This window comes from Magnolia sinica, chromosome 3 (assembly GCF_029962835.1).
Source record: "Magnolia sinica isolate HGM2019 chromosome 3, MsV1, whole genome shotgun sequence".
Taxonomy (NCBI): domain Eukaryota; kingdom Viridiplantae; phylum Streptophyta; class Magnoliopsida; order Magnoliales; family Magnoliaceae; genus Magnolia; species Magnolia sinica.
In genome coordinates this window covers 61,761,749-61,905,927 of record NC_080575.1, presented here as the reverse complement: position 1 = coordinate 61,905,927, position 144,179 = coordinate 61,761,749, and the positions used below count along the sequence as shown (strand labels likewise).

Genomic DNA, 144,179 nt, shown 5'->3' with positions numbered 1-144,179 from the left:
TGAACTTATACCATTAGATCCAAGTTCTATGTATTAACTAGGTTTAAGGTCATAGCCTAGGGCTTGAATTATTTATCTTTAGGGTTTTGATGTAAAATTAGAATTTTCATCCTAGGTTTAGACACTAAGATTTGAATCCTAAATTATTATATACAATGGATCAAATAATATTCATAATAGGAGTATTAATCCATTAATATTAATAATGATGGTTCACAAGTAGGTACTTAAATATACCAGCAATGCCTAATGTTCTTATAATAACTAATAATCTATTAATTAGTAGATGTACTAGAGATAGAATATTTGCTAACAATAATGTTATGATGATTAAAAATAATATTTATATTAACAATAATTATACTAACCTCATATTGAAAGTGATAATATTTTCTATTGGTAATAATAATAACTATCACTACTAAGTCTTTTTATGATAATACTTAAGGATAGTAAATAAAATATAAGTATCTAATAATCATAGTTTTGTTTATAATATTCAACGCTAGTATGAGGAATCAGCCAATGGTTAATCTTGCTTAGTACCCTGTTTATGGTTAAAGTCCTAACCCAGGGTTTGGATTACCTAGGTCTAGGGTTTCATCCTTGAGTTTAATTATAGACTTCGGTTTTAGGATTTGAACGTTGATTGATGTACGATTAACCATAGTGTTAATAATATTAATAATCGTAAAATCACCATTAATATCAGTGATGTAATCATTATTAGCTAACATGATCCTAATAATCGTTATTACGATAATAAATATTATGATATACTATTAATGATAATATTTAAGAGCGGTAAGTAAAATACAACTATTTACTAATTGTAATTTCATTTATAATAACTAGTTTTTACATAAATTATCCGTTAATGGCTAATCATATATAATGTTAGCAATAATGATAATAAGAGTGTAACAATGATATTAATACAATAAGACATGTCTAGTCTAGAAAGAAAATATTGACTCATTGAGTCGACTCAGTCAATTTGGATTCGGTTGGAAAGGTTACCTGACGACGATGCATAACACTAGGATCGAGACTGGGAGCCCCAACATTGTCGACCTGCTGACTGAGTACGGTCCCCGAATAGCATGGGATTCGGGTCAGCCCCAACTTAGTGAGTTGACTCGGTTTGAACCCGAGTTGGCTTGATCTCTTTTCTCTCTCGTTTCTATCTTTCCCTCTCTTCCTTTCTGTCTTTCCATTTCTTCTTCCCTGCTTCCTTTCAAAGTGTAGTATCCAAACACGACCAATAATCTGCTGGACTTGCAGCAATGGCTGCCACAAGCAAGAAATGAAGGAGACAGCGACCCATTCTCCTTTCTAACTGCGTTCTTCTCTCCCCTCCAGAACTTTAGAGTAATTCAGGATCATCCATGACCAACATTGTGGTCTGGACAGACTCAGACTCGGCCCGAGTCCCAGGTCGGGTCATTGGTTCAGCAACAACCCAACAGTGCACGCTCGCTCTTACATTCTCTTCTCTTCTTCACTCCCTACCCAACCTAGTGAGCTTGGGCTCAACTCATATGCGACCCATCAGTGGACTCAGCCCAACCCGATGCGGCAATGGCCCGTGCTGGTCCAGCCCATGGCTCGGACGAGTTGGGTAAGGTTGGCACGGTGCAACAGCCGCACCTCCATCTTCCTCTTTCTTCTTCTTCCTTTTTGTTTCTTTCTTCTCTTTTCTCCTTGTCTTCTTCATTCCCTTCACCCTAGATGCATCAGAAAGTGGCCCGCAGTAAATCAGGAACCGTGGTTTGCGGAGGTAGATGACCGACTCCAATGGCAAAAATCATCCTGATGCTTTTTCCTTCAATCTGAAGGTATCAAATGATTTGGATGGTCGTGGAGGAGCTTGTGGAATGGGGAGCTTGAAGTTCCACGGGGGTTTGAGTGGTGGGTTTTGAGAAGGAAGGTGGCGGCTAGTTTTCATGCAAACCCGCAAGAACCAGTGAGGATCTCTGCTGCACTCCATCCATAGCTCTTTTATCGCACCCCAGACCCTCTTAGCACCTTCGGATTTGGATCTAATAGCCTGGATGCTGGGGTTTTTCACAACCTTCGAATACTGCTGGTAAGAGAGAAAACCGACCGCTGTTTTCTCTATACCACGAATGGAGTTCCCAATCCACGTGGAGGGTTAGGATTTCTCTCGTATGAATGGTCAAGATGCAAGGATAGGAGATCACGCAGATTGCCAAGCTGGCAGCAGCAGAATGGAATTTCCATTTTCGGAAAACATGTGTTTGCAGGCCCTGCTTTCACTGGAGATCGTGATCACACGCATACATTCCAATTTGCGAGATGAGCTAGGTTTTGGTAAGGCCCAAGCCCTGAACATGATGGATGATTTGGATCGTCTATAGGGTCGATGTAGGTGGGCCATAACCCTGTTTGTTGTCAAATTTGTGGTGCCAAAATCACTGTTATGTTATATATAACCTGCCTAAGTGAAGCTCTCTCAAGGATCAACATACATGAACAAACTAAGCTCACATCAAGTAAAGCTCTCAAGTACAAGACTCAGGATCTTGAATGAAAGAATTGATCACAAGACAAGACTCTTGAATGTAAGAACTGCTCACAAGACTCAAGCTGAAAAGAAAAAGAAAGTACAAGGCAAGACTCAAGTTGAACTCAAGACTCAAGTGAAACTCAAGCCACTTTCATGATTGAGCTACTTCAAGGTTTAGTCTACATCAAGACTTCAAGGCTCATTCTTCATGGTCTCTTGTTTCAATGTCCATACTTCATGATTGAGGTTTGTTTGACCATAGGATGACCTTAGAAGTAGGTCATTTCGGATACATAAGTCGAATGTTATTTTACATGTGATTGGTCTTTTCCCAGCCTTAGGTCTGCTTCGACTAGTCCTAGACTTGCTTCGACCGGTCTAAGAATTCCTGGATCGATCGTAAGTTTGTTACAAATTTCGGATAAAATCATTAGCCTTCGACTAGTCCCGAAATCTGCTCGACGATCGTAGGAACAGTGTTTCGCATCTTCGACGATCGTAGAATCTACGACTCAAGTCCAAAAGATATTCAGACCTACGACTGCCGAAGGAAACCTACGACGATCGTAGGAGGGCTACGACTCGACCTTCTGCGCTTATCCCGCCTAATCTTTCAAATATTCGTTATGGCTTCGACTAGTCGAAGAGCACTCTGGACAGCCGAAGACCCGATCTTCTCACCTATAAATAGTGCACGAATCTCAAGAAATCATCGATTTAATTAAAGTATTCACGCCAATCTTCGTCGAACTTCGAGAGATAATTTTGTGCTCCATCTAAGCTAAGTGTGCTTATTTAATATCTTCTTTCCTTAGCTTTATTTTAATTGATTTTGTTTCTTATATTCCAATCGATTTGATAAAGAGAAATTATTATTCCCTTTCTTTGGAATCAAAATCAATTAAGGCAAGCCCTTTTGGTTTAATTTAAAATCAATTAGATCTAGAACCATTGTAATCGAGTCTTGGACATTGAACTTGGACATTCAATCATCTACTTTGATTTGGTTCTACCGGCGCTACAACGAAGAAGATATTCGTATTTTACATATTGTAAATTCCTTTCTAATATTTTGGTTTCTTTCAAGATTTGCCGAAAAATCTTGTTATATTGGTTATCCGAGGAAAGCCAGGAAAACTCAAGTGGGGTTTTTAATTGTGTAAGCCCACATACAAAGACACAATTGTAAGGGTTTTGGGTGAACCTGGGAAAACCTATCTTTAGTGAACGCTAATATCCCCTGTGTGAGGATATTAGGAGTGGAGTAGCTTTTTGTGTGGCGTTGGATAACAGTTGGTGAACACACAGGCGAACCACTATAAATCCTTTGAGTTGTGGTTGATTGATTTATTCTTTTAATTATTTTTATTCTTTTTGTGGGATGTATGTATGGTGGTGAATGTTGTAATTATTTCAAGCTTTGTGAGAATGTTGTAATAGCTTAGAATTTACTTTCTGCTATTCCTTTATAAGCTTGTTTTTCAATTTCATTTTGAAAGTTGTTCCAGCAAGGTTGCCCTGCCATTTTTATGGTGTATGGCTGTCCCTAGAACAATACATCTTTAATTACAAGTTATTTCCATTCCGTGCCGATTTGTTTTTGTATTCCTCTTCGATTTGAGACTTGATACAAAGACCGTTCTAGAAATAAGGTTGTCGTACCATAAACTCGGTTTTTGGTGTAAGGTTGTCCTTAGAATAACGTTTGTATCAACCTCTCAAGATCTGAATTTTGAGGTTGTTTTTCTTTCTTGCATTATTATTTAATTTGGCTATCATTTTCTTTATTATTCCGCTGTTATAAGTTTTTATTTGGCATTGTCCTATTCACCCCCTCTAGGACATATAGCTTGGCCTTTTCAAGTGGTATCGAGCCTAATAGCTCCTTTTTAATTCTTGGATTTAATTCTGAGCTAACGATTTAAGCTATTCGGATGTCAAATTTTGATAGCCTTTCATCACTAGGCCTCCACCCTTTGATGGCTCCAACTATGCTTATTGAAAGCCTTAATGAGGATCTTCCTCAAATCAATGGATGAAAATGTGTGGCAAGCCACGGTGATCGAATGGAATCCTCCTATCATGGAAGTTACCGGGGTTGATGGTTCAAAATCTATGAAAACCACACCATATTACCAATGGACCACCCTTCATAAAAGTGAGAGTAGTGCAAATGCTAAAGCACTAAATGCAATTACTTGCGCACTATCACCGGATGAGTTCAAAAGAATCATCTCTTGTGATACTGCAAAGCAAGCTTGGGATATATTAGAAATGACACACGAGGGTACTACAATTGTCAAAAATCTAAAGTCCAACTCCTCACACCCAGATTTGAAGAAATTCATATGGAGGAAAATGAGATGTTTATGGACTTTTACACTAGATTGAATGACATTGTAAACTCAATGTGGGGTCTTGGCGATAAAATCCCGGAAAGTAAAGTATGTGCAAAAATATTACGCTCACTTCCCGAACGGTTCAATTCTAAAGTAACCGCGATCCAAGAACTTCGTGATACGGATAATATGAGGGTTGAAGAACTAGTTGGTTCTCTACAAACCTACGAGTTAAACTTTAAAGCTCCTAAAGGTAAATCTATCGCTCTAAAATCTTCTAAATGTAGTTCAGAAGAAAATTCTGATTCAGAAGATGACATGGCTCTTTTAGCTAAAAATTTTACAAAATTTTCAAAAGCAAGAAAAGAGTTGATTTTCAAAAATCAAATGACAAAAAGAAGTTTAGACCCAAATCTCAAAAATCTTTGAAAGATAGTCAATGTTACAACTGTCTAGAATATGGGCACTTAGCAAATAGATGTCCTAAAAGGGACAAACCCAAGAAGAAGGGTATGTTGGCTACATGGGATGAATCATCTGATTCTGAAGGTTCTTCTGAATCAGAAGATTCTGAAACCGAGTCGGGCAATGAGGTCAAAGCTCTTATGACTCTAGCCAAATTCACATTTTCAGATAATGACTCTACAAGTGAAGAAAATCTGAATAGTGAATATGAAAATGAAGATGATCTTCAAGACGCTTACAATGCCCTATATAAGGAAAGTTGTAAAATTGCTACAAACTTAAACTTCAAAAAGAAAAGTTTTCTAAACTCAAAAATTGTTTTGAATCGCTTGTCTTAGAAAAATCACAAATTTCAGATAATTTTGAAAAATCAAAATGCGATTTGGAATTTAAAAACTCTCAAATTGTTGATTTAAAATCTGAAATTGAGAAACTTAAAACTGAAGTTTCCTCTCTTCTGAGTTTAAAGGACACATGGAAATATGCCCAAGGTGATCCAAAGTTAGAAAAATTGTTATCCGGATCAAGAAAATGTGGCGATCGATCAGGGTTGGGCTATGATAAAAATCAACCTCCTAAACAAAAGTATACTCCTCCTATGTTTGTTAAAGGAGAGTCCTCAAACTCAAAAGGGAAAAGTACTTATCAAGATTTTTCTAAAAATTCAAAAACTTTTCAAAAACCTAGAAACAGCCATGTCAACTTTAATCAGAATCGAAATCCACTAGCTGAAAAGATAGTTGATTTACTCAAGGAGCTATTAAAATCTAACTCTATAGGTCATTCCTACAAGTATACACAAAAGAAGACCAACTATGTTCCTAAACCCAAAACAATTATGAAATGGATTCCTAAAGTCACCTGCTTGGTTGCTCACACCGCTTTCAAAGCAACAAGTCATTCAAAGTGGTACCTAGCCAAGTGGATGCTCCGGGCATATGACAGTGACAAAGCTTTATTCACCGATCCGAAAGATATGACTGATGGGTCAATCACATTTGGTGATGGTAGCAATCGCAAGATAATAGGCCAAGGTACGGTTCAACTTTTTAATCTTCCCGTGTTTAAAAATGTTTTATATGTTGAAGGCCTAAAGCACAACTTGCTTAGTATATCACAAATATGTGATAATAACCATAATGTTCGGTTTTCTAATCAAAGTTGTGAGATATTAAATAATAAGGGTTCTGTAATATTAACTGGACGTAGAACGTCTGAAAATTGCTATATTATTAGCGAATCCAGCTCATCTAATTAAACATGTTACATGGTCCATACAGACGAGACGATTTATGGCACAAACGTCTTGGACATGTACATTATCGAAATTTATATCGATTGAGCAAACGAGAACTTGTAAGAGGTTTACCCAAACTTAAAAAATTAGATAAAAATGTGGTGAGTGCCGGATAGGCAAACAAACAAAGAACTCACACAAAAAGGTGAATTCAAATACCACATCAAGACCACTCGAACTTCTCCACATGGATCCGATAGGACCTACCAGAACAGAAAGTCATGGTGGGAAAAAGTATATCCTAGTAATAGTTGATGACTTTACCAGATTCACTTGGGTAGTCTTCTTAAGGGATAAATCTCAAAACCCTTGAAGAAGTAAGAAAAGTTCTCAAAAGGATTCAAACTGAAAAATCTTCTCAAATCAATAAAATTCGTAGTGATCATGGATCTGAATTTGAGAATAGCAATTTTGAGAAGTTCTGTACCGACCAAGGAATATTACGTGAATTCTCTGCTCCCAAAACTCCACAACAAAATGGAATTGTAGAAAGGAAGAATAGGGTGCTTCAAGAAATGGCTAATGTCATGTTGAATAGCATGAAGCTCTCTAAAAATCTTTGGGCTGAAGCAATCAACACAGCTTGCTATATTATTAACCGAGTCTACACAAAAAAAGATAATAATAAGACGGCTTACGAAATGTGGTTCAATAAAAAGCCTCTGTTAAATACTTTCGAGTTTTTGGCAGCAAGTGCTATATTTTACGTGATCGTGAAAATTTGGAAAAGTTCGATACGAAGAGTGATGAAGGTATTTTTCAGGATACTCTTTAAACAGTCGAGCTTATAGAGTTCTGAACAAAAGGATGGTGTGATTCAAGAATCCATTAATGTTGTCATTGATGATCATTTAAACACACCAATTTCTAATTCAGATAATGATGAAGTACTAATCATTGATAAACCCGATACTTCATCAAATCAGACTGATTCTGAGTTGAGGACTGTTAAAGATCATCCAACCACACAAATTCTTGGAAACCCTCTCACCGGTGTTCGCACCCGTAGACAACTTGAGGATATATGTAATTATGTATGTTTTACATCCCAAATTGAACCATCTAACGTAAAAGAAGCGCTCACTGATGAGAAACCGGATTGTTGCGATGCAAGATGAACTCAACCAATTCATAAGAAATGATGTTTGGTATCTCGTACCAAGACCTAAAGATAAACACATCATTGGAACAAAATGGATTTTCAAAAATAAGTCTGACGAATGTGGAAATATAATTAGAAACAAGGCTAGACTGGTGGTACAAGGTTATACTCAAATTGAAGGGATTGATTTCGATGAAACCTTTGCACCAATAACACGTCTTGAATCTATCAGACTATTTATATCCATTGCATGTTTTAGAAATATAAAGATCTATCAGATGGATGTGAAAAGTGCTTTTCTAAATGGCGATTTACATGAAGAAGTCTATGTTGAACAGCCAATGGGTTTTGAAGATTCCAAAAATACTGATCATGTATATCGGCTTAAAAGGCACTTTATGGATTAAAACAAGCACCTAGGGCATGGTATGAGAAACTAACAAAATTTCTTTTAACTCATAATTTTCAAATGGGATCTGTTGATAAAACTCTGTTTGTTAAGAAACATAATGATCATATCTTAATGGTACAGATTTATGTTGATGATATCATTTATGGAACAACTTGTACTGACTTGACTACTGAGTTTGTAGATTTGAATGGATTAAAACAAGCACCTAGGGCATGGTATGGGAAACTAACAAAATTTCTTTTAACTCATAATTTTCAAATGGGATCTGTTGATAAAACTCTGTTTGTTAAGAAACAAATAATGATCATATCTTAATGGTACAGATTTATGTTGATGATATCATTTATGGATCAACTAGTACTGACTTGACTACTGAGTTTGCAGAATTGATAAAATTCGAAATGAGCATGGATGGGGAATTGACTTATTTCCTTGATTGCAAGTAAAGCAATAATCAAGGAATATTCATTTCTCAATGTAAAGAATGCCTTGAATCTAATCAAGAGATTTTGGATTTGAGTATGGCAAGAATTTCGATAGTCCTATGAGCTACCCTTAAACTATCAAAAGACTCTAATGGTAAAAATGTTGACTCAATACTTTATTTAGAGTATGATTGGTAGTTTGCTTTATTTAGGATATCAATCCGATCCAAAAGAATCTCACTTGATTGTCGCGAATTATTAGATATGTCGCAAGTCCTGGTTAATCTCGGTCTCGGTATCCTCATGAAACCAATGTTCAATTAGTTGGGTACTTGTGGGCGGGTAATCTAGATGATAGAAAATCAACCGGTGGTGGTTGTTTTTTTATTGGAAATTGTCTAGTTTCCTGGTTTAGTAAGAAACAAAATTCTATTTCACTTTGAACCTGAGTATATTGCAGCTGGTAATGCATGTACACAACTTGTCTGGATGCAACGAATGCTAAGTGATTATGGAATTAAACAGGATTCTATGTTATTACATTGTGATAATTCCAGTGCGATAAATATTTCAAAAAATCCTATTCAGCATTCTCGTACTAAGCACATTGACATTAGATTTCATTATATAAGGGAATTAGTAGAAGAAAAAGTTATATCTCTAGAATATATTCCTACCGAAGATCAACGAGCTGACATTTTCACAAAACCTCTTGATAAAAGCAGGTTCAAAAAGATGAAATTTGATCTTGGCATGTGCATTTTAAATCGATAATTTATGCCTTCTTGTATATTATTGTATATATTTGCTAGATTAAATTTCAATTTTTGTGTAAATTGCAAGATATTGAATTTTTGGGGTTTGTACGACCAATCGTGAGTATACACGACCAGTCGTACTACCGGTCGTAGATACCCACGACCAGTCGTGGAGCACGGATTTCACTTCATATTGGGGATTTTTCACTTTCTTCCTCATTTCTTCTTTCTTCTCCTTGGAACCGAACTTCGACTCGTCGAACCCATCCTTCAATCCGGTCATAGTGACATTCCATTTGCATACTTTATGACCGTATTGGCTACTCATATGTTAGTCGATATGCTGTGATGAAGCACCAATCCATCATCGATCTTCAACAATACAAATATTAATAAGATGAAGTTGGATCTGCTTCCTGAACAAGGTGGTGGTGTTGATGGTGGTTCTGAAAAAGCTGGTGTTGATATTAATATGGATAATATTTTTGAGGAACTGGATTCTGACTGTGCAATGATCCAGATTTTGTACCATCTGATGTTGATGCACGTCTGAGTGCATTAGAAGATAAAGTTGAGAATATTAATGTTAAGTTGGAGAACATGTCTGTTGCTCATGATTTGCAATTCAAATACATGCGCAAATACCTAAGGCGCTTGAACAAAGGCATGCACCAACTTGATCCTTCTCTTCTTACTCCATCTTCAAGTTCTAATTCTGACTAGTTTCTATGAGACTTTTGGTATGTAATAACTTTATTACTTTGCTCTTGTTTGATTGAGTTTGAGTTGGATTCTATGCTGGATATTTGTTTTTCATGTAAAATTTATGCTGGATATCTGTGATGCTATCTTGAGTATCTCTATGACTCTTTTGCTATACTCTATTTCCTCCTCATGTTTACTCTCATTCCTTTATTTAGTTCTCCTTTGTCATATTGTGACAAAAGGGGGAGAATGGTTTGTTGTTAATGTGATTGTGAGAGGAGTAGCATTGGTTATGTTACTCAGGGGGAGTGGGGTGTCAAGAAGAATATATGTTTGATCTTGTTTGATCTTGTTTCTTGTTGAATGTTGAAACTGGTTGAATGTTAAATGTTGATTATTGATTTGCATGTATTAACCAGTTGTTTTACTTTTGTTTGGTTATGTGTTTTTGTCACTAATTTGACAAAGGGGGAGATTGTAAGTGCTATAGTTTATATCCCTGTTTGTTGTCAAATTTGTGGTGCCAAAATCACTGTTATGTTATATATAACCTGCGCCAAAATCACTGTTATGTTATATATAACCTGCTTAAGTGAAGCTCTCTCAAGGATCAACATACATGAACAAGCTAAGCTCACATCAAGCAAAGCTCTCAAGTACAAGACTCAGGATCTTGAATGAAAGAACTGATCACAAGACAAGACTCTTGAATGCAAGAACTGCTCACAAGACTCAAGCTGAAAAGAAAAAGAAAGTACAAGGCAAGACTCAAGCTGAACTCAAGACTCAAGTCAAGCCACTTTCATGATTGAGCTACTTCAAGGTTTAGTCTACATCAAGACTTCAAGGCTCATTCTTCATGGTCTCTTGTTTCAATGTCCATACTTCATGATTGAGGTTTGTTTGACCATAGGATGACCTTAGAAGTAGGTCATTTCGGATACATAAGTCGAATGTTATTTTACATGTGATTGGTCTGTTCTTCGACCGCTTAGGTCTGCTTCGACTAGTCCTAGACTTGCTTCAACCAATCTAAGAAAATCCTCGATCAATCGTAAGTTTGTTACAAATTCCGGATAAAATCGTAGCCTTCGACTAGTCACGGAACTGCATCGACCGATCGTAGAACAGTGTTTCGCATCTTCGACCGATCGTAGAATCTACGACTCGAAGTCCATCGAAGATTTTAGGTTCTTCGACCGATCGAAGGAAACCTACGACCCCGTAGGTGACCTACGACCAGTCGTAGAACTGTCTGCGCTTATCCCGCCTAATCTTTCAAATATCTGTATGGCTTCGACTAGTCGAAGAGCACTCTAGACGATCGAAGACCCGATCTTCTCACCTATAAATAGTGCACGAATCTCAAGAAATCATCGATTTAATTAAAGTATTCACGCCAATCTTCGTCGAACTTCCGAGAGATAATTTTGTGCTCCATCTAAGCTAAGTGTGCTTATTTAATATCTTCTTTCCTTAGCTTTATTTTAATTGATTTTGTTTCTTATATTCCAATCGATTTGATAAAGAGGAATTATTATTCCCTTTCTTTGGAATCAAAATCAATTAAGGCAAGCCCTGTTGGTTTAATTTAAAATCAATTAGATCTAGAACCATTGTAATCAGTCTTGGACATTGAACTTGGACATTCAATCATTTACTTTGATTTGGTTCTACCGGTCTACAACGAAGAAGATATTCGTATTTTACATATTGTAAATTCCTTTCTAATATTTTGGTTTCTTTCAAGATTTGCCGTAAAAATCTTGTTATATTGGTTATCCGAGGAAAGCCAGGAAAACTCGAAGTGGGGTTTTTAATTGTGTAAGCCCACATACAAAGACACAATTGTAAGGGTTTTGGGTGAACCTGGGAAAACCTATCTTTAGTGAACGCTAATATCCCTTGTGTGAGGATATTAGGAGTGGAGTAGCTTTTTGTGTGGCTGTTGGATAACAGTTGGTGAACACAGGCGAACCACTATAAATCCTTTGAGTTGTGGTTGATTGAATTATTCTTTTAATTATTTTTATTCTTTTTGTGGGATGTATGTATGGTGGTGAATGTTGTAATTATTTCAAGCTTTGTGAGAATGTTGTAATAGCTTAGAATTTACTTTCTGCTATTCCTTTATAAGCTTGTTTTTCAATTTCATTTTGAAAGTTGTTCCAACAAGGTTGCCCTGCCATTTTTATGGTGTATGGCTGTCCCTAGAACAATACATTTTTAATTACAAGTCATTTCAGTTCAGTTAATATTTATTTTTGTGTTCCTCTTCGATTTGAGACTTGATACAAAGACCTTCTAGAAATAAGGTTGTCCTACCATAAACTCTGTTTTGGTGTAAGGTTGTCCTTAGAATAACGTTTGTATCAACCTCTCAAGATCTGAATTTTGAGGTTGTTTTTCTTTCTTGCATTATTATTTAATTTGGCTATCATTTTCTTTATTATTCCGCTGTTATAAGTTTTTATTTGGCATTGTCCTATTCACCCCCTCTAGGACATATAGCTTGGCCTTTTCAAGAAGCCTTGAACATGATGGATGATTTGGATCGTCTATAGGGTCGATGTAGGTGGGCCATAACTCACGCACAAACCGTCCATTTAAACGGATCTGACGAGAGAAAAAATAGAGAAAGAACGAAGGAGCTTTCCTTCTTTCGAAAATCGTTGGTCAGACCTGACTTTGACTTGATGTACAGTCCAGTGCATCGCTGGTGCACGTGGACTGCGCTCATGCACTGCCTCTAAATGGGGTCCGCCAAGGTGTGTGATCAAATCCACGCTGTTCATTAGATTCCATGGGTCCAAGTAGGAACCTTGACCATAAATTAGGCAGGGTGAGAGCCCAAGTGGGCTGTACATTTAGATTTATATCCTTGATGTGTAGTCTTGCCTCTATCTTACGGCCATATCACGTTCAATCTAATCATTAGCAGCTACAGGGACCCTAGGGTCTGCCTATATGAAATCAAGAGGTTGGATTAATGGACTGATCACCTAAATGTGGTACTTAAGTGATAAACCATTAAATTTGATTTGTGGATTCAACGAATGGTGGATTTGCTGAGTTGGGTCCCGAAATTAACAATGTATGGTTCAATTGTTCTAATAGAGTAGTAAGTGAAATTTCATCGCAATCAAATTCCCATAACTAGGCCTTTTGAAGTTTGGCATCAATTTTACTAAGGTATGATGGTCCATCTTTAAAACTAATGGGCGAATCATTTGATTTAAGGATGAAGATCTCTTCTAACGGTCCTAAGGGTCATAAGGTTTGTCTAGATGAAAATCCATGGTTGAATTGACTAATCTTTAGTTATTAATAGCCCTAGGAACCCTAAGAAATATTTGGGTGTGATCTGGTCGTCAAATATGGGGATAGATGATCCGGTTTGTGTTTTCCAAAGGATGGATAATCCAATGAGATGTTGTAACTTGATGAATGGTGGATCTTGTGACTTTGATCCCTAATTTACTTTATGTGATTTAATTATATTAAATAGGTGTATTCTGAAATATCATCATGATCCAGATTTTAATGGTAGGATTATTTATTTCATTATTTATTTAAGCACAAGGTCTATTTAATCATGTTGTGGTGGTTAAACGGACACACCAATCACAAATCTCACGATTATGTTGTGAGTAGTCATAATCCAAAATCAGATGGTTGAAACGTCATTAGGGATCCAGGGCTGATTGAACTAAACTCTTAAAGGTCTTGTCGTCATAGTCAACATCAAATGGTTAAGATGGATAGATTGAGGGTGACTGTTCAAGTAAGCTAGGTTAGTATTCATACTGAGTTGGGTGACACGAGAACTGTTGATAATTCCTAGGGTTTTTAGCCCAGTTTAGGATAACATTCAATTTAGTTAGATTACATGGTAACACGTGAGTATTGAAAAGTATGAGGCGTTACAATAAGGCATGTTAAATTAATCATAAGCACTCATACTTTAGACATAGAGAGAGAGTGGGACGTATGCAATACATGCCACACAAGTTAAAGAATCATTAATCTCCATCATACATTAAGTAACATCCATATTGTATTTCCAAGGCCCACATGTTTTGGTTTTTGAATGGGCCATTTGGATGTTCCAATCGGTCAAATCTAAATCATTGATTTTGAGGTCCAACCTATGCATGTGTCCCAATATTGGGACGTTCAAATCTACTCATTTATTGGACATTTTATTAAGTCTAAATTTGATCGATTCTAGAACATACAATGACCACCAAATCTGATGGAATTAAAGACCTTAGATGGCCTTGGAACCTGACTAAACTTAGACCATTTGAACTGTGAGGCCCGTATCCTACCCCGTACCATTCCTGAGGCTTCCGGGGTCTTCTCGGTTGAATTTTGGTGACCCGTGATGCGTAAACAGCAGTTGCGCACGATCTTGAGTTGTATCCCGTATTCTAGAGTCAGCTCGACCCGAAACTTATACCCTAGCGATCGCGTCGTCACCGCGTATTACGCGCCAAGGCGATACCCAAGCCAGGAGATGTGGGCTTGCGTTCAGTTTGAGAAAAATGCCGCGCGTTGCAAATACCGAGGGAATCTCTACAACACATCACATCAATCCATCAATCAATGTCAAGTACCACATCTCATCCTCAAGTACAAGCAACCCTTACCTCTCTCTTACACAAGTACCCGAAAGTCAACCCTTCCCATCACCCATCACTCACTCACCCATCTCTTTCTCTCTTTACATCACATCTCTTTCTCATCTCTCTCTCATTCTCCCAAGCAACCATGGGAGGTGGACGTCCAAGCTCTCCATGAGAAAGAGCTGGGTGTGGCCCACCTTCTACCACCCAATCCAACCCTTTAAAACTGATCTCGACCGTTGAATCACATCCCTTGGAGCCCTAGATTGCATTGGCGGAAGAAGGAAGAAGAGATCAAAGGCGGGTGTTCCTCATCTTGGTTTTGATTTAGGGCCCACTTGTAATGGGACCCACTTGATGTATGCATTGTATTTAGAAGGACCCATAGTGGCGGGGTCCCTCCCATCTCCACGATTCTCTCTCTCTCTCTCTTTCTCTGTCTCTCTACCCTTCTCTTTTCTATGATGATTCATGGCCTACCTGATAGGTGTGGACAATCCAGACCGTCCTGCAAATGGGACCGTCCAACTGGCCCCAACCTTGCCACCTGTTTTGGGGCCGTATGGCCGGTCAGCCAAACGGGCCTAAACAGAGGAGGGGGAAATACAAAGTTCAGCTTGGTCCAAGGCCGTGTGGCCCACTTATATGGACCCTACCATGATGAATGTACTACCCCCACTCCGTTTAGTGCACAGGGCCCACCCTGCTGCCCGTTCTGGACCCTGCATGACCGGTCAATCATGCATGTCGGTTGAAGGGGAAAATACAAATATCAAGTTGATCTAATTCCGGTGGGCCACGTCCACGTGGGACCCACCGTGATGTGTGTCATCCACACCGTCCGTCTGTCCAGTGTCCTTAGATGTTGGACGGGGATAGCCATGAAGTGTGTATTAGCAATGGGGTGTACTAACCACCATATATATATAATAATAACAATATTATTATTATTTCATAAAATAAGGAGGGTGGCCCACACGTGGGACCCACCTCATGTATCTACTCTACCCCCCACCGTCCAGATCATGGACGGTGGGTCCCACCCAATGTATGTATTACATCCACATGGATGGTGGGTCCCACCCAATGTATGTATTAAATCCACATGGACGGTGGGACCCCACCTGCTTGCTGATTAACGCCACTAAGATCTGTAGGTCCGCATGATGTATGTGTTACATCCCAATCGTCCATTTGATGGGTAACACCAACTATACAGCTCCTGCAGTGACGTCCACAAGTTCCGTGGGCCATCTGATGTATGCGTTCCACCCAGCCGTCCATCTGGACATTTTGCTAGGTGGGGCCCTCCTTGATATATGTGTCGTATAGGCACACCGTCCATCTGGACGGTGCTGCATGGGCCACTCCATGATGTGTGCGTTTCATCCATGACGATTGTCCATCCTTTTTTGTTGGATTGGGACTATGGGACCCACTTTCAATGTATGTGTTTGAGCACCGGGGCCCACATTGATATGTGTTATATCCATGCTATCCAAACTCAAGGACCCTACCTTAATATATGTATTATGTATTGCACTGTCCATTTCTGGACAGTACCATGTAGGCCGACCTTTGATGTATATGCTGGAAATCTAGCCGTCCACCTGTTTTACCAATGGGACCCACCCCTGATGTATTTATTCTATATCCATGTTGTCTATCAGGTGGACCACACTGCAACCAGTGAGGGATTGAACATCTACCATTGAAACCCTTTTTAGGTGCACAGAAGTTTAGATCAGATGAAATTTGTTTTCCTCTTAATCCGGGTCTTTGTGACCTTGTGAACAGATTGGATGGAAAATAAACGTTATAGTGGGGTCCACCTTAATGTATGTGTTGTACATCCATGTTGTTCATCTGGTGGGCCCATTTGGAAGGTGCAAGCCCACTTGCTTGTTGTGCAGGGCCCACCTGCTGTGTGGCTCAGCGTGATGTATGTGAGGCCTAGATGGAGAGACCCATTGTGATGTATTTGAGGCCCAGGGATAGGGCCCATTATGATGGAATTACGACCCAGATGGAGAGGCCCATTGTGATGTATATTGGGCCCATGAGTGAGGCCCGATGTGATGTATACAAGGCCCATATGATGGGACCCCACCTGCTTGAATCTGAGGCCCATGGGCAAGGCCCATTGTGATGTATTCGTGGTCTATGGGCAAGGCCCATTGTGATATGTATTAGGCCCATTAGTGTGGCCCATTGATGAAGCCTAATTGATGTATATGAGGCCCACTGGTGTGGCCCATGGGATATGGCCCACATGATATGTATGAGGCTCATTGATGCGGCCCGTGGATGTGGTCCACTTGATATGTATAAGGCCCATTGGTGCGGTTCGTGGACGCGGTCCACTTGATGTATATGAGGCCCACTGGTGCGGCCCATGTGATATGGCTGACTCAACATATATGAGGCCCATTGGTGCATCCGGTGGATGCGATCCACTTGATGTATTTGATGGCCCATGGGTTGAGGCCCAATGTGATGTATATATATAAGGGCCACGAGTGAGGCCCAATGAGACATATATGGGGCCTTTGTATGGGGCCAAATATAATATATATGAGGTCTATTGCGATGTGCGATTACTCCATGATGTATGTAATATGATTATAGCAGGCCATGCCTTGGGAGCAATAATAGTTTAATGTCCACATTGATGGGCAATGGTGGTTAAATATCCACATTATAACCTTCCCTTAGGCCCATTGTTAGGCCAATTCCGATTGTCGAGGCTGATTATTGAGGCCGATTCTGATTGTCGAGGCTGATTCCGATTGTCGAGGCCGATTCCGATTGTCGAGGTCGATTTCAATTGTCGAGGTTGATTCTAGTTATCGAGGCCGATTCCGATTGTAGAGGCCAAGTTATATTGTCGAGGCCGATTCTGACTTCAATTATCGAGGCCGATTCCGATCATCGAGGTTAATTCCGATTGTCGAGGCCGATTATCGATTCTGATTATCGAGGCCGATTGCCAAGGCCGATTCTGATTTGTCAAGGCTAATTCTGATTTGTCGAGGCCGATTCTGATTGTCGAGGCCGATTTCGATTATTGAGGCTGATTCTGATTATTGAGGCCGGTTATCGATTCTGATTTAGCGAGGCCGATTCTGATTGTCGAGGCTGATTATCAATTTCAATTGTCGAGGCCGATTCCAATTATTGTAGCCGATTCCGATTGTCGAGGCCGATTATCGATTCCAATTGTCGAGGTTGCTTCCGATTGTTGTGGCCAATTCTGATTAACATGGCTGATTCCGATTATCGAGGACGATTTCGATTGTTGTGGTCAATTCTAATTGTCATGGCCGATTCTGATTGTTGTGATCGATTCTGATTGTCGAGGCCGATTCCGATTATTGTGGCATTTTTGATTGTTGAGGCCGATTCCGATTGTCGAGGCCGATTATCAAGGCCGATTGTCAAGGCCCATTGTTGAAGCCCATGTGATACGGCCCGCTTGATGTATATGAGGCCTATGAGATGAGACCTGTTGTGGTGCATTCAGGGCTAGGCGATGGAGCCCATGGTGTTGTATATTAGGCCCATGTGAGAGGCCCATCGTGATGTGTATTAAGCTCTTGAGTAAGGCCCATGGTGTTGTGTATCAGGCCCTTGTGCGAGGTTATAGGTCCATTATATGTTATGCTCTATGTGGGTCATTCCTTAGAGGCAATGTTGGTTAAATGTCCACATTGTTGAGGCCAATTGTTGATGCAGGTTATTGATATTGATTATGAGTATGTGACATCATAGCTTCATGATACATGCCCATACGCATCATCTGCATGTTTCTTATGAGATGTGATTGACCATTGCATATGTCATTGGGCAGGTTGTTATGAGACTCCCTGATAGGCGGAGGTTATCTCACATGAGCGCACGGTATGCACAAGATTGATGCATGTCTGGATTGTATGACTCATGCATCTTACATTGTGTGTTGTGATTACTGTACGCCCTAGCGACATCAGGGTCGTAGCCTCTACAAGCATATCGTGGATGGCCAGATAGGACACCAAAAATATGTTATTAGCATCGGGTTGCCATAGATGACCCTAAGTGAAAATTCATAAACCCTCTTTGTACCAGAGGATGCCCCAACGTTGAGACCGAGTGGATATATATGAGCATATGAGGGCCGTATACTAGTAAGTCGTGTCTCCCACTGTGTCATAGTCGGTTGGGAGGGGGTGTGGCCTTACCCGCCTGAGGGAGCAGGCAATGCTACGCTAAGTCTGACCAGCTTGTAAATGGGTCCGCTATCGACGAGCCGGGCCGATATTGGTAGGCGGATAGTGAGGTCTCTTCCACTTACCCAGTTGTGCGCTTGATGGGGCGGCAAGCTGGTGTGGAGTGTACTAGACCCCGGTGATGATCCTAGAGATGTACAGTAGTGATTTGTGGAGCAGGAGTTGCATACTCATTCATTCATTATCCACTCAGTCTAGTGGTGCACGACTATTAGTTATGTGTACCTTCGCAATGGCCAGGATTTCGGTTGGGCACGCGACTAACCTGAGATCAGGAGCTTACCACATTGGGTTTATTTATCCAAATTTAGATATGAGACTAGTTTGGATAGAAGCCCTTTGTGATAGGCCCCTTAGCGTGCGATACCACGTACTGTCATCCCAATTTCACACTGTAGCTTTGTCATTTCAGTCGCACCACATATTGCATATTGCATTACATCCTCAGCATATGGAATTTTGGGTTGCTATGTTTTTGCATTTATATGACCTAAATGAGGCTGGTGGTATTCGTAACTCTTCCGAATTGCATATTGTATTACATCCTCGATATCTGATATCCGGTTCATTATATTTCCGCATTACATAGCCGATTTACATTACTTTCTCAATATATGACATTGGCTTACTATGTCTTTTCATCGTATATCTTGGATGAGGTTAATGATATTTTTATGGACTTGTCAGTATTTCTACTTATTCCGATATTGTATGATTTATGGCACTGTATTGCATACTTGACACTTACCTTGTGCACACACTTACACCACCCCTTAAGCTTTCTATAAGCTTATACACGATAGATGCATGCAGGTGACGCTAAGACATAGTCGTAGCTGAGTAAGAGCAGGAGCGTGCAGCCGAGCCTTGTGAAGATTTTTATTATATGCATGTATCTTTTCCTTTCAACATTGCAATCAAATGATTATATTAGTAGATGTGTGGTGATGATGTTGTTCTTGTGATTTGGGTATACTTGTGGTTATGCTTCTTACGAGACAAATTCATATTGAAAATCCTCCTTATAGGATCCCAGGATCGGAAACTGGCGTATAGGCACTAGGAGCCGAGAATGGGGTGCTAAGGAGGCTGTCAGCATCAGATTCTGCGATCGAAAATTTTGTGATCCCGGTTTACGAGTCTAGTGCATGACAGAAGTTAGTAGCAGAGCATAACTTGGGAATACCTGAGGATAATATCACATATCTGCTGATAGATACCCTGTACTTTATGATTGTTGAGAACTTAAAATGATTAGGTCCCTAAGCTGGAATAACTTAGAGATTTTCTAATATAGCTCCTTACTGCTGAGATTGTGAGGCTCCATAACATTTCAATTTTGATTATGTCTGACCCGGGGTCCGAGGTTCAATAGGGGTCACCATACGATTGATGATGCGTCTTGGGGGTGCGAGGTTAAGATTAGAGAACGCTATCTTCATCCTTTTGTAGATTGATTATGCCTTGACATATATACTTGATGATGTTTCCTCCTCCCTTGTCTGTTCTGTAAATTTTGAAGATGAAATTTTTATTAGGAGGGGAAAGCTGTGAGGCCCGTATCCTACCCCGTACTGTTCTGTAGGCTTCCGCGGTCCTCCCGGTTGAATTCCGGTGACCTACAACGTGTAAACAGCAGTTGCGCGTGATCTTGAGTTGTATCTCGTATTCTAAAGTCGGCTCGATTCGAAACTTGTACCCTAGCGACCGCGCTGTCGCCATGGTTCCAACGCCGCATATTACGTGCCGAGGCGATACCCAAGCCAGGAGATGTGGGCCCACGTTTAGTTCGAGAAAAATGCCACGCGTTGCGAATACCAAGGGAATCTCTACAACACATCACATCAATACATCAATCAATGTCAAGTACCACTTTCCATCCTCAAGTACGAGCAACCCTTACCTCTCTCTTACATAAGTACCCTAAAGTCAACCCTCCCCATCACCCATCACTCACTCACCCATCTCTCTCTCTCTCTACATCACATCTCTTTCTCATCTCTCTCTCATTCTCCCAAGCAACCATGGGAGGTGGACGCCCAAGCTCTCCATGAGAAAGAGCTAGGTGTGGCCCACCTTCTACCACCCAATCCAACCCTTCAAAATCGATCTCGACCGTTGAATTGCATCCCTTGGAGCCCTAGATCGCATTGGCGGAAGAAGGAAGAGGAGATCAAAAGTGGGTGTTCATCATCTTGGTTTTGATTTAGGGCCCACTTGTAATGGGACCCACTTGATGCGTGCATTGTATTTAGAGGGACCCATAGTGGAGGGTCCCTCCCATCTCCACGACTCTCTCTCTCTCTCTCTCTCTCTCTCTCTCTCTCTCTCTCTCTCTCTCCCCTTCTCTTTTTTATGATGATTCATGGCCCACCTGATAGCTGTGGACAATCCAGACCATCAGCAAATGGGACCGTCCAATTGACCCCAACCTTGCCACCTGTTTTGGGGCCTGTATGGCCGGTCAGCCAAACGGGCCCAAACAGAGGAGGGGGAAATATAAAGTTCAGCTTGGTCCAAGGCCGTGTGGCCCACCTATATGGACCCTACCATGATGAATGTACTACCCCCACTCCATCTAGTGCACAGGGCCCACCCTGCTGCCCATTCTGGACCCTGCATGACTGGTCAGTCATAAATGCCCGGTTGAAGGGAAAAATACAAATATCAGATTGATCTAATTCCGGTGGGCCATGTTCATGTGGGACCCACCGTGATGTGTGTCATCCACACCGTCTGTCTGTCCAGTGTCCTTGGATGCTGGACGGGGATAGATGTGAAGTGTGTACTAGCAGTGGGGTGTACTAACCACCATACACACACACACACACATATATATATATGGTTGGATTGGATGGATCTAAACATCCGATTGTCTTTAAAGTAGATCTTAATCTTAAGTCAAACTTAACAAAGATTAACACCTTTGATCTATGGTTAGAAACATGATAAATGGACTATCTACAGATCAGATCTAAGAAATTAGGAATTTGATTGACTGATTTAATGGATTAATGTAACAATCTTAGCATCTTACTCAATTTTGTAACTGTTTTAAGAAAATGGACACTAATTAAGGAAGAAATTAACTTAATACTTGTATTCTAGCTATGACTTAAAAAAAAAAAAAAAACTTTCTATGGATCATAGACCCGAGTGCAGTCATCAGATTCATGAGGAAATGATTAAAAGGTTAAAATGGTTGAATAAGGAATGAACGTTATGAGTAAGTAGTCACTATTAAGAATGGATTTTTTCCGCATGCATTGCATAACATTACATGCTTACTTTTGCTTAACTCTTATAATTTATTAATAACTATTTAAGTATGCAACTGCCTTATATTTGATATGTCATTCTGAGAACACCAGACAAGTCGGGGATCAAGTTATCCTTTAAATTCTCAGGCAGAGTTCCCAATGGAACCCGAGTTAGTACCAATAGGGTCTCCTCCTTAGGCTACAATCAAGTCTGGGGAAGGAGTTTGGCCATCTCTAAAGTTGGCCACTCATTGTCAGACTATACAAGTTACACATGGTGCATGAGATACCTCAAGCCAGCATTTGCATAGGATGTGAGCAAACTCCTACATGTGTCGGTGTAACACCCCTGATTCCTGAAACCCGAGTACACTGGTTGTTTTTCAAAAACCTGAGTGTTAACCTTTAAAGATAACCCAAATTTCACAAACATTTTTTTCTTTTCTTTATTAGAGTTAACAATATAGTGGAATAGAAACAAATCAAGTATAAGAGGGAAGTCCAAATACACATAACAAAATATCGAGTGGCTGCCTGAAAACTTATACAAACCAATGTCCTAAATCTTTACAATTACATGAAAATATAAATTTAATATAAATGAAGGCTATGATATAGAGCCGCAAAATTATCTAACTCCTCATACTCCACATGAGTACCAGCATGCGCATCATCTACGTCTCCTACACACTGAATATGATTTGATAGCGTCATTGGCTATCCCAGTTAGGTATAACCCCAAGATTTTTCGAAACATCAAGATAATTGGGTATAGTTTATCAGGAACAATTTATAATAAATATTTCGCAATAACCATCATAATAATGAGACAAACTTCATCAAATGTGCAAACATTAAATAAATCTCACAATGGTATTCTTGTTTAAATGCATGGATGCATGCACATGCTCACAGACCTAGGGACGCTCATCCAGCTGGCAAAAGGTCATCCAAGGAGAATTAGCCACCTGAAAATGTACTCAAAGTACATCCAAGAGACCCTAGTTACCCGGAAAAGAGCATGCAACGAGGACACCCAATGTGACCTAGTAAACTGGGAGAGTATTCTATGATACGTCCAAGGAAAGCTAGACACCCAAAAAAGTTCATGCGAAAAGGACAACCAGTGGTAGTTGAATGCACGTGACGATAACTTAGGATCACTCGGTAAAGTAGTTTACGGTATGACCCATAGTGCCTTAGGAGAACCCCGTGTCTTATATCGACCACCCAGTAAAGTCCACATACCATAAAATGTATGATTAGCACAATCATTATTATTCCAATTACAATGAGCAAATTTATAAAAGCCTAAAGGTCACTATGAGGATTCGTTACCCAACATAGGCCAACAACTTGGCATAATATCCCATGTCAACATCTTCAACTCATGGGAATCTAACAAATAAGGTGTTTTGAAGGTGATCTCTTCAACTAGTGGCCAATCTTTGTTCAATAAGTGGAACTTGCCATTGTAAGGTCATACAAAAATGGTTCATCAAGCCACCTAAGCAAATATTCCATCAAAACCGTAAGGGCAAATAGTTCATCCCAAGGATGCGATGAAAAGAGGGTTATCCCTAAAAAGCCACGTAGGTACCAAGGACCCATAAGTTGATAAGTCTAGAATATAGTTTCTGTTAATCTATTATACAAATGACCACTAGTTCGAGAACCTCCAAAATACCATCAAGTTACCTCAAGTGGTTAATTAAGTCACAAACAACATCAATAACACTTACACCTTTAAGGTACTTATCTTAAACTATAATAGAGATGTTTGAAATCAATAGCATGTTTAGATACATGAGTTTAAATCCGACCATCAATTATTTACGAAGGATCACACAAATAAAAGTTAACATTTATCCTTAATTTTCACTGAATATTCAATTAGGTAATTAATAAAATAAATAAATTAAAATAACTATCATGATATAGAAAAAAGCTTGAAGGGTGATCCTCACCTTCAAATGTTGAACCTCTTAACTAATGATTACTCTGATCGGGATGTAGCTCAATTGAGGTAAGAACTTATTCAAATGTGTTAACTCGATTCGGCTTGACTCAAAGTGATGCTAAGCCAAGGCCCACTTAGTCCAGCTTTCAAGTCCATTTTCTAAAATAGCTGCCTACGATTAGACCCGGACCTGATTTTTGCCGACGTTAGACTCGGCTGGACCAACCGAGTTAACTCGGTGGAAATGGAACAACCACCACATGTCACTCTCCCTCTCTGCCTCCTCTTTCTTCTTGCTCTATTGCCCTTTTCTGATGTAACGTTAGCTCGACTGAGTCAGACCTAAACCAGTTCAGGCCAGGCCCTGAACTTCACTGAGTCGACATTGCAGTGGCTCGGCATCACCCTTGCTGTGATTCGGTTTATGGGAACTCAGTTTCTTACCATGTTTATTGATTGTATGCTGAATCAGCAGCAACCACTAGACCGGCGTGATCCCAACTCATTTATTGGTTTAAAATTTTCCCCACCACTGATCTGGGAGCTACTCTACTGAGTTGACTCAGCGGTCAGGCTGAAGGATGACAGTGCACACTCCTTCTCTTCTTTCTTCCTCTCTTCTTCTTCCATCTGCTCCTCTCTCTCTCTCTCTCTCTCTCTCTCTCTCTCTCTCTCTCTCTCTCTACTCAACCAGAAGGATTTTGGACTCAGCCCTCGACGTATGGCATGAACCTAGTTGACCTGACTCAAGTTCAGTGAGTCGAGCCCAGTCAACTTAACAGAGGCCCACAAGACTCTAGCCTTCGATTCTACCCGGCTCTCCATTCTCCCTCTCTTCTTCTTGTTCTCTCTCTCTCTCTCTCTCTCTCTCTCTCTCTCTCTCTCTCTCTCTCTCTCTCTCTCTCTCTCTCTCTCTGTTGGATGTCCAACCACGGACGGAAGAGCTGACCTGATTCGACTCACCTAATCGAGTCCATTTGACTCGGCGACGATCCGAGGAATGGACCAGCGTTACTCTCCTTCTCTTCTTCTCACTTCTCCTTTCTTCTTCTTTCTCTTTCTTTTCTTGCTTTCTTCTTTCTTTCTGCAGTTGATGTCCAACAGTTGGACTCGACAGAACGTTCCCTGTCTTGCACAGACTCGGACTGACTCGCAACTTGGTTCGAGTCAGCTAATGCGGAAGGAAGAAACGAAGCACCTTTCTTTCTCTCAAACTTTTAGGGCTTCATTGGGATGTTTCCCGAATTGGAAAGGGAGCTTTTATAGCTACCCTAAGTAGCTTCCATAATTTTCGAGCATAACTAATCACAAGATTAGTTACAAGCGCTCGCTTTAATCAAGAGTTCTACAAACAACAACTTAAGATCTGGCCTGCATGGCTAAGATCTGATGATGTGGATGATCTTCTGATAGTATGGCCCATCAAAATGAAGTATTTGATCAACAAATAAGGCCCACCCTGTGATGATGGGTTTCTTGCTCGGACAGAGGAGATGAGGTGGCCACACACGGTGATTTCTTCATTACGGCATTACCCTTTAATCCAATGCTTTTGGACAGTCTGGATGGGACCATTGATCATTATGGGACCCAATTTTTTATCAATGGTTAGAGATATCTCGGTTGTGTGTGAGAAATTCGGCCGTGGCCGAGTATCTCGTGCGAGGGAGGATTTCTCGCAGAGCTTTTCATTTCAATGCGGTTTGTTATTTCTTGCCCTAGATCTAATGTACGCGATTCATCAGAAGAGCTTTTAGGAGCTCTCAAACGGTTGGGATTGAGCCACGTTACAATAGAAAGATCCATTCTGCTTTCGAAAGTTGTGGTTGGAAGTCCCTAAACGAGAGATGGTTAGACGGCTGGGATGCATCGGAATGGAGGGCTAGGATCGAAAGGAAATCCCGCACGCGGATTGCCAGCTGTTACAAGAAAATAGGGATTCTATTTTTAGTAAAAATATCTGCACACAGCGCAACTTCACGCTCCTGTTTGTGCGTATGAGCGTATGCATGAGCTTGTATGGATGTCGTGGGCTTGGATGGTTTTGGCAGACAAACACGATCGACGACTTGGATATCTCACGGGATCACAGCAGATGGGCCAACATCTAAATCAACGGACTTCGTCCATTTGCTGGCGGAAAAAGAGGAAAAGGACAGGAAAATCCTCCTTTTCCGGGATTTCATCGGGTCAACACAGTTTGTCCATGTTAACGAGTTTGGTGTGCTACGGGAGCACCACCCTTGGTGCACACAACACTTGTGTGGGGTCCACTATGACGTATTTGACCAATCCACTCCGTCTATCTATTTCAACAATTCATTTTAAGGTATTGGGCTCAAAGCGAGGCAGATTTGAAGCTTCGGTGAGCCATAGTATAAGATTTTGAATTTATTTTATGATCCCTATTGAACCAATGGTCAGATTAACTCCAATTTTAAACCTTAAAGGTATAATGATTTTAAGGACTGCTTACATGGAAATCAATAGTAATCTCAGTGATTGAATGGTCTGATAGTGATGATTAAGTGATGGATTGATAGATTGAGGCTTGTGGGTTTAATGAGTTGTGAATTTGGTGATTTTCTCTCGATTATTAAGATATCATGAGATCAAGGCCTTACAAAGGTCTACATCGGACAGTTTTGATGGTTTCAAGGGTTGTGTAGTTGCAATTCAATGGTTAATTTTATTGGTCGATAGTTGAATTAGGCAAATCATGTGTCAGATCATTCCATATCGACCCACATGGGTTCTCAGGTCTCTGAGAATTGCTGGATTGGAATCTAACCACAGATTTAATGATCAAGTGGTTTCATGGTGATGATTAGGCGGTAGATTGGCAACTCAATAGTTTTGCTGTCACGCCCCAAACTCGAAAACTGGGCTCACAAAATTTTCGATCACCGAATTCGGTGCCGACAGCCTGTGTAGTACCCATTCTCGGCTCCCAACGCCTATACGCCAGATTCCGAATCTTAGATCCTATAAGGAGGATTTTTTAACATACATTTGTTTCATTAGAAGCATAACCACAAGTTTACTCAAATCACAAAGGCAACATCATCATCACATATTCACTAATATAAACATTTGAATACAATGCTGAAAGGGAAATACGTATATCGAAAATCAAAGCTCCAAGAGTCCACTGCACGCTCCAAGCTCAAAGTTGTTGTAACCTAACGCCACCTGTACGCATCTATCATGCATAAACTTATAGAAAGCTTAGAAGGTGGTGAAAGTGTGTACACAAGGTAAGTGCCAAGTATTCAATACAATGTCATATTTATAAAATATCGGAAATACTAACAAGTCCATGAGTCAAACAATATCAGAGTACGTAATACAAATCAGTTATGCAAATGATGAGTCATAAAGGGCCAAGTATCAGATGCCGAGGATGCAATGCAATATGCGGTGCGAATGACCATGCAGAGTGTGAAGTCGGGATGATAGAACGTAGTATCGTAGGCTATGGGGTCCATCACAAGGGACTTCTATCCAAACCAGTCTCATACCTAATTTTGATAGTCAGACTCAATGTGATAAACTCATGATCTTAGGTTGGTCGCGCGCCCCAATCAAAATCCTGACCATTGCGAAGGTACACATGGAAAATAATTGCGCACCACCTGCCCTAGTGGATAGTGAATGAATAAATATGCAACTCCTGCTCAATAAGTCCACATGTCAGTACCGTACATATCTGGGATCATCACCGGGGTCTATTAAACTCCACGCTAGCTGTCGCCCTTATTCGAGCGTACAACTAGGTAAGTGGAAGAGACCTCACTATCCACCTACTAATATCGGGCCCAGCTCGTCGATAGTAGACCCATTTCTCAAGCTGATCAGACTCAGCCTAACATTGCTTACTCCCTCAAGCGGGTAAGGCCACACTCCCTCCCAATCGACCACGACACAGTGAGAGATGCGGCTTACTGGTATATAGCCCTCATGTACTCATATATATACACTCGGTTTAGGCATTGGGGTGTCCTCTGGTGCCAAGAGGGTTTAAGAATTTTCACCTAAGGCCATCTATGGCGGCCCGATGCTAGAACCAAACATTTTCGGTGTCCCATTTGGCCATCTACAACATGCCTGTGGAGGCCACAACCTTGATGTCGTTAGGGCATACAGCAATCACAACACACAATGTAAGATGCATGAGTCATAAAATCCAGTCATGCATCAATCCTGCGAATATCGTGCGCTTATGTGAGACAATCTTCGCTTATCAAGGAGTCTCATAACAACCTGCTCAATGACATATGCAATGGTCAACCACGTCTCATAACAAACATGTAAATGATGGTATGGACAAGTATCATGATTCTATGCTGTCATATACTCATAATCGGTATCGAAAATCGGCACCGATAATCGGCATCGACAATCGACCTCGATAATCAGCATCGACAATTGGCCTCGATAATCAGCATCGACCTCGATAATCAGCATTGACCATGATAATCGGAATCGGCCTATATAATCGGAATCGGCCTCGATAATTGGAATCGGCCTATACAATCGAAATTAGCCTCGACAATCGAAATCGGCCTATACAATCGGAATCAGCCTAGATAATCGGAATCGGCTTATACAATCGAAATCGGCATCGACAATCGAAATCGGCCTCGACAATCGGAATCGGCCTCGATAATCAGAATCGGCCTCGACAATTAGAATTGACCTCGACAATCACCCTCAATATTCAGAATCGGCCTTAATAATAGGAATAGGCCTCGACAATCAGAATCGGCCTTAACAACCGGCCTCAATTATCGGAATTGACCTCGACAATCAGAATCAGCCTCAATAATCGAAATCAGCCTCGATAATTGGAATTGACTTCGATAATTGGAATCGACCTTAACAATTGGAATCGGCCTCGACAATTGGAATCGGCCTCGATAATTGGAATTAGCCTCAACAATTGGCCTCAATAATCGAAATCGACCTTGACAATTAAAATTGGCCTCGACAATTGGAATCAACCTCGACAATTGGAATCGGCCTCGGCAATTGAAATAAGCCTCGACAATCGGAATCGGCCTCAACAATTGGAATCGGCCTCAACAATCGGCCTCAATGATCGGAATCGGCCTCGATAATCGGAATCGGCCTCGACAATCGAAATCGGCATTGACAATCGAAATCAGCCTCGACAATCGAAATCGGTTTCGACAATTGAAATCAGTAAGAATGATGTTCCACTGTCAAGGCCTAAGGGAAGGTCACAATGTGGACATTCAACCATCATTATCCATTAATGTAGATATTTAACCAACATTGCTCCCAAGGAGTGGCCCACATATAACCAAAAGTATAGTGGGTCCATGGCCTCACGTAAGGGCCTAATATCCATCACCCTGGGCCTCACCAAATAGGTCACATATACATCATACTAAGCCTCACTAAATGGGTCACAAATATATCACATTAGGCCACACATATGGGCCTTTCATATATCGCATCGCGCCTCATCCCATGGCCTCAAATACATCACAATGGGCCTCATATCTGGGCCGCATATACATCACTATGGGCCCCATACACGGGTCGCATATACATTACAATGGGCCTTAGACATGGGTCTCAAACATGGGCCGGAAATACATCACAATGGGTTGCATCTCAGGGCCTCTTAAACATCAAGTGGGCTGCATTGCATGGGCCACATATACAACACATCGGGCCTCTCAAGGCAGTGGGCCTCACAGCCCTTGGCTAGGTTTCAAATAGACATCATAGTGGGCCCAAAAATGCAATGATGGATGCCAGCCCTAATGCTTCCTGCGGCCTTGATCAACTGAGATTTGGATCTATCTCATCCTCAGGCCCATGGCCTAAAATAATAAGGAAAATGGGATGGACGATCTATATAAAATACACATGCAAGGTGGGCCTCACACACCACTAATGGGCCCACAACGGATGACCAGCGGAGATAATACACAGCAAGGTGGGGTCCATAACTGGACGTCCAGCTCACCAGCATGTGGGCCTGCTTGGCGTCCAACGACTGGACAATTGGAATGAAGCACTTACTTGAGGTGGGCCCCACTTGTAGACGGTCCACCAGGAGGATGGGCCATGAAGTGGGTGGCTGGTGTGGATATAACACCACATCACAGTGGACTCACGGTCAGTAGCTCCTTGCTACTGGATCTATCCCGGTCTTGGGCCCATCCCCTAAAAGATCTCAAAGGGATGGTGTAGATATAAGGCACGTGCGTTCATGGTGGGCCCCACCCCAGAAAACAGATGTACGGCGTGCATAAAGACACATACATCATGGTAGTGGGTCCACGTCCCTAAACGGACGGACGGTTTGGGTACAACCTCAGATCGGGCCCACTGTCCTGGGAAGATGGATAGTGTGGATAGAATAAATACATCAAGGTGGGTCCCACCTGCCCACACATATCACATGTGTGGGGTGGGCCCACACCTCAAACAGATGGAAGGCTTGAGAAACACATACATCACGGTGCCCCGCAAAGCTTACTGACGTCTCTGCAGTGGGCCCACCATTCTGAAAATGGACGGATGGCTGGTATGAATTACATACCATTAAGGTGGGTCCCAGGCTGCATGGATGCAGCACACGTGCAGGGTGGGCAGCATAAATAAAACATTTACATTATGGTGGAATCCCACCGTCCAGAAAACCTTTGGACAGTGAAGATAATACATATAAATCTCAGTGGATCCCACCGTCCCTGATGGACGGTGGATACACATACCTCAAGGTGGACCCCACACGTCCAGCAGATGTACGGTGTGGTTGCACAACACAAAATCATGGGAATTCCCATCGTCCAGAGACTCTGGACGGTGTGAATAAATACACAAATCTGGTGGGTCTTATCGTCCTATCCGTCTGGACGGTGTGGACCTCAAACACATCACATGCAAGCTCCACCGTCCATGTGGACGATGGGTGAGGTACATACAACAAAGGAACCCACGTCCCTCAGAACTTACTGACGTCAATCTAGGAGGTGGAGTTGGTGGGACCCACAACACTTTTGACGTCCAACCATAGCTATAAAGCTGAGGCCCACCGTCCAGGGCATCTGGACGGTGTAGATCAACATATAGGTCCATGCACACGTGGCCCACTGATTGGATCAAGTAGATATTTGTATTTTCTCTCCATCCATGCTTGTCCAAACGGACAGGCAGGTGGATTCTGCCCGCTGGACAGTCATCGTGGATGAAATGCCTGCATCATGTGGGCCATGTCCTGGGCAACGTGGATCTTCAACATACATCATGGTGGGTCCCACGTTCCAAGCAATGGACGACATGGGTATACGACACATGCATCAAGTGCGTCTCACACACTCCAAACTGCTGGATGGTGTGGATGCAATATATCATCAAGGTGGGCCATCAAAACAGGGAGAAGAAAGAGGGGAAAGAGAGAGAGAAAAAGAGAACGGATGGAGGAGGGACCTTGCTACTATGGGCCCCTCTTTAATACAAAACATACATCAAGATAGGTCCCACCACAAGTGGGCCCTTAAATCACAAAATCAAAACATAAAATCACCCACTTATGCTTCTTCTTTCATCAACACATTCTAGAGCTCCCAAGGATCATGATTCAAGGGTTGAGATGAAGCTTGGATGGTGGAGATGGGAGGTAAGAAGGTGAGTGTACTAGCTCTTTCTTTTTCTCCTTGGAAGCCATGAACGTTTCCTCCTTTTGGTGCTTGAAAATGGTTAAAGAATGAGAGAGAGAGAGAGAGAGAGAGAGAGAGAGAGAGAGAGAGAGAGATGTAGGGAAAGAGGGATGGGTGATGGGTGAGTGATGGGTGTGTAAGAGATGAGATGGAAATGTATGGGTATTGTTGACTTTAGGAAAGAGAGAGGTATGGGTTGATGACAGGTGTACATGACTTGGTTGATTGATTGATTGATTTGATAAATTCTCTCGGGATTGCAAATGCATGGCGTTTTTCTCGAACTGAATGTGGGCCCACATCTCCTGGCCCGGGTATCGCCTCGGCGTGTAATACGCGGCGTTGGAACCGTGGCGACAGCGTAATCGTTAGGGTACAAGTTTCGAATTGAGCTGACTCAGAATCACTGGATGTGACATAGGATTGCGTGCAAATACCGATTTTAGGTTAACGGTTGCCGGAATTCGACCGGAGGACCGCGGAAGCCAACAGAACGATACGGGCTAGGATACGGGTCTTACATTTGCACTTGAAGGAAGGTGGATTTGATGCTTTAGGTCCCAATAAATGGTGGACCTGATGATCTGATGGTCCGACTTGAAAATTTAAGAATGGATGGCTTCACCCATAGATGAAGATTACTTCTAACCATCACATTTAGGCTAAAATGAAGATGAGTGATTCCATAAGTTAGGTTATTGGGTAACACCCGAGTACTGAAAAGTATAGGGTGTCATAGTTGGGCTTGTATGGATCTTAATTGGATGGATGTTGGTAGGTCGGATGCTGTCATAACTATGGCCTTGGTTGTTCACTAAAGAAATTGTTTATTTGGTAACGTGGCATATTAATATTCTTATAAATGCACTTATATCATGCATATGTTGTGAATCATGCGTACAACTACTTGTTGGGCTATTAGCTCATTCTATTGATTGGAAAATTATCCAAGACAGGGAAACAAACTAGAGTCTTTGCGTGTGGAGTGATGACTTTAAGAGGCGTGCACTTAGAGATTTGTTGTGAGAATAAAGAATTTTCCATTTTGTATTTATTGGTTTTAAATAATAATGTATGAACTTATGCTGGATATTGACTAGTAAATAATTGATACTTTTGACATGATGCATGATAATTAATTAAGTTTACTATTTGTGATTATTATTAAGGTTATATGTATAACATTATCCTCTCCCCATCGAGTCACACCCTCGACTCGGTGACTGAGTCAAGCAAACTTGGGTTTCTCTAGAGCTGGGGTGTGACAGGCTATGCCTTTATCTCCAATCTATACCATGAACCATACGTGCGTGCGTTGGGCCAAGTTGATCCAGGCCATGAACATGGCATGGCATGGTATGGTGCATGTGCGCAATTGGGTATACTAATTAAAATTCAAAATTAAATTGTTGCTTTTTGAGATAGTGTTTTTACGGTTGTTGGTCGAATTTTTATGGTGACCATGAAAGGGGACAGGTGACAACCAATTTATGTCTAAACCACTTGTGCATCGAACCTAGCCATGGTTGTGGAAGTGGTGTAGTGTGGTGTGGTGTGTACATGCACACAGGGGTATACTTGCCAAAGATCGATATGATTTTGTTGCTTTTTCAAACAATGTTTTTACAATAGTTGACAAAAACGGTTCAATTTTTTAATGGACATCTCTCTTACGAAAACTCAATAGCCATAACTATTAGTAGGAGTGCTTTTATACCATTTTCATGGCGACTAGTGAAGTCAATAAAAGGACTTCTTTGGTTCATTTTTTAGTATGCATTCAAAATCACTTTGGCTTTTGTTTTCTGAAATTGCAAGTATTATTTTCAGTTTGATTTTGTCTTCAGCCTGTTTTCATATTAAACATACAATGGTGATTCGAGTCTTTATATACTGAGTGCATCGGTGTGCCGAGATGATAATTAACATTCAAAGGAGGGCAAATCAACTTTAAGCCGAGCAATTTTATCACATCTCGATTCAATAAAATTTTCTTATTCCTCTTACTCTATCTTTCATCCTTGCGTTTAATTAATTTTCCTTTTATTTTATGATGTAGAGTGGGTCACGGACACTTTCATGGCAAAGTGATCAGGACCTTCAAAACCTTAAAACAATTGTATCTCATAAACTAGAATGAGTTTTTCAACATATCATGTATGATTAGGGGTAGGAGAAGCTACTTTTGCCAACTAACCTGGGTTGGCCACGCCAGATTTGCGAGATTCCATCAAATTGATGGTCAAAAGCTCCTTTTATTTTTATTTTTAGTATAAATAGTAAGTTTTAGTTCGATCATAACTTTTGATCCTTTTAAGTTTTAGGAGTCATGCCCAACATGAAAATGGCTTTAAAAAATTAGGAGAATAACGTGGTTATGCCAAATTGGACACTTATTATTTTTGGCCAAAAACCATGAAGTCTAGTAGGGAATCATGATCATCTATAAAATTTAAGTTTACTATTTATAGTAAGTTACATTTTTAAGAAGTTTGAGCCTAAAACTTCCTGGAGATCAAATTTGAGGAAGTTATGTAAGGAGTCTAAAGAGCTTCATGGATTCGAAGTATTTAGTCAGGAGGAGGAAGACGGTGACCGTCGAACTCATGGCATCCTCCCTTGAGTCATTTTAGTTTCTATTTTCAATGCCTATGCTATCTTATTTTTAGCTGGGAATCCAAAAATCATGACCACCGATAAATCAAATTCTCCCCGCCTAAGAAAAAGCTGGGGTTGGATGCAAGTCATCCGTGTCTTTTAGGGCCCAGCTTGGTATTTTTATTCGATCTAATCCATTCATCTGATGTGGCCTATGAGGATAAAATGAACGACCCCAAAATCACCATATTAAAAAACTCGGGTGGGAGTGTACCACGTGAATTTAGATATTTTTAGGTATAATTCTATGGAATTGGCCATCTGAGTGTGGAATCAACCCAAATTTTCCGTGCGTGATAAATAATGAGTAGTGCAACCGATGGACGGTTTGGATTTCAGGCATGTTAAGTCATTTCCGCTGATAGGTACCTACGTGAGGTACCAGGCGTTTTCCCCCGCGCGGTGCCTCGATGAATCCAGATGATGAAGAAGAAAAAGGGGAAACCAGGACCCCTCGTAGAGGGTGATTGATGATAACGCAGTCACTTAAAAATGCACGGTGGAAGAAAATTAGTAAAATCAAACCTTCCAAACGCGGGAGTGGATCAGGTGTTACCCGGTGACAGCTCAGTGGGTGTTACATTTGCTGCGGGGCTCACCTTGATCATATGTTGCATATCCACTCCGTCCATCTATTTTTACAGCCCATTTTAGCTGAAGTCCTAAAAATCAAGCATATCTAAATCATAGATGGACCACACCATAAGAAATAGTGATGATTGAACGCTCACCATTAAAAATTCCCAAGGCACACTCTAATCAGATACTTAATGTTTATTCGCCATCCAACCCTTTTAATAACAATGTAGGGACTTGTGCGGCATTAGGAAAAGCTTCTAGTAGTCATTCACCACTTTTCCAGTGGTGTGTTCCACACGAGATTTGGATTTGATTAATTTTTGGAATAACTTCCTTTAATGAGCTGAAAAAATGGATGTGCGGCGTGGATATGAAACAAATTCATCAAGGTAGGCCCTACACGGTAAGGGTAACACCCCACACGGTAAGGGTAACATCCACTAACCTTTTACCCTGGTAACAGCGAATCCGCTCCCTCCAAATGCCCCAGTTATATATATAACTTTACAATATCTAACTCTCTGATTGGTGGAAATTTATCAGACGGCTAAAAAAAAAAGAAAAGTATCCAATGGTCCTATTTTCGGAACCAACGGTCCTATTTTCATAAACAAGTGTCCACGAATCAGATGTTAGGATTATTCAACCGATATGAATTTGAAATTTTCACTCTTAGATGCAATCAGAAGCACAACCTTACACGGTTACTTGTAAAATTTCCGAGTGCCTGTGTATGAAGTGTCATTATACGCGGCCTGAGTATCGTATAACTCATTAAAAATAAAAATCCAGATCCATAAAACCCGTGCACGCGAGTCGTGTCGTAGACAGTAAGAAAATTCAAAAATATAATAGGAAGAATAACACCGAAATCGGAGTTTAGATGGTTGGAGAAATAGTCCTTTCTCTCCTTGTCTTTGGAGCTATCTTCTCTCCTTGATCTGTCGAAACGAAAAGGAGACGAAATTCCAAGGGATTGAAGAAAAAACAAACAAACAGTAGGATGGATGAGATTGCAGTAGCTGCTTCTTCGTCATCGTCGATCGATGAAAACATCTCAAGTCCTTCTTCTTCATTTTCTTCCATTTTCCGAAATTACCCTCTCCTTTCAGCTATAGCCGCCTTCATCCTCGCTCAATCCCTCAAGCTCCTCACCTCCTGGTACGCCCCTCAATCTCTATAATTCTTTCACTGCGAACACTGAACACACATATCCCCTGTTCAATTAATTGGGAAGGAATATCAACGGACCGGGATCGTCTGCAACATCTGTTTTACGCATAGGGTAGAAATACCCAAGCTCTGTGTGGCCCACCATGTTGTATATCTAAATCTGCTCCGTCCATCAGGTGAGATCTCTTATTTGAACCGTACGTTTAAGATATCTGTCTCATTCAAAACTCCAATGGGCCACACCAATGGGAACAATGTGATATTGGTACTAGAACCTCTAAATTCCCATGGTGTGGGCTCCCCGAGTTTTGGGTCAGTATTATTTTTGTATCTTCACTTCATCCTGGTAATTTATGTCTGATTAACAGGTTTGATGAAAGATATATACCATGGTGGCCCAACACACAAACCTATGGTTGATATCATGTCCCCATTGTTGCTTGTGGTGTGGCCCACCTGAGTTGTGGATCTGGATGATTTGTTCCCCCCAGTACCTAGAATTGACCATATAACCTGATGAGAATGGAGTGGATTTTACATATAAAACATGGTGGGCTCTGCGGAGCTTGGGTGTCTTACACACTACATGCACTGTGTAAAACAGGTGCCAGAGAGTGTTCTGGTCCAATATCAACAAGCCTTTGAAAATACACTTTTGACAGGGGAGTTATTTGATGCTCTGGTTGTGTGTGATGCTTGATACCCAGGCACTACGGTATAGTACACATGGCTTATAATAAACTCAAATTAAACTGATTGCAATGTGGAACCCAGTGTCTCTGAATTACAGTTCAAAACTCGGATCAGTTGAACAATCCTAACCTCTGATTCGTCAATATTGATTTATTGAGATTAGACCATGGGATATTTTTCCCAATTTCATATGCCAGGAGCACAGCTTCTTTTTTGGGTGTGGATTAGATCAAGGCCTTATGACTGCTGTGGACCTGTTCCTTAGATGGAGAACTAATCATAACAATCCGGGGAAGGGGGGGGGCAGGCATTGAGGAGCTGCTGTTGGCTCAAGAAACCAATGACGTTCCACACGCAGGAGCAGTGTGCGGAACTTTGAAGAACCATTCACACAAAGCTCATTAGAGCAAATTCATAGCGAGTGTGAAACCAAACGGCTGCGATGGCTGTCCGTTGATTGCCCCACTGTTGAAACCTGCTATTGTCAACCAATCTGGTAATCATATAATCAATTAAGTGTAATTTTTTGTTCATGGTATGTCTAATCTAAACAGTTACACATACACATAATTTTAAAGGGGCTAATTTGAATTACTTGGGTTAACAGTAGTGGCTATAGGCCTATGGTCCACTTAGTCTTGGGATGTGTGTTGGGAACATAGTTTTTGTATAAGGGGTATATTTGCTTTTATTAACTCAAGGGCACTTGTGTAATTTCATCCATTTATAAAATAATATAAGAGAAAAGTAGGAACGTGAGTCCTAGCTCTTAATTCCCCTTCTCAAGTTTCTTCTCTCATTTTTTTTTCTCTTCTTTTCATCATTTCTTCTACTTCTCTCTTTTCTATACCAACTTGCATGGTATTAGAGCCATCCTAAAACTGGTTTGGACTCTGCAATTCCTCTTGATCTAACCCAAGTTGCTGGATCTTTTTTCTTAAGGGCCTTCCAACACATTGGGGGCTGATCGGACCACAAGGGGGAACGCGTCTCATTGTTCAATTGTGCAACAAACATGTTGTTTTTTGCATTGTTCCTTGAGTAGAAGGAAACACTCATGAAAAGGAGCATACGTGCCTTTTCGAATTATGAAGGTGAGTTATGTGGAAGCAAATTTTTTGATAGAATATTCTCTCCCGTTAAGTCATATGCGATGTGGGTTTGGTATTGATGTCGATTAGGGTGATAATGGGCCTACAATATCCACATTATTTTGTTGTGTTGTTATAGTTGTATGTGGATCTCCTCTTAGGTTAGTGTTTCTCTTTTGGCTTTAAGGCAAGTTGATTTTGGAATATTTATGGAGCCTGAAAGTACAATCATTCATTTCTCATCTCTTAGGGAAATGTATGGACCCTCCTTTAATCCATCAATAACTTCTGTGAAGTTGAATGGAAAGAATTACCTTCGATGGGCCAAATCTATCTAGGTCTTTCTCTTAGCCCGCAAAAAAGATCATTTCTCACAGATCCTAAGCTGGCGGAATATGATCCAAAACACAGGTAATGGATGCGTGAGGATGCTCAGATTTGCTCTTGATTATGGAATAGTATAGAGTCTGTGGTGAGTTCTAATTTGGTTTTCTGAAGTACAACAAATGGTGTTCGCGATATTGTGACACAAGGAAAAGCATAAAACAATAATGAGAAAGATCACCATCTTCCTCAAGTAGACAAAACGTTGAATCCACAAGGTTATTCTTGAATCCACAAGATAAAAATGGAATTTAAAAAAATTATTATTCAATGATCCCCAGACTTCCCGATTACATTACTTATAAAGAAAAAAGCAAAAGCCTAATTGATGAGAACATTACATCACGTACACCCTTACGTACGTATCAGAGGAGGAGGCAGGCCGTGCCGATTTCCCTGTGGCTAGTTAAGTACCCGTGATCATGCTGAAGACCCCATGTACATGTGCGAGCATCTAAAAGACCCCACATTGGGAAGATGCACATGGGCTGCTTTATGGAGTGATCTAAACCGTTGGATCGGAGGGATGCGGCGATTGGGCCATTGGATTGCATAGATCACATGATCAGGCCATTGATCATTGATCGTCCACATTAGTTTTAGACTTTATCATATTTTAGGATTTAGTTTTTGATTATTTTATATTTGGACACATTATGAGTGTTTTACTTGATTTTATTTAGACAAGTGCTATTTTTGTTAAAATTCACAAGACAAAGGGATTTTTGTAAGTTTTGAAACTTCTTGGATCTATAAAAAGAGGGGGGCGTGTGACCTCTCCCCCATTGAATTTTGTGATTAAAAAAAAGAAAGAAAAGCCCTTGCTTTCTTCTCCCATCTTCATGTGATTTAAAGATACTTCCATGCAATTTGGAAGGAAGATTGGTGCGAGGCTAATCTTCATCAACGGAGGTGCGGGATCTCCATCTATTCCCATATCATCTTCTCTTTTCTTCCCCATCCAGGTATTTTCTTCAGATTCTTAATTCTCCTGTCACAAATTTTCATCTTCTCCCAAACCCAACTTTCCTATACCCATCCACAATCCAAACCTTAACCAACCTAAAGCTATCCTCCTATGCCACACGTGTGACCGTACGGCCACACGTGTGAATCCCACTTGCCCCTTTTGGTTTCCCACCATCATTATATTAAAACCTCCTTCTTCCATCCCCGAAACCCTAACCCTAAATCTAAAATTCCTAATTTTCCCACTTTTCCAAAATTACCCAAATCCTAATTTTCATCATAGGTTATATTAGGTTTCTTATTTTGAAATAGACTATACCCTATGCTAATTAAATGTCCCTACATTCATTAGATCCTAGTTTTTTTTTTTTTTTTTTAATTTTTATTTTTATTTATAAATTTAATGATCTTATGTTACGATGTTGGTAGCTTAGGTCAAGATTATGCATGATTTTCTTTGGATTTTAATGATATTTGTAATGAATATAGCGACGTTTGTGTTTTTTGATAAATATCTTAATTCGGTTATTTGATCTCACATGTTACTTAGTTCATGCATGGTCTTGCATCACTAATTAGGAGTCCTAATTTGACTAAACTAGAATTTACCCGAAATAGTAAACTTTACCAAAAATAGAAATTCCTAAATTAATCATGTTGGATGATTCCTAGCATGATTACAAGAAATTCCTAAGAAAACTGCATATACTAAAACTCTAAAATAAAGGAGATACATTAAAATTAAAAATTACTAAAAATAATAAGTTTTTTCCTTAAAATCTCAATTTTGAACTGAATGGAAGCATTTTTCTTGCGAAATGGACTGACATGACCTATTATGGGGGTCAATTGACCTCGGATGACCCGTTACAGTAAAGATTCATAGCTCGTACATCCCGTAATGATACTCGAATCAAAAGTTATGGTTGATTTACAATTCACACTTTGAACGACAATTTCTGAATTTCTTCGAACTGGACACACCTAGGGCCCAGTTACATCATGCCCTACTTAGGACTGGGCTTGGATTTGCTGAACTATGTATGCTTTCGTTCGGGCTTCTCTTAGTCCAGCTATGCCAATTATAGGTCCGTGGCCTACTCTACATCTGTCCCCTCCACTTGAAAAGAACTCGTCCTTGAGTTATCCATCGGACCTGGCTCATGATACTCGTACAGATCTGCCACATTGAATGTCTGCGAAACCTTCAAGTCCTTGAGAAGATCAATGACATAGGCATTATCATTGATTTTCCTAAGTATCGAAACTGGGTCTTCTTATTTCTTAACTTGGTATATGTCCCAATTGGAAACCAGTTTTTGCGTAGGTGAACCAACATGTTATCACACACTTCAAACACCTTCTGGCGCCGATGTTTGTCAACCTCTTCCTTGTACTTGGCATTAGACTCTTGTAATTATTATTATTATTTTTTTTTCTGAACATCATCATGCATAGTCGTGATCCGGTCCGCCATATTTTCCGCAACAACACTCATTCCCGGTAACTTAGGCAATGGGTTGAGTGTATGCTTAGGAATCGACTATAACAACTTCGAATGGGGACTTGCTGGTGGACTAATTTTGCATGTTGTTGAATGTGAACTCTGTCAGCGCCAAAGCAAGATCCCACTGCTTAGGCTTATCAATAGCGATATGACGTACGAGGTTCCTGAGAGTACGATTCACCACTTCTGTTTGCCCATCCATCTGGGGGTGGTAAGCATTGCTAAACAACAACGTATGAGGTTCTTGAGCATACGATTTGCCACTTCTATTTATCCGTCCGTCTGGTGTCAAATCGTCGCCACAAAGTCCACCAGAAGTGAATGAGGAACTTGGTATCGTGATCTAAAGTAATAGTCTTGGGGACGCCATGTAGTTGCACGATCTCTCTGATGAATAGATTGGTAACATAGGTCGCATCGAGAGTCTTCTTGCATGGGATGAAATGAGCTATCTTAGAGAACCTGTCAACAACCACAAATACCGAATCCATGCCTTGCTGGGTCTGCGGAAGACCTAGCATGAAGACCATGGACAAGTCCTCCCAAGGGCCGTCAGGTATAGGTAAAATGGGTGTAAAAGCCCCCTTAGATGTTTGACATATATGGCATCTCTGCACCGCTTTCCCATCATCCCTCTTTAACTGTGGCTGGAAGTATTATTCCTCCAAAAGGGCTATTGTCTTGTCTTGCCCTAAGTGACCACCGAGGCCACTGCCATGTAACTCCTGAATGACGTGCTCTAGCAGTGAACTCCGTGGAATGCATAACTAGTTTCCCTTGAAGAGAAAACCGTCTTAGATATGCAAGTCACTTGCTTGACTCGCTTGACATCTGGCCCACGCGTCCTTGAAGTCGTCATTATCTACATATAATTCTTTGAGGCACTTGAACCCCACGACCTCGTTACTCATGGTAACCGGTAAGCACGCTCGTCTACTGAGCGCATCAACAACCTTATTCTACAGCCCATCTTGGATCATCGACTCTGGGGTGTCCAACCATATCTCTGATAATTGTAGTTTCTTTTCTTCCTTTAATTGTTCTTCATCAAATATGTCGGTTACTTTAGCTGATGGTACATCGTCTAATGTCATTTGTGTTGGTATTGGTTGGCCTAATACATCAGTACTCCCATTGTCTATTCTGCATGCACCCAATTTTCCTTTTAGTTTTTTATCTATAAGTTAACAAAGTCTTTGAACTGTTCCATGTCCTTCTTTCCTTCTTATTATATGTTTCAGGACCTTAAGACGGGCAAGACGATTAGTGGAGGTTGTGAGAGGAATAGTATGCACAATTTGGAGAAAGAAACAGTAGGTGCGGCAATACTTCCTGCAAATTTGGCAATTTAATGGCATCGTTGCTTGAGACATTTTTCTCTTCATAATCTACAGACTCTCATTCCATCTCTTCTTAAGGTGTTCAAGTTGGAGTACGAAGAATGCGAGCCAAGTAAACATTGTAGATTCCACTTCCCTTCAAGAATTGAGTCAAAATGTGATGTTCCTTTTAAATTAGTCATAGTGATGTGTGGGGACCAGCTTGAGTCCCTAGTTTGTTAGGTTTTAGGTGTTTTGTTATCTTTTTTTTATGATTATTCTAGAATGACATGGTTATATAAAATAAAGCATAGGTTTGAAGTCTTTCATGTATTTTTGAAATTTCATAGTGAAATAAAGAATTAGTTTGGTGCAAAATTGTGCATTTTAAGGTCAGATAATTCCTTGGAATTCGTTTCTCGAGATTTTCAAACATACATACAAAGTTAGGGCATTATTCATCAGACTTCTTGTGCTTACACAGCTCAACAAAATGGGGTGACTGAGTGTAAGAATAGACATTTGGTGAAAGTTACTCGAGCCTTATTGTTAGAAATGAATGCTTCGCAGTTTTATTGGGGTGATGTAGTTCCTACTGCGTGCCATTTGATTAATAGAATGCCTTCATCAGTTTTAGATGGCAAAAATCTGTTCTTCTTGTTATTTCCTAATCAACCAATTTTTTCTATTCCTCCCAAAGTGTTTGATTGTACTTGCTTTGTTCATATGTTTGGGTAAGGTTAAGATAAACTTTTGCCTCGTTGCACAAAGTGTATTTTTTCTGAGATATTCTCCTGCTCGAAAGGGTTATCGATGTTATTCCCCCATACTTAAAGAAACATTTTGTGATTGCTAATGTCACCTTCTTTGAAAACGTTCCATTTTACGTTAAAGATGGGTGTACTGTTGAAGTCACATCCATGGAAACTCCCATGACAAACATCTTTCCTTCAGAATTCGATGTTGAGATGCCACTGCCAACTCAGAAGGATTTTGTGTAGACTTACTATAGGAAAAGAAGAAACGTCTAGGCATTACAGACTATTTCTCTTCAGTTCATACAATTGATTACTACGCCTATTGAGGTTCTTGGTTTGTTTGAGTCTCACGAGGTCACCAATGATCTTTCCACCGCTGTCTGAAAAGGTAAACGTTCTTGTGTTACTCATTCAATCTCTAATTTTGTTACATTTTCTCATTTGTCTACAAATTATAGTAAGTTTACCCTTACCTTGTTTATTGTACCCATTCCTATGTTGGTCCATCAAGCATTGTTGGATGGAAATTAGAAAAGAGCTATGGATGAAGAGATGGAAGCCATATATTCCAATGATACTTGGACGTTGACTGATCTTCCATTATATAGGACTCTAGTAAAGTGTAAATGGGTGTACATAGTCAAGTTCTTGCCTGATGGATCAATTGATCGTTATAAAGTCAGATTGGTAGCTAAGAGGCATACACAAATTTATGGAGTAGATCAATGTTTGAAATATTGGTATTGCGTTGTGTATCACACTCTTGGGATATGAATATGTATATGTTATCGCATGGGATATATCGGTTGTATTGTGTAATATATCGTTTTTGTTGGAAACATGGGGAAACATTGGGAAATTGGTCGAATTGTTTAATGAAACTTCAATGATTGTGAAAAAAGACATCAATACACACTTATAAATCAAAACATTACAAAAAACAAGTGCACATAATAGGTTTTCTTTGTATGGGGTCCTAATCTATGCGTTGTCTAGTTGAATTGATGCAAGTATATTCAAAGTCTATTCATATAATTTATAAATGTAAGAAGAAGTGTAGAAACACAAGCAATAAATTCAAAAGCAAAAGAAGAATCACTAGATTAGGTTATATTAGTAGAGGTGAGAAGATTTGAGGGAAAAGAAGAGATAGAGAATGAGAGAGAGATTTGGAGAAAGAGGTGGTTTGTGAGTTAGAGCACCCACACCACACACAACACTTTATTATACAACTAAAGTTACAATAGGGTACTCCATAGGAGCACCAAACACTGAACAAGCACAAACAAGAATTAGACACATAAGGAACATTCTCAACACTTCCCCTCAAGTTGGAGCATAAATATTGATCGTGCCCAACTTGCTAGAGATATAGAGAAAGCATCCCTGCTAAGAGATTTGGTAAGAATATCGACCAACTGGTCCCTCTAACGAACGAAAGGAGTAGAAATTTCCTTTGTAGCAACTTTCTCCCAAATGAAATGATAGTCAATCCTCATGTGTTTCGTGCGCTCATGGAAAACTGGATTGCTAGCAATATGAATGGCAGCCTGGTTGTAACAATGCAAAGAAATAGGAGTCGAAGGAGGATAACTACATTCTTATAAGAGGGTCCGAAGCCAGATAAGTCCACATGTCGCATGGGCCATTGTCCGATACTCAACTTCGGCAGAAGATCTGGCCACGATGGACCGTTTCTGGCTCTTCCAAGTGGCAAGGTTGCCACCAATGAACGTATAGTACCCAGACGTAGAACGTCGATCATGTGAACTTCCAGCACAGTCGACATCAGAATAACTAAACAGATGAGGATGACCATGCGATTGAAAAAGTATACCTTCTCCTGGGGAGGACTAAAGATACCAAAGAATACGATACATTGTAGTTAGATGCGTTGATGTAGGACAATTAACGACATGCTCTAAAAGCTCGAACTGATAGAGCATGGCGAATCAATCCCTTTATCTCATATCCCAGCCCCCACATCCCATAGGTTAGGACCTCGGCTGAACCCCCCTCGTGGGCCCCACTTCACATGGGTTCCGCTTCACACGAGCCACCCGCCTCACACAAGCCACCCGCCTCACTTGGGTCGCCCACCTCGAGTGTGCCCCTGCATCCCACGGGCCACTCCACTCGAGCTTAGTGTGAAAATGCCCCTGCATTATGTGTGGTCCGAGTATAATGCATGAATTGGCTTACAACTCCCACAACATACGAGAGATAATGGCCGAGTAATAATGTGATAGATGAGTCTGCCAACCAACCACCTATACATCCCGGGATAATAGAGGAGCTCACCATCATCAAGACTAATTTTGTAAGTAGGATCCATAGGCGTGGTAGGAGGCTTACATCCTAGCATCCCGGTTTCGGAGAGAAGACCAAGAGCATATTTCCTTTGTGAGAGCATAATCCCAAATTTAGATGGAGCAACTTCTATGCCGAGAAAATACCGAAGAGTGCCTAGGTCTTTTATCTCAAATCGAGTCTTGAGAAAAGATTTAAGTTGCATAATCCCCTCAGTGTCATCATCGGACAACACGATGTCATATACATAAACAATCAACACCATGATCCTAGTAGGCTGACGACAAATGAAGAGGGAGTGATTGGCTTGATAGCGAATAAATCCAAAATCTAGGAGAGTACGACTGAATTTATCGAACTAGGCATTGGGGACTGCTTGAGGCTGTAAATGGACTTTTTCATGTGACACACAAGGCCTTTGTTAGAAGCCATAGAGAAGCCTAGGGTTGATCCATATAAACCTCCTAGGCGAGATCGCCATGCAAGAAGGTATTCTTCACATCGAGTTGAAATAAGGGCCAACATAAATTGACCGCCGAGGAGATAACCACACAAACCGAGTTAAGCTTGGCCACAAGAGAGATGTCTTAAAGTAGTCTATGCCATATTTCTGAGTGTACCCCTTTACAACTATCCGGGTCTTATATCGATTAATAGAACAATCGGGAAGGTACCTGGTAGTATAGACCCACTGACAACCAACTGTCTGTTTGTCGTCAGGTAAGGGAACTAACTCCCAAGTCTTGTTCTTTTCCAATGCTTGCATTTCGTCCATCATAGCCTTAGTCCAATCAGGACTACTCATTGCTTCCTTCAAGTTATGGGGAGTAATAGTGAAGGATATGGAAATTGCAAAGGACTGGAATTAAGGTGAGGGGCGGCTGAGCAGTGGAGGATTTAGTCCATCGATGATACACAAGAATGGGCTTTGAGATGGAGTGGGAGCATCATCAAGACAAGAGACTGGAAGGGGCATGGAGATGGATTGCGCATGCCCCCCTAACTCAGAAAAGGATTATGTAATGATCTCCCTTCATCATAAAAGTATGGAATGTCTTCAAAGGACGTCACATCGGCAGATACATATATCTTACCGGTCCGAGGGTCATAACATTTGTACCCTTTTTGTGATCTAGAGTCACCTAAGAAGAAGCACTTTGAGGCCCTTAGACTCAATTTATCATTAGTTCCATCGAGAATTTGAACAAAGTATGTACATCCAAAAACTTTAGGGGTAAAGGAAAGGATTTATCGTGTAGATGCAAAATTTCAAATGAAGACTAGTAAGACAATATTTGAGATGGGATTTGATTAGTTAGAAATAGAGCAGTAAGTAAAGCATCATTCCAAAAACGTTTAGGCATACTCATACCAAGTAAGAGGACACGGGTAACTTTAAGAAGATGACGATTATTTCACTCAGTTACACGATTTTGTTGAGGAGTCCTAGGACACGAAGTGCGAGACGAAATACCATGGTCTTACAAGAAAGACAGAAATGCATGTGACAAGTACTCGCCCCCATTGTCAAAGTGAAGAACTTTGATAGGACATTGAAATTGGGTAACCATCTCACTGTAAAATATTTTAAACATATCAAACACTTCATGTTTAAACTTAAACGATACACCCATGTCATTCGAGTACAATCATCAATGAATGTGACAAAATACTTATAACCAAAAAGAGAGACAATAGGCACAGGGCCCTAGACATCGGAGTGGACAAGCTCAAAAAGTTCTAAGTTTCCTATCAGATGAACTAGGAGGAAAGATAGTCCGATGATGTTTGGAGAACTCACAAGTCTCACAACATAAGGGCTTAGATACAGAGATTGAAGGAAATATGAGCTTTAGTCTAGACAAGATGGGTGACCTAAGCGGCAATGCCATGTAGACAGATTCCCTATTTAAGGATAAAGCACTAGTTCCTATGATAGGTGCATCATCCAGGAAGTAAATGACGTTACGTTCATGGCCCCCACCAATCATCCACTTCGTCTGAAGGTCCTGAAACACACAATGAGAAGGAAATAATGTTACTGAACAATTCAATGATTTCATAAGAGAACTAGCATATAATAGATTAAGAGGAAAACTAGGAACATGTAGAATCGATGACAAATGCAAGGAAGAAGAAAGCTTAATGGTACCGATCCCAGATATAGGGGTTTGGTTTCCATCCACAACCGTGACAAAATGTGACTGAGTAGAAGGAAGCTACAAATTAAACAAGGGAAGCTTTTTAGTCATGTGAGAGGAAGCTTCGGAGACTCAGAACGAAGGAGAAGATGACACATGGAGAGCAGTACCTGACTAGGCTACAACGGCTCCGGAAACCTCTGGATATTCATGAATATGAAATCACATGAAGGCATCATAAATATCTCGAGAGACAAGAACAGTATCACTTGAAGGAGACTTCCCTTGAGGTTCTCCAAATGGAGGCCGCAAGGTTGGATTAGTATCAGAAGGTGCACTAGTTGCCAACAATACACTCGCCTAGGATGGGCGATCCATAAGTTTCCAACACTGATCAATAGAATGGTTTGTCCCCCCACAATGTGTGCAACTACGAGATGTATCATGGCCACATCCACGTCCACTTCGACCACAATGGCCACCACGATCGATAACACGACCTCGGTCTTGGTTATTGTAACCAACATCACGACCATGCCCAGGTACTTTAGATGCATGATTGAAAGAAGGCCGATCACCGACTGCGTACGCTGAGTTATTAGATGATACCAAGGTTGATGTGGTTGAGGTAGCAACGCGCTGAACCATAGCATAAATCGCAGTCAAAGGAGGAAGAGAGGATCCATCACAATAATCTGCTCACGAACACCTTTAACTTTAGAATTAAGGCCGGAAAGGAATTGCATGCTTCGAGTCTCTTCCTGTTGTTTATGAACAAGATCATAATCTTTATTGCTCTTAGACGGAAGAGGATGATAGAGATCTAACTCATCTCACATACCTAGAGGGATGGAAAAGTACTCCTTTACAGATCGAGAATCCTGTTGGAACCTGCCAATGTCCAAAATCAACTAAAAGACCCTTGGTAAATTCCTTGCTTCTGAATACATGTCATGTAGAGTATCCTATATCTTTTTGGTAGACGATAAAAACATAACAAAATTACTGACGGATAGATCCATACTATTTAAGTAACCAAGCCATGACTTGGTAGTTCTCCTTGGTCCCCATTTTGTACTGTCCATCTGTGGGGTCTGGAGCATCATCCAATATGTAGGTGAGTTTATCTCTTCCTCCCAAAAATAATTTCACGGACTGAGCCCATTGCAAATAATTAGTGCCATCTAACTTGATAGTGGTAATCAACAAGGGGTGCGAATCTAAGAGCCTTGCACTCGATCGGGAAGATATTCATTTTTGTCATCCATATGGTTCATAGAGACTAATCTATAGCAAGAGGACAATAATGATGGAGGATGGTAGAAAATAAGAACAATCACATGCCAACGCAAGGTAGATTGCCACACAACTGATGGTCCAAATAACAGGCCACAAGTCTAGAAAGGAAGGAAAAACTCAAAAAAAAAAAGAAGCAGGAAGCATCACCAAAAGACTTGCACAGACACAATCCATAGCCATAAAGTGAAGGAAGAACATAGCAGGTATATACACACAGACCTGTGGTGTATGTTTAGGGGCCTCAGGCGACCAAAAATGGTGGAGCCACACCTATAAAAGAGTTGGAAAACACAAAAAAATCCTTCCCAATATAAAAAACACTTCCATGGATGTCTGAAGCGGGCAAAACTGACCAACCCTAGAGAGAATCCCAAAAAAAAAACTCTTATCGATTTGGGAGAGATCGTGAAAAATCGATGAATTGGGAGGTTTTCTGCCGAACTTGAAAAATGGCCCAAAAACATATCAAATTAGCCCAAAAAATTCTATAAAAATCACTATAATTCTTCTAAAATCAAGCTTTATCAGATCATGTTCTTCCCGATGCAAAACAGTTTGTATCGTACATACACTTGTTGACATAAGTCGTATGATTGTTGACGTCAGCAAACCCTTGTAGCTTCAATCAACAAGAGGTCCTGGTGCTTTGATACCAAGTAAATGTGAGAAGATTTGAGGGAAAAGAAGAGAGAGAAGGAGAGAGAGATTTAGAGAAAGAGATGGTTTGTGAGTTGTAACACCCACACCACACACAACACTTTATTATACAACTAAAGTTACAATAGGGTACTCCGCATGAGTACTAAACATTGAACAAGCACAAACAATAAATAAACATATAAGGAACGTTCTCTCATTCTTCACATTCTAACTTAGACACATAGGACAGATGGGACAAGACTCTTCAAATTAGTTAAAGATGGGTGCCCAAGCCTGGAATGTCATTGATGAGGAGAGATGTTAGTTTCCAATGTGGCTCCAGCTTTGGTCGTTCCACTATTAAGATAGTAGAGTCCATTAGATTCATGTCTAAAGTCCATTAGAGTCCATATATTGAGATACCGCTAGGCAAGTTTCCTATGTAAATCCTAGCATGAATCAAAATTATGATTATTGAGGCCACAATGAGTGCAGTGATGATTAACACGACTACTACTGCCACCACGACCACGACCACCTCCAAATTTACCGCCTTGACCGCGGCCACCTCGAATTCCCCCCACCACCTTTGCCCAATGTAGGGATAAAAGTCGCACGATCTGATGAGGAGGAATTCTGAGTAAACATGCCAATTGTCCTCTGAACTTTGGCGAACGCTTCTGTCATTGAGGGAATTTCACTACCTCCGAGAATTTGGGACTTTACAAGCTCAAACTTAGGTCGAAGGCCAGAGAGGAATTTGGCAACACGAAATTCCTCCCTTTGCCTAAGCATAATCTCAAAATATGTTAACAACAGTTGGTATACATTCAACTTTTCCCACATGCTGCGGAGGGCAAAATAATATTCTCCCACACATCTATATTCTTGTTGGAATGTGAATATATTATGTAGGAGTTCATAAATACAAATTAAAATTTTCTCACCAGAATACATCTCATTCAAGGTGTCCCAGATATCTTTGGCAGTCTTGAGGAAAATTACATTGGCATTGATAGTTGTTCCATGCTATTCCACAACAATGCCCTAATTTGGGTATCTCTTGCCACCCAATCATCATAGTCTAGCGCAATGATATTAGGTTTAGGCAATGCCAAATATTTAACTTTTCTCATTCCAGATGGAAAAACTAATACAGATGTGGCCCATTGTATAGATAATTCGTGCCATTCAATTTTGTTGATGTTATTTGGAGTGGCACCAAATCTGATAAGGATAAAATACTGCTCTTGGAATCATTTTTAGAATCCATCTGAATAATAACAAATAAATTTTCTTGAACACAAATTCTTCAACAAACTGGCCTACTAAATCAATACCTGCTTCCAAGCTTCAACTTGTCTCAATCAACACAATAAAGGGGCTTCATGAAACTTCTGAATTTTCAGCCTTTAAATCTGATTCCATACTTTAAAACTTAATGTGGATTGCATATGGGATGAAAGATGGCCCACTTTGTCCCATCACGTGGGTAGAATGCAAAAGCAGGCCTTACACAACTTTGTTAAACACAATTTCACCACACATCACGTGGGGGTACAACAACCAGAAGAGATTAGGTTGGGTTAGACCCAAACACTTTAGGGTTTCCCACCAAAAGGAATGAAAAAAAAGGAGTAAGATGAAGAATTGAGAGATCAAGAAGAAAAATGGATCAACATAGCTTTGATACCATGCTGATTTTGGAGAAAAAGAAAGAAAGAAAAAAGAGGAGAAAAGAAGAAGGAGAAAAACATGAGAGAGAGAATGGGATGCTCTAGCAGCCCTACACGTCCCACCACTTGTTTTACTATATTAGGGCTTTCACTTAAAATGTGAAATTACAAGAATACCCTCAATAGTTAAAAACTATTACCAAAGAGCCAAAGACTCATCTACACATGCCCCCAATACATAAAGATCGAACCCAATCAAGATGCTCACACATGTGATCACATCACATGTGTGATCACGTCACATATGTGATCATTCTAACAATAATAAACAGAACACATTACACAATAATAGGTTGAGTTTGTATTGTCAATGCTATTGATGTGTAATTTTAGCTTTCAACAGGCACTACAGAAATGCTCTAACTGTTGTCCCCTAAGTTATCTTTTTAGATCCATTGATTTTGTAAGTGATTTCTCTAATAGTCATAATACTTTAGATTTGCAGGTATAAGGAAAGACGTTGGGATGCTAAGCTACTCATTGCATCAGGCGGGATGCCGTCCTCTCATTCTGCCACAGTCACAGCTCTTGCAATAGCTATTGGATTCCAAGATGGCTTTTCAGGATCATTGTTTGCTACTGCGGTGACCTTGGCATGTGTGGTACATCACTTCACATTTTCTTGTAGAGAAGATATAACTTCCAAGCCACATATCATTTACTCCATGGGTGTCTTGAAAATATATGATTGCCATTGTTTGGTTTAGTTCTTTCCTTGTATTGATACTTATATCGAATAATTGTGGGCCTTTCTTTGCGAATGTAATTGAATTGAAGAAGTTAAATATTTGATGAGTTGCTTTGAGTTACTTTCAACCACGACGCCTTCAAATTTCAATGTTTCTCAACTTTCTTGGATTTAGCTGTGGAAGTTGCTTTTTCTGTTGGTTACATTGCCCTTATGCATACATCTTTGCATATCATGCCCTTCATTCAAATTAGAGTCGAGGATACAATAACTTTTAACCATTTTAGGAGACTGTCAATCTTCCACTGTGTCGTATTCATATCCTCTCCATTTTGGGCATAATCTTCATTTTCAACAGCTAGTTAAGGTGAAAAGCCCAAAAGAGCAAGGTTCAGGATGATGTCAAAGCATCTATTATCCTAACAATTTCAACCCAAGTAACAACACTAATATTGCTGAGTCTGACTATCACTTCATGGCTAGCATTTTCACCCATTGCTCAATATCTCACCATGACTTGGTTATTTCTGGGAAGCCTTGGCAAGTTGACTTGGCCAAGTTGGAATAGAAATTAACTGAATTGGAGAAAGTCAATGAAAATTGTTGACCTAAAAACAGGAAAAAAAAAGTCTGAGATATAGAAGGAGAGGATAACGAGAAAAGATATCTGTGAAGATTAGGAGAAATGGATAGAGATGTTGAGGGGATAAAAAAAATTTCTAGCTAGTTTTCCATTTTGTTAATGATACATGAGTGGATCCAGTGCAATCAATATAATCTAAGATAGTCAGCTTTCAATATCCGTACACATTGTACATGCGTATGAGATTGAGACCCTTCATCTAAAGGGGCCCTACCTATCATGGATGGGCATATTCAGACCCTTCGTCTAAAGGGCCCTACCATGGATGGGCATATGCAAAACACCACACTGATCGGGTGATCCTAGCCAGTTACCTGGCGATTGAAGATCACAAATTAGCAGTTTGGAAGCACTCCAATAATCAGTCAATATTTGATGCACAAAACCTCCAACCCAAGAGTAGCACTGTTTGAACTTAAAAAAAATAAAAATAAAAATAAATAAAAAATGAACGCTATACATATAAAATAGATGAACAATCCACATCTCATATGGAAACTGAGTGCTTGATTACTAATTCCGTTATTAATGTTTAGCATTTGATGCTTTCTCTAGCTAGTTTAAAAGAACAAGTTAAGAGAAAATTGATGATATATCACTCAAAAACCAAGATGATAAGTTATCTGATTAGTCTCATCCAAATGGATGGCTAAAAGATAATGAGCAAAAACAAGGCAATGGCCTAAAGTTAGTTAACACAAGTCTCATCATTGTAAGATCATGATTTTTTACTATGTTGTTGGTCTAAATCATGCAACACATCGTCAAAATTTTACTACATCAATTGGATTTTTCTTTTTAAAGATTTGTCTTTGCAAATTTTTCCAAATATAAATGGATTCATGGTTTAATTATATTTTTGACCTGATCAACTTTCAGGTAAAGTGCAACGTAGCAGAATTTGTAGGAACTTAGGAAGAATTATATTAGTTTCACACCTAAGTCGACTTGGCCAATTTTCTATTTGCCACATCGAGTTTCATGACAATGCTCTATCACCACATTTTCATCCCAAATGTTAAGATGGGATCTTAAAGGCTCTCTCAAGAGAGAGATAAAGAGAGACATCATATTATTAAGCAGCTAATAATTTTTTGTTAAAAAAAAAACTTTAAAAAATTGTGAAAACTATATTATTAATAAAGCTTAAAGAATGAATTTATGGTACGATTTACCTTTTTCTGATTTTCTCTAATTTCTCAAATTGACTTGGAAATGTTTTCATCTAAACATCCTATAAAAAAAAAAAATCCTATAAAATTTTCGAATCACATGATAATAGTAGATAAATTCTAATTGAATATTGTCAGAAATTTCAAAAAAGAAAATTGGTGATAAACAAATATACTAAAGATTTTTTTATTGTTAGTTTATACAATTATTAATGCGTGGAACACTATTTCTCTATAATGGGCATATTATTATGTATTGAGAAATAGTGGGCATATTATTATGTATTGAGTCTCTCACAGCACCATTTCTGCTTTTGAATTTATGAATAAAGATCGAGTAACCATATGGCATACTTAATTAGGACACTTGCCTTTAACCTCTCTTCCCATTCTTAGAAGGTTTAGTAATTTTGAGACATGTCAATTATCGAAGCATTGTACAACTTCACTTTTACCACAAATAAGAAGAGTTTATGGTGAGGACATCACCTCACATACACCTTTACGTACGTATCAGAGGAGGTGGGCCGCACCGATTTCTTTATGGATAGGCAAGTACCCATGATCATGTTGAAGATCCCATGTGCATGTGTGAGCATCTGGAAGACCCCACATTGGGAAGATGCACATGAGTTGCATTAGGGAGTGATTTGGACCGTCGGATTCAAGGGACGTGACGATCGGGCCGTTGGATCGCATGGATCACATGATCGGGCCATTGATCGCGGATCGTTTTCATTATTATTGGACATTAATATTTTTTAGGATTTAATTTATGATTGATTTATGTTTTGGAAACCTTATGAGTGATTTTATTTGATTTTTTATTAGACTAGGGTTATTTTGGTCAAAATTTATGAGACGTTTAAATTGTAATTTTGAAAAGTTCTTGAGGCTAAAGGGGAGAGAGAGAGAGAGAGAGAGAGAGAGAGAGAGAGAGAGAGAGAGAGAGAGAGAGAGAGAGAGAGAGAGGTGTGACCTCTCATTACTTTGGTTTTGAGAAAAAAAGAGAAAGATCATTATTTTCTTCTTCTATATTCATGTGATGTGAGGGTGACTTCCATATGAATTGGAAGGAAGATCGATGCGAAGCTTATCTTCATCAATGGAAGACTTGGAAGTGCGAGGCTTCCTTCTATCCACCACACTCTCATCTCTTCAACAACAGGCAAGGTATTCGTCCACGTTCTTCGGTTTTCATTCTCCTTCATCTTAAGCCATCAACATCCTCCCGATCTTCATCCCTTATACATCTAAACCCTAACCCTAAACCAAGAAATCCCAAATCTTCCTATATCTCCAAATTACCAAATACTAGCTCTTCACAACCTTTAATTGAGCCCAAATCCCTACATTCACTCCATCCAAAATCCTAATTCTCTTATCCTAGTACCTAAACCCCTCAAACCCTTACCCAATTTATCCAATTATCCCTAATTCCAAGTTTTTTTTTTTTCCCAATTCCCCTAAACCCTAATTTCACCCTAGGTAGTTAGACCTTCCCTTTTAGAAATAGGTTTACCCTATTTGGATGTCCCTACATCCATTAGATCCTAGTTTCCCTGATTTAATGGTCTTGTAGGATGATGCTTGGTAACCTAGGCTTGAATTATGCATGATCTGCTTTTGGAATTTTGATATTTGTGATGATGGTAGCAAGTTATGTGATTTTTATTAATTAATTTAATTTTGTTGGTTGATTTCACATAATATTTGGGTTCATGCATCGGTCCTACATCAGTTTACATCCTTTCGTTTTGTTTGCTGTGATGTTTGAGCTCATGTAATCATTTGCGAGAAGAGATTCCATGGCGTATGTTGTTTACATATGACATAGTTTTGATTGACAAGACAAGGGAGAGCATAAACACAAAGCTAGATTTACAGAGAGGAGCTTTAGAATCTATAGGATTTAAAATCAGGCGGACTAAAAACAGTATATGGAGTGCAACTTAGTAACAATAGGAGTGGGAACAAGGAATTAGTAAAGATTGTTGACCAAGAAGTTTCCCAAAATGACTACTTTCAATATCTGAGAGCTTGAGGAGGATGTTGACCATAGAATTCAAGTGGGGTGGAAGAAATGGAGATTTGCCTCTAGAGTTTTACGTGATTGTTGTGTACCACTCTAATTGAAAGGAAATTTTATAGGATAGCTATAAGACCATCCATGCTCTATGAGACAAAATGTTTGGCTGATAAGGAGCAACATGTCCATATGATGAGTGTAGCTGAAATGAGGATGTTGAGATAGATGAGTGGCAAGACAAGGAAGGATGGAATTAGAAATGCATGCATTCGAGGGAGTTTAGGAGTAGCACCAATAGGTAACAAGGTGGGGTCAAGTAGACTTAGATGATTTGGTCACATGCAATGGAGACCAAGAAATGTGCCCACGGGGAGTGAGTTGGTACAAGTTGAAGGCTTTATAAGAGCAAGGGGAAGGCCCAAAAGGAATGGGTGGAGGTATGAAGAAAAGACTTGATGACCTATGGTCTAATTGAAGTAATGGCCCCTACAGAGTGGAATGGTGGAAAAGGATTCATGTACCTAACCCCAATTAACTGAGATAAGGCTTAGATGATGATGATGATGATGATGTTTAGGCTGATGCGCTCACTACCTCGATATTTGGATTTAAAAGTCTCGTCCTTCATTAATGATTATACTCTGGGTTTACCTCTTGAAAAGCACGGAAGTAGTGATGAAAAAAAAATGTTACATAAAATAATTCTCACCCAATATGATACCATATTATTTTCAATATGACAATGCTTGTGAATATCTACACCATGATCTACAAACTATTTCTTAGAACATGGAGTAGAATTTCAGTTCTCTTGCTGCTATACACCACAACAAAAATGGTGTTGCAGATCATAAAACTAGATATCTCTTAGAGGTGACTCAATCTCTATTAATTGGTATTTTTGTACACATCTTATTGGGATAAGGCGATACTTTTAGCCACCTATGTTATCAGTCGTGCTCCAACTGTAGTTGTTTGATGCAATCTTCCTTGAAAGTTTTAAAACCAGATGTACCATTATTTACTCTGTCCCAATGTCTTTGGGTGTATTGGTTTTGTACATATACTTGGACCATCCCAAACAAAATTAGGATCCCAATCTATCAAATGTATATTTCTAGGGTATTCTAATTCTAAGGGGCTACAAATGTTACTCTCTTGTAAATAGGAAACAATGTCTCAAAGGATGTTAAATTTGTTAAAAATATACCACATTTCCATCCACAAGAAAGTACATAATCCCCGTCTCCTTCCTCACAATGAAGTAAAAAACAACATATTTGTCTTCTTCTTCTTCTTCTTCTTCTGCAATGTTAGGGCATGGTTGCCTCTCTTCTTCTGCTGCTGATGTGTTGCGCTTGTTCTCTCTCTCTCTCTCTCTCTCTCTCTCTCCTTCTTCTTCTTCTTTTGCTATTGCTGTTGCTACACTGATCTTCCCTCTCTCTCTTCTTCTTCTTCTCCTTTTTTATTTTATTTTATTTTATTTTATTTTATTTGTGCGTACATGGCTCTTTCTGAGCCAAGTTTTTTAAAAAACTTATTTTTAACTCCAACAGAGTATGGTGATATGCGCTTACACGTTCATGGGTGTTTCCCTGAACTTGGGGCCACCCTGATGCATGTGTTGTATATTCATGCTGTCCATCCGTTTTTCCAACTTAGTTTAGGGCATGGTCCAAAAAATGAGGCAGATCCAAATTTTAGGTGGACCACACCACAGGAAATAGTGGTACTTGAATGTCCACCGTTAAAAACTTCCTATGGCCCACTGTAATGTTTATTTGCCATCCAACCTATTGATAAGGTCACATAGACCTGGATGAACAGAAAACGCAAATAACAGCTTGATAAAAAAAAAAATTTTGGGTCCCAAGAAGTTTTTAATGGTAATAATTCAATCCCTACTGTGCAGTCCACCTGAGATTTGGATCTATCCCATTTTTGGAACCATGTGCTAAAATGAGTTGGCAAAATAGATGGGTGGCATGGATATACAACACATCGACGTGGGCCCATATTCAGGGCCTCACCCGCTAGTGGTCCACTTGATATTTGGATCTACCTCATTTTTTAGACCATGCCCTAAAATGAGTCGGTAAAACGGATAGATGGCATGGATATTTAACACATACATCAAGGTGGGCCCCATGCTCAGGGCCCTAAAAAAATCATACTGAGGCATATATTAACTCAAAACTAACCAATTAAATTATGGGACAATTTTTGCAAGTCATAATCCAAAAATTAAATTGTTTGAATAATTTTTAACTGGTAATTTACAAACACTTGTTTTTTGAAATAGGACCATTTGACCTTTTTCATTCTTCACAGTCCAATAAATGCCCACCTATCCATTAGTGGGATAAGTGTCAATCCATTATATGAATTTGAGGCATTAAGTGGTCGACCACAAATCAGTAACACTATTTACTTGAATTTGATTTCAATTTTTTCTTAATATTTATTGGGGGAAATGATATTAAGTTGTTAGGTATAGGAATACATGATAGGATAATCTTTGGACTTTGTATGTTAAAATAAAATATATGCGAGTTGCAAGGTATGTAATACACCAATGCTATAAATAATAGTAAAATCTACAAATGTGAGGTGTTTTAGCATTACATTCATTCTAATAAATTTATCATTGATATTATATAATTAGAAAATTAAATATAAAAGGTTCACAATCAATTTCATGTTGTCAAGTTCATAAATTTATCAAACAACCCAATATAGCATTCCCACCAAAGACTGGATTGTTACACTATCGTAAACATGTTCAGAATTATAAATGAATGCATATTTGGAATATTTACAAATTTCTGGAATTTTTTGATATTTTTCTTGATTTTTAGAGAAAAAAATCCATCGACTGAGGGGCGTTCGCGTATTGGCCATTATATCGATTCAGCATATTAGTAACGGTGGTCACCGCGTTACCGCTTCGGAACACCTTGCCTCAAGTACTTTCTCAAAATTGAGGTTATAAGTTCAAAGAAAGGGATATTCTTATCTCAATGGATATATGGGGTAGATCTTATCTACGTCAGGAATTCTTAGCGCATGTCCTATTGATACTCTGATTAAGTCAATCATAAACCGCATGATTGATAATCTAAAGAAATTGATAATCCTTGCATGTACAATTTACTAAAGGCTTGTTGGTCCCCTTATCTACCTCACCATTACCCAGCCTAACACCGCCTATGCAATAGAGATTGTTAGTCAATTCGTTCAGTATCCCTGTCATCACCATCTTAAGGCATTTTACAAAATTCTTTGGTACTTGAAGGCTTCTCCTTGAAAAAGCTTTCTTTATTCCAATCATGGTTATTTGAATATCAGTGCCTTTTGCAATGTTGATTGAGTCAGATTCACTTCTGATCAATGGTCAACCACGGGAGATTGTACATTTGTGGGAGGTAATCTCGTTATGTGGAGAAATAAGAAACAATTTGCTGTAGTTCATTCTTCCGTCAAGGTTGAGTATCGAGCAATGGCTAAAGTAGCATACGAGTTATTTTGATCAAGTCAATTCCTTAGGATATGGGCTTGGAAACATCTTATTCTATTCTCTATATTGTAAAACCAAGACACCATACATATTGCTTCAAATCTGGTCTTCCATGATTGGACCAAACATATAGAAGTTGATTGTCACTCTGTAAAAAAGAAGGCTGCAACCAAGATTCTCCATACACCCTTTATTCAGTTGGAAGATTTATGTGCCGAAATTCTCACCAAGGCGTCCTCATCTCTTCGCATAAAGGCTATTGTTGGCAAGGTTGGCATGCATGATTGATCGAACTCAAGGGCTGACAACCCCAAGTATAAGGCTATAATGTAGTAATAACTCGGTAAGACCGAGGTTGATCCACAGGGAATTTGGTGAGAATATATTAAGAACTAATTCTATGAAAACGGTTGGTCTGGATTTTTAATCTAGTGGAATAAAAGAGTTGTAAAAACTATTATAAAAAAGGACTATGGATCCAGGAATCCTCCATCAATAGACTTTGAATTCAATTCGTCCTCTTGAGTTGATTACTCAACTAGAACTGGATTCCAATCCATTCTAATTGGAAGATAACACAATAATATCAATAAAAAACATCCAATATAGATTAGAATCATGATGGGCTTGATCTCTCATGAAGATCTTGGTAATCACATCGTAAGGAATTGAAAGCATCTTATGTACCTAGGGGCAACAATAGTTTACAGATTGATTCCTTCCCCAATTTAGGAATTCAATCACATCCAATCACAATTCAACATAAAAAAACTGTAACTTTCATTGAAGAAACAAATTAACTATCAAATATCCATTAAAAGGTTCATCCCTTAGCCTTAGCTAAGAGATTAGTCAAGCATGACTAACATCTTAAATAAAACATAAAGAAAAACTAGAAAAACAAACTAGAACCGAAGGATTGAGAAGGGAGGATGATTTTGAAGAAGCTCCACAACTCGTAGGTCTCTATCTTAAGCCGTAATTCGTACTTAGGAAGGCTTAGAATACTCATTTAAATTGGAAAAGTTCACACCGATTTGGATCTGACTTCAAATTTTGCAGTTTTATTACGCTTCGGTCACACTGACGATAGCCTTCGATTGCAGCCGAATATACCTTTGGTCGCATTGAACCCTCTTTCGGTTGCAGCCAAATTTCTTCAAAATAGGTCTGAAGTCTTTGTCCCCCTTGGTCGCATGGAACTCTCCTTTGGTGGCACCGAAGCTTGTTTCAGTCGGACCTAAGTGTCGAGCTAAATTAACTCTGAAAATCACTGTTTCTTGTTGGATTGTTCTGTGCATATTCAGTCGGACTGAACCAACCTCAGGTGTGATTGGACAATTTGTTATTTTTGTTATTAAATGGTGTGATTTTTTAGTCATTCATTCATCTTTTGTGCTTGGTTTTCTTGGATATTTGCCATGTGAATTTTTCATTAATGACTTCCAAATCTCCATGTCTTCTCTTGATTAATCTCCTGAGCTTTAATTATCCTTTTCAAATATGATTTTGTCTTTGTTTCCCGGATTACCTCGCATGTATAAAATATATATTAGTTAATCAACTAAGTACTTTGACTCTATGGAAACTAATGCAATTGAGAGGATAAACGTGCAATATTTAGATGTTATGACACCTCCCAACCAGCATTTTGCTAGTCCTGAGCAAAACATGCGAAAAACTCTGCATTCAAAAACGATTTTGAAAAGAAGCCAATCCTGTAATCTCAAATAATTTCAAACTAAACCAATCCAGAGAGAACCAATCAAATATATTATTCACCTAAGTTTCAATACTTTTAATAGATATCCCAATTAAACTCAAAGTGACGATCATATAATTGAATAATTCCTAACATTGAGTTTCATAAATGTATTATGTAGTCCAGACTTACACCACGGATCCAGTTTTTCCACTTTCATGTCTATAATGACAATCGAAGAAATGAACAAATCAACCAAAGCCTAAATCAGAACATGTCTTATAGTTCAACACTTCACTCTTCCAGCTCCTTTTTTTCAACAACTTTCACTCTATTACCCTCTTCTTCTTCTTCTTCTTTTTTTAAAAAATAAAAATAAAAAAATTTTAAATTTTTTTATTTTTATATCAAGCAGTCTTTTCATGGACAATTTCAATTGGTAGCCCTTTTCAACAACTATTTTTTAAAATTGGGTATTACTTTTTTTCATTTTTTTTTTCTTTTCTCAATGAACATGATGGACAAATTCCCCAGGCTTGGTTCCTAGTATTCTTAATAATCATTGCTTCAACAATTTAGTATCCAATTAAGTTCTAATGTGTAAATTAAATATGACATGCTATATTCATGATTCAATTAATGTTCAAAACTTTTCAACTAAATATCATTGAGTTTTTTCCAATTGTATGCCTCACTTTTAACCCACCATCCTTTCTGTGGGTCTTAAACCTTACTTTCCCAAACTATTACCCTACTGTACGGATGCGTTTTTACCAGATGAAAATGCTCCTGCAACAACAAAAACTCAATTTCTGAAAGCTTCTGTCTCCTTCATATGGTTTAACCCTAGCAGTAAAACCCCCATTTTCTGATTTCTTCTATCCACTTTGTGATTGTCCACCCTAACACCAAATTCCTGTTTTCTTTTCTCATCTTGGTACGAGAATACTCTACCACGAAAAACCTATATCCTGAAATCTTTTAATTTCTTTCTATTTCTCTTTTGGTCGAGAATACACTTTCACATACGTCATTTTTGAGTTTTGCCAACTCAAGATAGGACGAAAATGATGTCTCCATCGAAAAAGCTACGAATGACAGGTATATTTCAAAGTTTTGATTTCATTATGTGGAACCCACCGTATTTTATATAATATATCCGCACCGTCCATAGTCCAACTATTTTATTTAAACATTTTATGGCATGAGCCGAAAAACGAGGCAAATTCAATGCTCAAATGGCCCACATTGAGGCTTTTTTATCAAAGAACGAACACCAAAGTGAAATTGAACGAAGACCGAGTGAAATAGACTGAGGACTGACTGAAATTGACCGCGAACTGAGTTAAATTGACCGCAAACTAAGTTAAATTGACTGCAAATTGAGTTAAATTGACCACGAATTGAGTTAAATTGACTACGAACATCGTGAAATTGACCGAGTACTAAGTGAAATTGACATCTTGATCGAGAACTGTGTGAAATTGATCGAGGACTAAGTCAAATTGACCGATAACTACTTGAAATTTACATCGTGTTGATCGAGAACTTGTGGAAATTGACCGATAACTGCTTAAGCGAGTTCTCGGTCAATTTCACTCACTTATCGGTCAATTTCACTCAGTTCGCAATCAATTTCAGTCAGTTATCGGTCAATTTCACTAAGTTCACGGTAAATTTCACTCAGTTATTGGTCAATTTCATTGACTTATGCGAGTTCTCGATCAATTTCACTAAGTTCACGGTCAATTTCACGATGTTCGTGATCAATTTAACTAAGTCCTCGGTCAATTTCACGATGTTCGCGGTCAATTTAACTCAGTTCAAGATGTCAATTTCAAGTAGTTAATGGTCAATTTCACTTAATCCTCAAGATGTCAATTTCAAGTAGTTAATGGTCAATTTCACTTAATCCTCGATCAATTTCACTTAGTCCTCGGTCAATTTCACTTCGTCGTCGGTCAATTTCACTCAGTTCGTGGTCAATTTCACTCAGTTCGGGGTCAATTTCACTCAGTTCACTGTCGATTTCAGTTAATTCGCGGTAAATCTCACTCAATTCGTGGCCAATTTCACTCAGTTCGCGGTTAATTTCACGATGTTCTCGAGCAAATATGCAACATATAACTCGGGAAATTGACCGAGAACTGAGTGAAACAGGCCGCAAACTTGTTGAAATTTACTTATAAATCGGGCATTTTGACTTGGAATTCGCCAAAATTGACTCCCCACTCGGGAAATTGACACTATACTTTATGATTTTTCACCACAAGAAGTCAACTTTCACACTATGCTTCATTAAATATTGAACTTTATTGTTGATATATTTTTCAATCCATCCTTGTAGTTGGCAAGTCTTCGCGTAAGGATTTGATGTTGGAGTCCGAAACCTGTCCTGCAGATGCTCACTAATGTGGTGGTTTGATACTGTGAAGGAGGGATTGCTTATTATATTCCATGCTACGGGAGATACATCTGCGCTGGATGGGAAGGATTGAGCCGCTAGAGAAGAGATTTCCCTACCGAAGCAGATGAATGGATATGATTGCGGCATATTTGTCATGAAATATATTGACATTTTGTGCAGCGGTCGAATTTTGTTGGGAACAGATTTGCAAAAATTCACTCCCTTCTTTGAGAGGAATGAGAGGAATGGGGAAATTTTGTGAAATGTTGTAATTTGTTGTGAATGATGTCTTGTATAAAATTCATGGTGAATGAAGACATGTTTGTGAATTGTTAATTGATTTATTTGTGAATTGTGATTTCATTGTGAATGGTGATTTGTTTGTGAATTGGTATTGGTCAATTTCAATCACTTCACGGTCAATTTCACTCACTTCGCAGAGAACTTCACTCACTTCGCGGTCAATTTCACTCACTTCGCGGTCAATTTCACTCACTTTATGGTCAATTTCACTCAGTTCGCGGTCAATTTCTCTTACTTCGCGGTCAATTTCTCTCACTTCGCAGTCAATTTCATTGACTTCACGATGAACTTCACTCACTTCGCGGTCAATTTCACTCACTTCACGGTCAATTTGCCTACTCGTTCAATTTCACTCACTTTGTGGTCAATTTCAGTCACTTCGCGGTGAACTTCACTCACTTCGCGGTCAATTTCACTCACTTCGCGTCAATTTCAGTCACTTCGCGGTGAACTTCACTCACTTCGTGTTGAACTTTACTCACTTTGCGGTCAATTTCCCTCACTTTGCGGTCAATTTCATTGACTTCGCGGTGAGCTTCACTCGCTTCGTGGTCAATTTGCCTAACTTCTCGTTCTATTTTACTCACTTCGCGGTCAATTTCAGTCACTTCACGGTGAACTTCACTCACTTTGCGGTCAATTTCACTCACTTCGCAGTGAACTTCACTCACTTTGCGGTCAATTTCTCTCACTTCGAGGTCAATTTCACTCACTTCGCGGTTAATTTCTCTCACTCCGCGATCAATTTCACTGACTTCACGGTGAACTTCACTCACTTCGCGGTCAATTTCACTCACTTCGCGGTCAATTTGCCTAACTTCTCGTTCAATTTCAATCACTGGCGGTCAATTTCAGTCACTTCGCGGTGAACTTCACTCACTTCGCGGTCAATTTCAGTCACTTCACGGTGAACTTCACTCACCTCGCGATCAATTTGCCTAACTTCTCGGTCAATTTGCCCAACTTCTTGGTCAATTTCACTTTGTGGTCAACTTCACTCACTTCGCGGTGAACTTCACTCACTTTGCAATCAATTTCACTCCCTTCCATGACCTAGTTATATTTTTGGAAGTTGCTAGTGGAAAAGATGAGGCCGATGGTCTAGTGGTAATATCCATGACCTAGTTATCGGGAACAAGTGGAAGTGTTTCCATTAGGAACTAGTGGATTTCTTAGTATGAAAAGGCAAATGCTGAGTTAAACTTCACTCACTTCGCGGTGAACTTCACTCATTTCGCGGCCGATTTTACTCACTTCGCGGTCAATTTCACACACTTCGCGGTCAATTTCAGTCAGTTCGCTGCCAATTTCACTAAGGTATCGGTCAATTTCACTCAGTTATCGGTGAATTTCACTCAGGTATCAGTTAATTTCCTAACTTCGTGGTCAATTTCACTCACTTTACGGCCAATTTTACTCAGTTCGTGGCCAATTTCACTCAGTTCGCAGTCTGTTTGACTCACTTCGCGGTCAATTTTACTCACTTCGTGGTTAATTTTACTCACTTCGCCGTCAATTTCAGTCAGTTCGCGGCCAATTTCACTCAGTTCGCAGCCAATTTGACTCACTTCGCGATCAATTTCACTCACTTCGCGGTCAATTTGACTCACTTCGCGGTCAATTTCACTAACTTCGTGGCCAATTTCACTAAGGTATCGGTCAATATCCTAACTTCTCGATCAATTTTACTCACTTTGTGGTTAACTTCACTCAGTTTGCGGCCAATTTCACTCAGTTCGCGGTCAATTTGACTCATTTCGCGGTCAATTTCACCCAGTTCGCAGCCAATTTGACTCACTTTGAGATCAATTTCACTCAGTTCGCGGTCAATTTTAGTTAGTTCGTGGCTAATTTCACTCAGGTATCGGTCAATTTCACTCAGTTATCGGTGAATTTCACTCAGGTATCGGTCAATTTCCTAACTTCTCGATCAATTTCACTCACCTCACGGTCAATTTCAGTTCGCAATTAAAACGTGTTTCAGCCCGCAATCAGGCGAGAGCTCACAAATTCAGTGTACGCAACCCGGCGTAGTGGGGTTGGGTCAATAAAGTAGCTCATCCTACCTCAAAATCATATATGGTACGTCCGATAACTCATTTCGGTTTGCGAGATACGTCCGTTTAAAGTTCTGACGGTCCGGATCATCTCCGCTTCCTATCGGGCCTTTTTCTAGTCCACCTCGACCATGGAACAGACAAAAGGGAGTCAGAATTGGAAAGAGGGGGGAGAATGGAATAGGAAAAACCTAACTTCGCCACAAACCGGTATCTCGACGCCCAAACGGGCCACCGCCGTCTCCGATCGGTCACTCAGTTCGCGACCAATTTCACTTACCCAAAATGTACCCGAAATGACTTATTTATTATATCCACACCATTCATCCATTTGTAGAGATCATTTTAGAGCATGAGCAAAAAAATGAATCATATCCAAAGCTCAAATGGAACACACTAGAAATAGCAATGGGGATAATGATTTTCACTGTTAAAACATTTGTAGGTCCCATCATAATGTTTATTTTCTATCCAATCTGTTCATAAGATCAAAAAGACCTGGATGAAGAGGAAAAACAAATATCATATTGATCCAAAACTTCTGTGACCCCAAAAGAGTTTCAATGGTAAGACGTTCAATCCCCCACTGCTTTCTGCAGAGTGGTCCACTTGATCTTTACTTCTGTCTTCTTTTTTTTTTTTTTTTCGCTCGAGCCTTACAAGAAGCTCACCAAATAGATGGATGGTTTGGATATAACATATACCTCATGAAAATGGCTGCACCACCGCCGGACATGGCAGAGGGCGGCGTCACCATTGCTGATCTAGTGGCACTTCCGCCGGAATGTTCCAGGGGGTGGCGGTACTACTACTGGTCTAGCGGCACTACCACCAGACAGGGGTAGTTTCATCCGGTAAAAACGCATTTGTACAGCAGGGTAATAGTTTGGGAAAGTAAGGTTTGAGACACACATAAAGGAAGGTGGGTTAAAAGTGAGGCATACAGTCGGGAAAAACTGAAATATCATTAAAATGAACTCAAGCTTAAAATCCTTTAAGTAACTAGAATTTAGGCTTAAAAATTATTCAATACTAACTCTTGAATTTATCTCCTAAAACTATCTAAAATCACAAAAATCGACTCTCAAAAATTTTAAAAATTCAGAATTTTTGGCTTAAATCCCTATGGAAACCCATACCCCAACCTAAATTCTACATTGTCCTCAATGTATAAAATATATACGATAAGAGCAACATGAGAGCAACAAAAGATGAGTAGGTGGAAAAGTACTTGAAGGATGACACATGGGAGCAAACTTCAAAGATTGGTACTTTAGCAACTAAATATTACAAAACAAAACATCCTATTCTTTTTTTTTGAAAAAAAAAAAAACTATATCCTAGGAAAGCAAGGGAAAGGATCTCCATCAGACTAGGAGATAAATTTTGGTACATAGGATCTTCCAGAGATATGGACACTTCTTCTGGGGTTACTTTTTCCACAAATGGTTTCAGTCTCTAATGACATACGGGAGCAAACTTCAAAGATTGGTGTTTCAACAACTAAAAATTACAAAACAAAACATCCTATTCTATATATATATATAACCCACAAATGGTTTCAGTCTCTGACGACATACGGGAGCAAACTTCAAAGATTGGTGTTTCAACAACTAAAAATTACAAAACAAAACATCCTATTCTACAAAAAAAAAAAAAAAAAAAAAAACCTAAATCGTAAGAAAGCTAGGAAAATGATCTCCATCAGACTAGGAGATAAATCCTGGTACACAGTATCTTCCAGAGATATGGACACTTCTTTTGGGATTACTTTTTCCATGAACAGTTTCAATCTTTGACCATTTACCTTAAACACATTACCGTTTTTAGGATTCACAACTTCCACGGCCCCATAAGGATAAGTAGTCTTTACTATGAATGGGTCGATCCATTCGGATTGCAATTTTCCAGGAAAGAGATGGAGACGAGAATTATAAAGGAGGATTTTCTAATTTAGCTCAAATGGTTTCCTAAAAATGTTCTTACCATGGAACACTTTCATCCTCTCCTTATATATTCTCGCATTATCATACGCGTCTTTCCAAATTTCTTCCAACTCTACAAGTTGGAGTTTACGCAGCGTACTAGCTTTGTTAATGTCGAAATTGAATTTCTTTATGGCCCAATATGCCGTACGTTCCAATTCTATTGATAAGTGACAAGCTTTCTCAAAGACAAGTCTATAGGGAGACATCTAATAAGAGTTTTAAAAGTAGTCCTATAAGCCCACAACACGTCAGTGAGCCTTAAAGACTAATCCTTACATTCTGGATTCACAATTTTCTCTAATATCCATTTAATCTCCCTATTGGAAACTTCAACTTGGTCACTTGTCTGTGGATGATAGGGTGTAGCCACTTTGTGTGTAATACCACATTTCCTCGTTAAGTTCTCAAATGGCCTATTATAGAAGTGCGAACCACCATCACTGATTATAGATCTTAGCGTTCCAAATCTTGACAAGATATTTTCTTTTAAAAAACCATAGAACCACTTTGTGATCATTACTTCTACAAGGAATCGCTTCCACACATTTGGAAGCATAATCCATAACTAAGAGGATTTAAAGATGTCCAAAAGATGGGGAAAAGGTCCCATGAAATTGATACCCCAACAATAAAACATTTTGACAATTAAGATCAGATTTTCAGGCATCATATTTCTGCATGACATTTTTTTTTTCTTCCATTCTTTAACATTGCTCACATGCTTTGCAAATCTCATAGGTATCTTTAAATGCTGTCGGCCAATAGAAACCGCATTAAATAATCTTAGTGGTGGTTTTCTTTGCCAAGAAATGACCTCCACAAGCTTGTGAGTGACAGAAGGAGATGATACTTGAGTGTTCATTATTCATAACACATCTCTAATGATTTGGTCTGGACAATATTTAAATAAATAAGGATCATCCTAGAAAAATACCTCGGCTAAAAATCTTTTCTTAACTTGTGATGTCCAATGGATCGGTAATTTATTTGTCATAAGATAATTTGCTATGTCAGCGTACCAAGGTAATTGGGAGGCAGCAAATAATTGTTCATCTGGTAAAGTGTCTTTGATTGACAAACTCTTAATGGAATTTGAAGGAACCAATCGAGGCAAGTGGTCTGCTACCATATTCTCTACTCCTTATCATGCATCTCTAAGTTGAATTCTTAGACTAGGAGGATCCATCTCAAAAGACGGGGCTTAGCATCCTTCTTTGAGAGAAGATACTTGAGCGCCGCATGGTCAGTGAAAATTATAATTTTTGATCTGATCAAGTAAGATCTGAATTTGTCTAGAGCGAAGACTACAACAAGGAGTTCCTTTTACGTTGTGGAGTAATTTACTTGGGCACCATTCAACATTCTACCTGCGTGGTAGATAACACGGTTTCTTGTCCTTCCTTTTGGCCTAACACAACTCCAATAGCATAGTCACTAGCATCACACATGATTTCAAAAGGAATGTTATAATCGGGTGGCTGCATGATTGGTGCGCTTGTCAACATACCCTTTAGCTTTGTAAAAGCCTCTTGGCATGAATCAGTCCATTCAAATGGGACATACTTTTGAAGGAAGTTACTCAATGGTCTAGAGATTTGGCTAAAGTCCTTAATGAACCTCCTGTAAAATCCCACGTGACCTAGAAAAGAATGAATGTCACGTATGCTTTTGGGAGTCGAAAAATTAGCAATCAAGTCTATTTTGGCCTTGTCCACTTCTATTCCATTGGACGAGATCACGTGTCCAAGGACAATTCCCTTTTAAGCCATGAAGTGACACTTCCCAATTCAAGACAAGGTTCTTCTCTTCACACCTTGTCAAAACCAAATTCAAGCGCTTGAGGCACTCGTCAGACGTACTTCCAAAAATGGAGAAGTCGTCCATGAACACTTTCAGAATGCCCTGGTTGTTTGCAGAGAGTGAACATGTTCACCTCTAATGTCATGTTCCCAAAAGACAACTTCATCACTTCATTTCGGCAATTGATGATTGCATTTGAAGTGGCCGGTAATGGGCGTCCTAGGATGATCGGAATCTGAGTGTCAGCGTTTATAACTGGTTGTGTGTCTAAGACGATAAAGTCTACTGGGTAGTAGAATTTATCAACTTGGACTAACACATCCTCAACTACCCCCCTTAGTATACGAATAGATCGGTCAGCAAGTTGTAGGGTCATCTTGGTGGGTTTTAATTCACCAAGCTCCAATTGAATTCAATATCGGTTACATATTGGCCGATACATAACGGTAACGGCCGACCCCGTTACGCGTTACGGGGTCGTAACGGGCACCCCCCCGATTCCGTAGCCATAATGGCCCCGTAACGGCCGTTACTGCCCCAGTAACGGTCAAGGCGTAACGGTCGTAAAACGGGTAGTTTGTTTTTTCTTTTTAAGCTCCAATTTTTCACTTGTTTTGATACTTCTTTCTTCCAAACTCTTCCTAAATTTTTCTATTGCAATTTTCGACCACTATTGGCTTGAAATTAAGGATAAAAACAACTTATATTAAGGATTTTCTTGATTCGAAGCTCCGTGACCATTTTCCAGATATTCCTCAAAAATAGGTATTTATACTTTTTATTCAATGTGTTGTTGTTTTGATGGTAGAATATGATGTGTTAATCATAATAGAACATATTAATGTCCATTCTACTGATTATTGTTATGATTTTATATTTTTATATATATTTTTTCTATTTACGCACTATTTTCGGCCCTTTTTTAAAAAATTTGAAAAATCAATTTTTATCCAATGTCTTGCTGTTTTAATGGTAGAATATGATGTGTTAATCATAGTAGAACATATTAATGTCCATTTTACAGATTATTGTTGTGATTTTATTTTTTATTTTTTATAATTTTTTTCTATTTACGCACTATTTTCGGCCCTTTTTTTTAAAATTCGAAAAATCAATTTTTATTTAGTGTGTTGCTGTTTTAATGGTAGAATATGATGTGTTAATTATAGTAGAATATATTAATGTCCATTTTACAGATTATTATTGTGATTTTATATTTTTTTGTATTTTTTTCTATTTACGCACTTTTTTCGGCTCTTTTTTTTTTTTTTTTTTTTGAAATTCAAAAAATCAATTTTTATTTAATGTGTTGCTGTTTTAATGGTAGAATATGATGTATTAATCATAGTAGAACATATTAATGTCCATTTTACAGATTACTGCTGTGATTATATATATATATATTTATATTTTTTTCTATTTACGCACTATTTTCGGCCCCTTTTTTTTTTTAAATTCGAAAAATCATTTTTTATTTCATGTGTTGCTGTTTTAATGGTAGAATATGATGTGTTAATCATAGTAGAAGATATTAATGTTCATTTTACAGATTATTGTTGTGATTTTATATTTTTTTATAATTTTTTTCTATTTACGCACTATTTTCGGCCTTTTTAAAAAAAAAAATTTGAAAAATCATTTTTTATTTAATGTGTTGTTGTTTTAATGGTAGAATATGATGTGTTAATCATAGTAGAACATATTAATATCCATTTTACAGATTATTGTTGTGATTCTATATTTTTTTACAAATTTTTTTTTCTATTTACGCACTATTTTTGGCCTTTTAAAAAAAAAAAATTTGAAAAATCATTTTTTACTTAATGTGTTGTTGTTTTAATGGTAGAATACAATGTGTTAATCATAGTAGAACATATTAATGTCCATTTTACAGATTATTGTTGTGATTCTATATTTTTTTACAATTTTTTTCTATTTACGGAGTATTTTCGGCCTTTTTTAAAAAAAAATTTTGAAAAATCATTTTTATTTAATATGTTGCTGTTTTAATGGTAGAATATGATGTATTAATCATAGTAGAACATATTAATGTCCATTTTACACATTATTGTTGTGATTTTATATTTTTTTCTATTTTCAAATTAGTGACTTTATGTTTATATTTTCTTATATTGGATAGGTTTTGGAGGTTCTTAGAGTTTAGAACATAAAATCATCTTTATTGATTAGATTCTGAAAACTGTATATAAATTTAGAATAGCAAGTAGACTCACAATCTCACATAGACATAGGTCATATCTAATCTATTTATAGTATATAGCTAAGGAAATGTCTGGGTCTGGCCAACAAGTAAGGATATTGGATGACAACATTGTTAGAGGGTTGGTGGTAATAGGCACTAAATGAAGTGCAACTATTGTGATAGACTAGTAACTGGTGGAATTACGCGTATCAAACAACATTTGGCACATTGAAAGGGTCAAGTTGCGGGATGTACTAGAGTACCGAAAGAGATGATGATTTTAATGCAAGCCAGTCTAGATGAGTTGAAGGGTAAACGTGCTGCTAGACAAAAGAAGAAAGATGAGATTTTGGATGCGGTTCACAGGAGGTGTTTGGTCCTGAATGTATGAGCGTTCGTGATGAAGATATTATTGATTATGACAAAGATTCAGATAGGGAATTAACTATAGCTAGGAGAGAGCTTGCATCTAGCTCGTGAAGAGGAAAAACGTCGCCTCATGTTTGGCGCGAGTGGGTCAATACGTGATACGAGGGGGAGAGGTAGGTTTGGTGGGTTACGACGTATGTTTGGGAGCCGACGAGAGACATCTTCACATGATGCCCCTATACATTTGGATGAAGAAGTAAATGAGCCTAGGAGACCCTCTATTAATCCAATCCTTTTTAGGAAAGAATCAACTAAACAAAAGAAGATAAAACAAATGTAGGGTAGAACTTCTATTGAGAAGCTAGGTAGGGCAGCAGCAAAGTTATTACATGCCAACATACCTTCTAACGTGGCCAATTCTCCATATTGGTAGGTGGTAATTGATGCAGCAACAGAAGCAAGTGAAGGAATTAAGCTTCCACTGCTAGGGATATTAGGGGGAAATGGACAGATGCAGGGTATGCGGATGTGAAAACATACGTGGCCAGCTTTAAACCTGTATGACGGGCCAGAGGATGCACGATCATGTGTGATGGTTGGACTGGCCCAACCAGACGCAACATGATCAACTTCATGGTGTACTGCCACTTAGGAACTATATACCACTAGTCAATTGATGCCTCAACCATAACGAAAGATTCTAATTATATTACTAGACTAATGGATAAAGTTGTGGATGAGATTGGAGAGGAGAATGTAGTGCAGATTGTGACAGATAATGAAGCATCATATAAGCTTGTAGGACATAAGTTGATGAAAAAGAGACCACATTTTTCGGTCACCATGTGTTGCCCATTGTATTGATCTGATATTGGAAGATATTCGGAAGAAGAAGAACATTAAGGAAATGGTCGAAAGGACAAGAGAAGTGATGACGTTTATTTATAACCATAATCAAGTAGTCACAATAATGAGGAAGTTCACGAAAGGACGAGAGTTGTTGAGGCCTGCGGCGACTCGATTCGCAACAAACTTTATAACATTAGAGAGTTTATACCAGCATAGGGGAGAGTTAAGTGACATGTTCGCTTCTCGAGACTGGCTCAACACAACATGGGCAGAAGACATCAGAGATACTGGTTGAAGTTGCGAACACCATACGAGACAATAGATATTGGAAGAGGGTCAAGTCGATCCTAAAGGTGATGGAGCCACTAATGAGAGTACTCTGTCTTGTTGAAACCGACGAAGCACCTACCATGGGCTTCCTATACGATGCCATGGATAAAGCAAAGTTGGTAATTCAACGTGATTGTAGAAGCTGAGTCTTATTGGAGGATGATTGACAAGAGATGGACAAGACAACTCCATTACGATCTTCATGCAGCAGGTTACTACCTAAATCCTAGGTACAAATATGGCCAATCATTTGTTGCGGATAATGAAGTTCGTGCGAGGCTAAAGAATGTGATGAAGAGATTAGAGCCTGACTTAGATACACAAATAAAGGTATTGAATGAATTAAATACACTTGGAAATCGCCTGGGTAGCTTTGGAGATACTCTTGCATAGCATGCAGTATCTAGGTTGCAACCAGTCGAATGGTAGATGAATTTCGAAGAGAGTACGAAGGCTCTCCAAAAAATTGCAGTAAAAGTTTTGAGCTAGACAACATCTTCTTCTAGTTGCGAAAGGAATTGGAGTTGTTTTGCACTTATTCATTCAAAGAATAAGAATAGATTGTAGACTAGGACGTTGGATAGACTTCTTCATGCACTACAATATGAAGCTAAGAATGCGACGATATCATAAGAGCATTACAGCCGCCGATGACACAGACTACTGTCCAATAAACTTGGAAAATATTTATAATGAGGACGACCCGCTTCTACTTTGGTTGGAAACAAGGGAAAAGCAAATTGAAGAGGATAGTGAAGAATTGGAAATTGATAACCCACTAATATGCACAACGCAACATGAGAGTCGTGCAGCTGTATTGGATCCAGAAAGAGGGGCAACTTTTATGCTAGGTGCGGCTCAAGATCAATAGAAGAGTACAAGCAGTGGTAGCGTGACCGTGTCAGATGATGGTGATGATGACGCCCCTGCCCCTAGTGTTGGCACTTCTGGTGTTGCTCAGCACACCATATAACGTCTACAGATCGCGATGCCGATGAACATCGACAAGGTAGTACACGAGGTCGGACTTATGAGTGTACTGAGTCACAATACAGCTAGCAGGACGGTAGGTCTAGTAGTGCACCGGGTCTGGGAGGTCCGGAACATCAGCAGGCTCATGGTCTTGGTTATTATGATGGATATTCTTATGGCTAATTGGATTATGATTATAGTTATACTGAGCCTGTTCCATCACATTCATGTTGGAGTAGTCCTCCTGATCCATATCCATATGATTATAGATATCTAGTTTCAGATCCAGATCCAATTCCAAGTTACTCATCACAGAAACACTCTCAATCTCTATATTCTCAACAGGTTGAGTACGGGCACTAGTATGGCTATTCGACAGGCATTGGTGGATATCCTTACTCGGAGTCGGAATCGTTGCCTAGTCAAGATTAGTCATCCTCTGGTTTCGTTGATCTAGTATTTCCTTCTGGTACTGAATATTATGGATATGCAGGTGCAGTACCTGAACCTATTGGACAGCCTCAGCCTGACGATAACGATGACAATGATGTGGAGGTCAAACAACCACAAAAAGGCATATTTTCATTTTGGTGGTGAGTGGTGACTTTACGGTATTTGTAAGTATATATTTGTATTAAGGTAAGTATTTGCAGTAGTATTATTGCAAGCACACACTTGACAGTTGACACTACTGAACTTGTATTTAAAATAACTCCCTTGACAACCAATCAAGTAATCCTTAATCAAGTTGCAGGGGAGTATATCAGACGCTACTATTTTTTTTAAAAATATTCTTGACTTGAGGATGACAGGTCATAGCCTCACAGAACAGGAATCACAGTCACAACCACAGGAACAAGATAGGAGGAGAACTCTCTGATATGTTAAAGAATGAAGACTTTAAAATAGAATGAACATTGTAATTTATGCAAGTCTGGAGACTCACTCTAGTATAGAGTCATAGACTCTAGAGTAGAGACCTCCTCCTGAGGTATGTTAACTTAAATTGTTAATAACTTAATATAGAATAAATTATGAAAAATAATTGCAAACACCTACACATGTAAGATATTTTGATATTACATTCATTCTAATATATCTATCATTGATAGTAGATAGTTAGAAAATTAAATATATGAGTTTTGCAGTCAAATCCAGGTTGTCTGGTTCATAAATTCATTAGACAGTCCGATACAACTTCTCACCAAAGAGTGGACCGTTACACCACCATAAACATATTCCAATTTATAAATGAATGCATATTTGGAATACTTAGAATATTCTAGATTTAATCCATATTTTATTGGCAAAAAGTAAAAAATAAAAAAATTGCATAGTTACGGGCCGTTATGCTCCCGTATCCGTATAGGTAACGGTGGGCACCGTTACGCCCACAGATACCGATACTGAATACCTTGGAGTAGAGTATGAGGTTAACACTTGCCCCCAAATCTAGCAAGGCTTGTTTAATTTGGAATTTCCCTATGATACATAAGATCGTAGGACTACTCGGGTCTTTGTATTTTGGGGGAGCATTTTAGTTGATAATCGCGCTCACTTGTTCTGTAAAAAAGGCCTTCTTTTGTACATTTAATTTGCATTTAACCATGCAAAGGTCTTTAAGAAACTTGGCATAAGAGGGAATTTTCTTAATCGCATCTAACAAGGGAATGTTGATTTTTACTTGTTGGAAAATCTCTAAGATGTCCTAATTCTCTGATGGGCATTTTGATGAGACTAGTCGTTGGGGAAATAGAGCCAAGGTCTTGTGTTCATGCACCGACTCTTTGTCATGTGGGGTAGGGCTTGATCCATCATCACTATTAGATTTATCCAAATCCTTAGGCATGTCGGTCTTCGTCAGTATCGTCTTGTCTATTTCCTTACCACTTCTAAGAGTGGTGATGGACTTGGCTTGTTTCGTATGTGGGTTAAGAGGGTTTGAATCACTCACTTTGTATTGTCTTTTTAGGTTAAGCTGAGGTTGGGCCGAAAAGGTCTCTTTCTCCCTAACAGTCAACTATGATTCAATCCTCGAAACTAATATTTTAAGATCACTTATAGCCTGCATGGTGGTTTGATTCAATTGCATCTGCCCTTGCATGAATGCTTGCAGCGTGTCCTCAAGGGCCCTCTTTTGTGGTTGCACTTGTGGTGCACTTTGAGGTGTAGTGGGAGGTCCTTAAGAAGGAGTGCTTGCATTAGTGGTTAGCCCGTTTCTCCAAGGGTTGACAACCCTAAGTATAAGGCTGCGATGTAGTAATAACTCGGTAAGACCGAGGTCGATCCACAGGGAATTTGGTGAGAATATATTAAGAACAAATTTTATGAAAACAGTTGGTTTAGGTTTTTAATCCAGCAGAATGGAAGAGTTGTAAAAACTATTATAAAAAGGACTAAGGATCCAGGAATCCCCCATCAACAGACTTTCAATTCAATTCATCTTCTCGAGTTGATAACTCAATTAGAACTGGATTCCAATTCGTTCTAATCGGAAGATAACATAGTAATATTAATAAAAAAAGCATCTAACATATATTAGTATTCTGATAGGCTTGATCTGTCATGAATATCTAGGTAATCACATCGCAGAGAATTGAAAGTATATAATGTATCCGAAGGCGATAATAGATCAAACAACTTTACAGATTGATTCCTTCCCCAATCAAGTAATTCAATCACATCCAATCACAATTTAGCGTAAAAACCTTAACTTTTATTGAAGAAATGAATTAACTATCAAATATCCATTAAAAAGGTTTATCCCTTAGCCTTAGCCAAAAGATTAGCCAAGCATGACTAACATCTTAAACAAAACATTAAAAAAAAAAACTAGAACCGAAGGATTGAGAAGGGAGGATGATTCTAAAGAAGCTCTGCAACTCGTAGGTCTCTATCCTAAGCCCTAATTCGTACTTAGGAAGGCTTAGAACACCCCCTTAAATAAGAAAAGTTTGCATTGACTTGGAACCGATCTCAATTTTTGCACTTTTATTACATTTCGGTCGCACCGACGATAGCCTTCGGTTGTCGCCGAACATACCTTCGATCGCACCAAATCCTCTTTCGGTTGCAACTGAATTTCTCCAAAATAGGTGTGAAGCCTTTGTCCCCCTTAGGTCCCACCGAGCACTTCTTCGGTGGCACCGAACCGTGCTTCGGTTAGACCTAAGTGTCGAGCCGAATTAACTTTGAAAATCACAGTTTCTTGTCGGACTGTTTTGTGCACATTTGGACGGACCGAACCAACCTCAGGTGGGACTAGGGGTGTACATCGAATCGAGCTGGCCTCAGCTCGACTCAGCTCGACTCGGTCCTTGAGCTTGACTGGCCAGCTTGGCTCGGTTCGGTTAGCAGCTCAGGCTAGCTCAGGCCGAGTTCGAGCCAAGTTCGCCATTGAGGCATTTCCACAAACACCTGGATTGCACCTTCAAAATCCCTCTGTATGTGAAACAGAAGCAATGGTTTTATAGGTATTTTGTCAAACACCTTCTAAGCAACATAAAAACCAAGAAAAACCAAGAAAAAAAAGGGTATTTATTTCATGTACATACCTTCCTTGCCACCAGCCACACTTCATCGAGTCATTTTATCAAACACTTGGTGAGCAACATCAATGGCAAAGTAACCGAGTCACCGAACTGGTTCGATCCGAGTTCGATTCAAGCTGGATTCGATCCGAGTCGAGTCAAGATGGGGCCTGCTCGAACTCGACTCGAACTCATTTTCGAGCTCAAAAAATCAGCTCGACTCGGCTCAAACTTAGCTTCGAACCGAGTCGAATTGAGCTTTTTCGAGTCGAGTCTAGCTAGCTTGGTTTGTGTACACCCCTAGGTGGGATCGAATAATCTTTTATTTTTGTTTTATTGAATTGCGTGATTTGTCAATTCTTCCTTCATCTTTTGGTAGTTGGTTTTCTTGGATCTTTGGCATGTGAATTCTTCATTAATGACTTCCAAATCTCCAAGTCTTCTCTTGATTAATCTCCTTGGCATGTGAATTCTTCATTAATGATTTCCAAATCTCCAAGTCTTCTCTTGATTAATCTCCTGAGCTTTAATCCTCATTTTCAAACATGATTTTGTCTTTGTTTCCCAGATTACCTCGCATGTACAAAATATATGTTAGTTCAAGTAAATACTTTGAATGCATGGAAACTAATGCAATTGAGAGGATAAATGTGTAATGTTTAGATGTTATCAATGACATACGTGTACCGGCTTGAGGGGGGAATGTTAGTGTATATAGTTTATTAGTATATGTATGGAGCACTTCTCTATGCTTCTAGGCATACTTGTGTAGTCTCTTTGTGCACCACCTCCTCTCATTTAAGCTATTAACTATTATTTATGTAGGTTTCTTAGAGGTGGAGGATTATCAAAATCCTATCCTTCTTTCCTCTCTCTCTCTCTCTCTCTCTCTCTCTCAATTTTGTCCATTGGTCTACATTTAGAATTGAAAAAGAATAAGAGAAATACCTATCCAACTCATCTTCTCTTTCAACAAGATTTATTTAATTCTTAATTCACTTTTAGGAGGTTTAGAGTCTTTATATGCAAGAGTAAGTTAAAAGACATTTTCTAACATATTTATAAAGTCTAGGTATGGTAAGGAAAAAAGTCTCATTGGAAAAGCTGACTAAATAATGACGTGTCTCTAATGAAGGGTTAATATTTCTTTTAGATAAGTGGAAGTAGGTAGGGAAAGTAGAGATAGTTAAAGATAGTAAAGGTTGGCAAGTAGGGTAGGTGAAGATAGTGGATGTACCGCCATTTTTCTATGGTATAAATTATTCTTGAAGAGTTATTGCCATTTTTCGGTGATCATAACAGGAGTGTGGCTCAATCAAGGTGTTCCATAACGGTAACGGTGGCCATAATAGCCATCACCGTTACCTTTAAGATACGGGGCATAACGGCTGTTATGGTCCTGTAACGGCTGTTATGATCTCTCTTTTTTATTTTTATTTTTATTTTTTGAAAAACCCTCAAAAAACCTATATCTGCCCCGTAATATTGATTAAAAAGTATGAAAAACTTGTATATGTCCCGTAATAGATCATTATGGGGCTATTATGGCCGTTATAGGGGATGTAACGTGCTGTTAACGGCAATTACAAGTCATTTTTTTCCATAACGGCTGTTACGGCCGTTACAACCCCGTAACGTGTAACGGTTGCCACCGTTACCTTTACGTAATGGCCTTTATAGCCCCGTAACAGCCTTTATGGCACACCATGGGCTCTATGCTTATTAGTGCTTACGTAAAGACCTTTACGTAACAACTTTTACGGCCCTGTAATGGCCTTTATGGTACACCATGCGCTCTATGCTTATTAGTGGTGGCCCTGCATTCCAGATGTTTCAATCTTCAACAACATGTGGATCCAGTTGTGCGACACATGCTGGTCATCCTCATTCACCAAAAAGAAAAAGAAAAAAAAAAAAGAAGAGCATTTTTAAAAACTATAAGTGGGTGATGTGAAGAGTATTAGTCACTACCTTTTTTTAAACAGTCCAGTAGTGTCTCTTGGAAGTCTTCTAGAATGCATCCTGATATATTATAGGAGGATACATCGAACTTCAGCAATTGTATCAATCCTTTTCAATGACCCAAACCGCTTATACGATGGGCTGCACCCTGAATGGGGGATACTAGAAAAACTCTCATATTCAAACATTTCAACCTTTTGGTTATTCAAGGCTAAGACGACCGCCTTCAAAGAAAAATGTCAAATGATCTAAGGGTTGAAATATTGGCAGTTCAGAAGTTCTTAAATTTTAGATATCCAGCATCTAAAATGAGGTCCATCAAATAAAAAGTTTAGATCGTGTAATGATCACCCATATCCAAAGGTTTTAAGTCAAACCTATCCTGTAGCTATATATGTCAGGACATATTCTAGAAAACCTCTCTTGATAAAGGACTGTGTAGGGTTGTTGATGAACATGGACACACGTCTCTGTGGCACAAGGTATGAGGTTGGAACGGTCCTTAACAAAGAGCAGCCTGTTGTCGACAACTCTGTGCTGAGAAATCATGCATGCCCACTCATCAGATCATCCACAATTTATGATCCAATTGACAGATGAGTGTAGCTTGACCACATTCCAGCATCCATTGCTTGTGATCCCTTCCATCTCTTGTTTATGCCATCCTTAAAGCAGGTGCCAGTGTGGATGCACGAATGGGATCTCACATGTCTGTGCTCTCACATAATGTGAGCAGCCATAGACAAGCCATCTCAAATGAGAGTACACTGGCAGGAAATAGGAGTAATTCAAGCAAAAGCCGAACCTGTCTTTTTAATATTTCAACATATTTTGACTGATACTATCTTTATTAATATGCTCCATAACTAAGGCATTAGCTTGCCTAAGGAAAAAATAATTAAATAATTAACTTGGTTCTTCGGCTGCCCCGTATGGAAGCTCATGAGTCTCATTAATCAAATTTGGTGTTATTCTATTGCTCATTAACTGCATCAACTGTTCTTCCCTACATTCGACAGTCAAAGCATTCATTGCATTTACTTACCCCTATGTTGAATGTTAGACATAATCCTGTGTGCGTGACCTTGATAATGCCATGAATATTTCCATGGAAAAGCATTTGTGTTTGTTTGCAGTTGTACCTCAGGACATGCATAACATAATGTAAACATGTCTCACACAATCTGTGCATGCAACCTATTGCTTAAACTCCCCTATCTGAAAGTTTCCAATCCTTAACAAGGTACCGAGTCATCTGACCATATGCCCCAATACGTAGTAATCCCTGGCTACATAAATGCATGCTGGCCATGCAAGACTTGATCACTAGGCCACCACATATCTCAATAGATCGATAAAAGGGGAAAATAGCTTGCAATGGCACACATGTATCCAGCAATTCCACAGTCAGCTTTTTTGTTTTATTTGGAGGTGTGGCACATTCTCTTCTTTCATCCTTATTAACACCACCACCATCATCATTGTAATCATCATCGTTCTTCCAACTATTTGGGGTTGGCTTTCGGGATACTGTTTTTGCAGTCATATTGAAACAAGAATTCCTATGATTACTTGGCAAAAGTTGTATGATTGGATGCTTCCTAACATAAAACCCCTCTACTTGGGCTTGGAACCAGCTGGCGCACCACTTCCAAGTGGAGTTTTTACATTCTCTTCTTTCTTCCCTATTAATGTAATAATATCAGATGTTTAAAGACATCCAACTAATGTTCATGTCAATCGGTTTATCTCTTGAAGTGTGTGAGAGATACATAGCATAGTGGTCCCCAGGTAGACCAATATCTGTGTATCTCTCTCACATGAAGTACCATTGTACTTAGGATTGTTACTTTTTTTCTTTAATGAATTTTGTTTCGGGATGGAGATTTCTAATGTAAGGCATTGGTTAGCAGGTGATGTATGACTCATCTGGCGTTAGATTACATGCTGGACGCCAAGCAGAGGTATGATTTTGCTTCTTAGCAATAAACTTTAGATTGGGTTCCAAGGATTCTTTTCTCGCACTGTATCTCATTGTAACTGTTCAATTTCTCTTGAATCTTCACCATGGATATTTCATTCTTTGGTTGTGTTTTCATAATATTTGAGCAGTTATTGCAATCATCCATGACAATTTGACCTTCGAATTTGAGCCTTTATGTTTTATTCAAACAGTTTCCTGATTTCCTGTAATTTTTTCTTGTTGTTTTTTCTGTAAGAAGAAAATTTGTTGAACATTGTGTAGGCAATGTCTAATTATGTCGTCCTGCAACTCCAATCCACGATGCTCAGGAGAGGCAAACATTTTGAGTCATAGACATTTGCTGTCATGTTGTTCATAAATTCTTCGTACTTTTTTTTTCCCTGGCCTTTCCCTAAGCATTTCAATAAGGAAATGGGCAGATTATAATTTATGTCATGGAAAACTACATTTGTGGCCATCAAAATCAGTTGTGGAACTAGACACTAATTGTTTACAATTGTCTTAATTCTTCATTTTGTTTACTACATTAAAAATTGGTTTTGGCAAATGGTGTCATTTGCCACCAATATGGGGTAGTATTATCCATATCATTCCATATGGGGGTGATACGTAATGCCTTCGCACGATACTCTAAACCTTATTACCACACACCCTTTTACCTTAATTTTTTTGTCATGATTTTTAAACAGAAAATTTCCAGAACATGCTTGCTTTTAACTTTAGTGTCCAAAACATTTTTGGGAGTCAGGTGTTGAACAAAACTTTCTTGCTCTTGATAATTATTTAATAAAACTACTCTTTGCCACTTAAGATTTCCTTTTCTTACCCTTTAGCTGCTGGCAAAAGTTTCAGCTATAAAGATTCATTTTGGCTAATTTAGCTGATGTATTTAAAATTAACCACACTGGTTAACATTATCTGCCAATAAGGATTCCAACTAAGGGGTAAATATGTTCAAACAATGAAGTAAAAAGTAGGTTCCCATCTATATTTTATCTAAGCGACTACGTTTTGGTAATACCCAAGTCTCAAGTTGGTTTTGGGAATGGGGATTAAAGTTGAAAGCAGGTAGGTAGTAGAAATTTCCAAGTATTGGTAATTCTCCTCATTTTGGCTAATTTATCTGTTACATTTAAAATTAACCACACTGGTTAACATTATCTGCCAATAAGGATTCCAACTAAGGGGTAAAAATGTCCAAACAATGAAGTAAAAAGTAGGTTCCCATCTATATTTTATCGACTATGTTTTGGTAATACCCAAGTCTCAAGCTAGTTTTGGGAATGGGGATTAAAGTTGAAAGCAGGTAGGTAGTAGAAATTTCCAAGTATTGGTAATTATCCTCATTTTGGCTAATTTATCTGTTATATTTAAAATTAACCACACTGGTTAACATTATCTGCCAATAAGGATTTCAACCAAGGGGTAAAAATGTCCAAACAATGAAGTAAAAAGTAGGTTCCCATCTATATTTTATCAAAGCGACTACGGCCCTTGATAGAGTGGAATGGCAGAACAGGATTCATGTCGCTGACACCAATTAATTGGGATAAGGCTTAGATGATGATGATATATTCTCTCGTCAATATTCCTTTCTTCCTGCTATTTGTATTTTCTAACAGAAAAATGTAATTGCAGCCACATATATTCGCCAGGATGAGGCAGATGTATCGCCATGAATTGATCCTAATACATCACCTCCTTTTTGCCTTTAAAAAATTTGAAATGTATGGAAGTAACCACTTTTATCAGCTCCACTAGACAGGTGCCTTATGATTGCTACTTGTAGAAACTTGTCTCCTAAGATGCAACATGGTTTAGTTGGCCTTTTTCAAGGCAGTGTCACCCTTCTTGTATTCCTAACAATGCACTATTTTCTGTGTCTATCATTTTCTAGTCCATGAAAGTATGAAATGTGGAATACACATTTCTTGTGGAGGAGTGCCCACCACAATAGCTTGCTATGGGGTCTCCCAAGCATCGCCTTTGTGTTGCACTCCAGCTTGGGCCTAGCCCAACCCTACAACAAACAATTCCAAAAAAAAATTAATGTAGAATACACAATTAAGAACATACAAAATTACTTGTTTTCTAAAATGTTCTAGTGAACCATGCAAATTGAGTCTACGTATTTGACAATCCATATCAGAGCTCTTTAAATTTGAGCTCTTATGTCTGTTTGTTTCTGAAACCTTCTTGTTTTATGGTAATGTGTTGCAGTTTTAAATGGTCCAAAAGTGCCATGCATGGATAATGATAAGGCTAAGCAACAAACATTCACCATGTCTACCTTGCCAGGGCTGTGGGCAAGGTCTATACCTAATCATTAATATTTCAAAAATAAAAAACAAATTAATCTTTAATTCAATAACTACACAACGCATCATGTTGATCTATTTCTTATTAGCAACAAGCCAACAACTGTCCTCCTAGCTTATAAGCTTTGTTTGTTTGCTTTTTTTTTTTTTTTAATAAAAAAAAGAGAAAAACCAAAAATTTGATTGATAGGAAGAATTTACATCAGAGATTTGGGTAGACAAACATACAAAAAGGGGGGAGGGTCCGCCTATCATAAGAAGAAAAGGTAAAAAATCTGAACAAAAATTAGAGTTCCCTCAGGTTGCCCAAACCCACCCTATCGAGGAAAATGAGCCCTTTGGTAATCTGTGGCAAGTCTCTGGCAAAATTGATGAGGGTCCTGGACTGCGATGCACTGCCCCTTCTGGCTAAATCATCATCAACCGCATTGGCTTCTCTGGGAATGTGGGAGATGGAGACGTCCACAACACCTTTGATATCCTTTTGATCCTGGACCACCAGTAGCTCAGAGCCCATGGGGGAGATGAGGTCCTATCAAGGATATCAACAATTGTTTTGGAGTCACTCTCAATTTCTACTTTGGAGTAACCCATCAACACATAGTAGGAGAGACCCTCCCAAATGGCCCCGATCTTGGCTCGAGAGTTGGACCCGAAGCTGAAACTGCAAGTGAAAGCGAACAGAAAATCACCACCGCTGTTCTTGCCCACTCCACCTCCTCCTAAAGGGCCAGGGTTCCCCAAAGATGAGCCATCTACATTGATTTTGATCCATCCCCATTTGGGCCTCGTCCATTTGATCAGCTGGAGCTTCCTCTTAACGCATGGGGCTCCATTGAAGCCTAGGGCCGATAAGGCTAAAAAGGAGGAGCGCTTGAGGATTTTGGGGAAGGGGAGGGTAGGAAAAATTCGGGTGATCCAAAGCTTGATTTTAGAAATCACTCTGGACGGGCAGGATGGGATGTCTTCGAATCTCGCCGCATTCCTAGACATCCAGATTTCCTAAAAAATAAGCGAAGGGATGAGTCCCATAAGAGAGCGCAGTTGGTCGAAAGAAGCAGCAGCCGTCACCATTTTGAGGCTCTACTGATGGCCGAATCTCGGAGGGAAGATTGAATCTTGAATATAGGCTAGAAGAAGGACCAAACTTTTGTGGCGAGGTCGCCCAAGGAGAACAGGTGGTCCATAGATTCTGCTTGGATTGGATGGGGAGCTTGGCATCATGAACATTTTGAGGCCAAATGGGCCCCTTTAGATTGTGTCCTGTCATTGTAATGCCCTGAAAATTGGGGGTCGAGCAGATACTCAGCTCCCGAGTTCCAACGCATCACTTATGCAACACCGATAATGATGATTGAATGTTGTCCGTACTAGTGCTTTAAACATGAATGGGATTATACCAAATCAGCATATCATACTCCAGAGGCAATTAAGCTACGCTAGCGGAAGACTGTGATATGTATATAAACTGTATAAAAGTAATAGCAAGCCCTCAGAGTATGAATGTCACTAGGTTAAATGATTACAAGTTTAGTTCCAAAATGTGCAAAATAAGATAGTGTAATGTTCTCTATCCAAAACCCTGTAGCCCCGTCAGCGCAACACCAGGACTACATAAACCCGCCAGACAGCTGCATATAGGAGAATGCCTCCTCATCGTCCTCGAAGTCCGGTTCTGCCTCGCAGGCATCACCATCACCTGCGGCTATGACAGGGTCTGGTTTGTGTTTAAAACATTGTCCCAGAACGTGGGAGTGAGTGATCAACTCAGTGGAGCCATAAAGCAAAGGTTAACATGCTGTCAATTCAGTCAAGCAGTAATGATAAAGCAATACAATCAAACATCCCTAAGTACTGTGATTAATGCAGGAATGTTATGTAATAATGATGCATGCCCCCGCCTGCACTCCCTCTGCGATCTTCATCTCACGGTCGCGGCATGTTAGTCACTTCCTCAGTGCTCTACCTAACGCCAAACGACACATGCAATGCGGTGCATGAGCGTGATTACCAAGTTCTTATTAGGCCTTTTCATGCAGCAGGATTGGAAAACTAATGTACCTCCCTTATATCATTTCCCAAACAATGATCCATTTTAGGGTCGTCAATTCTAGCTAATCTCATACGATGTTGCGGTTACAGGTCGCTACAAAGGGCTCGTCACCTCGATGCATGCCTGGTTTATACTCTTGTTTACTACAGCAAGGCTCGTCACCTCAGCGCAGTCTTAGAGTATGCTCGAGGTCACTATGAATGGCTCGTCACCTAGTCGTAGGCTGACAGCTCGAATACAGTGTCCCATACCACCGTATTCGGCTCACGAGTCTGGGTTGCTCACTGGTCACTACGGGGAGGCTCGTCACCCCAGCATAGGCTGACAACATGACCACGATGTCCCATACCACCATGCTCGGCTCATGAGTCTTAGCGGATCGAGGTACCAAGGTTAACGGGATTTCCACTGGTGAGTTTGGTATCTTATGTTTAAGCAGTAGTGTCCATACATGGTGAACATACATCGAGTCAATCGGGTTACTTGACGAGCTTGACTAGAACGAGCGCACCTCGAGTTGATCGACATGAAGTGCGTAAGCACTCCGTGTGGCCTAATCACTGTCGACAACCAAAGTACGGCTCGGATTCATCGAACACATCCTGCGTGGCGAAACAACCTCAGCCAACTGGTCAGAACCTGTTACCGATTGCCTGGACTATACCGTAGTCCCAAACACACCCAATTCCAACAAGTACTCATATGACATAGTCAAGCAGTAATGAACAAATCATTCCAATCCTACAATCATTTAAGCATGTTATGAAATACAACATACACATGAATTCACACATATGCATTCCATGAGTAAAACAGACAATACAGTGTAAGTTGCATGGAGGGATTTATACACCCAGTTAAGGTAGTTGAGAATCTCATCTCAACACCCACATAAAGTACAATTCACTAAATATTTACTCATACAGACATTTTTACAAACACTTAGACTACACGTTCCAACATACACGACGTATGTTGGCCGTAATATGTATTAGGGCAAATCCTTTCACCAAGGAGTTGTCGCATATACAACAATCATATATTCACGATAATTAATCATGGCAAGCACAAATCCAGATTCCATACGAATCCAGTCATTTCATCAAACACATGGAATACACTACACTCAACATAGTTCATATATATATATATATCTGAAAAGCGAAACAAACGTCACAAGTGGCATGTGAAATGGCACCCACGTCAATTATAAATCATTAACCGACATTGAAAGCCTTGAAATCCATAACTTAAACGTTTATAGTCTGCACCTTACGCCGGTAAATGTGTAACGAACTCAGTTTAACCACTAAGTCTTTGTCTACGGCACCACAACAACCTATATCAGGGAATAGGTTAACTATTTCATCTATTACACTAGTTGGAAACCCTAAAACAGGTTAGGGTTAGGATTCCTTACCCAAGCACGTTGTCGGAAACGCCGGTATAGCGATACAGATGGGGTGGTTGAGTTCGTGGAGTAGCAGGATCAAATCCAGGAAGAATCGCCAACTCACTCTCTCACTTTCCTTCTCTTTTCTCTCCTCTCTCTCTTAGGGTTTTCCAAATTCGTATGGAATAAGAGAGAGTGAGGGTTTAAGGAGCTTATATAGGCTTAGAACTGATGGGAATGGCCTCAGGGCCATGATATACTTAGGTTATAGCCCAATAGTCAGTTGTTCCTGCTCAACGGAGCACTTCTGGAGGCCCCTTTTCTACGTGCGGTCGGACTTAAGCTCCCTGACATTGGATCTAGGTCAAGCTGAGTTTTCGATCCAATCGGATTTACAGATCGACTGTGGCGGACCAGTTTCAGTTCGACGGTCACCGGTACTCGATCAGGGCCACAAGTGCACTGACATGGGCTGGAAATTTTCCCTGATTCGAGGGTGTAATTGGGTCAGATTCTGACAGTCTGAATCCTTATATTTGATCCTGCAAGTGAACGACTCAGTTTACTTAAGTTTGAGTTTATTTCTTAAAGATATTCGCGTTTCTCATACACTTCGCTCTGAGATCAAGTTGTGCATTTCTGGATAGTATTAGGACTTGATTTCCGGGATGGTTGTTAAGTCCAACAAGGCGGTCATATTCGTATAGCTTCGTAGTTATCGGACTTTCGATGTGCAGTCCAGGTCCGATACGGAGTTTCGATGTGCTCCCGAGAGCAACCAAGTTTAGAGATTGATTCTAGATTTTAGGGTAAAGTAGCGTCAATGATTCTACAAGTTTTGGGTCTTGCAGATCGTATTTAAAGTGATTAGTGCTAATTTCACAGATACTCTAGTTTAGCACTAGCTAATTCTCGCCTAATTTCTAAAGGATTTGGTCCTAAGTGATTTTTGCTCGAGGTGATACTCGGGCTTTTGTACGGATTTTTCTGAGACGTTACAGTCGTCAACTGGGATGGCCTTGAAAATTAATTTCCACGAGAGAAGAGAGATCTTAGGGGGAAGCTTAGATTGCCAAACCCAAGCAGCCCATCTTTTTTTTTACTGCAGGGGATCTAGTAGAAAGCCAGGCTTGGCCTACCTTCAGCTCGCCTGAGGGAGAAGCCACCCAAACTCTTTTGTCTTCCACGTTGGAGGTGCGCAGACCCTCTTCAATCACATGATCAAGCACTATAGGCGGTAGCAGCTGTCTGACTGTAGATATGTCCCTCCATCCCTCGGGCCCTATGAAATCCCTAACTTGAGCTAGGTGCGGCTGAGGATGAGAGAGGGTTGACTGGATCTTCCATTTTGAAAGGGGCCCGAGCCCTGTCCAGTCATCCTTCCAAAAATTACACTAACCGTTTCCGATGAGCCAATGCGAGCCTGCCACGATAGCTGCAAATAATTTCTGAATATGCTTCCATAGGGGCGATGCCCATGGGACCAATCTCAGAGTGTCTTCTGCTAGTAAGTCCTGAGAGTATTTCGCTTTCATAAAGGATGCCTAGCTACTACCTTTTGCCCTGTATAGGATAATCCAAGCCATTTTCATCCTAAAAGCCTACATGATAGAGGGAAGATTGTGAAAGCCCAGCCTGCCATCCGACAACGGGAAGCAGATGAGCTTCCAATTAACCCAGTGGCATCGCTTTCTGTCGTGATTCCAGCCCCAAAAGAAATCTGCTGCTGCCCTTTCCAGCTCGCCCAGAAGAGAGCGGGGAATATCAGTCGCTGCCATCGTGTGAATGGGAATGCTTCTAAGGACATGTTTGATTAGCGTGATCTTGCCAGCCTGGGATAGTATTTTACCTTTCCAGCCAGCCGATTGGAGACGAACCTTTTCTAGCGTAGCTTGAAAGTGCTCTCTCTTTGCTCTGCCCTTGAATATAGGAACACGTAAATATGTGAAAGGGGCCTCTTTGCTGTTGTAGCCGAGAATTTTCTGGACTACTCTTGATCTCGATTCAGATTGAGAGGAGGAAAGGATGAAGAAGCTCTTCAAGGAATTTATCTTCTGGCCCGAGGCATATTGGTATAGAGCTAGGAAATCTTTGATCCGATTGAGGGAAGAGCTGCCCCCATTAGCGAGAAGAAGCGTATCGTTAGCGAAGAGAAGGTGAAAAATAGGTGGGCGCAAAGAGCGGGTTTTGAAGGGCTTCACGGCGCCACTATAAATCAAGTGATTGAATCCTCGACAGAGGACTTTGGCTGCTATGATGAACAGACCCGGCGATATAGGATCCCCCTGGCGGAGTCCTCTAGTTGAACGGAAGAAGCCGCTCGGTTCCCCGTTTACTAGGATGGAGAACTATGAGTTGCTCCAACATTTTCCCACCAACTCTATCCAGTTTCTAGCAAAACCAAACTGACTAAGGACTGCCTTCAAGAATCCCCAGTCTAATCTATCGTAGGCCTTCTCCATATCCAGCTTGATCAGAATGTTCCCTCTAACTTTCCTGTCAATGTCTCTAAAAATTTCCTGGGCTAACGCACAACTTTCTGCGATGCTTCTGCCCTTTACAAAAGCTCCCTGATGGGTCCCGATGATTTTTGGAAGGATTTTGCTCAGCCTATCAGCAATGATTTTTGAAAAAATATTGTATATGCAGTTACACAAGCTTATTGGGCGGAATTCTGCGAACTTATCTGGGGCTTGGGTTTTCGGGATTAGACAAAGAAGGGTTGTCGTGAATGCTCTTGGGAGGGATCCCCCTTTGAAGAGGAAACGGACTGCGTTGAGGATATCGGAGCGGAGAATCTCCCAGCACCCTTGGAAGAATGCTCCCATCAAGCCATCAGGATCGGGAGCTCCATCAGGGGGAATAGCTTTAATGGCCTCGAGGACCTCTTCCATTGTTGGCTCACCCATCAGAGCAATGTTGTCCTCTACAGAAACAGAGGAAGGGATGACTCGTACGAGGCCTGCTGGAACTGACGTGGGAGCCACTGATAAAAGAGAGGAGAAGAAGTCGATTGCTGCAGCTTTAATGGAGTCCTGATCTGTAGCCACTGAGCCGTCTTCCGATTTTATCTACCTGATCTGCGATTTCCTTGCCCGATCAGTAGCAACCTTGTGGAAAACTTCGTGTTTCTGTCCCCCTCTTCCAGCCAATGGTTTCTGGCTTTCTGCTTCCAGAAAATCGCCTCGATCAGTTCGCAATTGGCTAGGCTCTGATTGACGATCATAAGTTCCTGCTGGTTCTTCAGATTATCTGATTCCTGCAGGGCTGTCTCTGCTTTGGCGAGCTCTTTTTCCGCACGTTGGATGTTGAGGAAAATATTTCCGAAAATATCTTTGTTCCATTTTCTTAGAACTCTTTTGACGTGAATTAGCTTGCGTAGGAGAATCTGCAATGGATCACCATCTACATCAATTGCCCAAGCATCTCGGATTAGCTGGTGGAAAGAATCATGGCACATCCACATCTGTTGGAAACGGAAGGGCTTAGGGAAGGATTTCAATGGGTGTGGAAAAGAGAGAAGCAGAGGGGAGTGGTCGGAATTGGTTCTAGGCAGATGATGAATCTGGAACGAAGGGAATGATCTAAGCCAGAGTCTGTTACAGCATGCTCTATCTAATCTAGCCCAGACGCGAGCCTGTCCCTGTCTGTTATTGGACCACGTGAAATTACTCCCTGAGAAACCCGAATCGAATAGACCTGCCCTGTTGAGTGCATCAGAAAGTTCTTCTGAGCTTCGGGTGTCGAAAGAGCCAGCTCCTCTTCTCTCTGAGACAGACAGAACCGCATTGAAGTCCCCCGCCACTAGCCACGGGGAAGAGAGGCCCGCTGCTAGAGCGTCTAGTTGGTCCCAAAGGGCCCTACGCTGATACCGAGAACACTTTGCATAAACTACTGAAATACTGGCTGTGATAGGATTGCCCTGTATTCCCACCACTAGAGATAACATTTGATCAGAAGCAGCAATTACACTAATGGTTAGAAAAGATGCACAGAAAATCCGGATTTTACCTCCCTGAGAAGTGTTGGAGAACGAGGAGTGGAAGCCGAGTTTGAGTCCAATCTTGACACGTTTCTCATCTCGGAGCATCGGTTCCAGAATTGCAATTATACAGGGCTTGTGCCTCTTGATAAGTCTCTTGATGGACCTGATGGTAGGTGAGGTGCCAAACATGGAGGCTTTGTTGGAAACACATGATGGGAATGGATATATTTGCTAGTTGAAGATAATGGCGTGGCCAGTAGCAGGTGCCAAACATGGAGGCTTTGTTTTAGAAAGAAGTGATCAATGAGAACAATGAACCTCTAAAATTAACAATGCAACCTGGAATGTAGAATTCCATATATGTGTACATCAGGACTTCTGTTTATGTGGTGCAATAAGTTAAAGCTTTGTGAGCATTGAAAAATATGGCATCTCCAGATGAAGGAAAGCTGAATGTGGAAATTTTTCCTTTGGAAGTGATTTATGACTTCTCTACATCACTAAAATTCAACAAATGCAAAAGCATTTGTTAGGAAACACCCTTTTGGAAGTTTTCTATTTTTTCTATCAAGGAATTGGTTGCTCTGCAAGTAGTTGGTCTCTTTCCTTGGCATAGCTTTATAACATATTGCTTTACAAACCACATGTAGAGAGACATTTTATTTGTGTATGCATGTGTATACTTTTTGTATATCCATGAGTACTATTCTATGCTTCTTTATTAGTTATAAAGTGAGTGTTGGCCCTCCTTGGCGACTAACATCTAAGACTATTGCCTCAAATCTCCCTCTCCTATCATGTCCTCTTCTTCCCTTCTTTTCTCTTCATTCTTCTTTTTGTCCTTCTTCTTCTACTTGGCATTAGAGCATCCTCACAGTAGAGAGTAGCTTTCTCCCTGGGATCACTGCTAATGTCAGCAAGCTGTATGGCTGATGTCAACATTCGTATGTACAGGATCCCCTTGGTGGAAAAATCTATGGCATTTGATAGAGCATGGCTTAAGGTGATTTATGGTTATTTTTCAAGAAATTTTAAGCAAGTTTTTAGGGTGTTTTTCTAGATTTCAAGGAATGGTCATTGGCTGTCTGTGTATGATTTGTATACTTCAAATCTTCCGGGAGTGGAATCATGATGATTCATAGAGATTTGAAGCTTTGGTGATGATTTTTTTAAGTTTCGACTAGCCGTAAAAAAGGGGTTTTGTGCATTGTGGAGGCTTTTTTTCCGCTTTTTATTGGTATTGGTGATTTGTTGTAGTATGTTGATGAAGTAGTAGGGTGTTGTGATCCTTCTTTAGACCCTATGGCATGGAAGTGTGCCATGCTTAGAGGTATGATGGCTCATATGTTGTTTTCCAAAGCTATCATCTTGTAGATTCTTATTTCAGAGCCGCAAAGTGAAGCTAGGCATGTATTAGGTTCCGTGACAATCATTTGAGAGTAGTTACAAAGTTGTTGTGGTATAGTGGAAGGTACGTCTTCACATTCAAGCGATGTTTCAAGTTCCATAATTATTCTAAGAGGATTTAATGTGCCTAGCATGGGGGATAATCTCAGATGGCTAACTACCACTATTAAATTTGATGGTATGAACCAGTGTTGTTAAATGCAACTGCATATTTGCATATGCAATCGCATATGCTAAATGTGCGAGGACATGCGATCGCATATGCAATGTATGTAATCGCATACATCATATGCGATCACATATCTGCCAGTTGGCACATTTTAAAAAATTTGTAAAAAAAAATCAAACTTTTGCCTATAAAAAGGCATCCAAATCTCCTCCATTTGTGACATTATCACTCCCAAATTCTCTTTTGCTCTTACATTCTTACTTCAAGTGCAATTATTATCTCTCTCTCTCTCTCTCACATCCTACTGCCAACCAGTTCCAACATTCAAGTTCCTAGTTCCTACTTCTCTACACGATGAAAGCAGGGAGATCATTTAAGAAGAGAAGTTTCCCTCTCCCTTGGAAGATCAAGATTCAAGCTTCAAGCAACATTCATTTAAGTTCCTAGTTCCTACTTCTCTACACGATGAAAGCAGGGAGATGATTCAAGAAGAGAAGTTTCCCTCTCTCTTGGAAGATCAAGATTCAAGCTTCAAGCAACATTCATTTATTTAGATTTTAGACTATTAGTATTATTTATTTATTTTGAAACTTGTAAGTTGTAACTCATAACTTGTAAGTAGTGTTAGTATTATAGTGTATAAATAATAAACATTAAGATGTAACTTAAAAATTGTATTTGTACAATAAATAGCTTATTGATGGTTTTGTTTCTTAAGTATATTGTTGAATGTTGAATTTGATGTACGTCCTTCATTTTTTAATTGATTTTATTTCTCACAAACTAATTTTATATATGTAAAATTACTATATTAGTTATCTATTAACTTAGAGAAGTTTCCCCCGAGTTCTTATATCTTTCTACATATTTTTTTTTTTCAAATTTCCCCCTTAATTTTCATTTTTTTTCTAATTTCAAAAAAAAAAAAAAAGAAAAAGAAAAAAGTGACTGCATATGCAATTGTGCAATCACATATGCGCACAGGCATATCTGATTGCACAGAATTGCATATGCGGTTTGACAACATTGGTAAGAACTATTTGGCATGGTCAAAGTCTATATGTTCATCGGTAGTTGATGGAAGTTGGGGTACTTAGATGGGTGAATTAAAGAGCCTCTTAATCAAGGTGTTCCGTATCCGTTATGATATGTCCGTAAAGGCCGATACGTATAGGTAACGGCCATGATCGTTACACGATGCAGGGGTGAAACATGGCACAGTTGGTTATTTTGGACCATATCAGCCGTTACGAGGGTTGTAACGGCCGTTACAAGGCGTAATGACCATTACTCCCGTAATGTTTGAAAAAGGACCACTTTTTTTCCATATAAGTTCATTTTCCCACTTTTCTCATTCCAAAAACTTTCCTACATCATTATACAATAGATTTCAACCACTCGTACCATAGTTTTTAGGATTTAAATAGCAGATCGAAGCGATTTGGGTGAATAGAAGCTTCGAGGACCATTTTCTTTTTTTAAAAAAAAAAGAGTGGTATATATGCATTTTTTCCCGATTTCTATTTCTAATGCTTGATTGTGATGTGTAAATATTAGGACACAACCATGTTCGTAAATTCTCCAAATGACCTAATACAACACTCTCACCAAAGAGTGGACCATTATGCTAACATAAACATTTTCAAAAAAATAAAATAAAAATGTATATAGGTTTGGAATGTTTACATTATTTTAGATTTTCTAGATATTTTTCAAGAATGTTTTGGGCAAATTTTTTTATATATATCATTACGGGGGTCATAATGGTCGTTATGCCCCTGTATCAGTCGTTACGACTGATACCCGTATTGGTCATAGTGGCGACCATTGCCAATGTTTTAAATATCGTTATCGCATGTATTGCACCCTTTGGATATGGATACATATCTGTTATCGCATGGGATATATCGATTGTATCGCATAACGTATCGTTGTTGTTGGGAAACATGGGAACATTGGGAAATTGGTTGATTTTTTCAATGAAACTTTAGGGATTGTTGAAAAAGACATCAATACACACATTACAAAAAAAATAAAATAAAATAAAAACACACATTATATGGGTTTCCTTTGTAAGGGGTCCTAATATATGCGCTTTCCAATTGAACTGATGCAAGTATATTTAAAAGTCTATTCATATAATTTATAAACGCAAGAAGACGTATGGAAACACAAGCGAGACATTCAAAAGCAAAAGAAGAATCACTAGATTAGGTTACATACATGTTTAATTTAGTGTTTGGATACAAAGATTACAATTGAACTGATGCAAGTGTATTCAAAGTCTATTCATATAATTTATAAACGCAAGAAGACATGTATGGAAACACAAGTGATACATTCAAAAGCAAAAGAAGAATCACTAGATTAGGTTACATACATGTTTAATTTAGTGTTTGGATACAAAGATTACAATTAATTTGCAAGAAATTGAGAAGTTTCAATTTTTCTCAATTATCCACAGCATGAACCATCTCCCCCAAATCTTGAAATTGAAGTTCCAAATCCATGAATTTTCATGGAAAACATGAAGAATCATAGATTCGTAACCATTTGACACTGGTTTAATGTGATTTACAATAAAAACATGGATCGAAAATCGAAAATGCTCACAGGATCGAATAGGTGGGATATATCGGCATTACATGTGCATTTCGTATCACACAGGTGGTGATGGGGACATCATGTGCACTCGCACGCCCCCCACCCTACGCATGTACTCAAGGAGGAGAAAGGCCCCACTATCGATCTGGATCGACGATGGCATCTATGGAGGACCTCTTAGTTAGGGGGCTGTGCTATGGAGCATTGGAGTGGACCCGATCATCATGTGGATTCCATCATTGGATCTCATGATCGTGGCCCACTACCCTAGATGATCTAGGATTTTGAGTTTTGATTATTATCATTATTAGACACATCATGAACGGTTTTGATTGCGTAGATTAGTTGTTATTTTTGTTACTTCATCTCTAAGTATTAGTGTGCGCACATGGCGTGGCTTTTGAGGTTTAGGGTTTTTTTATAAATAAGCAACCCCATGTAGGTATTTTTCATTGAAGTTTTATGAATAAAATTCTACCTTTTTTTCTTCTTCTCTATCTCTCTGAGTTGAAGAATCTAATTGGGTGTGAAACCCTCCCTTCCTCAAAGGGCTAACTACCGTGGTGCGAAGCCACAACCATCCCACATCATCTTCACCCCTACACCCCACATTCATCATCTTCTACAACCCTCCCGTCTTCAGATTCACCCCTTTTTGTACCCAGGTTCTCCACAGCAGATTTTCATATTCTGGCTCACCAGAGGGGCTGAAACTTCGGCGGAGCATCACGCATAAACCGGGCAGCGGATCGACACGAGATTTGGTGTGTGAGTGGGCCATCCCTGGCCGATCCCACCCTAGGTGGCCTTTTCCGGTTCCTTAGGCCCCACACACGTGCGGACGGGGATTCACGCACGTGCGCCTGGGCCGGGTTGCTGTCCACACGCGTGGATCATCTCAGGTTCTCTCTTCTATTTCTCTCCTCTCTCGCCTTAAATCCCCAACCCTAACCCTAGATAGTCCCAAATTCCAAGTATTTCCAACTTTTACAAACCCTAGATTTTCCCCTAATTGAAACATGGTGAATCTCTTGAATTGGGGAACAATTTTGTGCAAGAGTGGATGAATCTCTTGAATTGGGGAACAATTTTGTGCAAGAGTGGATGAATCTTACACTCCTTTGGGCATTGTTTGGTTTATAATTTTACTTGATCCATCCCTAAACTTGTGTAGGCTTGGACCCTTGTAGATTCCCCTTGATTGAATGTTTGATTGTATGTGGGGCGTGGAATTTTGTGATTGTTGAAAATTGGTATGCTCTAAAGCTTGAAATCTTGCATGTCATATTTAATTTCATGTCATGCATTAAATTTAGTATCAAAGCCTAGGGTTTTCATAGGGGAATGCATTGCATGTTTAGGGTTTAGTTTATTTATGTCTATTTTGCATCAAGTCTCCTCATATAGGGTTGTTTAGGACCCATCATTCACGATATGGGCCGCTGAATTTTCTGTTAACAAAAAATCCCCAAATTTCATGGCTGAATTTTCTGTGAACAAATTATTTAGGTAGTTATATTGCTGGAATTTTAGTAGCATTGTGTAGTTTCCCTCATATAGAGTCCTATAGGATCATTCAGTCCCATTTAGACACATATAGTTGTATTAGAAGGTCTTTGAGTTGAGTCAATGGTTGTTTGCCCACACGTACTGGTCGTGGTTTTGGTTTGCACCCTACGCTAAACATGGAGCAATTGTAAGAGTTAATGAACAACATAACCTGGCAGTTTGAGTCTTTGAGTAGGCGCTTGGAACAACGTATTGACCAACGCTTGGATCAACTTAATATGCACGTTACGCAACTAGAGACCTTCGCCCGGGCAAACCCCGCCATTGGGAAAGATGTCCAATCTCAGGCAGGTGGTCAGGAGGATAGACAAAGGAATGAGGGTAGCCAAAGAAACAGTCATGGGCGTGCACCCGTGCACCCACCCCGCGAGGGGCATCATGATCATTATGACAACTCCTCAAGGGAGTTAGAGTAGAGGCCCATACGTTTAATGGCCACTTGGACCCTAAAGCTTTTCTAGGTTGGTTGGCGGATATGGACTACTATTTCGAGTGGTACGACTTGTCGGATACTCATTGAGTCCGATTTGCCAAGATAAAGCTTGTGGGCCAAGTAAAGAGGTTTTGGACTATTATGGAGCGAAAGAAAGAAAGGTTGAGGGAGCCCCCAATAGTCCATTGGGGAGAAATGAAAGAAACTTTAAAGGAGAAGTACCTTCCTTTCTCTTATCACTTGAGGTTGGTTGAAGATTGGCAGTCTCTTCGACAAGGTTCCATGTGTGGCTGAATGCATTGAGAAATTCGAAGAGTACTTGACCCGGTGTGAAGTTGAAGAGGACCCCGTACTCACTCTTGCTCGATTTAAGACGGGCCTCCGTTCTGACATTAGGAGAGAGTTGCTTGCTAAGGACATAGACACTCTTGAACAGATGTATCAAGTAGTGTTGGAGGTCGAGCAATACCTCAAAGCATCTGTGGGAAGGCGGTTTGAGTTTCGTGATTCTGGCGCTAAGGCTAACCTTTTTGGGGCTAAGCCTGGCACTGGATATCAATACAAGTCTTCCAGTAGTTCTCAATCTAGGCCCAAGGATGATAAGGGTAAAGGAGTTGTCGGGTCTAGCTCGCGCAAAAGTGATGTAACTAGGTGTTTTAGATGTCAGGGGTTTGGTCACTTTGCCCGGCATGAAAGAGGGCACCAAGGTGTTCCTTATTGATGGGCAAGTAGAAGTAGTGCCCCCAGAAAGTGACTGTGAGGAGAAAGAATATGAGCCAACAGAAACCCCTGGTGATGAGGAAGAGGGAGTGCAAGAGTCTGCGACCCTTGCAGTTGCGCGTTGCGCTTTTGCAAAAGCAAAGAATACCGACGATTGGCGCCACAACACAATCTTCTATATTTACGCAAAATGTGGTGATAAGAGCTACAAGATGATGGTGGATAGTGGTAGTTGTGACAACGTGGCATCAACTGGCACCGTGAGCCATTTGGGCTTGAAGCTTGAAGGCCATCCTCGACCCTATAGAGTGTCTTAGGTTGATGAAACTTCCATTCTAGTCTTGCACTGTTGTCTTGTTCCTATTCAGTTTGGATCATGTAAAGACACACTTTGGTGTGATGTTGTTCCCATGGATGTTGGCCATATCATTTTGGGTAGGCCCTGGCTCTATGACAAGGATGTCACCATATTTGGTTGTTCGAATGTGTGTACATTTTGGTTTGAGGGCAAGAAAGTTAAGCTAAATCCACTTCCACCCAAGAACATGACTGGAAAGGAGTCCATCACAAAGAGTGGTGTGAGTGGCTCAAAAAAATTGAAGGAATCAAAGTCCAAGTCTAAGCCTCTTCATATTCTAAATGCCAAAAACTTTGAGCGAGAGACTGAGTCAGACTCAATGGTGTACGCTTTTGTGGCTAGGGAGAGTGCACCAGAGGCTAGTGTAGAGTTACTCACTGAGGCCATTCTGGTAGTGGATGAGTTTCGTGATATCTTTCCTGATATCTACCGGATGAACTTCCCCCTATGAGGTATATAGAGCACGCCATTGATTTAGTCCATGGGGCGACTCTACCAAACCTCCCTCATTATAGAATGAATCCAAAGGAGCATGCAGAGTTGAAGAGATAGATTGATGAGCTCCTAGAAAAGGGTTTCATTCGAGAGAGCATGAGCCCGTGTGCCGTACCCGCCCTTCTTACACCTAAGAAGGATGGCGTATGGAGGATGTGTGTTGATAGTAGGGCCATCAACAAAATCACAGTCAAGTATTGGTTTCTCATACCGCGTCTTGATAACATGTTGGATATGATGGCCAACGCTACTATCTTCTCAAAAATTGACCTCAAAAGTGGTTATTACCAAATCCGTGTACGCCCTGGTGATGAGTGGAAGACGGCCTTTAAGACGAAGGATGGGCTATACGAGTGGGTAGTCATGCCTTTTGGGCTGACTAATGCCCCAAGTACTTTCATGCGTATGATGACCCTAGTGTTGAGGCCCTTCATGGGGAAGTTCTTGGTCGTCTACTTTGATGATATCCTGATTTATAGCATGATCAAGGAACAACACCTCAACCATTTGAGGCAGGTTTGTGGGATCTTTAGAGCTGAAAAATTGTACGCCAACCTAAAGAAGTGTGCGTTTATGTATAACAGTGTTTATCTTCTTAGGTTTTGTTGCGTTAGCTGAGGGTGTGTCGGCGGATCCCGAGAAGGTCAAGGCCATCATCAATTGGCTTGAACCGTGCAATATTCATGAGGTGCACAACTTTCACTGCTTGGCTACCTTCTATAGATGGTTCATTTGAGGCTTCAGTTCCATTATGGCTCCCATCACGGATTGCATAAAAAGAGAGAGAGAGAGAGAGTTTCAATGGACGAAGGCAGCCTCGAAGGCCTTCAAGAAGATAAAGGTCAAGATGACTGAAGCTCCAGTCACGCGACTTCTGGATTTTTTGAAAGTTTTTGAAGTCGCCTGCAATGTGTCAGGAGTCGACATGGGAGGAGTACTTAGTCAGGAAGGGCACCGTGTTTCCTTCTTTAGTGAGAAACTGAATGAGGCAAAACAAAAATACTCCGCCTATGACAAAGAGTTCTATGCAGTAGTGCAATTGTTGTGCCAATGGCGTCATTATCTATTGCCGCAAGAATTCATCTTGTTCTCAGATCACGAGGCCTTGAGATATCTGAACTCTCGGAAGAAATTAAACCCTAGGCACACCAAGTGGGTTTAGTTCCTTCAAGAGTATACTTCTGTGCTTAAGCACAAGGGCGGTGTAGAGAATAAGCTTGCTAACGCGTTAAGTCGTCGAGTCGCGTTACTCAATTTCATGAGTGTCGAAGTCACAGGGCTAAAGCTTGTCAGAAAGGATCATTCTGAGTGCCCAGATTTTGGAGTTGTGTACGCATCGTTGTTAGAGAGTCCATCAGGGGCTAGCAGTGATTATTTGATATTGGACGGAATTTGTTTAGGAGTGACCGCTTATGCATACCTCGCACCTTTCTCCGCGATTTTTTTGTCTGGGAGTTACATTCAGGAGGGGTTGCGGGTCATGTTGGTCAAGACAAGACCATTGCCCTAGTGGAGGATAGATTTTATTAGCCAAGCCTCAAACGAGACGTTGCCAAAATTATAGGGCAGTGTCGTACTTGTCAATTGGCAAAGCAGAATACGGGGCTATACACACCTTTGCCAGTTCCATTCGCCGCTTGACAGGACATCAGTATGGACTTCTTGCTTGGGCTCCCCAAGACTATTCGGAAACACGATTCCATATTTGTTGTCGTGGACTGTTTTTCTAAAATGGCCCACTTCATTCCTTGTTCGAAGACCTTTGACGCATCTCATGTTGCCAAGTTGTTCTTTAGTGAGGTTGTCAAACTTCATGGGTTACCCAAAACCATAGTGTCTGACCGTGATGTGCGATTCATGAGTTATTTTTGGAAGACACTATGACATATGATAAATACTAGGCTCCAATTTTCTTCTGCCTACCACCCTTAGATCGATGATCAGATTGAGGTGGTCAATAAGAGCCTAGGAAATTTGCTCAGATGCTTAATGGGGGAGCACACCAGGACGTGGGACACTGCACTACCTATCGTCGAGTTTGCTTTTAATAGTTCTGTCAATAGATCCACAGGTTTAAGTCCTTTTAAAGTCGTTACTAGTTATAAACCTAGGAAGTCTATTGATCTTGTCCCTATGTCCCTATCCCATAGGCCATTAGAGTCTGCAGAGTCCTTTGCACATCACATTCATTCATAGCATCAAGAAATCAGGCAAAAGATCAATTCTAGTAATGAACATTACAAATTTCTGTAGGAATTCAATGTAGGGGACTGTGATGGTCTGCACCAGGCCAGATCGGTACCCTCAGGGAGCTGTTCGTAAATTACACGCGCGTAGTGCTGGACCATTCAAAATTATAAAACAAAACGGTCTCAATGCGTATGTGGTAGATCTTCCACCTTCCATGGGAATTAGTTCCACATTCAATGTAGAAGATCTAGTTGCATTTCAGGAGACCACTGATACATGTCCAGCCTTTCACCTAACCATATTAATTTCCCAGACCTTTCCCTTGATCCATGACCCATTCCCGACCCATCTTCCCAGCCTCTACCTCCCATACCTACCCTTCCTACACCCAGAGAGGAGATAGAGGATATTCTGAACCATCAGATAGTATCGACGTTGGATGGCGGATTGCAAAAGTTCTTGGTCAAGTGGAAGTCACGCCCAACTTTAGACAATACGTGGCTCACTGAGAGGAGCTTCAGGGACTTGATCCTGACATCTTAGAGCGGTTTAAGAGTTTTGTTTCTTCACAGCCGGGGAGAGTTGATGGGGACATCATGTGCATGCGTACGCCCCTCACCCTCCGCACATACTCAAGGAGGAGGAAGGCCCCACTATCAATCTGGATCGATGACGACATCTATGGAGGACCTCTTAGTTAGGGGGCTGTGCTATAGAGCATTGGAGTGGACCTGATCATCATATGGATTCCACCATTGGATCTCATGATCGTGACCCACTACTCTAGATGATCTAGAATTTTGAGTTTGGGTTATTATCATTATTAGAAACATCATGAACGGTTTTTATTACGTAAATTAGTTGTTATTTTTGTTACTTCATCTCTAAGTGTTAGTGTGCGCACATGGCGCGGCTTTTAGGGTTTAGGGTTTTCTTATAAATAAGCAACCCCATGTAGGTATTTTTCATTGAAGTTTTATGAATAAAATTGTGTTTTTTTCATCTTCTCTATCTCTCTGAGTTGAAGAATCTAATTGGGTGCAAAACCCTCCCTTCCTCGAAGGGCTAACTACCGTGGTGCGAAATCACAACCATCCCACATCATCTTCACCCCTACACCCCCACATCCATCATCTTCTACAACATTCCCGTCTTCAGATTCACCCCTTTTTGTACCCAGGTTCTCCTCCACAGTAGATTTTCAGATTCTGTCCCACCAAAGCGACTGAAACTTTGGTGGAGCACCACGCACAAATCGGGCAGCGGATCGACACGAGATTTGGTGTGTGAGTTGGCCACCCCTGGCCGATCCCACCCTAGGTGGCCTTTTCTGGTTCTGTGGGCCCCACACGTGCGGATGGGGATTCACGCACGTGCGCCTGGGCCGGGTTGCTGTCTACACGCGTGGATCATCTCAGGTTCTCTCTCTTCTATTTCTCTCCTCTCTCGCCTTAAATCCCCAACCCTAACCCTAGATAGTCCCAAATTCCAAGTATTTCCAACTTTTGCAAACCCTAGATTTTTTCCCTAATTGAAACATGGTGAATCTCTTGAATTGGGGAACAATACTTTGCAAGAATGGATGAATCTTACACTCCTTTGGGCGTAGTTTGGTTTATAATTTTACTTGATCTATCCCTAAACTTGTGTAGGCTTGGACCCCCGTAGATTCCCCTTGATTGAATGTTTGATCGTATGTGGGATGTGGAATTTTGTGATTGTTGAGAATTGGTATGATCTAAAGTTTGAAATCTTGCATGTCATAATTAATTTCATGTCCTGCATCAGGTGGGATACAAGATATATCGTGGGATATATCGGCTGATATCATCGATATTTAAAACACTGACCGTTGCGGCTACCATTACTGATTCGGAATACCTTCCTCTTGACAGTGATCCATCAATGTTGATTGGGTAGCACTTAAGATAATATGACTAAATGTTTTAGCTACTACTTTGCATGAAATTTGAAATCCATGATACCTTCCTTGTATCATGAGACTGCTGAAGAGATGGAATTCTGTGGTAGTTTTGTACTCTAAAAAATGTCGTTAGGATATTTTAGTTGACAAGTGATATCGCTAATTTTAATGAAGGGGAGAATCTTTGAGAGACTATTACTAGGGGTGTACATCGAGTCGAACCGAGTCGAGCTGGCCTCAGCTTGGTCACCAGGCACACCCAGCTTGAACTTGGCTTGGCTTGGTGACCGAGCCAGCATCTCCAGCTCAAGCTCGGCTCGATCAGCAATCGGACCAGTTCAAGTCGAGTTCGAGCTAGTTTCGAGCTTCGAGCTTTCGAGCTGTGTTCGAGTTCATTTTTCGAGCGGAGTTCGAGCCTAGATTGATGGACGCATTCGATGTTGGTCAATAGCTCATCAACTAGACGATCCAGATTGATGGGCACGTTCAATCTTGGTCGATAACCTATCAATCGAACGATCCAGATTGGCCTTACTGTATCATTTTCCTAAGGAGTTGCAGGCGGCTTATTGGCAAGCTGAGTGTGCGAACTGAGCTTGCGGACAAAGAACGGGCGATCTGAGCGTGCCAAACACCGAACAGGGACAGGGCGAGCTAAGCGTACGAGCTGAGAGTGTGCCGGATAGGGAACAGGTGATCTGAGCATCTAGGCAGGGCGAGTTGAAATTTGAGAGTGTGCCGGACAGGGTGAGCCGGAGAGAAGGGAGAGACTAGAGAGAGAGAGGAGTTGCTGGAGAGGAGGGACAGACTAGAGAGAGAGGAGTTTGAGTGGGCAAGGGGCGCCGGGCAGCAAGGGAAATGGGTTAGGGTTTAGGGGCGCCGGTCGTGCGTTTAAGGGAATTGGGTCTTAGAGAATAGAGAGAGTAGGTTTTTTTTTTTTAAAAAAAAATTAAATTAAATTATAAAGGGTATATATACCCCTGCACAGAGTCGAGTCGAGTCGATCCGAGTTCGAGTTGGATTCGATCCGAGTCGAATCGAGCTGGGGCTAGCTCAAACTCGGCTCGAACTCGTTTTCGAGCTCCAAAAATCAGCTCGACTCAATTCGAACTCAGGTTCGAGTCGAGTCAATTCGACCTTTTTCAAGTCGAGTCGAGTGAGCCAACTGAGCTAGCTCGATTCGTGTACACCCCTAACTATTACACTGCACGTAGAGGGATGTGGCTAGAGTTGGGACTTCATAGACTAGTGATGTCATGTTGCACTTTGGAACGTTGTTTTGAGATTAAGGAATAACAAAATTTTGACCTTCTGATGGGGCTTAACCCTGAGTATGGATCGGTTCTTACTCAGATTCTCAATTGAGAACCTCTTCCTCCACTTGGGACAATCTTTGCACTTCTTCAACAAGAAGAAAGTCGATGCAAAGTTATGTTGGAGAGTCGGAGATTGTATCTATTGCTCTAGAGTGCTCTGCTTTGGCAATCTCATATTGTCGTGGACATGGTGTGTTAGGTAGGTGGTGGTGGCCTTACCCAATTCGATCATGGTGATGGATTCAAATATGGCTTATATGGTGTGGATAGTGTTCTGATGTGGGTTGTGTTTGTAATGACTTCAGTTGTGGTCGTGGTAGGGTGTTTAGTGACGAGAAGGATAAGTTGCATTGTACTCATTGTGGGCGCCCTTGCCATACAAGAGCATCATGTTGGGATTTAGTCAGTCGCCTACTAAGGGCCTATACCACTACTATTGAATTCCCTAAGAGGGTGTGGGCGGAGTCTCATGGTCTGGCGTCCCCAAGTGGTACAGTCCCATTAAATCTCCAAGAGGTACAGTACCATCAAATCTCCAAGAGAAGTAATTGTTGACCTACACCCTCACTAACCATTATTAAATGATCATCCTCCTCTCATCAGCTCAGCTTTCACTAACTAATTATATTTGCATCCGCCCACTTAGTGTTTAGATCCTTTACAAATCTAGCCTAGACCATTAGTTCTGGCACCTCAGATCACATGATAGGTACAAACGCTCAGTTTTATACCTATTTCCACATGCCATCATTGAATAATAGAGTTAAAATTGCTGAGGGTTCCTATGCTCGTGTTGACGGATGAGAACCATCCATGTATCCCCATCCATATCTTTGTCCTTTGTTCTTCATGCGCTACAATTGTTTACTAATTTATTGTCAATCAGTCGTCTTACTAAGTCTCTTAATTGTAGTGTAACGTTCTTCCCTTCTCATTTTTTTTTACGAACGGGCAACCTGGCAGACGATTGGCAGTGGCATGAGTCTAATGGCCTTTATCTTCTTCGACTTTCGAATAATGTTACATCAGCTTTCTAAACTTCTTGTAAAGAAGGGTCATGCAAGGATAGGATCATGTATTGGCATTAGGGCTGTACATCAAGCCAAGTCGAGTCGAGGTAGGCCAAGCTCGGCTTGACTCATCTGTGCTCTACTCGAGCTCGAGCTCACCATCGAGCTTAACATTGGAGCTCACCTGACTCAGCGATCAACCCAACCCAACCCAACTCAAGACCCAACCCAACCCGCACTCGACCCAACACCCAACCCAGCCCGACTCAGCGCCCAACTCGACCCAACCTAACCTAGTAGCCAACCCACACCTAACCCAGCCCACAACCCACCCGACTTAACCTACCCACCCCAAATCAAACAAATAATCAAATATTAAAAAAATATATAAATAAATCAAATCATCAATAGATGATAATTGATGGGTTTGGGTGTCACCTTTGTGGGTGCTGAGAGAGCGTGAGAGAGTTGGGTGACTGGCCGAGAGAGAGAGAGAGAGAGAGAGAGAGAGAGAGAGAGAGCTAGCTTGCGCACGCCGAGAGAGAGAGAGAGAGAGAGAGAGAGAGAGAGAGAGAGAGAGGAGTGCTTGCTTGATAGATGAGTCCTCGGGCTAGTAGCGGCAGGTTGGGTAAGGGAAAAAGAGGAAAAGGGAAAGGGAAATGTTTTTATTTTTTAGGTTTTATATGTGTGTGTGTGTGTGTGTGTGTGTGTGTGTGTATTTATTCGAGTCGAGATGCACCATGCTCGAACTCGTCTCGTTTTCAAAATGTGTTGAGACTCGCCCCGAACTGCCCTTCAAGCCTAGTCAATCCAAGCTAAATTGAGTTGAGTCGAGCGAGCTTTTTGAGCTAGCTTGACTCGTGTATAGCCATAATTGGCATCATCATCTTGGACATATGTCAACAAATAGTTTGAGAGTATTGCTTCCTTTTCCATTCAAGACTAAGGGTGATAATGTGTTATTATGTGAAACTTGTCAAATTGCCAAACGTTGTTGATCATCTTCTCCGAATGGTAGTAATGAACAATGTTATATGCATTTTGCTCTCATTCGTTCTGGTGTTTGGGGTACTTCACCAGTTACTTCTACGTTTGGTTGTAAATATTGTTTCAGTTATTGATGATCGGACTTGGAAGTACTTGATTCTATCATATGAAATCCAAAGACAAAGTGTGTTCCTTCTTTGGGATTTTTCATAAGATGGATGCTAATCAGTTCAACACCAAAATCAAAATCTTTCGTTCCGATAATGGTGGAAATGTCTCAAATGACTTTCAAAAATACTTGATGGAAGATGGTGTTGAATCACAAACCAATTGCTCCTATACCCTCAACCAACTGGGATAATTGAAAGTAAAAATGGGCATCTTTTAGAAGTTGCCCGTGCGCTTCTTTTAGAAATGAATGTTTCGAAAGCTCTTTAGGCTTAGCAATTTTAACTGTTGCTTGATCATTTTTCATAAGATGGACGCTAATTAGTTTGACACCAAAGTCAAAATCTTCATTCTGATAATGGTGGAAATGTCTCAAATGGCTTTAAAAATTACATGATGGAAAATGGTATTGAATCATAACCAGTTGCTCCTATACCCCTCACCAACTGGGATAATTGAAAGTAAAAAATAGGCATCTTTTAGAAGTTGCTCGTGCTCTCCTTTTAGAAATGAATGTTCGAAAGGTCTTTAGGCTGAGCTATTTTAACTATTGCTAATGTGATCAATATAATGCCCACTAGGATTTTAGGAGGAAAAGCACCAATCCCGGTTTTACAACCTAATCAACCTCTCTTTGTTATTTTTAGTCTTTTGTTGTGTGTGTTTTGTTCATATTCCCCACGTTTATGGGGACTAGTTAGACGCCATGGCTGTCAAGTGTTTCTTCAGGTTACTCGTGTATCCCAGAGGAATATAAGTGTTACTCTTGTGGCATTCCTGGTAGACGGTTTGTCTATATGGATGTCACCTTTTTCAAAGATACACCATTTTTATTCCCCTCTAGGGAAGTCTCTTATTTCTCCATCTTCGGTGGAATTCTCACCATCTTCATGTTTACCTCTAATGTTAATTTCCCTCCCTCTTCGTCTTCCATGTTAGTTTTTCCTCGGCCGTCGAGAACTTGAAGACATGTTTGACGGAAGCAACATGATGACTCGCTTTCACTTCATGGCACTCCTCAATCAGATGTTCTTGCACAAGGAATGCATTCGCATTTAGATTCAGTTGATCTTCCTATTGCTCTTTTTGCAAAGGAAGTGGTCATGCACAACTCATCCTCTTGCCAATTTTATATCTTATCATTCTCTTTCACCCTCATATTGTGCGTCAAATCCCCCTTCTACTTGCCCCTTTGAATGTCAAACAGGCCCCTTCTAATCCGGCGTGGGCAAGGGCCATGATGCAAGAGATGTGTGCCCTTGAGAAAAACCAGATATGGGACATTGTGCCACTCCCCATAGGAAAAAAGGTAGTTGGATGTAAATGGGTCTTCATAATCAACGCATAGACCCAATGGAGAAGTGGACCGTCATAAGCTTGTCTCATGGCTAACGGATTTACTTACATGAGATCTTTGCTCTAGTTGTGAAGTTGAACTCCATGCATGTGTTGCTTTCCCTGGCTACAAATCTCTCATGACCCCTTCACCAACTTGATGTAAAAAATGCCTTTCTACATGGGGATCTCCAAGAAGAAGTGTATACGGATCAAGGTAATCCGTATCGGTATTGGTTGGCGTAACGGTGCCCACCGTTACCTATACGGATATGGGGGTTTAACGGCGATACGAGGGCGTAACGGCCCATAACGGTGCAATTTTTTTTGCCAAAAAAATATGAAAAAATATAGATTAAATCTGGAATATTCTAAGCATTCCAAATATGCATTCATTTATAAATTGGAACATGTTTATGGTGGTGTAATGGTCCACTCTTTGGTGAGAAGTTGTATCGGACTGTCTTATGAATTTATGAACCAAACAACCTGGATTTGATTACAAAACTCATATATTTAATTTTCTAACTATCTACTATCAATGATAGATATATTAGAATGAATGTAATATGAAAATATCTTGCATGTGTAGGTGTTTGCAATTATTTTGCATAATGTATTCTATATTAAGTTATTAACAATTTAATATACTTGTGGCTGTGACTGTGATTCCTGTCCTGTGACCTGTCATCCTCAAGTCAAGAATATTAATATATATATATATATATATATATATATATATATATATATATATATATATATATATATATATATATATAGAGTAGTGTCTGATATACTCCCCTGCAACTTGATTAAGGATTACTTGATTGGTTGTTAGGGGAGCTATTTCAAATACAAGTTCGACAGTGTCAAGTGTGTGCTTGGCTGCTTGCAATAATACTGTTGTCTGCTGCAAATACTTACCTTAATACAAATATATACTTACAATCACAAGTCACCACCAAAATGAAAATCTGTTTTTTTATGGTTGCTCGACCTCCACATCATCATCATCGTCATCATCAGGCTGAGGCCGTCCAATAAGTAGAGGTGTTGCATATCCATAATATCCAGTGCCAGAAGGAAATACTAGGTTAACGAAACTAGAAGATGACTGATCCTAACTAGGCAACGACTCCGACCCCAAGTAAGGATATCCACTAGTGCCCATCGAATAGCTACACTAGTGCTCGTACTTAGGCTATTGAGAATCTTGAGATTGAGAGTGTGTCTGTGATGAGTAACTTGGATTTGGATCTGGATATCTATAATCATATGGATATGGATCAGGACTACTCCAACATGAATGTGATGGAATAGGCTCAGTATAACTATAATCATAATCCAATTGGCCATAAGAATATTCATCATAATACCCAGGACCATGAGTCTGTTGATGTTCTGGACCTCCTGGACCCAGTACACCTCTTGACCTACCCTCTTCCTGCTGGCTGTATAGTGACTCAGTACTCTCATAAGTTCGACCTCGTGTACTACCTTGTCGATGTTCATCGGCATCGCTATCTGTAGACGGTTGTATGTTGTGCTAAGCAACACCAGAAGTGCCAACACAAGGGGCAGAGGCGTCATCATCACCATCATCTGACACGGTCACGCTAGTACTGATCGTACTCTTTTGTTAATCTTGAGCCGTACCTGGCATAAAAGTTGCCCCTCTCACTGGGTCTAACACATCTGCACGACTCTCTTGTTGCACTGTGCGTATTTGTGGGTCATCAATTTCCAATTCTTTACTATCGTCTTCAATTTGCTTTTCCCTTGTTTCTAACCAAGGTAGAAGCGGGTCATCCTCATCATAAATATTGTCCAAGTTTATTGAACAGTAGTTTGTGTCATTGGCGGCTGTAATGCTCCTATGATGTCGTCGCATTCTTAGCTTCATATTGTAATGCATGAGGATAAGTCTATCCAATGTTCTAGTCTGCAATCTATTCATATTCTTTGAATGAATAAGCACAAAACAACTCCAATTACTTTCGCAACTAGAAGAAGATGTAGTTTGACTCAAAAATTTTACTGCAATTTTTTGAAGAGCCTTCGTACTATCTTCGAAATTCATCCACCATTCGGTTAGTTGCAACCTAGATACTGCATGCTATGTAAGAGCATCTCCAAAGCTACCTAGGCAATTTCCAAATGTATTTAATTCATTCAACGCCTTTATTTGCATATCTAAGTCAGGCTCTAATCTCTTTATCACATTCTTTAGCCTGACACGAACTTCATTATTCGTAACAAATGATTGGGCATATCTATACCTAGGATTTAGGTAGTAACCTGCTACATGAAGATCGTGATGGAGTTGTCTTGTCCATCTCTTGTCGATCATCCTCCAATTAAACTTCCAGCTTCTACAATTACGTTAAATTGCCAACTTTACTTTATCAATGGCATCGTATAGGAAGCCCATGGTAGGTGTTTCGTTGATTTCAACAAGACGGAGTACCCTCATTAGTGGCTCCATCACCTTTAGGATCAACTTGACCCTCTTTCGATATTCATTGTCCCGTATGGTGTTCACAACTTCAACTGGTTCGCTGATGTCTTCTACCCATGTTTTGTATTGAGCCAATCTCGAGGAGCGAACATCTCACTCAACTCTCTCCTATGTTGGTATAAACTCTCTAATGCTATAAACTTTGTTGCGAATCTAGTCGCAGCAGGCCTCAACAACTCTTGTCCTTTCGTGAACTTCCTGATTATTGCGACTACTTGATTATGGTTGTAAATAAACGTCATTACTTCTCTTGCCCTTTCGAGCATTTCCTTAACATTCTTCTTCTTCCTAATATCTTCCAATATAAGATCAATATTGTATGACAGAACATAGTGACCAAAAAAGATGTGGTCTCTTTTTCATTAACTTATGTCTTGCAAACTTATATGATGCTTCATTATCTGTCACAATCTGCACTACGTTCTCCTCCAACTCATGCACAACTTTATCCATTAGTCTAGTAATATAATTAGAATCTTTTGTTACGTCTGAGGCATCAATTGACTTGTGGTATATGATTCTTAAGTGGCAGTACACCATGAAGTTGATCATGCTGCATCTGGTTGGGCCAGTCCAACCATAACACATGATTGTGCATCCTCTGGCTTGCCATACAGGTTTAAAGGTAGCCACGTATGCTTTCACATCTACATACTCTGCATCTGTTCATTTCCCCCTTATATCCCTAGCCATGGGAGCTTTAATTCCTTCACCTGCTTCTGTTGCTGCATCAATTACCACCTGCCAATATGAAGAATTGGTCGCGTTATGAGGTATGTTGGTATGTATAAATAACTTTGATGCTGCCCTACCTAGCTTCTTAATGGAAGTTCTATTCCACATTTGTTTTATCTTCTTTTGTTTAGTTGATTCTTTCCTAAAAAGGATTGGATCCCAAACATACGTCATAACCCACCAAACCTACTCCCCCATCCCCCCCCCCTCGTATCACGTATTGACCCACTCGCGTTAAACATGCGGCGACATTCTTCTTCTTCACGAGCTAGACGCAAGCTCTCTCTCTCCTAGCTATGGTTAGTTCTCGATCTGAATCTTCATCAAAATCAATAATATCTTCATCACGAACGCCCATATATTTAGGACCAAACTCCTTCTGTTGAGCCGCATCCAAAATCTCATCTTTCTTCTTTTGTCCAATAGCACGTTTACCCTTCGACTCATCTAGAGTAGCTTGCATTAAAATCATTATCTCTTTCAGTGCTCTAGTACATCACGCAACTTAACCCTTTCGATGTGCCAAATGTTGTTTAAGACGCGTAATTCCACCAATTACTAGTCTATCACAATCCTTGCACTTCATTTGGTGCCTGGTACCACCAACCCTCTGACAATGTTGCCACCCAATATCCTCACTTAGTTGTTGGCCAGACCAAGGCATTTCAGGTAGATACTAGATATAGATTAGATATGACCTATGTCTATGTGAGATTGTGAGTCTACTCATGATGCGGACACCAGGCCATTCAAAGTATATCAATGCAGGCGGCGTACGTTACCCGTGTCAATGTGGTTAGATGACAGATACAGGTTGGGTCTCTAGAGGTTGAAGACCTTACACATGTGTTCGTGACATGTGTAAGTTGCTTTAGGAGACATTTGGACCGTTAGATCATCACGACCCACCTTCATTACACAACCTTCACGGCGCTATCATCGGGGCCCATCGGGTATTTTTAATTTGCATTTAGTTTATGAACATTTGACTTATTTAAGTTTTGAGACAGTTTGTGCATAATTTTGCGTGAATTTCTTTTTTTTTGAAACTTTTTTTAGTAGGGGTATTTTGATAATTTCATGTAATTATGAATTTATGAGGGTTGCCCTAAACCCATAGCATGTTATGTTATATTTATGAAAGAAAAAAGAGAGTTTTTTGCTTCTGACGATTTCGTCTTCGACTTCCAGTCATTGGAAGAGGGTGTGAGACCCAGGTAAACGATTTCTCATCCTCTACTTCTTTCTTCTTCTCTCTTTTCTCAAGGTACTCTTTTTTTTAACCCCATTCTCTTCCTTTTCTCCTAGAATCTTTAGATATAGAAGCCAAATCTTGTTTCTTTTTTATCTAAATCATTAGATCTCAAAAGATTTTCATCCCCACATAAAACTCATTACCCAAATCTAAATTTGAAGAACCACCAATTCTTTTCTAAATTTTCCAGATTTCCCAATCCGGGAAATTCCTATTTTTCTGGATTAGAAAATCCACTTGGATCGTTAGACGGACCAATTGCAAGACGAAAGTTCTATCTTTCGCCAGATCCAACTAAATTCAGATTTTAAGATTCAATACTTCGTGTTTATGATGGATGGCCCTAATCAATGCTATATTAACCTTATTTCTTTCTTGTGTTTATGATGTATAAGGCAAGCTGATATTTTATTTGTTTTTTAAGATTACATGAATCTGTCCCTTTCAAATACCATACTCATTTAAGGTTGGATTAGGCCGTCCTATATCAATTCGCTATTCTAAATTTATATACAGTTTTCAGAATGTAATCAATAAAGATGATTTTATGTTCTAAATCCTAAGAAGCTCTAAAACCTGTCCAATATAAGAAAACATAAAAAAATATAAAATCACAATAAGAATATGTAAAATGGACATTAGTATCTTCTACTATGATTAACACATCATATTCTACCATTAAAACAACAACACATTGAATAAAAATTGATTTTTGGATTTATTTATTTATTTATTATTATATTTTTTTAAGGGCCGAAAATAGTGCGTAATAGAAAACAATTATAAAAAAAATATAAAATCACAATAAGAATCTGTAAAATGAACATTAATATGTTTTACTATGATTAACACATCATATTCTACTATTAAAACAACAACACATTGAATAAAAATTGATTTTTTGATTTTTTTTTTAAAAAAGGGCGAAAATAGTGTGTAAATAGAAAAAATTTATAAAAAAATATAAAATCACAATAAGAATATGTAAAATGGACATTAATATGTTCTACTACGATTACCACATCATATTCTACCATTAAAACAACAACAAATCAAATAAAAAATGATTTTCGAACTTTTTTTTTTTTTAAAAGGGCTGAAAATAGTGCATAAATAGAAAAAAATTATAAAAAATATAAAATCACAATAAGAATCTGTAAAATGGACATTAATATGTTCTACTATGATTAACACATCATATTCAACCATTAAAACAACAACACATTAAATAAAAAATGATTTTTTGAATTTGAAAAAAAAAGGGCCTAAAATAGTGCGTAAATAGAAAAAAATTATAAAAAAAAAATATAAAATCACAATAAGAATCTGTAAAATGGACATTAATATGTTCTATTATGATTAACACATCATACTCTACCATTAAAACAGCAACACATTACATAAAAAATGATTTTTCGAATTTTTTTTTTTTAAAAGGCCTAAAATAGTGCATAAATAGAAAAAATTATAAAAAAAATGTAAAATCACAATAAGAATCTATAAAATGGACATTAATATGTTTTACTATGATTAACACATCATATTCTACTATTAAAACAACAACACATTAAATAAAAATTGATTTTTCGAATTTAGAAAAAAAAGGGCCGAAAATAGTGCGTAAATAGAAAATAATTATAAAAAAAATATAAAATCATAATAAGAATCTGTAAAATGGACATTAATATGTTCTACTATGATTAAAACATCATATTCTACCATTAAAACAATAACACATTTAATAAAAATTGATTTTTCGAATTTAAAAATAAAAAAAGGCCTAAAATAGTGCGTAAATAGAAAAAAATTATAAAAAATTATAAAATCACAATAAGAATTTGTAAAATGGACATTAATATCTTCTACTATGATTAACACATCATATTCTACCATTAAAACAACAACACATTGAATAAAAATTGATTTTTTGAATTTTAAGAAAAAGGGCCGAAAAGAGTGCGTAAATAGAAAATAATTATAAAAAAATATAAAATCACAACAAAAATCTGTAAAATGGACATTAATATGTTCTATTATGATTAACACATCATATTCTACCATTAAAACAGCAAAACATTAAATAAAAATGATTTTTCGAATTTTATAAAAAAGGACCGAAAATAGTGCGTAAATAGAAAATAATTATAAAAAATATCTATAAAATCACATCCAAAATCTGTAAAATCGACATTAATATGTTCTATTATGATTAACATATCATATTCTACCATTAAAACAACAACATATTAAATAAAAAATGATTTTTCGAATTTATAAAAAAAAAAAAGAAGAAAAAAACTTGCCGTTTTTCGACCATTACGCCCTGACCGTTACGGGGCAGTAACGGCCGTTACGGAGCTGTTACGCATACAGAATGGGGGGTTTGGACTCCGTATCGCGTAACGGCCCAGATCATTACCGTTACATATCGGCCGTATTCTGAATTACTTGATAAGGATCCTCCAAGCTTTCTCCCTACTATTAGGAAGGAGTTTGTTTGTAATCTCCGCTAAGCTATTCATGCATTGAAGCAATCTCCCTGTGCATGGATTTAGTGTTTCAATGATCATCTATTGAAGCTTTGGGGGGGGGGGGGGGGGGGTGCCCGTATCGCGTAACGGCCCAAATCGTTACTGTTACGTACCCCATATCGCGTAACGGCCCAGATCGTTACTGTTACGTATCGACTGATATGGCCGATACGTAACCGATTCTGAATTACTTGATAAGGATCCTCCAAGCTTTCTCTCTACTATTAGGAAGGAGTTTGTTTGTAATCTCCGCTAAGCTATTCATGCGTTGAAGCAATCTCCCTGTGCGTGGATTCAGTGTTTCAATGATCATCTGTTGAAGTTTGGGTACATGCGGAGTAATGTGAATCATACCCTTTTCTTCAAACATATTATTGGCCTTTCCGTTGTTATTGTGTATTTTGATGATATTATTGTCATGGGTGATGATGTTGATACAATCATTCTTTGAAATTGCTTTTAAGCAAGGACTTTGGGCCCCCTTTGCTATTGTTTGTGCATTGAAGTGGTTAGATCTCGACAAGGGAAGTATACTCTTGATCTTCTACAAGACAACAGTCTTCTTGGTGCAAGGCCCATGGATACTCCCATTGAGCCGAATCCTCACCTTCAACTTGATAGTGGTGACCCTTTGCCAAATGTAGGAATGAATTAACGTTTGGTGGGCAAACTTATCTTACCATTGCATGTACTGATATTACATATGTTGTCAGTTTAGTGAGCCAATTTATGCATGCTCCCCGGACATGTCATCTTGATGTTGTGTATCATATGTTTAAATTTATGAAAGGTTCTCTAGATCGAGGTGTTTTTTATTCTCAACATGGTCATCTTCAAATTGAGGCTTATACGACCACTATTGAGCTGGGAATTCTTCTGATCATCAATCTACTTTTGGTTATTGTACCTTAGTGGTGGCAACCTAGTTACCCGGAAAAGCAAGAAGCAATCTGTTGTGGCCCACTCTAGTGCTAAAGCAGAGTATCGGGCCATGGCTCATTTTGTCTACAAGCTTCTATCGTTGAAGAACTTATAGAGTTAGGCTTGCCTTTCTCTTTTGGTTATTTGACAATTTAGTCTCCATTCACATCTCTTCTAACTCAGTCTATCATGAGCATACCGACCATATTGAGGTTGATTGCCACTTCATCCATGAAAAAGTGGTCTCAAAGGAAGTTTCCATGTCACTTCAGAAATCGGATGATCAACTTGCTGATTTTTTTAATTAAGGAAACCGGTCATCATTAATTACATCTCATGCACTCCAAGTTGGGCATGATCAATATTCATGGTCCACCTTGAGGAAAGTGTAGAGACATTTTATTTGTGTAGGCATGTGTGCATGTGTATCCTTCTTTTGTATCCATGAGTACTAGTCTGCGCTCCTTTATTAGTTTTAAATTGTTAACCCCTTCTGGGGACTAACACCTGAGACTATTGCCCTAAATCTCCCTCTCTCCTCTCTCCTCTCTCAGCTCCTTTTTTTCCATCCTCTTCTCTTCTCCTCATGGCGTGCTGTAATGGCCATTATGTAACAATAACAGGGGCAACTGTTACCCTTTACAAGGTCGTAACAGCCATTAAGGAAAAAAATGACCTGTAATTACACTATGCCCTTGTAATGAACGTAAGAGCCTCGTAACGGTACGTCACGGGGCCAATACGGGTTTTCATTACAAAAAGAAAGGAAAAAAAGAGAGGCTGTAATGGCTTTTACATTCTGGATCGTAATGTTAATAGTGGTGGCAAAGTTACTGTTACAGAATACCTTGCTTCTCCTTCCCTTTTTCTTCTTTACTTGTTTCCTTCTTCTACACCCAGTGGCTTATCCAAATAGTTTCCATATGATTGGGATAGGGAGGTATGGATCTGTGGATAGGATTCATGCCTTACTAATGGAGAAACTGCTGAATGTTTTTGTTTTCTTCTTGGGAAATTGCCTTGTTTGCATATGTTTTCATCTCCGTTTTCATCTCCTCTTGAAACATCGTGTTCTGCAGGTTTTGAATCAAATCGTATATGAACTTCCAGCAGAACATCCATTGGCTGAAACAAGACCTCTCCGTGAACTTCTTGGCCATACCCCTCCTCAGGTTTGAATGGAAGACTTTAAGTTTTCTTATATTGTTTCATTTGTATCTTTATTGGTAACAGAATAGATCCTTATACCAATGCTAGGTGTTACTTTCTCGACATCTAATAGTTTTGGTTTAAAAAGCTATAGAAGGGAACTCTTAATTGGAGAGCCGTCACTTCTAAGCAGCAGTTTCATTATAGAAAGGATTTAATTCACATAATCTACATGCTGTTATCTTTAGATGTGCCTGATTAGTAAGCTGTTTAACCTTAGAAAAAAGGAATACCCACTTGATATTTCTGTTTCTTTTGTCCTTTGTATTTATATTTTCTGTATCATCTAAATCTGTATTGCAATCAGTTATTTGCACCAAAAAGATTCACACGACCTGATTGTGATTACACATTTGCTTAAACTTTCAACGGCTTCCTATTTTGCTCTTTAGTCTTTACCAATTACTTGTTTTCCAGTAATTTCTTGCCAATGAATGCGATTACCTCCAAAAATCACCTGAATTCAAATCCAAAAGCAAGGATTACATCTGACATCTGAAATTGAAGTAATTACAAGGAAAAATAGAATTCACATGGAAATATGACATTGTGATCAGTATCACTTGCATGCTACTTTGTTTTCTTTATGGAAAGGATTAATAACTTTCTAGAGAATTGATCATCATGTAATACTTTTTGCAAACCAATTAAGTTCATTATGCTATCATATCCCATGCATCTCCATACTCATTGTGCATTGCCATTTGTGAGTCTGCCATCTCCTACTTCTTAACTGTGAAATTTGTGGATGACTGCTATCTCGGGACTTTCGTTAACTTTTTAGGGCATGTTTGTGTTGCGCAGCACGCCAACAACGCAGTGAACCAAGATCTAATCTCCGGTCTCACCCACAAACGATAAACAAGAAGAAATATAAACTAGAAACAGATCAAAGCAATCAAAATAAACCACAAGACAAGATATACGTGGAAAAACCCCAAAGGCCCAAACTAGGGTAAAAAACCATGGATGCAAACTTCCACTATGAAGAAAAACGAAGATTACAAGGCAATATACTAACCTCTCCCTTGGAAATACAGAGAAAACCCTTTGCCAACACCTTAGAATTATTTCCCGTCCCCTAGAAAAGCCCTAAGGACACCTATTTATAGTTTAGGCAACTTCCCTTTCGCACCCTTGCGAAAACCGACTCAAATTTCCGCAATCCACATCAAATCCAGAAACGAATCTGCATAACCTCGACTGGTCGTGCAGACTGCACGACCGGTTGAGCGGACCCCTAGACCGGTCGAGCATGGGCCACGACTGGTTGAGCACCTTAGAACCCAAAAATTGATGCTCGCTAGACTTTGAGTCAAGCCAGTCCATGACTAGTCATGGAGACTGCACAACCGGTTAAGCAGGGGCCACGACCGGTCGTGCGGCCCCCAGATGTGGTTCCACATTCAACAGTTTGATAAGTGGGAATCCATGGAAAAGGAAAGAAAATCATGGAATCCATGATATAATTATTATACCTTTCGACTTCTACAATTCCCATGCACAACTTTTAAGGTGACCATTTGAGATGAATTGGAGATTTCCACTTGCAAATTAAGCTTGAATCCATTTCTCAATAGTTCCTTGGGAAGTAATGATTATGATTCCTTTGTTTTCCCGTGGGTTCCCACTTATCAAACAAGCCCTAACAGTTCTTCATTGGAGCAAATCTTGAGAAAGATAGGAAGATTTAATTGAACGAATGGTAGGGTTTCAAAATCTATGGGTTGCTCAGATATATTCTTGTTTTAAAGTTGGTTTTATCATTTATAAGGTTTAGGTTAATTATCAATTCTGGAGTTAGGTGCATGATTTCTGCTGAAGGAATTTTATGTTCTTTCTAAGACTTGTTTGGATAACAAGCTAAGAATAAACATGTATTTGAAATATCAACTAAAAATACAAAATTGTGGTACTGGTGGGGGCTTGGTGGCGGTACTCTTTCCCTCATTTTGTCTCTTTGGAATCTTAGTTTGGTCTCGATCGTTTGGGTTCTTGGGAAGGAAGAAAATGATCTTTGATTTATTATTATTATTATTTATATATCATGGAATGGGATAAAAATAAAGGTCCTGGACTTGTGCTTTTTGATCAGTTTTGCCCCTTTCTGATTCATTTCTTTGCAGCCAGAAATTGATACAACTCGGACAAAACTGAGTCATACCATATGTTGGGGGGGGCGGGGTGAGAGAGAGAGAGATTTGAGCTGCTCTCTGCGCCATTCGATATGGGCCGGTAAGGAAATTGGGTACTGACAATCCAGTGACATGCAGATATTCAAATTACAAACTCAATTCACTCAAACTCGCGTATGTAATCATTCAATGCAAAACGTTACATTTTCAGCACCAGAATGGTTGACTCATGTGATTAGTAGGTAACTAGCTCATCATTATCGGCCCATTCATGATGGACAACTTCCAATTTCGAGAGAGAGATTTGGGCTGCTCTCTGCACCATTAGATATGGGCCGGTAAGGAAATTGGGTACCGACAATCCAGTGACATGCAGATATTCAAATTACAAACTCAATTCATTCAAACTCGCATATGTAATCATTCAATGCAAAACGTTACATTTTCAGCACCAGAATGTTTTACTCATGTGATTAGTAGGTAACTAGCTCATCATTATCAGCCCATTCATGATGGACAACTTCCAATTTCGAGTGTGTACTTTGAAATGTTTTAAAAGCTTTATTTACACTTTTTGCAATGGCATATCCAAGAAATACCATCAATCAATCACTCTTCCCGGGGCCCTGCCTTCAGCATTTGAACTTGAAGGATTTATCACAGGTTGTTGCTGGTGGAGTACTGGGATCTGTCATCGCTGCTATTGGCCATTTGGTCAATGAAGTTGTTGCTCGAGCTTGATCTCATGTTCAGAAGATGTCTTTCGATGTTCTCTTTGTTCCTCAATCAGCAAAGCTGGTTCTCAATAACCTGCAGGATGGGGAAGCTACTTGAAGACCTGTGATTCCAATTGGTTATTCATATTTGTTATCCATAACGTTATTATGGACTACGTTGAATGTCCTTTTCAGTTTACTTATGGTATGTGTGATAAGAATCAATGGTCTGTTGTTGTTTCTTTAACTGATTGTAATCCTTTAGGTTAAAAGGCTCATTCTTTTCACAAAACTACTGTAGCAGTGGAGTCATGTGGTGAATCAGCCTTCCACTAGAAAAATTGTCATTCTTTCAATGTAATGAAGCATAGTTTACTTGGAAGTAAGTTACAGCTTTTTGGATCCATATTGGTAGTAGTTTCCAGAATCCTAGAAAGTACAAATAAAAGATCCTCATGCAATCATGAATGGATAGCATTGGGAGCAAGGTTTTAAATCGGTGTATCGGATATCGTATCACTCACCACTAACATGGTCATGTATTGCCCCCGTCTCGGGCTGACATGGATATGTCGTTCATAGGCGATAACAGTGTGGATCAGATGATATATACCGGTTTTAGATGATTCTTTAAACCTTGATTGGGCTTGAGGAGATTAAAGAGTTAGATGTTTTGGAGTTTCAGTTATACCGTTTTCTTTTCTGGAATAAGAAACTGTGAATACAATATATGTAGGACAGGTTACCATGTCCAAGAACAAGGGTTACTTTCATTCTAACACACTGGTTCTTTTATTTCTGTACAGGGGCTTCTTTTTTTTTTTCTTTTTCTTTTTCTCTTTCTTTTTATCATTTAAATAGATGTTCTGCCTAAAGCTGAGATGCTCCATTGACTGACTGAAACCCAAGAAGTCAATTGTCACACCATCAAAAGAGGACATTCTGGAGATATGACAGGTATGCTCTTCATTGACCAAATAGGTTCTCTTGAAAGAAATAAAAAAGTTTATCATTTAAGAAATATATACATGACCAACCTAGTAGTAACAATGAAAATAAACCAAGGACCATGACATCCAGAGTTATAAATCATCTCTGCCATCCATTTGGTGTACATGCCTATTGAACTGGCCAATATCTCTGGACCACTAATTGGGTGGGTCATGGCCTAAAATCACCACAGACCAAGTGATGTTAATGTTCTAATCAATGGAAACACTCTGGAATGTTATCTATGATGTTTGCTGACCTCCCAAAAGCAGGTGATCTGACCTGTGTGAATTTTGGATGAGGAGCCCTTCAGTTGGGCATGCACACCAAATGTACAGTAGATGTGATTTATGCCTGATTTTTCATTTATGCTTTACATTCATGCATAAGATTGTTACTTGTCGAAAAAAAAAAGAAAAAAAAAAAGTTGAAAAACATGTGGATTTACTAGTGACACACCATCTATCCAAGAGACGAGTTTTATTATCAGTAACACAACCAACAACATGGCAGTAACAACCTTATGAAACCTGAAGGCTGCAATATACTGGTAGGCATACATAGATGAGGAAACCATTTAGAGCCTAGAGGGTGCCTTGGGATGATGGATGACGATATGATTATAGGCGTCTAGAGTCAGAAAGTCATCAAGGGTAGGAGCAGTGCATTGCCTGGTGAAAATCCTGCAAGCCTCCTTATACATCCCACGTTTGAACATTTCTGCACCAACCTCTCTCTCAATCCTTGCCATCTCTTCTTCCAGCACCCTCCCAAAGAGCTCCAAACTCACCTTCACTCCAACACCATCACCATCCAAAGCCACTCCGTACTTCAACCATTGCCAATTCTGGACTCTGCTGATCTCGGCAGTGGCAGCATCTTCCATGAGATTGTATAGAGGCACAGACCCAGTCCCCGTGATCCATGCCGCTAGGTACTGAATTCCAACCCTCGTGTTCAGCCGGAGACCCTCCATTGTTCGTACTCCTTTTGGCCTTTGTAGGAGGTCTTCTTCGGTCAGGCTTGCTGCATCTTCTCGCTTCATGGTGTGGATCTGGTTAGGCACATTGCCAGTGTTGTTCATGAAGACTTCCATGATGGTTGGGATCAAGCCAGGATGGGCTGCCCATGTGCCGTCATGGCCAGCACGCACCTCTCGCAGCTTGTCCTTTCTTACCAGTTCCAGTGCGGCCTCGTTGGCCAATTGGTCATCTCTGATCGGAATCTGAGCTGCCTGAACAAGCAGATTAGAAGACCTCTGTCATGCCAATACAATGTGTGTGTGATAAATGCACACATACATCCATAAGGCATGCACCCAGACAAATACATACGTATACACCTGGTCCAACATACATGTACAAGTGCGTGCATATGAATACATATATACATTCATATGCATGCTACATCCATTTGCTACAACATGCTGCATCCAATAGACGTGCACTCATATCATGTCTACAGAGTGTGTGTGATAAATGCACACAGACAAATGTATACATATGCCCTTGGTCCAAGTACATGTACATCCATAATGCGTGCACAGATAAAAACATATACACTTGCTGCAACACATACATCCGTAATGCTTATGTAAACACGCATACAAGTGCGGCATATGCATGTATATGTACATGCAAATACATGCTACATCTGTTTGCTACAACATGCTGCATCCAATATATAAAATATACATGCTACACCCAGTACTCGGTCAAACTGTGTTGCAGCTATGCTACAATATTGCTGACTTTCGAGCATGTTCCATTCATGCCTTGTAGCACTATCATGCATTTATAGCATTGTACTTCATCAAGGTTCTTTGCAAGAGGAAATATAGGGTTCTAATGAATCAAAATGTGAATATTGTCGGCTTCTGAAATGTAGGGCCCATGGTTTGGAGATGACCATTGATCTAAGGAAACCATGATGTATGGTGATGCCTGAAATGTCTCCTATATTAGATGATTCTAACCATTGGATTAGTAGTGGCCTACAAATAAATGATTAATGAAAAAGAACTTAGCAAGGGGCCAAGATAGTAGGTAAAGATTTGATTGGTAGACTGATCCAAGCGCAGCGACCCATACCCTCACATTCAGATGGAGCCCATTAGATCAACAGTCGGAAACATAGAGACATGGGCCTCACTTGTAAAAATTGGATGCATCACGACATTATTCACATTCAAATGCGTCAGGACCTTTATAATTCTCCATTTGTATTTCCACCTTGGTATGTTTACATTGAAATTTAAAGGCATTCATGAGGGTGCCGATACAAGAGTGAGAATGGTCTGTGGTGAGACTAATAAGTTCCAGGTGGCCGTGGTTCAACTCTAAGGGCTAACTTTGGTGTGCTTGTTATAAATGAATTAATCGCTAAAAGTCTATGGAGAAACTTCTTGGTGTATGCTATGTACGGATGATGAGGTGTTGGTCGATGGAGACCAGAAAGAGACAAATGCCAAATGCTAAATTGGAAGTTTGGATGAAAGATATAGTATGGTCTAGGAGCCTTAAAATGTTAGCAGAACCAAGACAGTATCTAGAATGCAACTCTAGTAGGAACAACTGTAGAGTCAAAACTTCAGTTCTATTCTGTGTTCAAGACTCAAGAGATTATTCCAACCAATTAGCTATTTTATGTAGGCTCTATGATTTAGAAGGATTAGTAGATTGATGAGGATGTCTCCAACAGAACTACAACTGGGTGGATGAAGAGGATATGTACTAGTGGACTGTCATGTGACAGACAATTTGCCAAATATTTTCATAAGACAACTGAATAACTGACCATGCTATATGGGGCAGAGTATTGGGCAGCTAGAAGAGCATAGAAATAGAGATTGAGCATTGCAAAGACGAGGATCTTTAGATGGATGTGTGGGAATCCAAATAATAAAATTCGATCATGGGAATGAAAGCTCGAGATAACATCATTGGGGGTGGGGGTGTAAGAGACATTGATTAGGATTGAGAGGCCTGAATGAGGAAAGAAAGACCTCAAAAGACTTGAATGGAGGTGGTTAGAAAGGATAAGGAGGCTTGTTCACTTACTGAGGGTGGGGTCTTAGGATTGATTGGTGAAACAAGACCTGTGAATCCAGGTTGAGATAGTTGGGACAAGGCTAGGATGATGATAGTGGTTGATTACATAGGCTGTGATCCTATACAAATTCTACATACTTATTATGGTGCGGACTGATGTGTGAGGCCCAAGCGGGCCCACCGATGAGAAAGAAAGGCCATTGGGTTGGATGAATCCACCATAACTGTACATGAATTGAAGATAATGATGATTGGATAAACCATATCGATACAATTAAGGACATGCAAAATGGGTGATAGGAACCATCCATTTTGCAGTCTGATTTGAATGGATATGATCATCACATGAGGGTGATTTGGGTTTAAACCTATGATGGAACCCTTCTATCGAAGCTCTACCATGATTATAGGTGGGGCTGTTTGAGCCCCTTGTGTAAATTAGCACCCTGATAATGTCTGAAGAATTGGCAATGAATCGAAGCTCACATTGTATACTGAAGAAAAAGAAGGCAGTAGAACTACATACCATGCCGCCCATGGCGTGCACACCACGCTTGTGGCACGTTCGGATGAGGAGATCAGAGTAGCTCCGCATGAAGTGCTGGGCCATCCCAACCTGGACTCGGTCAGGGAGCAGGCGATCTGGGTGAGCTTGGAATGTCTTGACATAGCTGAAAATGTAGTCCCATCTACCACAGTTCAACCCAACTGAGTGATCCTTAAGCTCATACAGTATTTCATCCATCTGAAACACTGCTGGCAGTGTCTCAATCAGGACAGTAGCCCTGATGCTTCCTCTCTCTATTCCTGCCATCTTCTCTGCCCTTTCAAACACACAGTTCCATATCTTTGCCTCCCTGCCAATCACAAAAGACTCTTTTAAGCGTATTTTTGTTTTCTTTTTTTTTGAGATGGTAGGTAGTTTGGTTGGTTGAAGAACTTTTGGGTCGCATTTGGATACTCAATTCAATCGAAATGCAATAATTTGATGTGATAAAGAGGAAATGAGCAAAGTGGGGCAAGCTTATTTCCTCTACAATGGATCAAATGAATTGCAAATTGAGCATCTGGATCCTCTTGCTCCGGTGGTAGACTCTTAAGAGTTTCAACACCCGGTCAAGGGTTCGAGTATCCATAGGTGGTGAAATTCCAGTATGGCGTGTGCAGGGGTGTGTGTGCGTGTGGAAAAAATAAAAAATAAGTTATCTTAAAGAGCATTTCACTCTCCAGGATGGTTAGTCGATTAGTTGGAAAAATGATGCGTGTGAAATTCAATTGAGCATCCAAACACACCACAGACAATTAATTTTATCTTAAAGAGCATTTCACTCTCCAGGACGGTTAGTCGATTAGTTGGAAAAATGATGCAGTGCACTTATAATCATTTGTGGACTCGGTACTGAGTCGAGTTGAGTTCGGGTCAGGTCTATTTCAAAACCAGGTCAAGTTAGGTCAGCCCTAACTCGGTCTGACTCGACTCGATGCCCAGCTCTACATGAGTGATAGATCTGGGACGTACATCAGGTGAAACCCTCTATGAACCTGCCATGGCATCAAAGTCATGCCAGTCCAGTCATTAGGTAGGCCAGAAGCACATGGTTGATTTCTTTTAACTGTCCGTTTATACCCATGTGGTCCAATTAATAGCAGGTCATCCTGATTCAATCTCCAAGAGATTGGAACAGCAGATCCACCTGATGAGCGGTTTAGATTTTCCTCATTCCCCTCCCCACCCAACCCCACCCCCCAAATAAATAAATAAATAAATCCTTGTTCTTGGGTCTAATATTGTAACAAAAAGAACGGACGGTTTTGGTAATTTTCTGATGTGGTATATGAGATTAGCAGGCTGGGCCTACTATCCCATCCTACCAAATAAAAATGATTATTTTGATCAGGGCCTTCAATCTCGTATGGGCCCTCCAGATTAGTAGAAGTACAGCTCACCTTGAATGTTCCATTTTTGGAAGGTAGAAGAAAGGTCCATAACCTGCACCTTGGGTGGCCCGGAAAGTTGCATGGTTGTGATGAAAATAGAGGCCGAAATCGACGAGACAGCCAATAGCAGGCTCACCGTCTATGAAGATGTGGGCCTCAGGCAAGTGCCATCCTCGAGGGCGAACAAAAAGCTTGGCAATCTGCTCGTTGAGTCTGTACACCCTATTCCTGGCATGATCATGGTAACTGATGGTCCCATCAACTGCATCTTTCAGATTGACTTGTCCTCTCATCAGATTCTCCCATGTTGGTGATAGTGCATCTTCAAAGTCAGCCTACACCACAAACCACCATATTATCATCATCATCATCATCACAAACATAAACACAGGAATAGTCCTTTTTACATAAATGATCCAAACCATCCATTTAAGTGGTCCATAGAGAGCTGAACCTATTGGATGGTCCAGATCAGTGATTGCATGGTCCGTCTGATGAAGCAGCCATTTGAGCATGTACCATGTGATTGTGTGGTAAGGATCATTATTAGGTCCCTCAGTAGGGGTGGGGTTGAGATGTGTAGATGTAAATTGATAGGTAGACCATCTCATTCATCCAATTCATTACATCAATCTGAACCTTCCAATTGATCTAATTGGAAAGTTCCTATTGTCCCATCATCATAAAATGTTTGTAGGCGATCATCACTTTTGTTGATAGGATAAAAGGAGGCCATGGATGGATGGACGGTTAGGATCATTCCATTTGTGGATAGAGATAATCGAGGAGGTGCCCAATTATATGATCAAAAGAGCATGGTTGGTTTATACAAAAAAATTAACATGTATGGTTTACACAAATCTCAAGTCCCATCTCAAGTGCTTAGAATCATCCACCACAGTTTTTGGGCTATGGATAAAACCCACAATGAGATCCATCAATTGGAAAATTAAATAAATAAAATTATTGGGCCATGGATATGGGATCCACCAAATGAATGGTCTAGATTATGTCCCAGACTGCTGAAATGTGTGAATACCATGTAGAGTCTTTCCACATCGGAATGTTAGACCCGACTTACGGTTTGGCTAGTGGTCGGCGCTCTGTGGGCCCCACTATGATGTATCTGTTTTATCCACGCCATCCATTCATTTTTAAAGATCATTTTAGGCTTGATACCAAAAACGAGGCAGATCTAAAACTCATTTGGACCACCCCACTGGAAAACAGTAGTGATTGAACTTCCACCATTAAAAACCTACTAGGGCCCACTGTAATGTTTATTTGACATCCAACCTGTTGATTAGGTCGTACAGACCTGGATGAAGGAAAAAAAGAAACATCAGCTTGATCCAAAACTTTTGTGGCCCACAAGAAGTTTTTAACGGTGGGTGTTCAATCAACACTGTATGGTCTACTTGAAATTTGGATCTACCTCATTGTTAGGCTCTTATCATAAAATGATCTGAAAAAATGGACGGATGGCATTGATGAAACACATACATTCATGGTAGGGCCCACATAGCACCGAGCACTAGCCATTGGCTAGTGACAGGGTAACCAGCTAATCCGTTTCCCAACAGACCGGACCCCATAAGCTTCTGCCACAACAAGCGTCAACCATGTAGGATCCTATAAATCAGTTAGGGGTGGCAATGGATCCGGGTCTGGTCCAATTCATAAAGCAGACCATTTGTTTTTTTTTTTTTTTTAAAAAAATATCGTGGCCACACGTGTTTTAGCCTCAAAAGTCAGGATTGATTGGGCCATATGCATATAAACATATTCTCACCATAAATACTTTGGCTCCTGAGTTTAGTGCATTGATTATCATCTTCCTCTCCACAGGTCCAGTTATCTCAACCTTCCGATCTCCCACTGCTGGTGGGACTGCCGCACAAACCCAGTCTCCTTCTCTCACATACCTCGTCGCTGGATCATAACCCGGCAATATCCCAGCATTATACTTACGTTGTGCCTCCCGACGACATTCCAACGCATAACGGATATGGCCACGGAATTCGCGATGTAAGCCAGCGACGAATTGCAAGGCCTCCTTAGTAAGGATTCTACCAAATTCACCATCGTATCTCCCTCTGATGTCCACACCATCAGGAAGATCATAGCCACCCATTGATACCTTCCTTCTAATGTCTACACCATAAGAAACATCATAGCCGCCCATTCGCATTGTAGCCATTCAACCCTATTTGTCTACTACTCTCCCTTATTACTTAGAATATATATATTAAGGAGAGAGAGGAATGCAATTGGATATGTGTAGGGTGTCACTCATGACCATCTCCTATTTATAGAGAATGCATAGCATCATGTGCGTCAGATGGGTGGGCCTGGATTCCTCTACAACACCTGTTTTAGACACTGCTTAAAACACCCAAGTCCCGTTGGGGGTTTTATATGTAAAATCCACTCCGTCTATCAGGTTCTACACTCGATTTTAAGCCTTAAAGATAAAAAGATCTATAACTCAGTTGGGTCCCACCACATGGAACAATGAGGATGGGATGCTAATCATAGGTTTGTGGTTGGAGCCACCATGGTGTGTATCTTTCATCAAAGCCATTAATCAGGTGTAACTCCCCAGGATAAAGAGAAAATACAAAAAATCAGCCTGATGGAAACGTCAGGCAGGCTACACCGTGTGAACTTGGCGTTTTTGCTAGCAATTTTACATTGTTCCCATCGATGTGGCCCACATAAATTTTCAATCGAGCGTATATTTTCTTATACGGTTCAAATATTGGTTATTACCTGATGGAAAGATTGGATTTTACATATAAAATATGGTGGACCACATAGTTTGTGTGTTCTAAGCGTTGCATAAAATTGGTGGGTGTAGACGATTCCGGCTCAGATTGGTGGGCGATGACGCACTCCTCTCGAGAAAAATAGAGGATGAGGGAGTTGGGTTTTTGTGCCAGCATCGGGATGTGCGTCAGTTACGATATGGTGGGCCTTTGACACGTGGTATATGCTTGTAGCATTGCAGTCATCAAGGTATGGTGAGTGGTGACTCGTATGGAACCTCTGAATCAGATTGCGTACTGAGTAAACTCGGTTCGTTTAAACGTGCTGAGTACAATCTGTGGGCCCCACCGTGATTTATTCCTTTTATCCACGCCGTCCATCCGTTTTACCAGATCATTTTAGAACATGATCCCAAAATTGAAAGTGGACCACACCACTAGAAACAATGTGAATTGAATGCCTACCGTTGAAAAATTTTGGGACACAATTTTTGGATCAAGATTATATTTATGTTTGATCTTCATCCATGTCTGTGTGACATTATGAACAGTTTGGATGGCAAATAAACATCACTGTAGGCCCCAGGAAGGTTTCAACGGTGGACATCATTATTCCCATTGTTTCCTGTGGAGTGGTCCACTTGAGATTTGGATATGTTTTTTAGTGACCTAAAATCATCTGGAAAAATGGATGTACGGAATGGATAAGACAGAAACATCCATGGTGGGCCCCAAAGAATTTACTCAGTACGTAATTCACTCGCCGAACGTCTTTGGGCAGTTTCTTGCTTGGAATGAGAAATGATAAGCGCATTGCTCGAGTGCGCTTTCTAAGTGCACTCGCATAACACGGGTCAATTTTTCGCACGCGTGTAACATCCGGGCCGTTAATCAAGCAATCCAAGATGTTTAGATACTGTTTCTAAGAAATTAGGCTGATATGGTTAATGGATGGGCCTCATTTGTACAAAATAAAATGAACAGTTAAGAGAAGTTTATCAAAGTTCAACATTTGATGTACGTGCGTGGCCCACCTCATGATCAGAACAACGTGATTAGCCAACTGATGAGTGGATCTAATATCAGGAGGCGAGTAGACAACATCTCTTCTCAGAATGGACGGTTGGCAGAGACGAGTCTTCTCTCCAGCTACTCCGAAGCGCGCTATGGTTAAATGATGTAAACTTATGCACTGTAGCGCGACGGATATATTAGTCAATCGAGATCATCCATAACTTGGGTCCCCTACTGTGGATGTATCTGGCCAATAAAATAAAAAATCACACGCCTGGAACGTCCTTTACCACTTAATTTCAGGCGACTTTTCCTTTCTTTCTTTTTAACCGTGCATTAGATGGACCTAGTTGAATGGTTAGGATCATCCAACCTGTATCATCACTTAGAACGAGGATCAGAGTTTTGATGGTCTGGATTGACTTATATGCATGCCATACGTATGCTTGCTAGTACCAATGAAAGATGAGAGAGACCCATATATGGCACGTGTCATCGATTAAAAATTTTAATTAAAAATGTGGTGTACCATATTAACAATCAATCACATTAAAAAATCAATTGGTCCACACCCCAACAAACAGTGTGTGGATAGTGTTCATCCTCATTATCACCATTCGTCGTTTACAGCCAATAGAGTGTATCTAAATATCTGCATATATTCACGGAGTACATTTCTTGATAAGTGTAGTTGCAGCGTATAAGATGAATTCTTGATAAGTGTAGTTGGAGCGTATAAGATGATGCCTTGTATGGCTAAAGCGGTAGACGGAGCAGTCGTGCGCCAACAATTACAAGATAAGTAGCAAGAGAAGTGTTAAGAGAGCAATAGTGGAGAACAGCTGTGAAAACCGTTGGAACATGAAAATGATCCAAATAGTTGGATCAAAAATATAAATAGCATAGCAAAGCAGTAAGGAAGTTCGTCTCATACCAATCCAAACAAATCAAATCTTATCTTTTAATTATCCAGTCAAAATTACATTCCATAGTGTAATCATTTACTTTCCTTATCAAGCAAATTACATTACATAATGTAATCTTTACTTTTCAAGCTCTCCATTTACATTTTGTAGTGTAATCAATAGTGGTAACCAAGTAGCTAGTAGTTTCTAGTTGTAATTTGAGTCTATGCCTGAACGCTGGATTCGATTCATCAATTGGAAAGGTGTCTTGCAGCTGCTCTTCGCGGCCAACTGTAAGAATTCTTTTCTTATTTTCATTTTATCTGTATCAAAAGTCCTTTCATATGGAAGGCAAAGGAGTAACCCATAATTAGATGATGAACCTCACCATCTAAATATCTCCTGATTCGATTTTTCACATTGAGCGAGTGACTGAATAGGCAACCGTTCTCTTTAGCTCCTGGTCATACACTACGTGTCTGCCTATCTTGGCACTTGGGGTTATTATTGTTTGGTTTGAATTGAGGCTACAATTTTAGTTCTACCATACCCGCGCACCCAGTGCAGAAAATAACAACAACAAATTTTTGGCACACCCGGTGGGACCCTATTTCTAACTTACCGGTGTAACATTGTCAATGATGAATAAAAGAAGTGCCCATGTTGCCGGGGTTGATCCCTTTACACCAACCGCACCACCTCCAGTTGAGGATGTGCCGGCTCCTGCAACCCCTGAGGCATTAAACTTGAACAATAGTCTGACACTTGCTGTCGGTGACCAAGTAAGGTCATCAACTTCCCTAACTGTTCTTCCAAATGAAGTAGTTGTCATGATCTAAGATGTTCAGATGAACATTTGGCTTGTGCATGAATACAGGAGAGTCCCAAGGGAATAATTTCATATTTAATTTGAGTACTGATTGATATATGGCTAGCCAGACTGAAGCCATGCATCAATTAATAGTCATGATGGCTAATTGAACACCATCGGCAACATAATATAATGTCGAAAGAAGTTCAATCGGCAATGCAGCTCCGCTGCCACCAATGCTGCTTCGGCAACATAATCCACCACCGGTGCCTATTATGGAAATGAGGAATGCGCCACCCCTTATGGAAGTTAGGCGACCAAAGTGAGAGACTAGAAATTTTATGCCTGAAAATAGGAATCAAGGACCACCAGGAGGATTTAATCCCCAACAGTTCCCTAAATTCCTGGATAATGCAAATCGATTTAGTCTGAATCACCCACCAGCTCTAGAGCCTCAACAGATGGATCGTGACCAAATTATACAAATTGTCTAGCAAGTTGCTAGCCAAGTACTCGGCCACAGCACTATATCTCAATATATCACAAGTCATATATCGAGTGAATAGATCGGCAATATCTATTGCCAAGAAATTATCGACCCGATTTTACCTTATTTTCAGGCGAGCCCGATCAATCGACTGTAAACATGTTAGTCGTTTCACACTGCAGTGTGGCGAATTGTCCAACAATGACTATTATAAATTGCAATTGTTTGGCCATTCATTGACCATAACAGCCTTTACATGGTACTCAAATTTATTGCCAAACTCGGTACACACTTGGCAAGAGATGGAAGAGAAGTTTCATGTTCAATTCTTTTCCAAAAGCAAATATGTTAACATGGCCGATCTTGCACGTTTTCGGCAGTTGCCTGGAGAATCGTGTTTAAGTTATATAACACAGTTTAAACGGGTGAAGAGTTATTATAAAGTTTTCATGACCAAGGCCGAGTTTGTGCAACTTGCACAAGACAAGCTTGAATATAAACTTCGCAAGAAATTATAGGAACAAAGTTCATAGATCTGTATGACCTGACTAAGAAGGTCTCTCACTAAGAAGAACTCTTATAAGAAGGAAATAGGCAAATGAACTCATCATTAAGGACGTACTATAATGACCCTAATTACGAGATCGCAATTGCAAAAGTCGTCGCTAAGAAGCCATTAGTATGTTCCGTACTAGTCAAAGCAGAGTCGACCACTTCGATCGTGTAGAAGGCTTAAAAGGTTTACACCTTTGATATTACCATAGCCGAACAAATATTTGACATTTTGTTGGCCGAGAAATTTATTAAAATTCCTGTGAATCATAAGATACCATCGGCCAATGAAATAAATAATACCGAATACTGCAAGTGGCATGAGGCTCTGTCTCATTCAGCTAATAAATGTATCGTGTTCAAGAACGTCATTCAGGACCACATCAATCACGGGCTATTAAAGTTTCCAGAGAAGGGCGAAGAGGCAATGTTGATCAACACTAATCCGTTCTCGTCCAATATTGAAGTGAACATGCTCACCGCCAACTTGAGAAATCAGTCGCAACTAAATGTTGATCTCAGCCCAGGAAATCAGTGAGAAGTATCATATCGACCTACTCAAAGGCGTCAATGGCCTTCATGTTCGAACAATGATTGGTCAAATTGGTCGGGAGAACCAATAGAGGCTCCCAGCTATGTGACCGATGCACTTGAAGGACCGTTTCTCATTGGGAGGACCCCCCAAGCAAGGATGAAAAGGTCGTTATACGATCACTCGACCAGACAGGAGTCATGACCACCACCAACCATAACGAATAACTCCCAAACCTCTCTCATGATGGGAGCCACCATTACTGAGAATGATCAAACCTCCTACAACACGTGAGGGGATATGGAAAAGGATCACACACCCAAAGTTCTCAGCAGTACCAGAAGCATTGACATGAACTCAAAAACGTGTCATAGCTGATTTCTTAGCCGATCACCCCACTTGTAAATTTCCCCAGGGTATCCTAGATCTATATTGCATGCAATTAATACCATGAAAACTATTCTTTGATGGGTCGAGGACACACGAGGCATCTGTGGCTAATGTGATTTTGACCACTCCTAATGGGAACTGGCAGGAATTTACATTCCAACTAGAGTTCAGTTATACTAATAAATAGGCCGAATATGAAGATATGATAATTGGCCTTGAATTATTATTGGAATTGGGCACAATGATTGTAACCGTTATAGGAATTCACAATTAGTGAAAAATTAGATGGCATGACTATTTAAATATACCAGTACGGCGTTATTACCATATTATGCTCCAGTGACCCAAATGCTTGACCTATTTGAGGAGGTCGAGTTGAAGTATGTTACCAGATAGCACAATGTGGACGCTAATGAAATGGTACAACTTGTGGAGAGGCTCGACGCTTTAAGAGGCTTGGTCAAGTGGATGATTACCAACCAAAGAAGATCACTGCCTTCTGTCTTTGAGAGATGGAATGTCATGTAGGTTTGTCATATAGAAATAGAAGAGGAGGATTGAAAATCTCCTCTAATGGGTTATCTACAAAGTCCATATACCAAAACTGATAGGAACGTGAGGAGATCGGCTTCTAATTAAGTCATGATCGATAGCGAATTGTATCGCAAAGCGGTCGTTGGAGTCTTACTTCGATGCTTGTCAAAGAAAGAAGCTATGTTAGCCATGGGAGAAGTCCACGAAGGAAAATGTGGAGCACACCAGGATGGAAGAAAGATGAGATTCACACTCAGATGCTATGGATACTTTTACCCAACAATGATGGTCGATTGCATTCAGTATACTAAGGGCTGCGAGGCTTGTTAAAGGAATGGGCCAATCCAACATGTACATGTGACCAAGATACATTCCATAATAAAATCGTAGTCATTTCGAGGGTGGGTGATCAACTTAATCAGTCAGATTCACCCACCTTTGACGCGCATGGATTCGTTTATCATTGTGGCGATCGATTACTACACTAAGTGGGTAGAGGCAAATCTCATTAAGGAAGTTGGCCACCGAAAGATCATTGAATTCATCGAAAATAATATTATACACAGATTTGGTATCCCAGAGTCCATTACAATGGATCGGGGTGCGGCATTTTCGGTGAAGGAAATGTGAGCGACAGCCGATAAATATGGAATAAAATTTTTACATTCAACGCCGTACTATGCTTAGGCCGAAGGTAGCAACAAAGTGATTAAAGACATCCTGAGAAAAATAATTGAAGAAAATTCTCGTGAATGTCATACCAAACTGTCAAAAGCTCTTTGAGCTTATAGAAATTCACCTTGCACCAGTACTGAGCTGAGCTCGTTCTTGCTAACTTATAGGCATGATGCGGTGGTACCTCTAGAGGTCACTATGTCATCGCTAAGGACTACTTATCAGGCCGGGTTAACCCCTTTGAAATTCACCGAAGCAATGTTGGCTAAGTTTGAAGGGCTAGATGAAGTCCGAATGAAAGCCTTTGACTTAATCGTCACCCATAAAGCGGTCATGGCATGAGCGTACAATAAAAATGTAAAAAGAAAATCCTTTGGAGTGGGAGACATAGTATGAAAAATGATACTACCGATCACTCAGAAAGACCGATCTCTCAGCAAGAAATTGTTGCCCACATGGGATGGACCATACATCATCGTGCAAGTCCTAAAAGGGGGACCCTATATTTTGAGGGATATAAATGGAAAGGTCGCAAATGCTCCAATAAACTGCCGATTCCTAAAATCCCTCTTCCCCTTACCGTGGGAAGTTGTTAAGAAACAAATTGATCAAAATTAACAAAAAAGTGAGAGAGAATAAATAGTTTATTTAATAAAGGCCCCGGAATAGAGGCCGGTTGATTACACAAAAAAAGATGATATTCCAAGCCAATTAGTCGAGCTACAAGTTATCCGATTTGAGCTCTTCGAATCTCTTGGTGGCCGATGCCTTCGCCTTTATCACCCTTCGACACCTCCATTTCCACTATGGTTGTTAGGTTCTGAGTTGGTTAGAAAGGCGGTTGATTGCCTTGAGACGCTAATCGAAGACCGCGCACTCCAAATCGGCCGATTTCTTTTCAACCATGTGGACTCCATGCGGCCTCCAATAAAGACAGTCAGGTCCTGATAGTCGGGCTAATCACAGTCTGGAAAGAGCCGTTGGGTTCGAGGAGGTTAGTGAAGAGGTTGTCAAGTACAGCCTCCATGGACCATAACATCTCCTTATTGAAGCGATGTTAGGAAATCCAGCACAGCTGATTTTTCCAAGTTACTTCATAGTGGGCCGAGAAAATTGCAAACTCGGCGTGAAGGGCCGATAGTTGCATTAATGAAACAACGCATCAGTCAAGCTCAGAGTCGGCCTTAGAATATGCCTCCCCAAGACACTGGAGTTCCAAGATGAGTTTTAGAACATCCTGTGGGGGCTTATCATTTCAAACGCACCAGCAACGTCCCTAAAGAAGGGGTAGGAATCGTGCATGAAAGATGAGAGGGATAAAGAATCGATCCCCTCTGTAAATATATCCTCCAGGATCTGTTGGGATAGAGAGAAGAGCGAGGAAGGGTTCATGGCTTCCAAGAGGTGTCGCTATTAGGACTTCTCGTTCGTGGATGGCTACAAATTCAATTTTTATGCTTTTATATATTTGAGAATGTGCAGTTAATGTGCACATTGGATAAAGTGTGACGATTGGGAATTCGAAGCTAACAGCTGGGATGGTGATTCGTTTCCAAGATCATATGAGAATGTAGCGAAATAAATGGGATTGTCTCGAAAAATATGCGCAGTTCTTCCTGCTGAGTTAGCACATGATAAGGCATTAAAAAAACGGTCAAGGGTTCGAGTATCCACAGGTGGTAAAATTCCACTAGCGTGAGTGTGTGGGAGTGTCTGTGTGTGTGTAAAAAAAAGCATTAAAAAAACGACTAAGTGTTGGATGACCAACTGATAGTACATAGAAACGCCACCTGATATCTTTGGATATGCTCAACTATGATTAATCATCTAAAACCAATCGCTGAAAAAGTGCACGCCATGCAAAATAAACTTTATTAATTAGAGAAAAATTTATTCAAAGTTTTGCAGGCCATCGGCCGCATTCTAATATAAAGGAAATAAAACAGCTAAAGATAAAGGACTCAGAGCAGTCGAGCTATTCAAATTTTCATCCCCTTAAATTCCTCGAGGAGAGCTTGCATCTCAACTTGATTTTTCTCCTGGGTCAATGCCCAACCCGCACCCCTTCTCGATAATGATCGGCAAGAGGTGAAGCAACTGTTCGACACGGATATTGTTGGAGGAAACCCTATTCTCGGTTGCTCGCTTAGCGCCAAGATTCATCTTCGATCGTAATTGATAAATAGTGATATGTTCATCCAGGAATGAGAGATCATCTAGGATGACTACATCTTTTGCAAAATAAGTGTGTTATCATTCCTTGAGCTCCTTCATTAATTTAGTTCGATAAGCCTGCAACGCCCTTAACATAGTTCGGTTGAACTTATGTGTTTGAGCCCATTGTAGTCAATTGTGTTATGCCATCTCGTGGGTTTCACTCATTTATGTCGAATCCTCCTTGGTTGATGCTTGTTGGCAAAGGTATTCTGAGATTACTTTGGTGTCAAATGTCAGTTCGAGAAATCTATTCCCCATGGCAAACAAACGTTTTAGCTTCTGGAGAAGTTCTTCAAGAGAGGCTTTAGATTCGAGCGTTAATGATGCCTCTATGACAAAGTGATTTGCATTAAACAGTAATGAGGATTGAGAGAATTCTATCAATCATTATTCAAAAATCTTCTTCAAGTAACTTTCAACACCAATAATAAAGGAATAAGGTTGGGAAACCATAAGAGAACAAAGAGTTACAAATGATGTTAGTATGAATCCGAACAAGATCTGAATCAGTTTAAATAGGTAGCTCAGACACCCACAATCTAGAGCAATCATGGCAACAAAATTGCTACATATTTCAAGCAATCAGGGACGTGTAACAATTAAGGTTATACGTGCAGAATGAGCCCACGATGCACTAATGTTCCAAGTCAGCAGTTAGTTACATACACAAGATGAAAAATAAGTCAAGGCATAAAGAGAACAAAACAGGCTCAACGGCCAATCGTATTGATAATTGATTTAGATTACAACTCAAAGGATGTGAAGTGCTGCATCAATCCCATTATGGTATCCAATTGATTTTTCGCAGCCTATAAAGTAGCCTCCTACTTGGCCGTTGATTGAAATAGTCGACTGATGACGGCTATTTGGGACTTCACATATGCAGCCAATTGTTTGACCATCTTCTTGCGATGTATATGTTCAATGTACTTCTTTGCATACTCCTTTAGAGTGAACAACTCTGCCTCTAAAGTTGTAATCCTAACCTCCATATTCCTTAGCTCGATGTCAAAAGCCCTTAATTTAGCGGTCTCAGACGCAAGGTCCTTAGCGATGTCTTTTATAAAGGCCCTTTAGGACTTGGTTGCAGAGTGATCTGCCTTGAGCCGGTCAACAATGATGTGAACATAGTGGTGTGTCTTGATAAGTCCCATAAACTCTTAAAGACCTGATACATTTTCTACCAAGGTAGGATCTGACTAAGAATAGACGTGGTATGACTCAACCAGTCGATCGAGTTTGTCGTCCAGCTCGACATTAAGGCATCCACACAATCCCATTTGCTGAATATCTTAAAGCTCTACCTTGAGATCTTATTGGTTGCCTGTGAGAGAATGAGACTCGGTAGCAACAATATCTCCAGAAAGGGCCCTCTTAAATGAAGAGACGATATCTTCGTAAGAAGGATCCTCACCATTAGAAGTGAAAGCATCATCCGCTTATGTGGGTTTTGAGACAGACAATGGGTGAGAGCTGGGCTCTACGTCCTTGACCATTATCACTTCCTCGGTAGCAACCGCGGCTTCTTCAAGGGTAGGAACCTCTTCAATCACTAGAGGAGTTGGTTCTGCAAGAGAAGGGAGCATCAACTAGCAGGATGGTTTCTCGGTCGATCGATGGAGGGGTACTTCATCCATGCTTTGATTAACCGTAGCAAAAGGACGGGGAGGAATAAGGATCATATATTCAGAGTCAGTGGGGAGAGTGATGACTTCGAGAGGGCTGTGAGAAGGGATACCCTCGGTGCTAACCGTTGTCTCAGAGTCAACTATCTAAACTTCAATGATCATGGGAGCATCGACCACTAGTGGACATGGTTGCATTGGTTGTTCCACGACAATTTGTTTGTCTACGACTATTAGCTCCTAAGTAATTATAAAAAGGAATAAAGGAAATAAGCTTATATGAAAGCAAATTGTTCAAAATAATCATATATATATAGGCAAGCAGTCTCCACCTAAGTTAGATCAAATGGCTTATATGATGGGTCGATTACCAATGGCCTAAGGATTTTTTATTAATGTCGCTAGCGATTGAGTCAAAGTAAGGAATGATGACGAATTACAATGATAATGAGTAAGATATCGCCCATTAAAAGGAAGATCATGGTCATTTAATCTCTCTCTCTCTCTCTCTCTCTCTCTCTCTCTCTCTCCTACAACCATTTATTCTAGCATTTGTCATAATGAGCCTCTTCATGACGTTTCAAGCATTCCTTGATCTCTTTTGAGTAATCAGTAATGGATAAGCCTGGCAAGTACTTGGTTTTGAAGTATTTTTAGTACCTGATGGTCATCAAGGCCCTTGAGACGCAGGCAGCGGTCGAACCTTGATTATTGTTGTTGATGAAGGATGAGCAACGCGCCTAAGGACAAAGACAGGAACTTTTATGGGTGGACCGAGCGGAGCACTCAGGTCCAGGATTCTTTTTCGGGCTGGAGGCTAAGGAGCTGGTGAGGGGTAGAAGCAGCGAAGATCTTTGTCACAACCTCTTGGCTAGCAAGAGCAGCAATAGCGTCGATTGGTGGAGCCTTAGAAGGGGAGGTAATGGTCGATCTCGTCTTTGGCTTGCTTATTTTCTTACTTGGGGTGGTGGCCGATGAGGTCGGTGCTCTCTTTTTCCCTTTATGTTCGAGCTGTGAAGAGAAGTGATTGACATTATCTTGTGGGGATTTCTTCAATAGCTTTTAGTAATGACTCTCCCACCAGTTGAAGAAGTTATCCATTACTTGTTGTCGATTCAGATAACTAGAGAGTTTGAGAGCATTTACGGCCTTTCGGAAGGAAGAATGCAGAGAATGGTAGAGAACTGAGTCAGTCACAATAAGTCAATTGAATGGTTGTTGGTTACAGTATTTGTGAGTAAGAGGGCAGGGGATGCATTGGACGAGGCCGAACTACCGAGCAAGTATCTGCGGGTAGTATTGCTCAACCCCAGCCTTGATATTCTTGCCTTGCTCAACCGATCCCCCATATGGTAGATCTCGACCAATGATATAACTTTCCCAAGCTTGGTGCGATTGGGTTGTTGCCTCATTATCATCTGACAAAAATCGGTTGGTAAGCCAGCTAAGGCCATATTCTCCATTGAAGAAAGGCATGAAGGACCGATTTTTCTTGGTTTTATTCAGAGAAAAGAATAGTGAAGCCGTGTATACTCCACATGCTTGATGCTTTTGGAAAGAATGGAGAACTCGGTCGCCATACGAAGTATAAGCGATATCGGAATGAGTGGGAAGATATACAAGATTGGGGTAGAAATACTCGTAAAGCCATATCTGTAGGAGCCATAACGGTCCTCCTCCAAAATACAAGTTCTTTTGGGTAACTCCATAAATCCCCCTGTATAGGTGGCCGAGCACGTAAGGTGCTAGAGTAAGCCTGAAACCTTAGGCAATGGCTTCGGCCAGAGGAACATACTCTGTGGTGATTTGTTGTGCATTCACACAAAGCAGATGCTTATAGATCTAAAGAAATAAGAAGGCCATATGCTCATCTTTATCGATTGGGCTGTTAACATTATGGTAGGCCTTCATGAAGTGGGAATACACCCTTAGACTCCCACTGGAAAAATCATTGCTTTGCCTAGGCGCAAAGTTTGGATAAATGGCAGTATCGAATGGAAGTAATTACAACTCAGCCGAGATATTTAGGATAGTTAGGCTCATAGGACCACAACCAAAGAAGAAGGTGTTGGTCGACATACTCTACAAAGTTGAAGCAGCAAGAAGAAGGGTTGGATTTGTTGGATATTCATGAACGAAGAGTTTGATGCATTCGTAGATGTTAACTAGTCTCCAAGTCGCTTCATGCTGGGAAGATACAAGAGCAAACCAGGGTTCCCATTCCAGGAGTGATTTCGGCCACACCCTAGGGGTCTTCACGGCATTTGTGGCATCGGGAATGGATTCTAATTGGATCAGCAGCGTCTCCCCAAGGTAGATGGGGAAGAGCGTATCCATTGCTTGAACCTCATACATCTTCGTCGCAGGAGAGAATGTAGGATCCGAGCACAGATAATCGCCCATGGGTGATTGAAACATGGTTTTTTCAACACACTTATCTACAAGCGTGTCCATCACAATCATCAGATCAGTTTGGAGGAAGGCTGGAGTGGAAGAGGAAGAGGCGGTCATTGCTTCAAGGAATAGATCGAGAGTAGGAAGCACAAGAGTTTAGAAGAAAAGGAAGAACAGATAATAGAAAGCATAATAAAGAGAAAAGGTTTGAAATGACGCTTATATCGGCCGAGGGAATAAAGCATTTATTAGGGCATTGTTACAGTTTTGTCAGGAATGAGGTAAGGGCACGTGTCGGCACGAGCTTCATCTCCTGTTTCGATAAAGTGCGGTCGTCACTGACGTGTTACGAAGAGTTGGCCAAAGGCGGTTAATGCCTAGACAACATGTGTACATAATAAATGCTGCATTAATGAAGGGTCGCACATCGCTTTTACTTTTTTCCGAAGGTAAAGCGACGTGGGGGGTAATGTTCATCCTTATCATCACCATACCCCGTTACAACCAATCAGGGGGAGTTACGTGTAATCTGTACAGATATGCGTGGTGCATTTGAAGATATATAGATATGTATGAAGGAGATTTCTCGATAAGTGTTGGAGTGTATCAGATGATGCTTTGTATTGCTCAAGCGTTCGATGAAGGAGCAATCGTGTGCGAACAGTTAGAGGATGGGTGGCAAGAGGAGAAGCGTTAAGAGAGCAATAGTGGAGAGTGTTATGGAAACCGTCAGAATATGAGAAGAATCTAGATGGTTGGATCAAAGATATAAATAGCAAAGCAAAGCAGTAAGGAAGATTGTCTCATTCCAACCCAAACGAACCAAATTTATCTTTAAATTATCCTATCAAAATTACATTTCATAGTGTAATCATTTATTTTCCTTATTAATCAAATTACATTCTATAGTGTAATCTTTACTTTTTAAGCTCGCCATTTATATTTCGTAGTGTAATCTGTAGAGGTAACCAAGTAGCCATAGTTTCTAACTGTAATTTGAGTCTACGCCTGAATGCTAGATTCAGTTCAGTTCATTAGTCGGAAAGGTGTCTTGTAGCTGCTCTTCATGACCAACTATAAAAATTCTTTTCTCATTTTCAATTGATCTGTATCGAAAGTCCTTTCAAGTGGAAGGTAAAAGAGTAACCCATCATAGAAGACTAACCCCACCCTCTGACTATCACCTGATCGGATTTTACATATTGAACGATTGACCGAATAGGTGACCGATCACTTTACTTCTCGATCATACACTATGTGCCTGCATATCTTGATGCTTGAGGTCATTGTTGTTCAGTTTGAATTGAGGCGGCCTGCACCCAGTGAAGAATTCGTTTGAATTGAGGTCGCCCTTGCACCCAGTGCAGAAAACAGCGGCAACAGATTGAACACCTACTTGGGGCCACAGAAGCACGGGATTAGGCTGATATTTTTGCTTTCCCTTCATACCAGTGGGTAATTTACCTTATGAACGGGCTACTGGATGGCATATAAACGTCAAAGTGGACCCCAAGAAGAGTTCGACGGTAGGCAATTCCATTCTTACCGTTTCCTTTGCTGTGGCCCCACTTGAGTTTTGGATCTGCTTCATTTTTTGGATCACGTCCTAGAATAAACTGACAAAACGGGTTGACGGGTGGATATAACAGAGACATCAGGGTGGGCCTCACAGAGCTCAGGCCCACAAGGGATTCTGCAACAGGCGTCAGCATGGCCCAAAAATCAAACTCACCGAATGAATCCAGCCGTTGAATTTTTAGAGTTGAAAATCAAGCAGTCAAATTGGTTAACATCCGCCTGTTATTATTCTGCATCCAATGGGACCCACAGTTTGGACAGTTGAGATTGTACTCTCGTGAACACGGCCCATATCGTGGAGGTTTTTCTAAGCTCCCAGGCACACCATTGCACCTGCTAGAATGGCACAATGCATACAAGGTCCACGCCTTCCATGATTTGGGCCACATTGTTCAGATCATCTGATCCAAAAAAAATAAAAAATCAGGCCCGTTCACTCGTACAAGACAAATAGAGAGCCTAAATGATCTTATCCTAGCTGTCCATTTGTTCTGTATGGACATGGCCAATCATTCAAGTAATCTAGCCATCGTGACCCACATCATAACAAGCTCTGATATTGCACACGTGCGGGCATTTAGATGAGCAGATTTATACACGCCTGCAAGAGCTAAGCAAAAAAGCTCTGGTGGTGAATGGCTTAGGGCCTGTTTGGCCGGGCGGATTAAGAGGGATTAGGAGGGATGGGATGGTAAAATCCCGGGACATGCCAAATGAGCCAAACAGACCTGATGAACTTGACCCGGGATCTAGAAAACCCATGGATCTTAAACCAATCCACTGACATCACCATCATTACCTTGAAATTGATCCCATCCCTCCTAATCCTGTTCAATCGTGCCTGGGGCGTGTTTGGTTGGACAGATTGGAAGGGATTGGAACCAGGATATGCCGGGCGTGCCAAACGGACTCGGTGAACTTGTCCCAGCATATAGCAATCCCATGGATCTTAAACCAATCCATTGACACCACCATCATTACCTTAAAATCCATCCCATCCCTCCTAATCCAATCGGTCCGGCCAAACAGGCCCTTATAGGTAGACTCACAAGAGTTACGACACTAAGGTCATGGTTTCTGTTCGAGTGTGGGTGTGTGCCTACAACACCAACAACAACAACAATTTTTATTTTTTTATTTTTTTAAAAGCCCCACGATTTCCACTATTGAACATACTGCTTTTTTTAATAAATAAAAAAAAAAACCCAGTTACTGTGCAAGGCTTGACCCGTCCACAGTGGGGCCCATAATATCAACTGTTTAGATCAGAACATGAACCATGGGGCCCACATGCCCCCACTTTTGCAAACTAAAAACCAAAGCAGGTCCAGAAAAAAAAATAAAAAATAAAAAATAAAAAAAAATCAATCCATCCAGACAAAATATATACTGGCCACATTTGGACATTTTTGTCCACAATTAGTTTCCATCCATGGCATTGCACACAAGGCAGGTATTAGGGACACATGTTCCATAGGGCCCACTGTGATTACTGTAATATCAAAAAAAAAAAAAAAAAAAAAACGGGGGAGTAGGGGGGCGTTCATTAGATTTAGAAACAGTAGGGTGGGGTGGTTGGTCGTGCAACGTTCAACCCATCTCCTTCTCTCTGCAAGCACACGAACCTACCTGGGTAGCCTCTTTCCACATGCCAT

The 144,179-nt window shown here is 40.0% G+C and overlaps 2 protein-coding genes across 3 annotated transcripts; one reads left to right on the top strand and one right to left on the bottom strand.

Moving 5' to 3' along the window:
• Positions 1-35,895: 35,895 nt before the first annotated feature.
• Positions 35,896-120,468, top strand: LOC131239961 (uncharacterized). Of its 2 annotated transcripts, XM_058237930.1 has the most exons (6): positions 36,109-36,247; positions 37,895-38,046; positions 51,543-51,707; positions 81,540-81,590; positions 117,084-117,176; positions 120,012-120,468. In XM_058237930.1, the coding sequence occupies exons 2-6, from the start codon at positions 38,041-38,043 to the stop codon at positions 120,087-120,089; spliced, it is 393 nt and encodes a 130-aa protein (XP_058093913.1). In that variant the 5' UTR covers positions 36,109-36,247; positions 37,895-38,040; the 3' UTR covers positions 120,090-120,468. The 2 variants fall into 2 exon arrangements, with proteins under 2 accessions (XP_058093912.1, XP_058093913.1); XM_058237929.1 differs by lacking the exon at positions 37,895-38,046 and having other exon boundaries at positions 35,896-36,247; positions 51,551-51,707.
• Positions 120,469-121,517: 1,049 nt separating this feature from the next.
• LOC131239960 (malate synthase, glyoxysomal-like) lies at positions 121,518-128,297 on the bottom strand. Its single transcript, XM_058237928.1, has 4 exons — positions 127,835-128,297; positions 126,052-126,377; positions 124,631-124,961; positions 121,518-122,288 (listed from the first exon to the last, which is right to left on the bottom strand). The coding sequence occupies exons 1-4, from the start codon at positions 128,240-128,242 to the stop codon at positions 121,632-121,634; spliced, it is 1,722 nt and encodes a 573-aa protein (XP_058093911.1). The 5' UTR covers positions 128,243-128,297; the 3' UTR covers positions 121,518-121,631.
• Between the last annotated feature and the right edge of the window lie 15,882 nt (positions 128,298-144,179).

What these genes read in the sequence shown, in the direction of transcription:
- LOC131239960 (XM_058237928.1), bottom strand. Translation starts at nt 128,242, where the DNA reads ATGGCTACAATGCGAATGGGCGGCTATGATGTTTCTTATGGTGTAGAC. An exon ending in CAGGAGCCAAAGTATTTATG is followed by an intron (nt 126,378 to 127,834) that starts GTGAGAATATGT and finishes TTTGTGGTGTAG; the next exon opens with GCTGACTTTGAAGATGCACT. An exon ending in TGCACGCCATGGGCGGCATG is followed by an intron (nt 122,289 to 124,630) that starts GTATGTAGTTCT and finishes CTGCTTGTTCAG; the next exon opens with GCAGCTCAGATTCCGATCAG.
- LOC131239961 (XM_058237929.1), top strand. Translation starts at nt 36,090, where the DNA reads ATGGATGAGATTGCAGTAGCTGCTTCTTCGTCATCGTCGATCGATGAA. An exon ending in CGGTGACCTTGGCATGTGTG is followed by an intron (nt 51,708 to 81,539) that starts GTACATCACTTC and finishes ATTGGTTAGCAG; the next exon opens with GTGATGTATGACTCATCTGG. An exon ending in ATGCTGGACGCCAAGCAGAG is followed by an intron (nt 81,591 to 117,083) that starts GTATGATTTTGC and finishes CGTGTTCTGCAG; the next exon opens with GTTTTGAATCAAATCGTATA.